General features: G+C 44.3%; 1 protein-coding gene and 2 long non-coding RNA genes across 7 annotated transcripts; 2 read left to right on the plus strand and 1 right to left on the minus strand.

Moving 5' to 3' along the window:
• Window positions 1–4,842: 4,842 nt before the first annotated feature.
• LOC128346578 (uncharacterized) lies at window positions 4,843–117,336 on the minus strand. 5 transcript variants are annotated; one of them, XR_008317060.1, is made up of 9 exons: window positions 113,504–113,866; window positions 94,991–95,089; window positions 83,206–83,308; window positions 22,250–22,345; window positions 19,293–20,597; window positions 13,480–13,511; window positions 11,446–11,502; window positions 8,168–9,543; window positions 4,843–5,081 (listed from the first exon to the last, which is right to left on the minus strand). It is a non-coding gene; the product is annotated as an uncharacterized LOC128346578 (long non-coding RNA). The 5 variants fall into 5 exon arrangements; XR_008317062.1 differs by lacking the exon at window positions 4,843–5,081 and adding an exon at window positions 83,041–83,094 and having other exon boundaries at window positions 7,436–9,543; XR_008317061.1 differs by lacking the exons at window positions 4,843–5,081; window positions 113,504–113,866 and adding an exon at window positions 115,865–117,336 and having other exon boundaries at window positions 7,436–9,543.
• On the plus strand, window positions 68,515–69,630 carry LOC128346577 (tetraspanin-3-like). The gene has a single exon (XM_053300006.1). It carries the CDS (start codon window positions 68,597–68,599, stop codon window positions 69,410–69,412), a length of 816 nt encoding a protein of 271 aa, XP_053155981.1. The 5' UTR covers window positions 68,515–68,596; the 3' UTR covers window positions 69,413–69,630.
• Window positions 113,796–115,446, plus strand: LOC128346580 (uncharacterized). Its single transcript, XR_008317064.1, has 2 exons — window positions 113,796–113,944; window positions 115,313–115,446. It is a non-coding gene; the product is annotated as an uncharacterized LOC128346580 (long non-coding RNA).
• Window positions 117,337–144,179: the final 26,843 nt, after the last annotated feature.

Consider the following 144,179-nt stretch of genomic DNA (forward strand, 5'->3'; position numbering starts at 1 on the left):
TTCAGAGGATTTTCCCACGCTCTGGAAGCACTCTATAATTGTGGAAACATGTCCCTGCCATGAAGGCCATATTTCCATTATTATAGAGTGCTTCCAGAGTGCAGAGCACACTCTCGCACAGTTGTGATTAGGATTCAGAATGTTACAAAGCAGTGGAAGGACACTCATTGTACCCCTGAAGCTGCTTGAACAATGCAAGCTTCTTTCGTCAGGATCCATCTCACTATACTACATGGCCTTTCTTGCCCATTTGCACCTAGGGCAAGATCTCCAGTTGCCTCACCCTAATTACATCACTGCCTTCTGTAGAACCAAATGGTTCTACAGAAAGAGACACTTGCCCATTATTGAAAATATACAAAGTACAGAACTCTCTTTTTATGGTCCTGGCCAAGCTTATGAGTGCCAACACATTTCAGAGTAGCTCAGAAAAACTGAGAGGAGGAGAGAAATGCTTACTCAAAATTCATGGGTTTAAGCAGTGAGCAGTCACTTGTGTGAATTGCATTTTTATGACTCATAGCTCTTTGCTTTAAGGGTCATAATATTTGACTAATAAAAGACAGCCCATAATGTTAAAAGTACATACAGGAACTCCGATGATAGCAAGTTTTATTGGAACAGATGTTGCTGCAAATGAGCCAGGGAATAAGGAAAGGATTCATTGTTTTGATGTATTCGAAAGGGCAGCAATGAAGCCACTTGTAATTACCATCTGCTGCACTGCAGAAGCAACCTGAATGGTTCTTGCTTAACCCCCCAAATCAAGCTAAAACAGCATTCTGGGATTTCTAGTCCTAGGTAAAGGCACTTTCCCCATTAGCTTCTCAGTGACCAGAAATCTTTGTCTCAATGGCACCAAGTATTACACAACTCCCTGCCCAGTTTGGCATTTTGAAACAGAAGCTCAGGATAAACCATATTTCTCCATCCATGGTCCTTTCTCAAATGAGCTTTTATAACATTCTCATTTTAGAATACATAGTTTCCCAAACTTCTGATAGCTGAAGTCATGTTTTTTCTGAGTTAAATTTCCAGGCACACTTCACACTTTCACCTGGAGGTTTTTCACACATGGCTCTATGCCTCAGGGTATCTGAAGAGTGAATCTGCTTCGCAGCAGATTTGGGGCATTTTAATTTGAGGGATTAGATGGACGATTCGCATAGCCAGCAGCACCTCCATCAACACCTTCAGAGAAAGCAGAAGCCCCAGAGTTTTTTTCAAAAGCTGCTGAAAATAGAGGATTTTTTTAACCCCAGACATAACTTGGGCTAAGCCAGAATTCGCAGCCTCCCTTCAGAGAAAAACAAAGCCATGTCTATCCTAGTCCCTGATACCCCACAGAGAGGGCAGGTTAAATCCAGTGAATCTGTGGACTGGCACACTCCAATCAAGAGTGGATTTGGCGGGTGGGGGTGGGTGGGTGGGTAGCCCTGTCTGTAAAACCTCTTGGGAAGGTTTACTTCTGGAGTCAGTAAAAATGACCCATTTCTGCAGTAAAATTCATCCCCCAGTTCAGCCCCTGTTCAGAATATGCCTTCTGCTCCAGCACAGTGACTGCTGAAGAGGTGCAACATACAGCCACCTCAACAGGCATCTGATCTGCTGCTGTGTCTCCGCATGGAGAATAATAAAATGATTGAATCACACTCAATGCAAAGGGATAGCATCCCTCCCCTCCCCCAGTGGAGTTTGATTGCATAAACGTATGGCCAGAGCAGTCCACTGATCATACACAGGCACTTCGGCCAGCCTTCTTTGCAAATAGGAGGTTCTCATTACTATTTTTTGAATATTTAATCACAGGCAAATCACAGACTACTTCATCCCTGAAGTTCTATTGTCAAGGGGAATTCTAGGAGGAAGCCGCTGTATGCAGAGAGGGTATCTGAACATTAACTTTTGCATGTGTTAGAAATATTCTGCATCTCCTGAGTATCATTCCTAAGAGTCATTGCCCTGTAGCCACTACAGTGTATAAGCTTGCTTCTGGATACGCATCTTCCTTGTAAGATCAGGGCAACTGCTTTTATGTTTTCTCAGGACGGCTGACTATGCATATCTTATCATAAAGTAGTACAAGTTAAACAGACAGAACTGCTTCTGTTCTACCATTTGATTCCTGCATCTTTTTATTCTTCCTTGAGCCAGTTAAAAAATAACTTCCATATTTAAGCGAGCGAGAATGGTTTTGCCAAAGCCTCCTCTATTTTATGTCAGCATCTCAATCCATTACTACCAAATTGCTTGTTGTTATGCTTTATATGCAATAAGCCTCCCCAAAAGCTTAATTAACCTCCTTTGCTGCACCGAAATATTACATATTATCCTTAATTTAGAATGCATCACCTTCTATCTGGAGCAAAATTAAGAAGGGGGGGAAAGTTAGCAATAAAGGTAGCCTGAATATATCAATTATTTATATTAACATTCATTATCATACTAAAAGGCAGCACAAAGACCACAGGGAATTGTTGGGTTCATATAATTTCGCTCTAATTATTCCAATTTACTGTAATTAAGTCAGTAGAAAAATCCAGTGAGAGAAACAGCAGTGTCCCTTTTAATGGCAACTGACAGAAATGTTTTTTTATTACAATGTTATTTACGAGAACTATATTTGAGACTGACAAAACACACTGAAGCTACTCTGACTTTCCACATAAACCAAGGATTTCTACATAAACCAAGATTACAAATGGATAATACCTATCTGAATAAAAGGTTTTCATCTGAGAGCTACTAGAGAAAGTCTCAAATAGGAAACCCAAACTGAGGGATGATCCACACAGGAAGATCATAATGTGGAAATATGTGGCCACAGATTAAATGCTTAATGTGGTGTTTTTGGTTAATCCATTCATTGATACAGGCCAGCTTTTGAATGGGGCTTTAGTTACTTGTATTCCAGTCCTGGAGTAGGGGTGTGTCCGAACCAGTCCAGAGGCCATTCTAAAGAATGGCCGAACTGCCGGACCGGTTCGGCCCTGGCTGGTCCGGGTCCGGGTGGGGGGTATTTCTTTAAGGGCAGGAGGGCTTGCTTACCCCTCCCGCCTCTTTGCCCCTGCCAGAGGCCGTATTTTACAGAATAACGGGGCGCTGGAAACCAGCCGCCCCCACCGCCGCCCCCCCCCCGCCACGAGCAGATTAAGCCCCAAACTAATGGTACCACTGCGGCTGCCGCCGCTGTCACCCGCCAGCCCTCCCTCCCTCCCTCCCTCCCAGCCGCCCGCCCGAGTCCTCACCTGATTCTGCCATTGAAAACAAAGAGAGGAGCTACCGAAAAGAGCTCCTCTCTCTATGAAGTTCTGCCGGCTACTGAGCCTTTGCACGCACGCATGCGCGCACCGCAAAGGACGCCGATCACCGGAGGCCCGGTCTACCCGCCGGGAAAAGGCCAGGTAGACCGGGCCTCCGGCCAGTGGGTAGACCGGGCCTCCGGCGATCGGAGGCCTGGTCTACCCGGCCTTTTCCCGGCGGGTAGACCGGGCCTCCGGCGATCGGCGTCCTTTGCGGTGCACGCATGCGCGCGCGCAAAGGCTCAATAGCCGGCAGAACTTCATAGAGAGAGGAGCTCTTTTCGGTAGCTCCTCTCTTTGTTTTCAATGGCAGAATCGGGTGAGGACTCGGGCGGGCGGGCAGCTGGGAGGGAGGGAGGGAGGGCTGGCGGGTGACAGCGGCGGCAGCCGCAGTGGTACCATTAGTTTGGGGCTTAATCTGCTCGCGGCGGGGGGGGGGCGGCGGGGGGGGGCGGCTGGTTTCCAGTGCCCCGTTATTCTGTAAATACGGCCTCTGGCGGGGGCAAAGAGGTGGGAGGGGTAAGCAAGCCCTCCCCGCCCTAAAAGGAAGGCCCCCCTTCGGTGCCGGTCCGGACTGCTCCTGACCGTGCACATCCCTATCCTGGAGTAGAGGCAGGACTAACGAACAGCCAACAGCAAGAGCTAGGAAAAGCAGTCTGCACTTGCCTCTCTGTATATAATATCTATTTCATTAAACTATTAATATTCCTGATCCCACTCCACTGCCTTGTCTTTGCACACCACAGCTCTTCCCCTTAGATTCTGCACTCACCATGCAAGCAAAGTGTTGCTTCATAATATCCTTCAGGGCTTAGACTCTAGACATGGTGAACCACAGGATTGAGTCTTGGGCATGCCAGTCACTACTCGTGATCCAGGTCATACATCTGTATGCTCCATACCTATGACTGGTCCATCACAACAAAGGGTGGGCAGATTGGGTAGATGAGGAGACGGTGTGAACACTTAAGGCTCAGGTCACATGTCATGTTCTACATGAAGTGGGGGCATGTGTGAGCACGGTTCATCCCCACCCTTCATTTAATATGGAGTCTGTGTGGGACACTGTGTGAACTAGACTTACCTGGGCTGTCCCAGCCTCCTCCCTGAAGCCAGTGTGGCTTTTCCACAAAGTGGCATGCCAAAATATTTGAAGACCCTGTGGTGGTCAGAATGCATTAGAAGCACAGGAAAGTATAGAAAGCACAAAAGATTCCTTCTTGGAATGGAAAGATGGGAAAGGCAAGTGAAATTTTGCTGCAGCAAATAAAAGAAAAAAAGAAAGAGGGAATAGAAAAGGTGGAAAAATGAGGAAGCTGGCAGAAGATGCTAAAGGGCTCCACCAGGACCAGGAAGAGTAAAGCAAAATCTGTTTTGTGCATATCCCTACTTCAAAGGAATATGGATTGCACTCTTAAGTCCCCAATCCTACTAAAGTAAGTCATCAAACCCTTTTCAATAAATGGGAATAATTAGCTATTTGTTTTATCTTTTATTTTATTTTCCAAATATTCTATGAACATTTTCAATGCATTGATTATACAGGTTAAGTCACAAGATAATTTTAAGTAAATCCAATAACTTATTAATTTACTGACTAATTTACAGTTGATAAATGAGTTCTATTAGTCTGTTACTGCCATTGCTGCTTGAATAAAATGTCTCATCCAGTATCAGACGATAGTGTCTAGGAAGCCTTCATCGATTTAATTTCAAATCAATGAGATTTAAAAGGCACATGTTCAATTTTACCATAATTTGGTTCTAATAGAATTGTTCCTGTAAGAAGGAATGAGAAAAAAATTAAATGTGTACTGTTTTGTCAACAATGGCTAACGTCCAGAGCAATGAACTGCTGGTGGAGCAAGCAAATTTGCATTAGCACAAGAAATTAGCTTAGCTGCACTAAAAACACGGATTTGCAGAATTACACTGTTCTGTACTATTTGCATAATTACACTATAGTGCTCTTGTGCAAATGTCCCCATTAAAATGAATGAGGCATGCTGCAGTTATGCAACTGCTGAACTAGTGTGTTTGTAGTAGAAAAACACTAGTTGTGCAATGGTTTTGTGCTAGTGAAACATTCATCTGCAAGTGGTTGGCTGCTCTGGCTGTTAACTGAGTGGTAAAGGTAAAGTGTGCTGTCAAATTGGTGTCAACTCCTGGTGTCCACAGAGCCCTGTGATTGTCTTTCATATAATACAGGAGGGGTTTACCATTGCCTCCTCCCATGCAGTATGAAGTGATGCCTTTCAGCATCTTCCTGTATCACTGCTGCCCGATATGGGTACAAGCAGGGATTCAAACTGGCAACCTCATGCTTGCTAGGCAAGTCATTTCCTGCTGCGCCATTCAGTGGCTTTGTTTATTAATTCATATGAAGTTTTGCACGTTCTACTAATACTGATTGAAAAGGTTTCCTGACAAAATTTGAAGGTTCAAGAGGAAATAAATTTAAAATGAGCAACTTCAGGGCTGAGTGAGAAATTTTACAAAAATGTCGAGAGAGGCAGCTTAGTGCTCTTTTGTTGTAACAACACCAACTGTTATTGATCATTTTATTTGTAGGTTATACTGTGCCTTTGCAATGGTGGAAACAGTGGTGGAAGTGCTAGGCCTCTTATGGGTGGCTGGTCTGACTGCCATTTTTGTTCTAGGAATGCCTCTGGAATAATGCAGTGTCATGATAATGCAAATTTATTTATTTATTATTTCTCTGTGTAAACCGCCCTGAGCCATTTTTGAAGGGTGGTATAGAAATAAAATAAAATCATCATCATCATCATCATCATCACCATCATCATACATCACCAAGACCTGGCAATGGCTTAAGAATGGCAACTTGAAGAAAGAAACAGAGGGTTTAATACTGGCTGCACAAGAACAGGCACTAAGAACAAATGCAATAAGAGCAAAAGTAGAAAAGTCCACAACAAACAGCAAGTGCCGCCTTTGTAAAGAAGCAGATGAAACCGTGGACCACCTAATCAGCTGTTGTAAAAAGATCGCACAGACTGACTACAAACAAAGGCATGACAAAGTAGCAGGGATGATACACTGGAACATCTGCAAAAAGTACAAGCTACCTGTAGCCAAAAATTGGTGGGACCTTAACATTGAAAGAGTTGTAGAAAATGAAGATGTAAAAATATTATGGGACTTCCGACTACAAACAGACAAACATCTGCCACACAATACACCAGATATCACTGTAGTCGAGAAGAAAGAAAAACAAGTCAAAATAATCATCATAGCAATACCAGGGGATAGCAGAATAGAAGGAAAAGAAAAAGAAAAAATAATAAAATACAAAGATCTACAAATTGAAATTGAAAGGCTGTGGCAGAAGAAGACCAAAATAATCCCAGCGGTAATTGGCGCCCTGGGTGCAATTCCAAAAGACCTTGAAGAGCACCTCAACACCATAGGGGCCACAGAAATCACCATCAGCCAATTACAAAAAGCAGCTTTACTGGGAGCAGCCTATATGCTGCAATGATATCTATAACAACAAGAAGAACAATACTGATAACAAAATTCTGACATCCCAGGTCCTTGGGAAGGACTCGATGTCTGGATAAAACAAACCAGTTAATAACACCTGCCTGACTGTGTAAACAAGACATAATAATTAATAATGCATCATGATAAGGCTACATCTAACTACTTTCCCCCCCTGCTTGTTTGCAAAAGAGAACCTGCATGCAGAGGATGCGGAAGAAGCTGTAAGGGAAAAAGTTTTCAGGGAACACTAGAGGTGTGCATGTATTGTTTTTTTGCAGTTCAATTTGACCTCTAATCTAATTGCAAACACTTGAATCAATTCATCAAACCAGCCAGCCATTGCAAATAAATAAATAAATCACAATTCGCCCATGGGGAACAATGGGGAACTCAAATCACATTGTTCCCCATGGGTAGGTTCTAGGGATACCAAAGTGGGTTGGGAGGTAGGGTATGATAAGTGCTACCTACCACCCAACCCACAAAAAAACAGGCAAGCAGGTGACTTAACAAAACATTAAACTTTTTTTAAAAAAACCCATAGGATCCTATGGGAGTTTAAATTAAAAATCACCCCCTTGCTCATTTTTTTTGTGGGCTAGGTGGTAGTTAGCACTCATCACGCCGTACCACCCAACCTGCTTGGGTGTGCCGAGGACCTATCTATGGGGAATAATGGGGTGGTTTGACTTCCCCATTGTTCCCTATGGGTGAAACAAGCAGAGCACAAATTTTGCAACCCTGCCTTGAAAAATAACACTGCAGAGAATTAGTACACACAGTCCCTCCCAACCCAGAACAAAACGTTTTGCCAAACACACAGTCGAAAGATGGCCAAAAATGAATCACTAACCCAGAATCCACTGCCAGTCACAGTGTCTGCATGCAGTAACATAATTGGCTCAAGTTGTTCTCTCACACACAATTATGACTCTGTCCTTACTTGAAACCGCTGCCACAGCACAGCAGCACCTTAAGCAGCCCAGCAAACATAGCCGTAAGTTCAGCTACAGCAATGTCTTCAGCCACATTTTGACTGAGTACACTTTGCAATGCAGATTGCAGAGCAGAGCAGAACAGTGAATGCAGCACAAGTTAGTCAAGGCCAGACATGGCGCTCATCACAGCAATCACCAAGAAATATTACACAGACCCATCGTGCTGAGCTGCCACTGTCCATGTCTTGACACAACACCATCTCACAAACAGACCAAACCCCAGCTCAAAGAAGGAAGGAAGGCACTCGAGTTCTGCCTTTGTCAATCTGAGATCCAGAAAAACCAGATAGTTATAGCAGCAAGCAATAGCACAGCATTATATTCAGTGCTAAGAAAAGAAAAGAAGGCACAAAATCAAACCTTCCTTGACTCCTTCCTCCTCTCCTGATGTAAGGGTTCTCTCTGCTTCCCAGTCCCTTTGAATTCATTTGAAATTCCCTCCTTTTTTGTTCCCCCTTTGTCAATGAGATCCAGAAAAACAGTTATTGCAGTAAGCAATAGGTAGCACAGCATATTATACTCAGTGCTCTTGTGAATATTTCTCACCACCCTACACTGCATCCGAGTCTAAGAGTGAGAGGAAAGAAAACATGTTGAATGAGTTCGTTGGTCACACAAGCTTTGTAACTGGTATTAACCTGGATGGAAATGAACATCTTCCAACTATTCTGGCCTTGTGGTAGCAAGCATGACTTGTCCCCTTAGCTAAGCAGAGTCCACCCTGGTTGCATATGAATGGGAGACTAGAAGTGTGAGCACTGTCAGATATTCCCCTCAGGGGATTGAGCCGCTCTGGGAAGAGCAGCAGGTTCCAAGTTCCCTCCCTGGCATCTCCAAGAAAGGACTGAGAATGATTCCTGTCTGCCACCTTGGAGAAGTCGCTGCCAGTGTATGTAGACAATACTGAGCTAGAAGGACCTGTGGTCTGACTCAATATATGGCAGCTTCCTATGTTCCTGTGACCTCTTGTTTGGATCCAATGTTTTCAAACTGTTTGGCTAGTTTAGCAAATTTTAAAGCCATTGACTATGTTTCTTAGTTCCAGAGGGAAACAGTCATTTATTTGGGTGCAAGTACAAATATTAAAATAACCAACAGACCCAATATTTCTAATGTTATTTCTAAAGGGTTAAAATAAATAACATCTGAGCATGTGTCGACAAAGCAGAACCACTGGAGTCTGTCTCTGCTTGATCATGCCACAGCTGCAGTTAGCCCGTATTAAATATCATTTCAATAACAAACATGAGCCTTTGCCACACATTATATTGAATGCATTTACAATCTGTATGCACATCTCTATGCACATAGAGATCCGTATGCATGTACAGTTATTCACAAGTTATGTTCTTGTCCACCCTTATTTTTCTCGGTATGGAGCCCTCATTAGCTTCCAAGGAAGCTCAGGCTCCCTGGAACACAGTTTGAAATGCACTCTTCTACCCAACCTTTGTAGGATAGGGTGAATAATATACAGGATATAATAATGCTTTCATCTTTCAAACACAGTTTCATGCAAACTCAGCTTAATAAACTTCCTTGCCCACTTACAATTGAGCAAACTCAGCTAAAGTAGGGATAGGAAATATAGTACATTTCTCCTATGGGGAGGGAGAAGGACCCCAAAGAGATGAGCTTTACAGTACATTGGGGGGGAAATCTATATCTTCCTTCTCTTAGGATGTAAAGCTAGTAATCAAGGGGGAAAGCTCTTTATCGGCAAGCTCATATTTCACCTGTCAAAAGAAATGAAAAAGGATTTAATTAAATGGCATGATATCTTAAGAGAAAATATATTTCCACATGTTGGTGCCTTATCTTTAGTCTAACCAAATGGAAAGACACATTTTGGAAAAGGATTGTTTATAAGTTGTAATCCATCAAGTGATGCTATAGGCTTCATAACCATAGACCGCGCATATAACAGTTTGTCAAAAGTAGCAAACGCCTCCAATATGTTTCCTGAAAACCAGATGCGCTATAGAGCAGCAGGCTGCCACTCTGTAAATTCATCCTCTGCACAAAAGAAGAGAGATACTAAAGAAAGTGAACCTGTTCCTAAGTAAAAATGGTTGTACCATCCCATCCTGTAAAGTTGCAGCAATGTTTCCGGTGACCACAAGGCCACAGCATTTTCAAGGTGTCTTTTGAAGTTATTGGGTGATCAACAGGTACAGAGCAAGCTCACTGTTTTCCAGGTTGCAGATGTTACCTGGCTACTTTTTCTTTTAATGAGCATTTCCAGGGAAATGCCTCATGTTCGAGCACATGACTTGTGTTATATCATGGAAGCAGAACCTCCAAATTAAAAGAATAGCAGAGCTTCGTCATTCTGAAATGTTAATAAACCAGACTTCAGTTGGCGAAGCATGGGTCTTAGCAAGGCTTAAAGTGCTGTTCTTGGATAAATTCAAGATTAAATTGCAAAGAAAGAAAGAAAATAAAGGGAAAGTGAGTATTTTAAAAGCATTTTTTTGTGGTCGGTTTGTAATGCCTCATAGTAACTAAAACCATGTTACTAGTCTTTTGATAAAACCATCAATACTCATCTGTGACCTTTTTATTGGAAGCAAAGGGTGATATGCCATTGTCATGTACACCTAGACCCTCTCAGTAGTCACTAAGCATGTAGTCATGATAGTCAACATGTAGAATTAGTGAGTTAGCAGTAGACATATATCTGAGGAATAAAATCAGGTGGTCTGGAACCATGGCAAGGACTGGGGGAAGGGAAAATAAAACAAATAAAAGTGGCAGCTTTGTGCGTGTTACATCTAGTTTCTTCATAACTGTTTGAAGAACAGTTACATCATAGTTGCATCATAACCCTAGTCTTAAAAATGAAGATGACATTTGGAACAAGATTGCTAACGTGCAGCCCAATCCTACACAGACTCCTTCAGAAATAAGTCCCACTGGGTTCAATGTGGCTAACTCCCAGGTAACTTTGCATTGGACTGCAGCCTTTCTGTGTGTTCTTTGCTTAAATGTGTATCTCTTTATGACATTTAGTCATTATGAAATGTGTATATGATATTTAGGTTTTATTGCAATTTTAATCTGTTTTTAATTGGTTTTTGATTTTAATTTTAATCTGCTTTTAACTGGTTTTTCATTTTAATTGTTATGTATTTTTTTAGTGTAGTGTAAACTGCCCTGAACCACTTTAGGAAGGGCGGTATATAAATTGAATGAATGAATATGAATGAATGAATGAATGAAATGTGTGGATTTGTTCCATATACTCGAAGAGCATAGGGCTCAGCTACAGATTATTTCTGGAGTAATATAATCAAGCCTGCCCTGTGATAAGCTCTATGAGGATGCTACTGAAATTCCCAGCTACTTACTCAAAAAAAGCTATTGGTGGTTGACATCTCCAAAAATGACCTTATCTGCATCATCCTTCTTTCTACACACAGGCTTGTAGGAATATGACTGCTAGAATATGGTAGGGGATGTGATCATCTCTCAAATGGACAGGTTTATTTATAGCCATTCACCCAGTTAAACGAACTGGGCATAAATATTATAGGTATAAAACTCCATCTCATCAGTACACAGATGAATCCTTAGCACAGCTTTAGACAGGCACAATTACAGAGAAATTTCTCACAGCGATAATCAATTATATCTACCTTCTGTTTGCCCATCCACTAGGGTTGCCTCAGACCTTTGATGATAATCTCTTTTAACTAAAAACATAACAACACAATAATGCAAGCTGTGTGAAAGGAGTTTTCCCCCATTTTGGCATTCTGAACCAAAATAGTCATGATATTAAATAATGATTACTGAAGAACAGGAATGGCCAATCTGAGACCCTCCAACAGTGGTTAGACTGTTAGACTACAACTCCCATCATCCCCAACAGCAATAAATTTATGGAGAGCCCCAGGTTGGCCATCCCTGCTACAGAAAAAAGACTTTGGAAAGGAAGATGACACCTAGCGTGTGTTCACCTTGATCTCTCGTCCTGTGCCTTTAAAAGAAACATAACTTGAAGCTATTGAGCACAGGGGTGGAGCTATAATTGAATGAGTGGGTTCAAAGAACCTGGGGGCCCCAGCTCCTGAGGCACCCACCCACCCACTCCACCCTTCCCTATTTTCTTCATTATCTCCCTCTCTTTGAGGGGCCGCCAGGAAGAAGGGTGAACACAGTCTCTCTCTCCCCTAGCTATGCCCCTGATTGAGCAGATGAAGCTTTTTCTGGGATGGACTGGAAAAAAAATGGGAGAAACATCATGGAAATGTTTGAAACAACTTTAAGGATACATGGAGTTTAGGGCACCCATATCACAACACAGAGAAACTAACATTATTTTTTACAAGTAATGCAACTGTTGCCACTTCTTTCCAGGTTCTATTACCATCCTTAAGCTTCTCTGACAGCACTAGGGAGAGGGGTTTAATGCCTACAAGATCTGTCCACTTCTTGGGCAAGGGTCCCTTGACACTTGTGTTCAACCCCTCCTTGGAAATATATGAACCCTGTAGTAACTCTGAGATATCCCTTGGCTTTGGTGGGCTGTTGTGGCAGCAACAGCAACTGTTCAGTCCTGTAGGAGTCAACTGCATAGAGCAGGCTCCCATGAGGACACTCCAAGGCTCTCAGAGGAATCTAACAGAAGTATCCCCAGCTTATGCAGGAGCTGCAGGTGGCAATGAAAGGGCATGATCTTATAGGCACCACAGATCTCATGTATGTATGTATGTATTTAAAGGTAAAGTAAAGTGTGCTGTCAAGTCGATTTCGACTCCTGGCACCCAAGAGCCCTGTGGTTGTCTTTGGTAGAATACAGGAGGGGTTTACCATTGCCTCCCCCCGCGTGGTATGAGATGATGTCTTTCAGCATCTTCCTATATTGCTGCTGCCCGATATAGTACCAGCAGGGATTTGAACTGACAACCTTCTATTTGTTAGTCAAGTATTTCCCCGCTACGCCACTTCAGGTGACTTATTTACTACTTTCTTATTAGGTGTCTATCCTACCTTTCACCAAATGCCCCCAAAGCAGCTAAAAGGATGAACAAAATCTATATATTTAATTCTCTTAAATGTAACCGTTGCTAATCCCATGTGTGGCAGCTCTCACAAGACTTTGCGAGCAGCTACGGGAACAGGAAAGAAAATAGCGGGGAGCAGGAGGCGGCGGCAGGCAGGCCCGGCCAACGGGAAGAGGAGGTGGTGTTGGGCTGGCCCGGCCTCGAGAAGGAAGAGGCGGAGGCAACGGCAGTGGGCCAGCCCGGCCTCCAGGAGGAGGAGGCCACTGCCTGGAGTGGGCGGGCAAGAGGAGGTGGTGGGCCGGCCACCAGCCAGAAAGCACCAGGGGGGAAGGGGGGAGAGAAGAAGGCCCGCCACCCAGAAAGCACAGGGGTGTGGACCGGCTGGCCAGAAAGCTAGGCACGCCAATGGGGGCGTTGGGGAGAAACAGGCAGTGGTGGTGGGTGGGCTTTCCAGAGGTGCAGATGCTCTGCACCCAGCCCAGCTAGTACAATATAAAATATGCTAAAACATTTTAAAAACTAAATACATCAATCAAAACATCACAGACAGAGAAAACAACCAACAGAAAATCAGCAGCAATCTCGGTAAAGATACTTCCATTCTTGTATTCTGAAGGCCTGGTAGAACAAATGGGTTTTAAATACATTCTATTAAAACCTTACCTGTGTAATCTTCTTCCAGATCTGGCAATTTTCTACATTGTGGGAGAGTTCATTAAAGAAAAAAAAAAATGGAACAGCATTAAAATATAGGACACTCTATCTCTATCCAATCCCAGCACAGCATCCCTCCAGTTATTGTTGTTGTTCTTGCTGCTGCTGGTAGTGGTGTTTACCTCTTTGGATTGTGAGGGCCCCCAATTGGGACAGGAAACCCAATTTTTTCTTCTTTTTCTATGTAAGTTGGTTTGAGAATCCCCCCCCCGCCGCTTTTTTAAATGTGGTAAATACATATTTTTTGTAGTAGTATTCTCCATTCAAAAGTGGTACAGTCCTAGGACAACTCCTTGATTCTGCTAAATGTGTTCTAATTCTCCATCCATGTAGAAGGCTACTAAACATCCCATCCCTAATCTAGTACAATGTCCTCAGGTGAGTGTACCATCTCAATTTCAAAGAGCAGTATTTTCTGAGAAATGTTTTCATATCAAAACTGTGCCCTACATGAAATGTTTGGACATCAGAGGGAAGGCTGCAGTGTTGTTGTTTTTACACAGGATTGCTCCCAAACTGAAACACGACACGCATGAGATCTGATACAGTAATCAGAGGCGTAACTAGGGAAAAAGGTGCCCGGGGCAAGCACTGAAATGGCGCCCCCCCTGCCCCCCAACATACTACATTATACTTAGGATTTTCCTCACAAGTGTCCGCCGCCGCCGCCAGGCCAGGCCACTGACTGGCCGCCAGGCGCCAGCAAAGCAATGGGGGGGGGCGTGGGCGGCACGGAAGGGACCGCTCGTGGGGGAGGGGGCGCCGACGCACTCCCTTAACTGCTGCAGCGCTGCTGCACTGAGCAGGAAACATTTGTATTAACAAAAAATTTAAAAAAAATTTAAAAAAATTTTTTTGTCATGGCGGCGCCCCCCACGTGACCAAAAAATATGGCGCCCGGGGCACGTGCCCCCCTGCCCCCCCTATAGTTACGCCTCTGACAGTAATGTCAGAAGACCGTACCATGTCAATGACTAAATATTCAAATCAGCACTAAGTGCTCCTACAGAGTCCTATCTTTCCAGGAAAAGCAGACCGGAACAAAAAGAAAGCTCATATGGTAGTATGATTTTTTTCCACATTCAAAGCTCATGGAAAGAAGCAGAGAAAAGAGGGTTGTGACATTGACAGCGCTTCGAACAGCACTATGTCTTTTATCGCTAATCTTTAGTCTCAGTTTATGGGTGGCCTATCCCAAGTACCTGGCTGCTTTCTCAAACTTTTATTTCCTTCTGATCGCTACACATAAAAGATGCTGTGTTTCAGCTGGCACCATGCAGACCAATGAACTGCCTGGAATTGATCCATCATGTTCTTCACCAGAGTCACCTCAACTTAGTACTCCGTTTCATAATACATACTTGCAGAGGTGGTCCTACCATGACTGAAGGTGAGGAAACAGTTTCAGGCAACAGATTTTGGGTGTTTTTAGGGTGGCAAACTGATAGATCCGATCCATGGGACAAAATCCCATTCGAAGTTCTCCTGTTCAGGCATTACTGGGACAAATGGGAGTTGTGTAGGGTTGCCAGGTCTAGATGGTGAAAAAGGTCAGCAGGGACAATGGAGGTGGTGGTGGGGGCTCCTTCCACCCTACCCCCCATCCCCACCCCCCACTGGCCTTCCAAAAGTCAGGCCGTTCATGCTGAGACCTGTTTTGGGCCTCTGCGCATGCACGGCCACCATTACAATGACCTCTACATGTTCAAATCACTTGGTGACACAAATGGCCTCTGCACACACGCAGAAGTCATTGTTATGGTGGCTGTGCATGTGCAGAGGCCCCAAACAGGCCACAACATGGCCAGCCTGTCATTTGCGGGGGAGCTGAGGGGGTGGAAGGAGTCCCATGCCAGTGGCTTGTTTTCAAAGGTAAAAGAAAGACTAAGACTAGCTTTTGCCTTACACACCCACCCCTGCATTTACCCAGTTACTTGAAGGATTCTCCTTTTCAAGTATAACCATCAAGCCCTCAAGCAGGTTCCTGAGGTGGGTTTTCAAGCCAGGTTTGGCTTGACTTGACCTCGGACCTGCTCCAGTTTGGTTTGAGGGTGAGCCACCGAGCCAAGCTGGCTCGCACACCCCCAATACCTGCTTCATCCTTGCCCCATACATAAGAACAGCCCTGATGGATCAGGCCCATCTCATCCAGCATCCTGTTTCCCACAGTGGCCCATGAGATGCCTCTGAGAAGCCAACAGGCAAGAGGTGAGGGCAGGCCCAAAGTCCTGGAGGGCTACCTCAGAGAAGATCAGGAGTTATCAGTAGCTCCTCAGCTACTTAATGCCCACCCCTGCTTTCAAAAACACTGGTGTTAAGGAAGCCACTTTCTCTCTTGAGAAGATAATCCCAACCTACTTTACAGGATTCTTGTAAAGATTCCTGAGATAATCTCTATGAAGTACTGTGAACATTAAAGAAAGCCACTGTGTATAGAGATTAGAGCATCAGAGTAAACCTTGTGCCAGTTACCATCTCTTAGCCTAACCTAGTCAAAGACAGAAGAAACTCCTGCTCTGGGTTCATTGAGGAAGAGGAGGTTAAACGTGTTCTTTAATGTAAAGTGTTATAGAAGATTGCAGAGGCCTTATAATAAGTATGAGTGAGCCTATACAGTGATGCATATACTCCTCACTGTTGTTTCCTTAGTAACTTGGCTAGGCAATTTTTCTGTTTTCCCTTCATGTTATTGTGTAGGCAATCTTAAATAGCTCTAGTCCATTCAATGGGGCTGTCCCAGGCCTTAGAGCAGAAATGAAGACCAAATCTATAGCAATTTGTGGTAAATGGCTGTTAGTGCCATTTTAATACACATATTATATTTTGTGATCAACTAGCAGTATCTCAGCCCCTTACTTCGAAATCTACTGAATGTTACTGTAAGGCATGATGTGCGTTTCAGCTGATTGCATGCCTTCAGAAGAAGGAGGAATGTTTAATAAATTAGCAAGTTAATGCATGAGTATAAAGACCCCTGTGGCATATCTTTGCACAATTGAGATGTTTGATTTGAAGACTTCATCGCATTCTATTTTCATGAAACGTTTTCGTTCTTCAAAACCTATGGCACCTCCAAGTAAAGGTATCAAGTAATGACCACCCCCGCAAAGAGAACTAAAGCTATCAATAAAAAATAAGGTTTGTCAAAGTAAGGCCATGATTCTGAGCATGATTAACTTGGAAGTAACTATGGGATTTACTTCTAAGCTACAGCTCAGTAGAACCTGGATATAAATTTAGATGTCTACCAACCTTGTGATTCATGAGTAATATATACATATGAATGGGCTGGGGGGCACATAGTATAAAGGAGAAAGATGCCTTGTACCACATCTTTCACAGAGGAGGAAAGCTGTTGATGGGAACTAAAAACCTTCTCTCTGACATACTAGTTTTATTTTTATGGAAGACAATCATGGTAACCCCATCTATGGTGTGAGTCCAGACCCAGATAGCGTTACCATGTCAGTAAGAAGAGAAGTAGACCAGATTCAAGTTTATGACAATATTTAATTACAGAAAAACACCTTTGGTTTACAGGAGATTGTGCATGGGGCAGCTCCAATTGAGTTCTAAAAAGTGAGGAATTTCAATGGCCCATATTCACGCCATGGGGGCATATTGTACTGGCTTACAAAATCATAACCATGGAAACACAATTTGGCTAGGTCCTCCATGCTCCAATCCACTAGCTGTGTAGGCTGATAGCAACATAAAAATCTGTGGAATAGTGTGACAGTAACTAGGGACGTGAATGAAATGGATTTTGCATTTTGTTTCTAGCTTGAAACAAAATACAGATGGCCAAAGCATTTTGTCAAAACAGGAATCATCAACCCAGTTGTTTAGATGGAACAGTTCAAGTGTTTTGGCTATAGGGAACGATGGGAAAACTCAAAACACCCCATTGCTCCCATGGGTAGCTCTTAGGGACACCAACGTGGGTTGGGTGGTAGGGCAGTGGCCCTCATGGTGCATATAGAGAACCCATGCCTGATTCACCATGACTGATTCAATACCCATATCCTGATATACACATAAATCCTTTCTGAATTCCATTCAGTGGCCATTAATTCAGAGCTGGACAGATCTGAGGGACATTCTAATTTATGCCTGTATTGAGTCACACATGATAAATATTTGCATGTTAAACTCTATTGCATATGATTATTCCAATCAGCTTCAGTAAGACTGGCACATGTCCAAACATTTCATTTATTTCTTATTAATCACATTGAGTTCTGCTATAACACATGCCGTGTGCCCCAATTATCAACAGTTCGATACGCTCAGGCAAAACGAGCCAATATTTCATGCCACAGTATTTTAATTCAGAAAAAACTAACAGGTTTGCAACTGCTGCACCAAAGCCGCTGACAGGTAAATCACATCTAGGGGATGAGTTCAGAGGTTTGGCATCTTCTGATATCAGATAAGAGGGGCTTTTAAGCACCTTCCATAAAATTGTTTTACATCATTGATGGTAGATATTAAATAATAAAAATGTCATCTAAACTATGCCAGGTTAAACACGGGTGATGCATTGTATACTTCAGGGTATGATTAGTCTATCTTTCTTCAGCTTATCAGCTGGCACTGATATCCTTCAATAAAACACTGAAAGCTTGAAAAGGTCAGACCAGTGATGGAAATCAGCAAAATACATTGTGTCAAATGCAACAGCTACTTGGCAGGAACATATAAGTATGGGTTTCTCCTCCGACTCTCTTGTTCCTCTACCACCTCTAAAAGCACAAAACCTACAATACTGATTTTCTCCCACTGTGACATATACTCACAATTCACCCATTTTCTTGGGCTGTGCAGTCTTGTCGGCCTGATAGGAATATTGGACTGATATGCCCACCACAAGGCACTATCAGAAGGACTTCAGACATGACAGTAGGGAGTCCCAACAGTCAGAACTCTGACTAAAATCCCTGCTGTCATTTCAGAACTCTTCCTTCTTCCAAAATTCCTACTGAACTGGCTGCCCTTGACATACTGCATGGTGGAAAGCCACGGAAGTAAGGCGAGGCTTTCAGCTTAACATAAATAGGACCATTCCTCTCCCATGACACTTCCACTGGATTTGTGGACAACCTGGAATCCAAGTTGGAGCGGATACAAGTGATTCTATCTGTAAGTGCTGTGTAAACTAGTCATCGTGGGATACTATTACTAAGGGCTCCTCCCTAATTTCACGGGGACAGTACATAACTATCCTTTACCACTCAGATACCATAGCTCTGTTGAAACTTCACTGGGCAGATGCAGTGGTGGTAGAGAAGTACAATCTCTTCACTGCCATCACCACCGCCATCATCCTTACTGTTTTATTGCCTCTTAACTCCAAAGAAAACCAAGGGGCAGAACAAGATCCACCAAGCAAGAGAGGTTGTTTAGGAATAACTGTGTCTACCAACCAAGTTGACTACTTATACCAAAGGTTAGCCAAAGCAACAAGATCTGGCAACAAAAAACTCCCTGAGGGCCACCTGGAAACTAGGTGGATCCATTGGGAATGAGCCGTCTTAAAAGATCCTCTACTCCTGCAGATATAGCAGTCATGACAATGCCAAACCCTACCAAGTTACCATCCGTCCGTTACAAAGGGATAATTTTAAATGCGCCACTCAGGCCATTGACATGTTGTCCAGCAAAAATCAAGTCCAGAGTGTGCCCTGCTATATAGGTTGCATCAGATATTAACACGCTATTCACATGTTATGTTCAACACTTGTACAAGTGTGCAGGCAAACCTTGTTACTCGTGCAGGTTCCATTCCTTGCCTACTACTGCAGGTAACAAAACTGTGAGTAATGAGGCATTGTGCCTATGGAAAACAGGGGGTTAGGTTCCTGGATGGAAAAAAAGGCAAAAAAGTTAAAAACAAAAACACCCCCCCCCAAAAAAACCCCTACTGCGCCATGCTCTGCAGAGTCTCCTTGTGCCCTCCTTGTGGCCCCCAAACTGTGAAGTGCCCCAACACTGCAAAAAACACAGAAAAATGCCTTTTTAAAAAATAAATGAGCTACAAAATGGCTCCTGCTTACAAATGTTTACAAAATGGCAGCCAGTAGTGATCTCCACGGTCACTTCTGGGCCTCTAGGAACAGTGGATACATGAGTTTTAACCTTTTTGTAACCGCAGATATGAAATCAGATACACGAAAAAATGGATGGTGAGTCCACGGATAGCGAGGTAAATTCCCTGTATATTCACATGTGATGTTGAACACACGTAAAGCAGAACCCTTCCTCTCTGTACCATGCATTTGATGATCCTGTACCCAGGTTCACTTTTAAAATGAACACAGGTACAGTCATTCACACAAAAACATGTACATCTGCACACCTGTACAGCATAATGTCTGAATAGAGGTTCATTTCTTTACATGTCTATCCCCTTTTGCTCCAAGGAGTTCATGGCAGTGTAACGTGGCTATTTTTATCTTCACAACAACGTTTGTGAGGTAGGGTAGGTTGAGAGGTAAGTGACTGATCCAAAGTCACCCCCGGGTTTCTTGGCTGAATGGGCATTTGAACCCAGGTCTCCCCAGTCTTTGCCCATAATTCTAACTCAGGGCTGCACAACTTCGTTCCTCCAGCTGTCGTTGGACTACAACTCCCATCATCCCCAGGCACAGTAGCCAATTGTCAGAGATGATGGGAGTTGAACATCTGCAGAAGGGCCAAAGTTATTCAGCTCTGTTCTAACCACTGTACTTAACATGTTTATTTTGAAAGAACAACATAGCCCTGTGATCTTTCGGCTTATCCACTGGGATCAATACAATCCCAATCTTTTCTGCAATACATTTCCTGACCAGTATCATGGCATTTCATAACCTAAGAGTTATGGGGAAGTTACTTGTATCCACTCTCTACTTCCTTTTTCTCAACATAAATTCTGACTGGATGGGCGAAAGGAAATTGCACTCCCCTCAGCTCTGCTGGCAAAGTCTCATCTACTGCAAGAGAAAGATGTATCACCAGCTCTTCTGATTATAAGCAGCAGGAAGCCTTCGCTCCACCAGTGAGTTGTGTCTGCCCTTCAGCGTGATCTGTAGATTAGAAAGGACATAGCCAAATGGAATGTTGTTATTAACAATGCCGTATAGTTTGTTTATTAATTTCATTACTATACACCAATAACTCAAGTATGTCTGTGTCTGATGAGTTACGCCTATGTGTAATTACACTCCACAATGGATTTCCCAAAGTATTTCCTCCAGAATAAAGAAGCAGCCTTTCTCCATTAATAGAGTGTGCTTAGCTTCATCTGCAGTATTTTTCATCATCTCTGACAGCTGACAAATATTTAATGTCCTTGGAGATCTCATTAAATACACAAATTAAACTTTACATTGAATTTATGGCCCAAAGTAGCACTTTTTTGAAATCCATTTTGTAACATGCTGGGGGAGAAAATTCTAAGAGTCTTTAACCCTAAATCAAATAATAATCATGCCTCACATTAGATCTTGGTGGCCATTTTCTATGGGTTTCACCAGTGATTTATCAGGAATGTATGGCTTTTTTTTCCTGCAGACCAATTCTCACCTTTCAGTTCTCATTAGCATTCTGGCTACCTCATAAAACATAATGAACATGATGTTTTACCAAACAGAATAGCAGGGAGTTGTAAATTTTCAGCTGTCTTACAATGTCTTTGGGGGCCTCAAATCAAAAGATGGTTGAAAATAATTTAATCTTTTATTTATTCTAGCATAGGATAATTCAGAAGCTTATTATGGGCAGCTTCACGTGACATGGCAGACTGCTGGTTTGGCCTTGGGAGCATGCATGCACCCGACTTTTGGTGTTAGGACAGACATATTGAGATTGAGCATGTCAATGTGAACCCACTGATCTCAGCATATTCTACCCTACTTGCAGTTTGCAACCAGACATCTGTCACTTACTTCAGATCTGGGTTACAGATGTTGGGTTCTGAACCACAGGTAGGGTAGAATATGCCAAGATTGGTGGATTCGTATGGCATGCCTGATCTCAGCATATCCTTCCCGACTCTGGAAGTTGGGCATGTGTGTATAACCGAGGTTCTGGCCAGCGAAAGTGGTGATGATGTCCGTCATGATGTGTGAAGCGGCTGTATATGTTTGTGACAAATTTAACATCAGTCTAACAAGGCACAAAAGGTTTGGTAATGCAAACTCTAAAAGTAAAAAAATCAAGATGGAAAATCAAATTTTAGGCCTCTTATCAAAATGTTCAAAAGGCTTGGAGGCCCTCAAAAGTAGACTATATCCAAAAAGGATCCTGAAAAACATTCCAGAGCATGGGTTCTCGACCTCTGCCATTATGAAGTCTGAAAGTTCTGAAGGACATCGTTTGACTTCTCCTAAGCATGGAGTCAGATGGGTCAATGGAGACCAAAGCAACAATTGTGTATGACATTATCTGAGGTCCAATTACCTGCTTGATTGTCTCCCAGAATTATAAAGCAATGCAACATGAGGTGAAGTGTATTGTTCCCCATGCAACACTGAGGAGAGGAGAGGGCCAGGGCAGCATTTAAGAACCTGCCATGGTATGTTGCAACTTGTGACCCAGTGTGTGGACACTTCAGGAAGTGGCACTGAGGTAGAGAGGGCCTGTATAAATTAGGCAGGTATCTAAACTCCCAATCTTTTGGGGAGCCCAGTGGAAGAACACTTGACACTCAACTCTGGCCCTGAGGCAAGAAACTCACTCTTCAAGGAAAGAGCCTGATTCTGCTGCCCAAGGTCTTTACTCTTCTGTAAGCTTGTGATGGGGAAGACAAGGAAACAACACCTTGATAGTGACACTGAAATGAAAAATTTATAAAAAGTCTTAGTACTACTGCTCATCACCACCATCACCACAATGACCACCCACCATGGGAAGCCCCACTCAGGCCCCTGCTTACATATTTTCTGCTTTCCCCCCTATATAATAGCCTAAACATATGATGGGCCATGAGGATGAGCTGTTGTATTTCCAGAGACAACTGGATAGGGATTACTGAAGGCCATGTTCTGCGCTCTGTAATTCCACTGCGTTGGCATAATTCCGGTGATGCCATTTATAAAAATGATATCCAGGAAGACTCCAAGCATCTGCAGATCATCAACTGATCAGCATCTCTTTAGTGTCAATCAAGTATGTTGATTTACACCAGTACAAGATTTGATCCTGATGAATGTCAAGGCTCTCTGAAGCTTGAGCTTCAAACAGGAGTGACTTTAAACAATAAATGCAGCCATTTCTCATTTAGTGGAGTCACATTTTGATCAGTCTCTGAAATCTGGTATTCCCATAAATAGTTATTAGATCTCTCACAACATGCTTCCCAATATATATTCCTTTCTCCTAGTAAAATGCACATAGAGACTTGTTAAAATGACACTGTACTCTATGGATGTGACAAACATTTGATTCACACTCTAGCTCATCACAACTACCCCCCCTCCCACAAGTATTGGGTTGAACAGCAGCAAATCACTACATTGTCAGGAGAAAGATTGCTTTCTAAAACATTTGCATTCTGATGTTATTTCCTATTTGGTTCTTTTGTTGGATGAATTCTCCACATAGAAGTTACTGGGTAACATCCGCAGTAAGAATAAGGGGTATATGGGCAAGATTCATATGAATAGAATCAACAGAGAGTAGGGTTGTCGTTGTTTTATTCTTCTCGCATAACTGCAGTTCTGGGTCACCCAATGAAACTGAATGGCATTTGGCAAGAACATATTTCACACAGGCACTTTATTTTATTTATTTATTTATTTATTGTTAAATTTATATATCGCCTTTCATTAAAAATCCCAAGGCGGTTTACAGCAAAAAATTAAACACAAGATGGTAAAAAAGACACAATTAAAATGTTAAGAGAAAAATATTAAACAAATCTGATTAAAAATTTAAAACAAAAGCATAAAAGCAGCAGCTTAAAGAGCAGCAGCAGAGAATCAAATAAATGCCTGGGCAAAAAGCCAAGATTTTACACTCTTTCTAAAAGCTGTGATGGATACTGAGGAGCGAATGGCCACGGGGAGAGCATTCCAGAGTCTGGGGCAGCAACAGAGAAGGCCCTGTCTCGCGTGCATGATAACCAAGCCTCCCTCATTGTCGGCACCTGGAGCAGAGCCCCCTCAGATGACCTCATCAAGTGGGCAGTAACCCTTGGGAGCAGGCAGTCCCTCAGGTATCCCGGGCCCAAACTGTTAAGGGCATTGTAGACCAAGGAAAGTATTTAACACAATACTAGGTTAGCTTATGGAACACCTTGCCACAAGATGTGGTGATGGTTGTATAGAGTGAGCACACAAAATCACACTACTGCAGGGTTAACCAAGGCCATTTATTAATGCAGTTATGATTTCACAAAAATGTTAGTGGATAATAGTCAACTTATCTGAGGCTAAGGTTGCCATCTCCCCTGGATTTCTGGGTAGTGCCCAGATTTTAAGCATGTTCCCCAGCACCCATTAGCTTGCCCAGATTCCCAGCTTTCATTTCAAAAATAAAAAAAGAAACTAAGCTGTAGCCCTTGTAGAATTGGAGTTGTGGAGCAAAATGAGCAGTTACTATTCTGCTCAATCGCTGGACTTAGAGTAAGTCAGATAAAGAATAGGAGGCTGGCTGTTTTTAGCCCACTTTCCAGTAGGCTTATGACATCACCCAGGTGTGTGTGTGTGTGTGTGTGTGTGTGTGTGTGTGTGTGTGTGTGTGTGTTTGCAATGCCTGGATCAATATGAAACAAATTTGGTACAGTTTTAGAAACATAGGGTCACCTCAACAGCACAGTTGCGGTGTCATCCACCCAAATTCAAGATGGCAGATGCATAAATGTTTGAGGTGCAAAAGGGCTAACTTGTGGACCACCTAACTAATTTGAACCAAAATTGGCACAGTTGTAGTGAGTGACACACAAGGGCACCTCAGTGGTATGGTTTGTGATGATGTCATCTACTCCAGTTCAAGATGGTGGACACGTAAACATTTGAGGCACAATTGAGCTAACTTGTGAACTGCCTAACTGAATTGAACCAAATTTGCTACAGGTGTAGGGACACATTGGGATCGCTCAAGGGCATAGTTTGTAATGATGTTACCCACCCTGATTCAAGATGACAAACACATGAATATTTGAGGTGGAAGTGGGAACCGATTTGAACCAAATTTGGTACAGTTGTAGGGATGCATAGGGACACCTGAAACACATAGTTTGTGATGATGTCATCCACTCCAATTCAAGTTGGCAGGCACATGAACATTTGAGATGCAGGTAGACTAACTTGTAAACTGTCTAACTGATTTGGACCACTTGTAGGGATCGTGAAAGGAAAGTAGGCAGATTAGTTCTTAATTAGTTTTTCATCCACTTGTAGGGATGGTGAAAGGAAGGTAGGCAGATTAGTTCCTACTAGAACAACTTGTTTAATTTGCATTAAGCCACTATGAATTCTCCTTGCCCCCTGCTCTTTTCCAGCCTATAGTCATTTTGGTGTTACATTTTATGTGTTTATCTCAGGATGTAAATAGTGACTGTGACAAATAGAACATCTCCAACTCCCAACTATTGTTGGTAGATATTCAGAGCAAAATACAAGTCAACTGGACAGTGCATCAGTTAATTTGCATAATTTGCACAACACGTAAATTATTTGCAGGCTAATTTGCATACCATGCAAATAATATGCAAATTAGCTTGCCTGGATTTGGAGAGCTTGAATATGGCAACACTATCTGAGGCAGGTTTCCAGCCTAGATCTGTACCATGTCATCAGCCCTGAGTCTAGCACCAGACTAGCTCACTGTCTAGCAACAAACCTTAGCATCTTGAAATGTCTCAACTAACTTAACAGGCTGAGGCCCTGTCTTAAAGAAACACTAACTTAATGTTAGTAACGTAACCCCCCCACACACACACACACAATGCCCAACAGGGTGCTAACTGAAATAACTCTTTAAAAGTATTCATCATTGATAGAACTGTCTTCTATGAGCAGTATTCCCTCTTCCTTTTTCTTCCCATGCTCTTTCTTTTCCATCTATTCCTCCATGGTCATGGCTCTTCTTGCTATCCATCATATCTTTTTTTCTTCCTTCTCCTCCCACCCGGCCCCTCTCATCACAGTCTCTGCCCCTGTGATTATGGCCTGCCCTATAACTTTCCTTAACCTTCTTTGGGTGTTTTCTGCTCTCCAACATTCCTGTCCAGAATGTTTCTGGGAGACGTCCTCTGCAAGACTTCCTCTGTACTTGGCAAGACTTTCTCTGAATCTGAAAAGCCAATTCCATGCTTGGAATAATTAGGGATTGAAAATAAAAATGCTAATATCATAATGCCCATATACAAATATATGATGCTGCCTGTATGTGAATACCACATACAGTTCTGGTCACCAAACCTCAAAAAGGACATTATAGAATGGGAGAAGGTGCAGAAGAGGGCAAGCAAGATAATCAGGGGCCTAGAGCACCTTCCTTTATGAAGCAAGACTACATCACTTGGAGTTTTTTAGTTTAGACAAAAGATGACTGAGGGGAGACAGGATAGAGGTCTGTAAAATTATGCACGGAATGGCAAGAGTGGAGACAGAGAAATCTCTCTCTCTCTCTTACACACACACACACACACACACACACAGACACACACACCTAGAACCAGGGGCCATCCCATGAAAATGATTGCAAAGAATTGTAGGACAAAAGGAAGTACTTTTTCACACAATGCATAATTAATCTATGGAATTCTCTGCCACAAGATGTGGTGGCAGTCAACACAACAGGCTGGACAGCCTTATGAATGGCTTAGATAAATTAATGGTGGACAAATCTATCAATGGCTACTAGTCTGAGAGCTATAGGCCACCACCAGCCTAAGAGGCAAGATGCATCTAAATACCAGTTGCAGAGGAGCACCAGCAGGAGAGAGGGCATGTCCTCAGCTCTTGCCTGTGGGCTTCCCAGAGGCATCTGGTGGGCCACTGTGTGAAACAGGATGCTGGACTAGATAAGCCTTGGGCCTGATCCAGCAGGGTTGTTCATATGTGCACCTAGGTTAGTATGGGAACCATTGTCTTCAACCCAGCATTACATAACAATAAGGACTACGACACACAGGGAGAAGAACCACTCCAGTCACCTGAGGTGGTGGTAGACTCAGCCCCCAACATTAGCCCTAACAGTCCAAAATCCTTGGAATCCAAGAACCAGAGCCCGGATTCACAGAATCAGTGCTCCCCAAGCCAGGTTCTCCTGAGATCTCAGGCCTGGTCCAAACCAAGGCCTTGCACTCTCCAGTGCCTGCTCACTGACTTCATGAGGGAAAGATGGATAAGGGGCTCAGCTCTAGACCTGAGGGCTGCTCCTTTAAGGTTTCCCACTCCCCAGCAAGGGGGTGGAGTCTGGAAGGAGTAGTCAGGGTGAGGAGGGATGCCAGTGCTCAGATGGAACTGAGAATTTTGAAATGAGTAGTCTGCTCCCTGACCAGTTAAAGCTCTTCTGGCTGCAACTGGCTTAGCTCTTCATATGTTACAAAGAGTCCACCCAGGAAACTTGGTACTTTGGGTGTCCCTGGAGATGTTGGGATTGTAATGCCAAGTCCCCAAGCATCCTATGTGAAATCAAACCAGCTTCATCCATAACAATAATACATTATGGACTTTCAAATGACAAATTGCAGTTGCAGCTCAGTTGAGAAGCCCTGGAGCCTTTCATTATAAAGTGTAGGTCACAGGTGCTGCTGCTTAGAAGGTGGAATGGGTATCAGTATCAGTAATGGAAATGTCTAGGAGTTCTCCATGAGGGAATCCAGCTCATTTAAATAGACGTCTGGAGGACTGATCTGGAAAGTCCATAAAATGAATTGGCACCTCTCTTTCCACAATAATGGGCTTTAGATCAACTCCAAGGACAGTAAGAAATAGGCTCTTTTCACAGCTGTCACTTATCCACTATATAAGCATAGCCAACAGCTTTGCATTCCTCTTCTTCATATGCAAAGCATCTCAGGTTTTTATAGCAGGCTGTGGGTTGTTGTTTTTTACTCCTTGGCAAAAATTTGCATAATTTATAACATATTAGCCACAAAGCCAAGGATTATTTCTGTGTGCATATTCACAGCTTTCCAGGTGTTTTCTATGGAGAGAAAAGTTTGTTTTACCCTCTGAAGAGTCAACTTCAGGGCTGAAAGTTAAACCTAGTTCTGCCACTTGCAATACAAGCTACTGCCCAGGAGGGATGGTCACACCATCCCCGTAATATAAGACTTTGGGGGGGACCCCAGTTACACACAGTCTTCCATGTGTGAAACTTGGGTTTGCAAGTCATGGCCACAGAATTATGCGTTTTGGAATCCAATGTTTACCAGCCTTATAAGCACAACACAGAATGTTTTCTGAATTTCAGTGATGGTGATGATGGAGAAAAACCTCATTTATACATCTGTTTATTGACTCTGTAGCCATTCAGGGCTGTCTGATCTCCTATTGGACTTTTTAATATGAAAATAAATCCTATTTGACATTCTCTAAAAGTTTTAATTTACAATGGATTACTGCACCCAGTTCAAGATTTTGTGAGATCATATTGAGTGACATATAGTGATAAAATGTGGATTAAAAACAAATGGTTTAATTGATGTAAGGTATGCTACATGCAGAACATAATAATGTTTAATTAAACCAGTTTAACACTTTATGCTAACAGCTTCAAATTGTCATTAGTATGAATGCAGAACATCTTGATCTAGGGAGAGGCCATAGCTTTATTGTTGTTGTTGTTGTTTACACAGTCAGACAGGTGTTATTGACTGGTTTGTTTTATCCAGACATTGAGTCCTTCCCAAGGACCTGGGATGGCTGGATTTTATCAATGTTGTTGCTGTTATTATTATAGATATCGTCGCAGAATATAGGCTGTTCCCAGTAATGTTGCTTTTTGTAATTGGCTGATGGTGATTTCTGTGGCCCCTATGGTGTTGAGGTTCTCTTCAAGGTCTTCTGGAATTGCACCCAGGGCGCCAATTACCGCTGGGATTATTTTGGTCTTCTTCTGCCACAGCCTTTCAATTTCAATTTGTAGATCTTTGTATTTGGTGATTTTTTCTTTTTCTTTTCCTTCTATTCTGCTATCCCCTGGTATTGCTATGATAATTATTTTGACTTGTTTTTCTTTCTTCTCGACTACAGTGATATCTGGTGTATTGTGTGGCAGATGTTTGTCTGTTTGTAGTCGGAAGTCCCATAATATTTTTACATCTTCATTTTCTACAACTCTTTCAATGTTAAGGTCCCACCAATTTTTGGCTACAAGTAGCTTGTACTTTTTGCAGATGTTCCAGTGTATCATCCCTGCTACTTTGTCATGCCTTTGTTTGTAGTCAGTCTGTGTGATCTTTTTACAACAGCTGATTAGGTGGTCCACGGTTTCATCTGCTTCTTTACAAAGGCAGCACTTGCTGTTTGTTGTGGATTTTTCGACTTTTGCTCTTATTGAATTTGTCCTTAGTGCCTGTTCTTGTGCAGCCAGTATGAAACCCTCTGTTTCTTTCTTCAAGTTGCCATTCTTAAGCCATTGCCAGGTCTTGGTGATGTTTGATTTTCCAGTTATATTGTGCAAATATTGACCACACAGTGGCTTATATTTCCATTTATTTATTTATTTATTTATTTATTTTTTATTATTATTATTATATCCTGCTCTTCATCCAGGGAGCCCAGAGCGGTGTACTACATACTTAAGTTTCTCTTTCACAACAACCCTGTTAAGTAGGCTAGGCTGAGAGAGAAGTGACTGGCCCAGAGTTTATGGCAGACTGTGTGCTTTAAATCCAGAAAGGTGCATCTCCCATTTTAAAAAGGGATATCAGGTAACAGGGCTGTGGAAGACCTGGGGAGCTTGCATGACCTCAGTCTGATATCTTGGGATATCTTGCTCCTACCAGCTGGAGCAAACAGTACTGAGTTAGATGAACCAATAGGAGCAGTGAAGTGGCTACGACAGAGGTTCTCAAACTTTGGTCCCCAGAAGACATTGGACTACAACTCCCATCATCCCCAGACACAGTATTCTTTGGCCACTCCACTGTTGAGCACTCTTTCCAAGCCCTGTAAAAACGGTTTTAAAATTTGGACACACACACAGTTTTGATGGTGGTGTCCAGGAATTGAATTCCTTTTGGAAAACGTGGCAACCCTCGATGCACTACATCTGAATATGAAAACAGACACAAAGCCAGACAGCAGATAGCAGGCAATGTGCAGTCCAGGGTCCAGTGACATTACTATATAACTATTATGGATTATTTCAGCCATGTCCTCCAGTGGGGAAGCTGAAAGGGTCATCCAATCAGTTTGATTGCCTGAGCACTGACATTTAGCACAGCGAACAGCTTCTTGACTTTAGGACAGTTATTCAGGGGATAATTTGATTCTCTCCTAACAGTTCCTGACAGCTGCTCTTGAAAAATGATCACAGCTTGGAATGTATTGCTCAGTTTGCCGATGCTCTTTCCAATATCGTATTCTGACTCTGATCAGTTCCTGTTATTTCACACGAACTGATATATACAATTCACTGATACAATTAACTGATTCCACACTATAGGAAAGGCACAAAAAAGAGAGTGTTCTCTTAAGCTTAATACTTAATTAGCTGAATAGGCTATTGCCTCAGATTTGATAAAGCATGTTTCCCCGCTTTTGATTCCAGCTAGTATAACTGCAGGCACTCCTCTTATTCATAAAAAGTCTAAATTTGTTTTGAAAACTCACCAAGACATTTGATGGGGATACCTGTCACATCTGAAGGAATACTTAAAGAAGGGAAATAAATAAATAAATAAATAAGTGGAAGAGGAGGAAAAAATCTCTATGTCATATTCCAAACCTAAGGAAATTAACAAGCATGAATGAGTTGTGTACCAGCACTAAATATGACAGCTAATTGTAAAAGCTTCTCTGCAACAAGTTTGTGAAACAACATCACATTTGCCTTGTCTTTTTTCCATGCTAATGTTGTGTGCTGCAGAACTCCCTTAGACAGAGAAAAAGAGAAACTATCTATCTCTCTAAGGCTTAGGCAGTACGTGGCAGGTGGTATGTGGCAAGCCTCCCCTCCTTGCAGTGTAAAACCAATCGGCGCTGCTGTATCCACAATCAATAAAAGCATGTCCTGCCATGCTGGCTCTGAGAGGAAGGGATGGCTACCCTGACCGCCCCCCATGTGGCAACTTCAGATGCATAATGGTCTGTGTGGGATCCAGGAAATACGTCGTTGGTGGGGGGCATGGCTCTTTCTCTGTTTTGTGAGCTCAAGTGTCAGGTGGGTTGTGGGAATGGGTGGCAATGAGGCCAGCCCTGGGGGATACCCAGACGCTGCACACAGGGGCTTGCGAGGTGGCTATGCAGCCACTTTGCTTCTGGAATCAGAAGTGGGAGACACAAGGGTCCATGACTAATGAGGGCAAAGGAGGTGAGAGTTGTCCCTTTGGAAACACCGAGCCCTCACATGAGAAAGAAAGATGAAAGGGGGAAGAGAGAGGGAGAAAGAAAGAGAGAGAAGGGGGAGAAAGAAAGAGGGGAAGAGAGAGGGGAGGGGAGAGAGCGATGGAAGGGAGGGGAAGAGAGAAAGAACAAAGGGAGAGGAAGAAAAGAAGAGAGAGAGAGAGAAAAGGAAGGGAGGGGAAGAAAGAGGGGAAGAGAGAGGGGAGGAGAGAGAAAGAGAAAGGAGGGGAGAAGGGAAAGAGAGAGAAATAAAGCAAGCCTGCAGACTTCATGAAAGTTTGAGGACAGGGAGCGATGTTGATGTCAGGTGTCAACTAAAAGGACAGCCTTCATTGACCCATGGGTTGTTTGAGGACATCTCCTTCCTCCAGGTTTTAGACATGGTCAACTTTATGTAGATCCCTCACAAATAAGATCATTTAGGAAATAGGGACATAGGAAGCTGCCATATACTGAGTCAGACCATCCATAGGTCCATCTAGCTCAGTATTGTCTACACAGACTGGCAGCGGCTTCTCCAAGGCTGCAGGCAGGCATCCCTCTCAGCCCTATCTTGGAAATGCCAGGGAGGGAACTTGGAACTTTTGCTCTTCCCAGAGTGGCTCCATCCCCTAAGGGGAATATCTTACAGTGCTCACACTTCTAGTCTCCCATTCATATGTAACCAGGGCAGGGCATATGTAACCTGCTTAGCTAAGGGGACAAGTCATGCTTGCTACCACAAGACCAACTCACTAACTATTGTGTCAGCAAATCAAGAGATCGAAAACTGCTTGTATAAAGAAATTTATGATAGGGACAATAAAGCAGGGACTGCGGCAGGGGGCAAGGAGAGCAATAAATTACTAGCATGCAGATCATCTGCGCGGGTAAAGCTAGTAACTTTTATTCTTCCAAGCAATTATTCTATCTAGAAGACAATGTGGAAGGCCCTAAGACCACTGCAGAGCATGGCAAAGCCAAAACAAATCCTTAAATCAAGTGTAAAACCAGCAAGTAGATGAATTAAAGAAGTGTTCTGATAATTTAAAAAAAACCCACCAGGCATAGTATGGCAAGTTAAGGTGAGGGAGATTCATAAGCTGTGAAACTTTGGTCATCAAAATTAGACACACACAACCAGCCCATATGTGAACAGGATAAACACATAATTGTTTTGCCCCTGTCATGTCATGTTTTCTTCCAAGTCAGTTCAAATCCTTGTGCAGATGCGGCGAAGCTTTCCAGCAAGTCTGTATGTCATCATTGGAGCACTTTCCCCTCTACTTGAAGAGCAAATATTTATTTCACAAATGAAATAACCTCCTTGACATCAGCAATGATTGCATCTGGCAGTGTCCGCACACTCCATGGCTCCAAATGTCATTCTGAAGCAGCCATTATGAAGTGTTGGTAATTAATGAGATAAAGGCCTTCTTTCTCCTGCACCAGTCTCAAGAGGTCACCCTGGAGAGGCTTAAATTTCCCACACATTTTGCCTGCCTGCTTGAGCTCCACCGGAACAGCATCACCAAAATGAACCCTGAAGGATCAAGCCACACAGAACGTAAAAAGAGAAGTCAGAGCAGCTCCCTCAGCTTCAGTGTGTGAGCCTGGCTTCTTAGTGGCTTCATATGGTGAATGGCAGATTACAGGTGAACCTCATTATCGATTTCCACAGATAACCACATATACCGCAGATAATGAGGCCTTGAGTCAATGGCAATGGTGGGGGTAGGTTCCTGAAGGCCAAAAGATGGCTTTAAAAAGGCTGGAAACAGTGACTACAAGAGAGATAAAGTGCTCCGCAGGTCTCCAGCTGTCCAGCAATTCCCCACTCCACCAACCCCTCAATTTCAGGGATGTTTCATGAAAAATTGTGGTAAATCTCCCCCGCTCCAAAGGAGCCAAAAATGGTTCTGTGCTGTAAAATAGTGGCTGGAAATAACCATGGAGGTCATTTCTGGCCACCTAGGATATGTGGGTTTTAACTCTTTACATTACCACATACCCTTTTAATTTTAACCCACTTTTTATTTTTAAACTCTTTTTATTACTGCATATTCCAAGGTCAGGTGTCAATTGCCCAACTGCGAATACGTGGAATCTACTAGGGAGGCTACTAGGGAGAGGGCCTTTTGGGTTGCTACACCCCATATATGGAACAGCCTCCCCAGTGAGATTCGCCTGACATCATCACTTCGTTCTTTTAGATGTCAGTTAAAGACCTTTCCATTCACTCAGACCTTTTAAATTTGGTTTTTAAAACGGACTTTTAAAAAGTTTTAAAATTGTTATGTACGGTATTTTGTATTTATTTGATATGTTGTGATTTCATGTATTTTATGTATTTTATTTGATGTTTTAATGCTGTGTTGTGAGCCACCCAGAGAACAATTTGTTATGGGGTGGCTAACAAATATAGTTAATTACTTAATTAATTATCATCATCGACCACGGATGCCGGGACCATGAGAATGAGGTCCACCTGTATATACCAGAGGCTCAGACTCTGGTTCAGCCATCAGTCTTGCCCTGCCCTTCCATGCTTCTTCGGGCAGGCTACCTGTACACATATACACTTATCAATCTGCTGCCTTGCTAATGGAAATAGATTTTTTTTTAAGGTCCAGGACCTAGGAAGAAATTTGATGACATAGCCAGCAGCCAATCAGCATTGTCCAGAGCAGTTTCTGCTACAAACGTGCAAGGCCTCCCCCAACCCGAGCATGATTTAAAAAGGAAAAGAACATTTTGAGTGAATGTAGTGAGGGCACTTCCAAATCTGCTGGTGTCCTGCTTCACAAATGTGTCTGTCTTCATCCCAAGATTCAATTTCTGTACTCAGTTCCCTCAGTGCAATCTCACAATATCCAATGGCTTCTAATTGTGCTCGTGAGGTTAGAATATAGCTGGAAGCTTTTGCCAAGTCATTGTTATTTCCATTAAGACTGGGAATTGCAGAAATTCAGAAAATGAAAGCTTTCAGAGAAAATAGCACAATTGGGGCTTACCTTTATTGATCTAGGTCATCCCTTCTCCCACCTTTCTCTCTTTAAAGAAACTGAAAGTCTGTAAGGAATCCAATTCTTTGCTTATCCCATTGATCCTGCCTTCTGTCTCTCTATTATAAAATTTCAGGTGGTGTGTAGGGCAGAGTGTTAAAAAGAATTACTTCCTCCTGTGGTGTTTAATTTTAAATACTTTCCCAATAGATCCTGCCTACATTTAAAGGAGCATGTAAAATGTAAGACTATAGCGAAAATCACGTACATGTTCATGCTTACTGGATATTTTGGAGCATAAGAACAGCTTTGCTGGATCAGGCCCAAGGCCCATCTAATTCAGCATTCTGCTTCCCACAGTGGTCCACCAGATGCCTCTGGGAAGCCCACAGGCAAAAGGTGAAGGCATTTCCCCTCTCCGGCTATCGCTGCCCAGCAAGTAGTATTCAGAGGCATCCTGGCTCTGAGCTTGGAGGTAGCCTATCATCATCAAGACTAGCAGCCACTGAAGACCTATCTTCTATGAATTTGTCTAAGTCCCTTTTAAAGCTATCCAAGCTGGCAACATCCTGTGGCAGAGAATTCCATCGATTAATTATGCACTGTGTGAAAAAGTACTTCCTTTTGTTGGTCCTAAATTTCCTAGCTGGTCCTGCGGTTGTGAGAGAGGGAGAAAAAAATTTCTCCACCCTCTCCCCACAACCATGCATAATTTTATATACTTCTATCATGTCACCCTTCCATCACCTTTTTTCCAAACTAAAAAGCCCCAGTTGTTGTAGCTTTGCCTCATAAGGAAGAAGCTCTGGGGCCCTGATCTAGGGGTATGTGCGGACCACTGTTTGGTCCGAATTCAGACTGACCCACCGGTCAGATAAAGCTTAAGTTAGGGCAGCCAGTGAGGGCAGGCAACGCCGGAGGGCGGGGGGAGAGAGAGCGAGGTACCTTTAAGGGTAAATGAGACAGTGCTGTGATATTACCATTCCAATACAGCTCCTGTCCCTAGAAGCTGCAGCCGCAGTGGTGTTCCCCCAGCAGTCCAGTGGCCCAGCTGCCAGCCTGGCTGCTGGCCTGGCACTCATTCATCTGGCCACCACACATCCGGAAAGGGCATTATCTGCATGACCATGGGCTCTACACATGTGCAGAGGCCATCTGAGGCCATTTGCATGACCACACATATTTGCGTGACCACACAGATGGCCTCTGTGGGTGTGTCCTGTGCGCATGCACAGTGGCTTCCCAAATGGCCACCATGAGCTCAGAGTGAAACGGGCCATGGGAGACCAGCGGACGAACCGCTGGAGACAAACATACACACACAGCTGCAGCAGCACTCCCTGAAGCTCCAGAGGCTGTAAGTCTGCTATTAACACACACCGCCCTGGAGGAATATCCCTGGCACCCCCGTACTAGGCCCGAATGGGCTCGAATTTGAGCCAAGCTGGAGTACCCAGTTGAGTTCAAGTCCAGTTCAGATTCGAACCAAACAAGGCAAACTGGTTTTGTGCACATCCCTGGTTGCACCATAGATTTATATATGGGCATTATAATATTAGCAGTTTTATTTTCAATCCCCTTCCTAATGATACTAAGCATGGAATTTGCCATTTTCACAGCCGCTGCATACTGAGTTGATACTTTCAATGAGCTGTCTACCATGACCCCCAAGATCCTTTTCAGCCTCCATCCCTGAGAAGCTTAGTCATCAACAGCTCAGTCCACATCAGTCTATGTGTACAGTTGGATTCTTTTGCCCAAATGTGCATCACTTCACACTTACTTACACTGAACTGCATTTACCTCTATTTGACTTAGTTTTTCAGCCTCCATCCCTGAGAAGCTTAGTTCAGGAGTGAATGTATGCTCAGTATTTTGATCAAAAGAGATAGAATGCTGTTATCAAATGATCCAAATTTGTATAGCTAAAATATTGTGAATAGATATATGTTTGCAAGTCCCACTGTTTAAAATAGAATCCTTAGGCATAAGACCTTGTTTTCAAAGAGCTACGTTACTTAAAAACTTGGCTTTAGGAATTAATAAACCTTTCACCAAAATATATTGCATGGAGTTAGACAAATCAATAATCCTGGAACTGATGCTCAGCACAGAAAATACTCTCAATTTCAGGTCTTATTTCATGGTGAAATAAATTGTGGAGCCTAAACTACCTCAGGCGGAAACATCTTAAAATTCCCAAATCATTTCTTATTCTCTTTTAACTGACTGTAGTTATTGAGTTTGAACATCTCTGTTGCCTTGTGAATCAACAAGTGTCATTCACAATGGTCGCCTTTGGACATAACACCAAATAGTAGGCAAGCGAGGCAGAGGTTCAGTTTCATGGTGATCAGAATGCGTGAAACCACGGTTTTGCGACCCGAGGTTACACTCCCCAAACCATGAATTGAACCTTCAGTTTGTAGTGAGTTGCACTACTCATACCTCAGGTTTGGCGATGCCATCATGTCATCCAAATTCTGCCACCACTGAAACCTGGGTTTTGTGCTGTGGCTGGTGCCAAAACCATAGAGAAGATGATTCAGACCAGCCCAGAAACATGTCTGCTCTATGCCAGCTGCACTTCTCATTGTCTGCCTTTATAAGCACTTGCCATGCCCCCCACTGTCTCCACACTCCTCCAGCCATTGCCTGGAAACAGAGACACTGCACTGCTGTTGTGTACCAAGCTTCAAAGCATGGAAAAGGGGAAAGCCACATTGGGGGATGCCCACTTTCCACTGTGTCTCATCTCCCCCCTTTGGCAATCTGCAGAGAAAGGGGATGGGATGTCAGATGGGCACTTCATGGAGTTGTCTTCACAAATCAAGTGATGAATAAGTATTTGCACAAGCACATATAGTCCTGGTGGCACCATGAACTGGGCAACTTGGTCATTACCCGACAAAGATAACACATTCCAGGGGAGCGATGACCAGCGTCTGGACTGAAAGGCAACCCCTGGAATTCATGAGTGGCTCTGTTCTATTTTTCATACAAATTAGTAAGGAGAAGAGCGCCCAGCCCCTTCCCCTTGGGTGCAAGCATGCAGCATCTGGCATTGCTCATGAGAAGAACCATCTTGGGGTACATCGGGATGGAGATTCAAGGGCTGAATTTTTAATAATGTGTGATGACGCCCCTTCTCCCAAGGTCCACTCTCTCATAAGAGTAGCAGGCCATAGAGATACACATGTGGGCCAGCATGTGGGACAGAGGGCTTTTCCTGCCCAGCCCCACTGCTAGACCCTCGCAAGCCCCAGGGAGAGGTACCACACCAACACCTTTCTAGGTCATGGCAACTGGTGGACAGCAGGAGTGCCAGCACTCATGTTGCCAGTCATCCCTTGGCACATGTGCATGTTGATTTTTGCCCAGTATGACCACCTGGCTTGCCAGGGAGAACTGAAAATAGGGGCTCCCCTCACCTGTGACTCCTCACAGCAGCCAATCTGCATATGCCACAACACCAGTCCCAGCCTGGGAATTTTGGACGTGTCTAGGAACTATCACCAATCTTGTCAGACAGAGTCCACAGGGAAATGGCTGGAAACATGGAGTGGCCTGGACCCCTTGAGAGTCTGTAGGGGTTGAGTGTGGAGGGGAAGGCAAGGAGTAAGTTCTAGTCTTTAAAGCAGATCTACCAGGGGCCCTACATCAACAGGGGCCCTATTGTTGGATGCCCTAGCTCATGAGGGTGCAGTCCTTTGGAGACTCAAAGCTTATGAAGCCTCTGGTCCTCCCCAGGGAGAGGGAGGGGCTCCTCTGCCCTGAAACCAGAGGTTGCCCATCCTGTGTTGGAAGATCGTCTGCGGGACGATTCCTGCTTTCAGGATTTAACCTCAGGTTCGTCATCCTGTGATTTGGCTTTATGTGCGAAGGTAGCCCTTGTCTTCTGCAAGCCTGGGTATGATCCCATGCATGTTTACAGTGATCCCCTGACTAATGTTGTGTGTCAGTGATGTCCTGACTAATGCTTCAAACAGTGCACGCACGGCACTAGCCTCTGCACTAATCCCTGGGCTTCTAAAACGCAGGCATTCTTGCACAAGATCACAGTTATTGCTGAGCTCTCCTGGTCCTCCAGAAGCACTCTGAGCAGAAACACATGCCCGAGGATCGGGGATGTGTTGCTGCTTTAAGAAAGTATTTTCAGAGTGCCAGAAAAGCTCTGAAATAATTGTGCTCTTGCAGACCACTGTTTGTGAGGATGAGGAAACTCAGAGAAGCACTGCCTGCCCCCCCCCAAGCCATTCAGCCCTTTAGGGTGACAATGGGCCTGTTTTCACCCTGTCCAGCCTCAGGGAGATGATCTGGATTCCCCCCTCCAGGCTAAATGAAAGTTCTCTCCCTGACCAGACAGAAGGTGACCACAAATCTTAAGGATTTCCTCGGCAACCTGAGGACTTGAAACATGCTCATCACAAAAGATTATTACCATATACACTCTGCATAAATAAAAAGTACAAAACAAATTTCATGTTGACTACTAGATTCTGCAGTTGGGAGATAGGGAGATAGTTGCTGCAGGGAAGGAAGCGGCTAGCGGGATCTTTTAAAAAGAGGCGAGCAGGCTCTGCTCTCCGTTGCCTGCAGCAGCACCAGCATGAACATGGCATCCACACATGCACTGTTTGGATGGTAAGCAACACTGTGCTGACCAGGCATATGGCGACCACGCATACACGGATACCATGTGCGTGCCAGTGCTGTGTGTGGGTTATTGAGATAAGCACCACCCCAGCAGGAAGCTGCAGGTGGAGAGCAGCAGGTAAGGACCTGCTCTCCTCTTTTTAAAAGATCCTGCTCACCACTCCCCTCCCTGCAGTGCTGAACCAGTGCACAATCTGCCACATCCCTATTTGGAGAATGATTTCAGCCATGCACCCATCTAAACCCATTCCTTTAAAAGTGTTTCTGGCAGGGACTCTGAAGACAATTCATTTTTACAAAACTGAATACAAACAACAAAGTGACTATAAAACAAGTGTTGTAACTTTCTTCCGTTTGCTACTTCAGATATAGTGCATATCCATCAGCATATTCAGGAATTACCAGCATCCCCACTTTTTATAGCAGCCTTTCTGTATCAACAACATGCAAACCCATCCCCTATCTGTGCCTCTCAGGTCTGTTCTTTGAAAAGATGTCTATTCCCTTAGTGATTACAGTTCTCCACTGGGTTTGATCAGCTGCCAATGATTTCCACCCTGGCATCAGCTCAGCTAGGCCATTTAAGGGAATGCCAGAAGCCATTTTTAATATAGTGTACACTGGACATGCAAATAACTGAAATACTGAGTGCTATTTCTCAGGCACCCTGCTAGTATGATCTGAATCTTGATTTATGCAGTGAAATTCTGATATTGTACTTTAACTGCACAGAGAGAGAAAATGTTTCTTGGTTTTCCATATATCATTACTAATGTATAGCATCATGCATTTCATCGACTGAGAGAAATGTAGCTTTAAAAAGATAAAGGACACCCAAATTAAACATATTTCCCCCCGTTTTTTTTCCAGGCAGCTCCATTGAAAGGCAAGCTGTAACATTTTAACAGAGTTTAAATTATGAATTTGACCAAACCTTTGTAGCATATTGCAGGTTTCTGGAAGATATGACTGCATATCAGCTTAATAAGGGACCTCAATTACATCTACTATGCTTCTGCATAACACTTATGTATTACAGAGATTCTGATAGGAACAAGCTCAGGAATTGGAGTTGTCCCATTCTTTATTGTGGGATTTAGCTGCAATCAGACCAGGTCCAGGGGAAGTAAGAATACATGTGAAGATCTAACTTCCTGTTCCTTAAGATGATATCAGCAAAGCCAGATGAATCTAATGCACTTGTCAGTTTCAACAAGAAGAAGAATCCTGTTTTTCCAATAGCTGTATGTGGTAGGGAGAAGTTTGTTAGGTAGCAGGGGCGTAACTATAATAGGGCAAGGGGAACAGAGGTGTAACTATAGGGGGCAGGGGGGGCATGTGCCCCAGGCGCCATCTTTTCGGGTCACGTGGGGGGCGCCGCCATAACCCCCATTTTTTTAAAAAAAAATTAATACAAATTTCTCCTGCTCAGTGCAGCAGCGCTGCAGCAGTCAACAGAGCGCGTTGGCGCCCCCTCCCCCACGAGCGGTCTCTTCTGCGCCACCCGCGCCCCCCCCCATTGCTTTGCTGGCAGCCAGTCAGTGGCCTGGCTTGGCAGCAGGCGCCTTTCATGCTGCTCACTGCGCCTGCCCTTGGCTGAGGCTCGCTCACTCCATCGCTCGCTTAGTCTGGAACAGCCAGAAAGAGGCCCTCTAGTGGCTTGCCAGCCAGAGGGTCTCTAGTCAGTGACGCACGCACGCGCGACTCGGCCAGTGTGTCGAGTCGTGCTGCGCATGCGTGCGGTGTGTCCGTCCTCCTCTGTTCGGCTGCACGTGGTGGTGCGGTCGCCGTCATGGAGGAAAGCGTCATTGCTGGGGCTGGGGCTGCACTGCAGCAGGCGCAGGCAGGACGACGAGGACACACACGGACACCCAGCACGGAAGAAAGGATTCGGGGCGAGCGGGTGGAAGCAGCAGACCAAGTGTCAGGGTGAGAATGACTTGCAAAAACTACAGAAGCCACATGTGAAAAAAAATATTAAAGAATCAGGCTTTTATTTAGCTGCCCAACTATGGTCTCAGGTGCCTAACAGGTGTTAATGTTTGCATTATACGCTTCTCTCTCTGCCCCAAAAGAAAGAAAAACAATAATAAAGATTCTTTGGCACTCAATCTTAAATGCATGCATGTATATAGAACTGAGAGTCAATTCCCACAGCCTGGGTAGTACAGCAGTGTGAGTTGACTCAAGCAGTGTAACATAGCTGCCTGTGCATTGTTACAAGGTGTTTCAAGAGAATTTTACCATGAGTTCTGCTTGCTGGCATGCTCGTTTTTGCACTGTGAAAGCTTGCCTTGTGATCTCAGTTTACGCTGAAGTGCTCCTATAACAGCTCCATCTCAGAAAAACCTGCAGTGTTAGCTTTAACAAGTGCCTGTGGTATCCTGCTAAAGACACAAAGTTTGGCAAGAAAAATGGGGGAGGGGGTTATATGCCAGGACTTTTGGAGATTGTCTCTTGCTTGTGAGGAAAAACCTAAGTATAATGTGGTGTGTATCATCAATCATTGCATCATAATTCTGTTGTTTGAGATACAAGCCAACTCCACAGGGTTGTTGCTTGTGAGGAAAAACCTAAGTATGTAGTGCACCACTCTGGGCTACTTGGAGGGAGAGTTCGCATTTTTGGTTATTTATTGCATTTTTGGTTATTTATTGCATTTTGAAATTTTTGGTAATTTTTATAATTTTTTAAAATTTTAAAATAAAAGTTTTCTGAAACATGTGTGTCAGTCAGATTATGCTGGGGGGTGGCGGGGGGCGCGGTGGGGGGGCGCAATTTCAGTGCTTGCCCCAGGCGCCGTTTTCCCTAGTTATGCCTCTGAAAGGGAGACAGTTGTCTGGGGGGTCACTGCCTTGGGGGGCCCCCTCAGAGGCAAGTCACATGACTGACTCCCCCAGCCGTGCACCTGCCTGGGCTTCCTTCAGTTGTATTCATCCTCCGAAATTGATGTGAGTGTTAAGACCTGGATCTACCAGAACAGCATGTCTTTCTCTAGTACCATTAAATGAGTTGCATCATCCACAATTTACAAAACCTTAAAAATAATAATTTAGGATGATGTTCTATTGTGGCACATAGGAGAGAGAGAGAGAGAGAGAGAGAGAGAGAGAGAGAGAGAGTTAGTTTACTCTGCTTTTTGTTACCACTATTCAGCCTCATTTAAGATTTCTTTACTTCATGAGCTAAGCTTCGGGGGCAGGGGGAATTTTAAACTCTTGTCTCTGGGCCCACTCCAACCTTGCTACGCCCCTGTTAGGTAGGACTAGGTATATGCAAAAACCAAGGGAGAAATTCCATTTGTCATTTCCTTGGCTTCCAGAAATTGATTTACAAGAAATTCTATGGTAATATATACTACTCTACAATCCAGAAATAATACTGTATTTGATCTTCAGAGGCCATAAACCTCCATTTTCTATTGTCACACATCCCATTCCCAAAATACTAAGAATACAAGACATTTGAGGTGTTCTATTAATAAGGAGGAGGAGGAGGAGGAGGCATATATAAGAATGAACAGGCAAGTAGTCCAAGTTGATGCTGGACTGCTTACCTGGGATTCCAGTGATAAGAAGTTGTGGCATTACCCTGACAAAGGCAGCCTAGCCCTCCCTTGGGCTCCGTACAACTTATTATCCTCACTGTTGTTTGCCCAGGGACTAATCCACTTGGATTATAGAATCCACTTGGTTTATAGAAGCTCATTTAGGATACATGTCAGGCATCTAGAGGGCAACTCTCTCTGGATGTATTCTGGGGGAATGGTCGATGGCAGAAAAGGCCCACCCAACGTCCTGTAAAGGAAAGCCAACCACTCCCGCCCCTGTATTCTCCACCCCTCTTCTCCTCCTGTCAAGTGAACGTGGTCTTTATTGCTGTCCTGGAGCTTCCTCTGAGTCTTAGCAGGTTGTCCTTATGGGCAGATCTTCTTCCTTTAGATCCTTTGCAAAAGTCAGGCTCACAGCCTCAATCCAGTTAGGGACCTATTTGCATGCAAATCTATTTCCAAGTTGGTTTCCCTTAGCTGGATGAGGAAACTTTGGGCAAATTTTCTTTTTTTTTCTTTTTTCTTTTTTTGCACTTTATTTTTATTAGTTTTCTACATTACAATGTGACTTCCCGTTCATCTTTCAACACAGTTATACTGCAACATCCATATTTGCTCTCATGTAAATATTTTCTTCGTATTTCTATATCTGGTTATTATGTCCTAATCCTTGTTTTCATCACCATAGTAATCTATTAGTTCCATTACTATAACAAATTCCCCAACTGTTATTTTTACATTTCAACCCCCGTTAATAAGTCCAAAATCACATTGTTTGGGGGCAAATTTTCATGATCGCTGTATGTCAGTGAACCAGGAAACAAAAGATTGCTCCTGAGTGTATGCTCCTCATATGAGCCCAGAAATTTTAGACAAAGTTGGATTGGCACTTTGCCAATCTGACATTTAACAGAGATTGGCAGCCCTAGAACAAAGCCTATATTACTGGTCTTCATGATGTGTTGGGTTTGCACGGTGTCAGCCCAACATCACTGGAAAGTTCCAGGTTATTATTACCAGAAATCAGGAGTACACATGGCTTGCAAAACTCCCCTTTCCTGTTCCTCTAGCATTGTGCAGGTCATGAGAGCCCACCTTTTAGCAGCAGCAAGAACTGTATACAGGTCCCTCACCTATTTCAGCAGCTGGGCCATCACACCAGTCATTGGTTCAGGAGGGAAGAACGGAGGTTTGGCTTCAGCTTCCTTCTCTGCATTCTCTCTAAACAGATGATCTACATGAATGTTGATGATGCACTAGCTCCTTTATGCAGCTATGGCTCCTGAGCATATCTAAAGTTAGATGGGACTTGAGTCTTTTCTAGATAAAATATGTGTTGCACCCAAAATGTACCAGTTATTTTAGTAAGATTTCTATCTAAAAAAGCAGAACTCCTCTTTTCTTAAAAAGGAATGGACTTTTTAAAGAAAGAAACAAGCAAAAAGCAGTGCCATCAATAACAAATAACAGATTAAATCTAATGAGGTCATTTGAAAAGACTGAATCTGAAGTCATTCCCAGCATGGAGTGATGAATGTAAATGGCACTGTCACCAGCGCGGGATGCTTTATTCATCACCAGGCATTGATATGACCAGTTAGGGTGATAAACAGACCTCCACTGGGTTTGCTTCACACTAAATGTGATTGCTTCTGTTTTTATTTAAATATATGAAGTTCATCAATCCTTCCAAGTGAACATTTGCATGGCCACTTAAAGGGAGGCAAGTGTAAGGCTGAGAACAGGACACTGCAACCAGCACACTGAAAAAATAAATCAGCTTCATCTCCCACTAGTCAACTTGCATCTCAAGTAGAATGGCCCAAGCAGACAGTAAGGATTTGCAGGGCAAGACCCCCGGCTTCCAAGCTTGTTCTTAGCTACTATTGATTTCTCAGGTTGACACGTACCAGTAGTCTTTAGCCCAAGAATTGGCTGATTAGTTCAAACTGATATGTGAAATTCAAACACACCACTTCTTGGTCACCAGTGTCTCTTAAGGGTTGCAGGTCACAGTGCTGCAGTGACATATGAAGCTACAGGAGGATCTCATTATCCACGGGGTTTCCATTCCCACAGATTACCGCAGGTAATGAAGCTGTGGATAATGAGGCATTGAGTCTATGGGATTGTGTGGGTTAGGTTCCCAGACCAGAAATATTGCTTTAAAACATATTAATCACACACACACAGATGCACACACAAACACACAGACAGAGAAAACGGGCCGAATAAAGTGCCATACCATGCTCTGCAGCCCTTCATGCTTCCCACCAAGTCCCAAAGTCACTGAAATTCCATGAAAAATCACTGGGGTGTGTGTTTTATTAAAACAAACAAGCCACAAAGTGGCTCTTCTCCACAAAATGGCACCCCCTGACCCACATATAGACAAATTTAACCCCTTAGTTTCTGGGTTTCCCCTGCATATGCTGAAGTTGTGTGTCAATTACCTCAACCACGGATATGTGAAACCGTGCATGAACCCACAGATAGGAAGGTTCTCCTGTATAAATGGCAGAATACCCCTTCTATACAGCTCTTAAAGATACAGGTTCTAGATCCATAATCTAGCAACCCTACATTCCTTTGGCTCACTGGTCCACAATCTCCAGCTATCCAAGTTGATTTCACTTCTACACTCCCTTTCTGCTAATAGTTCAGAACCTTTCCTGCATTTGGGCCTTATTTGAGGTTTGGCCCCATATTTTATGGCTCCTCTTTTCTTCTACTCCATGTCTCTACCACCCATTGTTTTCTCAGAGTAGAAAGTAAACAATGGAGCTATTCTGACGATCAGTGGAAAGCAGGCTAAGGGTGCTTAGCCCACTTTACACCAATCATGAGACTCACCGGGCTCACAGCCGAGCCCGGTTTAGTCAGAGTGGGTCACCTGCTTATGTAGCCCTCCCCTAAGCCCGGGTTAGCGGAGCGAGCGCTCCACTAACCCAGGCTTCCTAATCATGAGTTGCCGTGGCACAGCTCCGTGCCATGGCTACTCACAAGTAGACTCCTGGAGGGGAGGCAAAAAGCCGCCTCCCAGCTCCAGGGGTCTCTTCAATATGCTCTGCGCACTCACGCAGGGCATACTGGAGCTTCTGGGGGCCGCGTGGCCCCCAATTCTCCCAGCCCCTGCCGGCTCCATCACGGAGCCAGCAGTTGTGTGGGTGGCCGATCCGGCCACCCAGGGCTCCCGCACTGCTCGTGTGCGGAGAGAGAGGGCTTAGCCCGCTCTCCCTGCTTACCTTCCCAAACAGGGTCTCACTGATTGTAAGACTCAGCTCAATATCTAAAAAGGAACATATGGGGTTGCATCAAGTTCCATGCTACTGCCTTTGCAGTCCCAACAGTTAGTCTGCCCATTCTTTGAGGTCGTCTTCCAAGGTTCTGCTCTGGGTGCCTCACCTTTGGAAATGAGACAGGTGGCAATCAAGGATAGAGCTTTTTCTGTGGTGATGCTCCACTTACGGAACACCCTCCCCCCCCCCCAAATACCCTAGATAAAACAGTTTCATTTCATGAACACTTTACGGGGAAAGACTATCTGATTGTTCCATTCTGACGCCATTTCTTTTACATTGGCACTTACAGCTGACATGAGAAAAATTACTCAAAGCAGTCTAGTTGAAATTAAATGGACAAGTCAGGCATTTCCTAACTTGTCCTTTTAATGTCAATGGGATTACTTTGAGTAATTTTCCTCATCCTGTCAGCCCATATTTTTAGATAGTAATTTGGATTTTTATAATTAAAGGCTTTGTTGGTTCTAAACCACCTTGAAGCCTTGCAATATGAAAGTTTTAAAAGCAACAGTTCTTCAAGTCTGCCTTCGGAGTTACTTGGGTGTAGCAGCTAGCCATATTTGATTACCATGTTGCTCTTCTCTTGAGACCTAGTTTCAGCAACTTTCCTTAGGCCAAATTAGGAAAGTGAGCATAAAGGTTACACTGATCTATCAGTCCACATCTATCACCACAGGGAGAATGTTAACACCCCTGCAGCTATTATTAAAAAATTGTTGCTGGCTCTTCCTGACAATGGGACTTTCCAAAGGTCAAACACACGCTGTTTGAGCCTCTACAAGGAGTCAGTATGTGGTACAAAAGGAACTGATTTTCAGTCCCTACATTTCACAGCATAGGGTGATGTCCTCCCATCCTGTTCTATGTTTCTACTTGGGAAACACCTAAACTGTGTCAGACATAACCTTAGTAAATCTCTCACAGCAATCTCTCATATCTGAGACTTATGGCCATAAGCCACTGATATCATAAATACAGGTGAAACTCGGAAAATTAGAATATTGTGCAAAAGTCCATTAATTTCAGTAATGCAAATTAAAAGGTGAAACTGATATATGAGACAGACACATTACATGCAAAGCGAGATAAGTCAAGCCTTAATTTGTTATAATTGTGATGATCATGGTTTACAGCTCATGAAAACCCCAAATCCACAATCTCAGAAAATTAGAATATTACATGGAACCAAGAAGACAAGGATTGAAGAATAGAACAATATCGGACCTCTGAAAAGTATAAGCATGCATATGTATTCAGAACTTGGTTTGGGCCCCTTTTGCAGCAATTACTGCCTCAATGCGGCGTGGCATGGATGCTATCAGCCTGTGGCACTGATGAGGTATTATGGAAGACCAGGATGCTTCATTAGCGGCCTTCAGCAATTCTGCATTGTTTGGTCTCATGTCTCTCATCCTTCTCTTGGCAATGCCCCATAGATTCTCTATGGGGTCAGGTCAGGTGAGTTTGCTGGCCAATCAAGCACAGTACACTGTATACTTTTTAGAGGTCCGATATTGTTCTGTTCTTCAATCCTTGTCTTATTGGTTCCATGTAATATTCTAATTTTCTGAGATTGTGGATTTGGGGTTTTCATGAGCTGTACGGCATGATCATCACAATTATAACAAATTAAGGCTTGACTTATCTCGCTTTGCATGTAATGCGTCTGTCTCATATATCAGTTTCACCTTTTAATTTGCATTACTGAAATTAATGGACTTTTGCACGATATTCTAATTTTCCGAGTTTCACCTGTACATTAAGATGTTAAGATTTTGTGTGTGTGTGTGTGTGTGTGTGTGTTTTTTTTTACATAAATCTGAAAAGGTTATCTTGGAAGTCTTTGAAATAGTAATGTTTATTCTTGTCCTGTTTCATTACATTCATATCTATGTTTTTGGACCACTCTACATTTTGCTTTGATCATCCCTAGGAAATTGTATGTATAAATGAAATGTCCAGATGTTTCATTTCTTTGGGGGAAACTACATTGGGTAGAACCTTAAAAGGAAGCAGAATGTCTTTTAGTGAGAAAAAATTCCTCACCAGAAAAATAGCATTGATACATATTGTAGTTAGAATAAAAAGAAAAGAAAAGTAACCACCATACAAAACAATTGCTTAAATTCAAGTCTTGGAATAATGCTCACATTCTGATAATGTCTTTAAGTTTCATTTTTAAAATATTTTAAGAGACTCTTTAAACAAATACAAAGTGTAATTTTTTATATATATGTAAGGAAATAATATTTCATGCCCAGATGTCAAATTTATTATTTCTATACCTTATTATTTTTCCCTTAACCCTCACCCCAACATTAAATATTCTTCTGTAACTGAGGAACTTTGAAAAATTAGGAAGTATAAATTCCCATTTTCAGCTGCAACTCTGAAGTAGGAGTATTTGCTTGAGAAATTACATTACATTAACATTAGTAATTTATTACGGTCAGTGACCCTTCAACAAACACACCAAAATACAAATCAGCACAGAACAAAACAAAATCAAAGCAGTAAAACTTTGTATAACAAAACATCAGGATATACAAAAATTCTAACAGGTGATACCACCACAACACACATTTCAGCCATTTTTGTGTTGTGTTCATGTCTGAATAAATGACTGAAATGGTGATTTGAATGCTTACAAACCCAATCTTTAAAGCAGTTGCCATGTTGGAAGGTGGCTTTACACTATTAACTTCATGCATTTTGTGTGCCAGCTGTGAATAGATGTGCTCCACCTGAAGTACATCATTGGCTACCTTACCAAAGGGCTGTGTTTACCTTCTAAATTAGGCTTGTGGTCAAGTGTCAAGCTGGAGGGGAGCATGGTGCCCTTTTCAGACTCTCTTGTGAGCAAAGGTAATATGAATCAGGTAGTGTGGTGGTGACATAAGCAAAGGTTTGCAGATGGTAATTAAAGTAGCATGAAAACATCCCAAGTCTATTGGTAAAGAGGTCTTTTAGGAGGAGGAGAAGCCAAGATTTTGACAGTATTTTCATAATCTGTATTCAGCAGAGCCATTTTGGAAGAGGGAATAGTTGTGCCCTCAATATGCATGCCCAAAGCACTCGTTTCTTTGCTTAAAAGTGGGTGATTGTCCTGTGTTGATTGCTGTAATTATTGTGATGTATACAAAAAAGTTACCACACATGCCGATGTGTTCTTAATATTTGTTGCTCTCCTGCAAATTAGTCCTGATGGCTATGTAGGAAGAAAGCTACAGGCCTTCCTGCCCTTTGGCCACTGTGAGAAACAGGATGCTGGACTTGATGGATGTTTGGGATCTGACTCTGATCCAGCAAGGGATCTTCTCATGTTTTTAAATTAACCATGAATCTATCCAAGCATTTGCAGAACTGGAACCTACATACTGTCACTACCATCTCCCTAATGATTTTTCTTCTTCTCACCCACTAAATCCAAGGTAGTTTCCCTGCTTGTGTTGTTCTAACATTTGTTGTACAAAGCCCTCCATAAATGAAACACAGATAGGAAACAGTTAAATGTATTCTTGTGTGTGTGTGCATGTGTGCCTTGGTCCAGTGACTTCTGTTAGCATCGTTTAAAGGCCCCTGCTGCTTTCTCTGAGACATGTAATTTTTCATCATACATTATCCTTGTCCTTTCTCAGTTTGCTCCTCATTAAAGACTGTGAATCGAAAGGTAAAAAATAATGTCAGGTTGGTAAGTAATTGAGCCTGGTCTTTAAAATCTTTCATTATTCAAAGCAACCTGAATTTATAGCTTGCTGAAGCCTTATTGCCTTTTCCCAAAGATGTTCTGGTATTAACCCTTCACTCTAGATTGAATTTGAATTAGCAGTCTCTTGAAAGACTGAAATACATGTTCTGTCCAGATGAAAACTCTGCTTTGGAAAGGAGCATACATTTCATTACCTGTTGGGTATCCAAAAAGGAAATGCTGTACACAAACCACAGCAAAACCCCAATCCTAAACATAATTACTCAGAAGAAAGATATATTAATATTGGATAGGACCAGCCTCCAGGTGAATGTATGTAGTAGATTGCTAACAAATCACTGTGCAATCCATCATTTTGAGAAAGACAGAGGCAGAAGAATTGCCATATTGGACCAAACCAATGGTTCATCCACCTGAGCATCCTGTCTATCAATAGAGTAGCCAAACTGATGCCTTGGGGAGCTTCATGAGCAACATATAATGGTGATAGCTGTCCTCATTTTTAGCCTACTTTCCAGTAGGCTTATGAGATCACCTGGCATTCTGTTTGTCCGTGTGTGTGTGTCCCCCTCATCAACTTCACGCCTGGGCCAATATGAACTAAATTTGGTACAGTTGTAGGGACACATAGGGACACCTCAATGGCATGGTTTATGATGATGTCATGCACCCCGATTGAAGATAGCAAATGCATAAACTTTTGATATGCAAATAGGCTAACTTGTGAACTGCCAAATTGATTTGAACCAAATTTGCTAAAGCTGTAGGGACACATAGGGATGCCCCAATGGCATAGTTTGTGATGATGTCATCTATCCCAGTCCAAGATGGCAGACATATGAACAATTGAGGTGCAGCGTGGGCTAACTTGTGGACTGTCTAACCAATTTGAACCAAATTAGGTACATATGTAGTGAGTGACACATAGAGACAGCTCAATGGTGTAATTTGTAATAATGTCATCCACCCCAATCCAAGATGGCAGATGCATGAACATTTGAGGCACAAGAGATCTAACTTGTGGACCACCTAACTGATTTGAACAAAAAAAATTTCTAGTTGTGGGGATAGTGAAAAGAAAGTAGGCAGATTAGTTCTTACTAGAACAACTTGTTAATAGTTAATCCCTAGCATCTGTCTGATAATATGTGGCATACCATTTTCTTATATCTTTTGCCAATTTGAGAACATTTTGTTGAAAAGTCACACACACACAAGCAAACATATACTACCCCTAGAAAATGAAACTTGCAAGGCTGGAAGCCAAGGATACACATTTCTGAATGTATTGTTATAAATGCCCACATCCTGACTAATGCTGCACATGTGCTTCTAACAAAAGTCTGCATGCCTCCTCGCTTCCAAAGCTTGGGCTTTGGCACAGCAATTTTTGCCAGTCTCCCCTTGCTTGGAAAACACTCTCTGACTCTCAGAAACACAGCCCTGTGGGCTGCACAACTCTCCAGAGTGTTTCCTCTGTCACAGAGTGCTAGAACAAGGGGAGAGCAGTGAACATTGCTGTGCTGTTGTGCAAGAGTGGTCATGTTTGGACACAAGGAGGTTAGAGCTGAGCACCTGCCTTTGTTAGAAGCACACACCATTAGCCAGAATGTTGGTCAATTTTTATCAGTGTCATTTTGCCTAGTTGCATTCTGTGTCCATGTGTTCTGTAGATCAATTGTAGTCTTCTTTTCAAGTAATTCCCCCCACGTTCACTCAGGGGCATAGCAAGGTTGTAGTGGGCCCAGAGACAAGATTTTAAAATGGGCCCCCTCATCACTGAAGCTCAGCTCATGAAGTAAAGAAATCTTAAATGAGGCTGAATAGTGGTAACAAAAAACATTTTTTATATATATATATATATATATATATATATATATATATATATATATAACCTAACAATAGAATATCATCCTAAATTATTTTTAAAAGGTTTTGTAAATTGTGGATGATGCAAGTCATTTAATGGTGCTAGAGAAAGACATGCTGTTCTGGCAGCTCCAGGTCTTAACACTCACATCAATTTCGGAGGAAGCCCGGGCAGGTGTGCGGCTGAGGAATCAGTCATGTGACTTGCCTCTGGGGGGCCCACCAAGGCAGTGGGCCCCTAGACAACTGTCTCCCCTTGCCCTATTATAGTTACGCCCCTGCGCTCACTGAAGAAAAGATGATTGCAACTGTTAGCTGTAGTAAAAGAGCTGACAGGCTTGTGCAAGACCATTGGCCACCACTGATTAACAAAATGTTTTCATAACAAAGAAGATTGCGCTAGAGTACAGTAGTTGCACTAAGAACAGATTTGTGCAATTGTACAAAAGTTCCCTCTAAAACAAATATTTGCTGCAGTTGTGCAAATGCAAGCATTCTGCATTCTTTCTATAAGGGACATGCACATGGTCTATGGTTTTCACCTCCCCAGAGTCACAAGAACAGAGCCTTTCCGTGAATGAGATTGTCTTGTATTTGCCTTCCAGAAGGGTGGAGGAAAGGGCATGACACCGGGCAAGGGCGAATGCCCTTCTATGGCTTGATATTTCCAATTGTGCCAGATATGCAGAAGGTGAGACGGTAAACCTACAACTGTCCGGGGCCAGAAAGCCTGTCGCCTTACTTAAATCTGCCTGGCATTCCGTGTCCAGAATCCTCTGTTTAATGGCCGTTTTCGCCTTGTCCCAGCCACCTGTAAGCAAAATGGATGGAGAAAAGCCCAGCTGTAACCATTTGTTGGAGACTGCCTGTTTCCATGAGGACTGAAAGTTGTCTTGCAGGGTTACTGGGGCCAGGCCCTGTGGGCAGAGGGCTAGTTTGAGCCAGTGGTTGAGAACTGTCATCCAAACCTTCGCCTCCACTTTTATCATGCCAGTTTCCAGCCATAGGGTGGCACTGGAGACACAGCAAGGCACTTGTAAGGTCCCTCTCAGGAATTTAGATTGGACATGTTCCAGTATGGCAAGACTGGATGGAGGTCCTGGGTGGGCGCCGTACAGTAATTGTGCCAACTTGGCTTCATATCGTTTGAGTGCTGCAGGTACATAATGGCCGCCTAGAGTATGTAAGAACTTCATAATAGCAGAGTTGCTCCTCTGTGCTGCTAGGGCAACGTGTTCACAGTGGGCCCTTCTTGAGCCAGAGGCATGAAGGACCACCCCCAGGTACGCAAAGAAGGCGACCTGCTCAATTCTGTGCCCATCAATATTCCAACGGTGGATCTTCGGTTTTCTAGCAAAGGCCATGACCTTGGTTTTTTTATAATTTATTTCCAATTGTTCACTCTTGCAATGCTGAGATAGTGTTGCCAGAGCCCTTCTGAGACCTACAGGGGTCCTCAAAAGGATCATTCATTCATTCATTCAATTTCTATGCCGCCCTGGATACCAGCAGCATCTGCACAGAGTAGGATGGAGATGGGTCTTCCATCCAACTTGGGAGGGTGGAAGTCCGGGTTACTGAGGCAGCTCACCATGGCATTGATATAGAAGTTGAAAAATAGCGGGGCCAGGATACATCCTTGTTTAACTCCCTTCTGGGTTGAAATTCCTAAATCCTGCTTGTTCATCTGCCAGCATCTCTTCTTGCTCTAGCCAGTCCTTGAATTTCCCATTTATATGCCTGGCATACAGCTTGCTGATGGTGTTGAGCAGGCTAATGGGCCTATAATTGGCAGGGTCATCCCTTAGGCCCTTTCTGAATTTGGGGACAATGATCGCCCGCCCCCAATCCTTGGGGATGCAGCCCTGGCAGTCAATATGGGTGGGGATTGTAGGTTATAAAAGAAGTGCCCATGAACCTCTTGGGCAAGGCATTTAAACTACACTGGCTGATTACACCCTTTAAATAGTGGTCACACCCATAATTAGTTTCCACCTTAGTGCCAAGAAGCAAGTGAATCAATGTGTTTCTTTTGATCACCTGAAATGTCTGTATTGACTACATGCGAAAATACAAACCTCCTATGTGAAGAATCAATCAATCAGTCCCAAAGTCAGCACAACACTAAGCATCAGAATCAGATGCAACAAAAGGGATGCAGTAATTGTGCTACAATTGCTCCTCTGTGAATTCAAGCCAGGAGGCAGGGGGAGAGGAATGGATGTGAGGGAAAGGGATTCAAAGCTCTTTTCCATGACAGAACCTCTGAAAAAACATCACTAAAGTGGGATTAGTGAAGAAAAGCTGCTAATGCTTTTCTTTAAGTATTTCCTTCCAGGCTTTCTCTGGATTCAGCAACTGCATCAACATCTCCAGTTGTTTTCTGAGCTTCCTTCTTAGTGCAACTGGGTCATCAGATTGTTAGGAAAAACTGGGTCTCCCATTACTTTTGCCTTCATGCTGTTTTTCCTGCTCTCGGTCACCTCCATTTTCCTCTTCCTCCTGCCCCCATTTAGAAGACATTGAATTCCAAACCTATGTCACTGTGGAAATTTTCTCCTTGCAGTTATGTAGCTCCACATCAAAGGGCCCAGGTGTGTGGGTGGAATTCATACAGCAACAAAGGAACCTAATAACAGCGAGGGCTGCCAAGATTTGACTTTATTAAATGCCCTATAGCAGTGGTGGTGAACTTCCCCCTCCAGTGGCAGAGCCAGACCGCGAGTGGCCCATTCCTGGCCGCTGCGGCAGCCCCGCTCACCCCAACCCTCGCATCTGACATCAGATGCGGGGGCGAGCCACACCCGTGTCAGACGTCAGACATGGGGGGGGGCGCGTAGTCTGGCTCCTCAACTGGGCCGCGCAGCCCCATTCGAGAGAGAGAGCCAGGCCAGCGCTGTGTTCACAGTGTGGCCAGGAGCGGCTCTTCCCTGCCTTAAAGGCAGGGGACATCTGCTTCTGGCCACGCTGTGAACACAGCGTTGGATGTACAACTTATGAGCGGGGCCCTGCGGCCCTGCTCGGGAGCTAGATTGGGGCTGGGGCAGCGCAGCCCCACTTGGGAGCTAAACCAGCATCCTCCGCATCTGACATCATACGCGGGGGGCATGTTGGGGTCATGAGGTGCAGCCCCTGAAAGGTGGCGGCCTGGGTTCTTTGAACCTTTTCACCCAATGGTGGCTCCACTCCAGTCCCCCTCATCACAAGTCCTTGCCCGAGTCACATTCCCTAGCTATCTTCAGGGCTGTCAGCCATGGTTTTACAAAGAACGCCTCTGCAGGCTTGGTGGTCCTTCCAGTGCCCCACAGCTTGCGGGCAATGTCTCTTTGGAGGTTGTAGCTGAGTTCGTCCTCCTCCTCCTGGATGACCTGGACCTGCACAGGCTGACATCTTATCAGATGCAATGGGTGGAGCTTGGGCTGGTCACTGACCATTAGCTGCTGGTAAGGTGATGCTTGGTTCATGATGACCCAACTAGGATCATTGTCCTCTTGTGTAGCTCATTCATTTTACATTTAACCTGGTGGGGAGAAGGTGGCAACTGATCATGTCTTCTCAGGGTTCCTCACCCTCACTGCCAAGCCTCTGAGCTGGCCAATCCCAACTCATACACACTCTAGCACAAGGCTGCTCAACTTGAGCCCTCCTGCAGATGTTGGCCTACAACTCCAACCATCCCTGGCTACTGGCCACTGTGGCTGGGGATTATGAGAGTTGTAAACCAAAAACAGTGGGGGGGGGGGCGCTAAGGTGAGCAGGCCTGCTCTACTAGATGATATAATTCTGTTGACCAGTTTAGAAAATGAACATTCATTGCCTCATTTAGTTTAGTTTAGATTTAGTCCTGTACATTCACACTGAAGAACTAATATTTGTCACAGTCTGTTGATTGGATCATGGGTTTACCCAGCTTCCCAAAATAGAAACACCTACAATTTGGGATGTAGTCTCTTACAAAAGGCAGAAAAAGTTCATATGAACTAACCCAGCAGTTCCCAGTCTTGGGTCCCCAGATGTTGGACTACAACTCTCATCACAACAGCCAAAGGCTACTGTGGCAGGGAAGGATGGGGGGTTGTAGTCCAACAACATCTGGGGATCCAAGGCTGGGATCTCCAAAATAACAAATAGAGCCAACAAGCATCACACTTTCTGACTGTAGCTACAGATGAGAGCAGGGCACTTTCCAAATTAGCTGCTCAACTGCAGCAAAATGCTTCCATCCAGGCAAATCACATTCAAAATGTAAATCGCAAAGCGCCCAGCAGGGGGATCAGTCTTGTGAAAAGCATACTGACTGAAAAGCATACAACCTGAAAAACCACCAACATTTTTATGCCGGATACACACCGTTATAGCACTATATTCAAAACAAGACTTTGGAAATATGAACGCCACCCTGCTGTCAGCATAGAGACAGGGGTGTCACAACACATGAAGTGTGGAAGCACACTTCAGAGATACATTGTGACCCCATTGCAGGGTCTAATCTGGAAAGCTGACAGAAAAGTTTTCCAATGAAGTGTATAAACAGTGCAGTTAATGTGATATGGAAACAAATTACCAATTCTCTTTCTTTCTTTCTTTCTTTCTTTCTTTCTTTCTTTCTTTCTTTCTTTCTTTCTTTCTTTCCATTTGGAAGGGTGGGGGGAACAGAAGAATAATGGAATTTCCTATAATCCCATTAAAGCAAGTTTGGCTTACTAAGAATGAATTCTGATCATGCTAGCATTTTAGTGACAGCAATTGTAAGCCAGGAAAGGTAGTAAAAATAGATTTTGTAATGCAGTACATATAAAACATAATATTGATACTAGACGGATCTTGTATTTGATACAAGGATATTTACTACTGACACAGTAAACAAAAGGGCATTGTCAAGTACATAATTCTTTTTGCTTCTGCATGGTATTATTTGCACCTTCCTTACAACTCAAGGGCCCCAGTTGAGAAAAGCGTGAAATCAGGCTGGAAGAAGGTGAAATTCTATTATTGGCTTATGCTGCAGGCAGAACTTTGTTCTACTATACAAGGGCCAAGGAGGATAAAGGGCTCTCTTTTCCAGCCTCCCCACCCTGCCCAGATTGTCTAGCAATACTCTCTGATCTGTCTAGCAACCTGCAGACTGATGCCAAGAGACTGGCCGGCATTCATATTGGAACTCTATTCTTTTTTGTTTGAGGCCCATTTGGTTCTGCTTCTGCCCACTTGATCCTACTCAATCAGTATGCTGTGGTGGTTAAAGTGCTGGATTAGGACCGGACAGATCTGAGTTCAAGTCTCCATTCAGCCATGAAACTCACTGGGTGATTCTGGGCCAGTCACTTCTCTCTCAACCTAAGATACCTCACAGGGCTATTGTGAGGATAAACATAAATGTGTACACTGCTTTGGGCTCCTTGGAAGAAGAGCAGGATATACATGCAAAAATAAAATAAATAAAATAAATTTGGGGGTCTATTCAGGAGGTTCTGTTTCATTTTTAACCCCATTCAATTAGGGAGGGGGTGTTAATAGTGGGGAAATAATAGGTGTCAATAGGGGGGGAAACTATCCGAAGGCACTGTGGGTATTCAAGATGGTACCTTGTGGAAAGCAGTTGTGCATTGGAGCTCCTACCACTGCCAGCACAGGTGGTGGTGGTGGTGGTGGTGGCAAAAACCACAGGCAAAGAAAAATGTTTTCTTGGTTTTTTAAATTATAAAAAAGGGCAATGAATGGGATTTTTAAAAAAAAATTCCATTTGTCCCATTTGTTTCCCATCCCCTTCATTTCTGAATGAATGGGACATGATCAGAACAGGCCTCATTCATTTCTCATTTCATGTGTTCTAAAAATGAATCCATATCCTTCCCATGCCTGTATACATGCACAGAAGAGCTCTGCCCTATGCTGATCCCCCTGAGCAAAGGAGATTGTGCCCACCTGGGAAATAATAGTTTCCTAAATTCAGATGGCTTTCTTCAGGTACCAGCAACCTGATCTTACATAGATTTATTCAAAAGGAACTGAATTTAATGGTGCTAACTGTCAAGTATATTACATTGGACTGCAACCTAATTCTTATATTCTTCCAGATTTTGTTTGGGCCTGAAATAGCAAACCACCTGCTATTGCTTCCTACCCAAAGCTTCCCATTTCTAACAAAAGCAGGTGAGATTTGCCTATTTTGTTGTGCTGAAGGCTGAGAGCTCTGAAGGTACTTAGAGGATTTTGATCTTCATTTCTCATTCACTTTCAAGGGAATTAGGGCCCAAATATCTTAGGCGGCTTTACAAATTGAGGAATAAGCTATTGTGTGAACAAGGGAAACAGATCCTCTGTTAGGCTCCCTTTCAGCTACAAGGTTTGCTCAACATGCCCTGCTAGAAGCTCAAGCTTATTGTCTCCTCTTGAAGCAATGAGGCTGACCCAACTGCTGCTTAAATCCTTCACTAATGTATTCAGAACTCCAGGCATTAGTGTCTGTTCCCCCCGCCCCAAAGGCAAAGTTGTCTATCATCTTCAGAAATGAGCAATTAAAGTCTCTCTCTCTTTTTTTCATGATAAGAGGATCAATTCGGCTTTGTTCAAGTTTCCAGATCATCCTAATTTCTTGCACACACGCAACCATGAATAATGTTTCTGCAGACACATCTTTTAAAACGTTGCTCTCGTGCAAAACATATTCAGAGATTCCCATAGCAGAAGAAGCTGTCATCCTGTTCAGACATTTCACTGCTGCATTTTGGCATCCCTGATTTCCATCCTCTTCCACATCCATCCCAAACTCCATGCCTCTACCCTTAACATTCTTCACAGTCTTGCCCTAACCTACATATTCCATTTCCATTACATGCAGAGGCGTAGGGAGCTTGGCGGGGGCCAGGGGGGGTCCGACCGGCAGCATCCCCACCCACAGGTGTTCCTTCACGTGTGGGAAGCGCGTGCATGCCATAAGCCACGCCCCTGTGTCTGACATCAGATGCAAGAGGGGTGGGACCAGTGCCAAGAATGGGGCTGTCACAGCCCTGGCAGAGTTTAATATCCCCTGTCAGAGGTTGGTGGAGTCGCTGAAAGGGAGATCCTTCCCAGGAGCTCCCTTTCAGCCATTCTACCAGTGGCTGACACAGGAAATAAGAACCTAAGAACAGCCCTGCTGGATCAGGCCCAAGGCCCATCTAGTCCAGCATCCTGTTTCGCACAGTGGCCCACCAGGTGCCTCTGAGAAGCCCACAGGTAGGAGTTGAGGGCATGCCTTCTCTCCTGCTGTTACTCCCCTGCAACTGGTACTCAGATGCCATTCAATATATGTACTCCTCTGCAAATGAAACTCTCAGGGCTGTGACAACCCCATTCTTGTCACTGGCCCCACCCCCCTTGCATGTGATGCCAGATGCAGGGGAGTGGCCAATGCCTGGAGGGAGAATCCCTCCCTCCCCTCCCAGCATTGCATTGAAATGCTGGCTGGAGAGAGGGGCATGCCTCATGCTCTCAGCCAGCAAATGCTTTGCTCACTGCCTAAGTGCAGGAGGGGGCAAGGGGGTGCCCTGGGCGAGGGTAAGCCTTGGAGGGCCCCAGACCCTTGGGGTATGGGGACAATTATCACCCTTGCTCAATAGGCACTACACCCCTGATTACATACACCCCTACCCATTTGTTTTGCTGTACAACCTCAGGTCTCACACTGCCTTGAACAACATTATCCATTTTTGCCTTGCTGCCCCCTATGCCTGGAACTGTCCCCCCAAATGCTTACATAGCGCCACTGCTCGTTCATCACATTTTCCCCTTCAGAATTCAACTTTTATGAAGGCCAATAGCTCTAGTGACACATTATGTTCAATACATGAATGGTCTGTTTCATGTACGCACATACAGATCTGAAAGCATGTGCAGTTACTCATACATTACAGTAAGTTCAATGCACATATAGCAGAACACTTCCTATCTGCCTCCTGGATTTGAGGGCCCTGTATATAGGTTCACTTTTAAAACAAACGTATGCCGTCAATCACACAAAAACATGTACATGTGTACAGACACCTATATGCATGTGCAGTGTAGAGACCGAACAGGGCTGATGACTTAACTCCTTAATCCTTAACCCTAGCTGAACCAAACATATGTTTCCACTGAATTTCCTCATATTCATCTGATGATAGCCTTGCTTCTCTCCTTATCTCAAAATGTACATTGAAGTTCCTTGGAACAGGAACCTGTCTTTCTTGTTTTTATTACTATGGAAAGCATCAAATACAGGGACTGTATAATAAAAGGACTGTGCCATAATGTCCCACCAACTGCACTGCCTTGTTAGCAGCTACAAAGCGGGGGGGGGGCTTTCAAAAGGGGTTAAGTGTTGGGCAAAGTTTTTGCCCAACTGAGCTTTGGAAGCAACCACACTACCAACCAACTCCTGCTGGAGTCTGCTCCTCCCCCTCCCTTTTTTAATCCATAAAATGTCAGAGTGAGGGCAGGAAACATTTCCTTACTCTAATTCAGCTTCAAATCCTGCAGCTATGTGGTGTCATCATGAAGCCAAATAAGAGTGAGGGCAGGAAGCATTATCTACAGTCTGTTTTGGCTACAAAAGTAATGAGCCTGGCATCTTATGGTTAAAAAACAACAACTAAAAGTGGTATCCAGCAGGAGGAGGAAGTTCAGTGGCCCCATTGTCCGCCCCCAGAAAAGCCTTCTTTTGAGCTAAGCGATTAAGTTGATAACTTTCAGTTCAACTAATAAGACTAAAATTTTATTTTATTTTATTTTATTTTAAAGGAAGGTTGCACTCCATCCCCAGTTTCAAATGAGAACTTCGTATTGGCATGAATGCCTATTCAGGATATTCCAGAAGGTGTTACAACAACACTGAGTTATAGTGACCTTCTGTTACTCTCCAAGCTAAAACTGCTTAAACCATCTAACTGACATAAATAATTAAATACCATTTTAATAGTTTTAATGTTGTTTTAAAATATTGTTTTAAGGTTTTAAATTGTTGTAATGTTTTAACTTTTTGCTGTCATTTATTTTAACCAATGTTTTAATTTCTCTGTTGGCTTTTTAAAAAAAATAATGTTTTAACTTTTCTGTTGTAAACCACCCAGAAACATAAGTTTTGGGTGGTAGAAAAATATGTTAAATAAATAAATATCCTGAGAACAAAAAACTTACTCTTACTAGCTCTAAACCACATCTCTCTCTCTTCCACTATCACCACTTCTCCCAGGGAACTATGCACTAATGGATTTGAAGCCACCAGTTGTGCTCAATAAATGATGTGTAATGGACATGAAACTGCCTGAAAGAAATGTTATGCTGACAAAAGGAGCTGGTCAGGGGCGGAGCCACCATTGGGTCAATGGATTCAAAGAACTCGGGCCACCACCAATCAGGGGCTGCAAGCACAGCCCCAGACACGCCCCCCCCCCAGCAACTGAAGTTAGACAAAGTGGTGTTATTTCGGTCCCAAACAGGGCTGTGTGGCCCTGTTTGGAGCTGAAATCAGCCTGCTCTGCCTTAGCATTGTGGCTGGAGTGACTGCCAATGCAGCTGAGCCAATCGATCTCCCTCCCAAACGGGGCCGCGTGGCCCCATTTAGGCGAGAGATCGGCCTGTGCTGCATTGGCAGAGCGGCCGGAACGGCTCTCCCTGCCTTTAAGGCTCTCCCTGCACAAAAACTCCCTTTAAGGCAGAGAGAGTCGCTCCGGCCCACGCTGCCCAATGCAGCATGGGCCAATCTCCTTTCCAAACGGGGCCATGCGACCTCGTTTGGAAGGGAGACCACGTCCCCCACACCTGACATCACATGTGGGGGCGTGGCTAGCCGGGCCCCCCTGCTTCTAACGTCTGACGTGGGGGGCGGGCCAGGAGGCCACAGCAGCGGCCGCACACAGGCCGCTGCCGGCCTTGCTTCACTCCTGGAGCTGGTAACAGGTGCCAGTACTGAGGCCGTCAGCTGCCTAGCTGGTTGGACCCATGAAAGATGCCTTCAGCATCATCTTTTGAGTCTGACATCTCAGTCTTTATAAATACTGAGTTGCTGAGAAGGATGAGGGGTTAGAACTTTATAAAGCTGATAAGCGCACCTTTTGAAGATGAAAAATAAATTCCATGGCAATTGCTGTGGACCCTTCCATTCTGTGAGCTGTTCCCTTGTTCCTCCATTAGGATTAGATGGTTCTTTTTAGTACACAGTGAGCTCATCAAAGTTAGGTACTGACACACCTTGGGTGTGACATCCATGTCTTATGTGATAAGCTTGAAATCAGCCTTGTGTCAGCCCAGATGTCAATCTGAATCTCTCATATGTGTAAACTGCTGCAAATCCAAGTTAGTTTGTGACGATGGACCTATTTGACCCTCTCTCCCCCATCAACACACTTCATTATTAATCTGCAATTGGTACAACAATAATGCAAAAAATATATATGCTAGCTATTTTATTAACTTGAAGGATTATGCTTTCAGCAATATATCAGAAAGTATTTTATCTAAGCTGTATTAGCGATTACATTTGCATTTGAATTTCGGCCCCTATCATTTTATATGCAGGAACAACCCCAGAGAAAACAGGACAACATTCATCATGTTAGACGGATCTGTCACAGGGAAAGAAATTGTGAGACTATTCTAATTTAATTTCCCCCCAGATTTTTATGCCCCCTTATCTATTAGCTCAAGGTGGTGCACAAAAACAATCTAATATATTAAGATGGGACCATAATATCACGACACAACCAATATCCAACAATAAAATATATCAGCAAGAAAATCATCCTTTCCCTTTGACTGGCCACTAAAAGCAAGGCTAGGGAGTGGGGGTGGGGAGACTTCCATGCACCTGCATGGAGCCAGCTTAGCATAGTGGTTAGAGTGTTGGACTAGGACTGGGAAGACCCAAATTCAAATCCCCATTCAAACATGAAACTCACTGGGTGACTCTGGGTCAGTCATGTATCTCTTAGCCTAACCTACCTCACAGGGTTATTGTGAGGATAAAAATAAGCATGTACCCTGCTCTGAGCTCCTCGGAGAAAGAGTGGGATATAAATGTAAACAACAACAATAATAATAATCTGAACTGTGGTGAGGAACCAATTTTGTGTTCTGTTCTGAACTCAGAACGGAACACAAAATCCCCAGAATTCTCTGTTGGGACAAACCAGTCAAGCTGGTTGTTCTGATGGAATGACTCCTTCCGACGTTTGAGCGCCATTTTGGACTCCAAAATGGCACTCTTCTGGCCTCTGTGCACACACTGCAGCTCTGCACATGGGCTACTTCCACTTACTTCTGGTCCAAGGAGAGAACAGGGCAGCAGGGAGGTATGCTTCCACCCCGCCGGACCAGTTATTTAGCGAGTGCCAGCAGGGGAAGCGTGGCGGGGTGTGTGTGTGGTAGTGGTAAGTGCACCCTCCCCTGCCCTTAATGGTACACCCCCCCCACGCCTTTGAACCAGCCCCCACCAGTACCATGCACATCCCTAATCTCTATTTGGGAGCTACCATTGAGAATGCTCCATTATATAGCCTTGATGTTTAACGTAGCACCATTATATAGCCTTGATGTTTAACGTAGCACAAAGTTAGCACTTCCAGGAGATAACCTCAAGAAAATTGTAGAAGCTAAAGTGGGATCTGCAGGAAAAGCCACAATTGACATGAAATTTCACCAAAAGCCACATCTGGAGGCAAATCTTAGGTGCCAAAATAGTAAGAACTTCCCAAAATAGTGAAATGCAAAGAGATTGTCAGGGTTCCTCTCAAGGAGAAAGGCTTTGACATTTTCTCCACATCCTTGAAGAGAACATCCAAGGAATGATGGTGGCAAGTTAAAAGAGCTTGGATAATACATGTAGGTGTTCTCAAAGTGGGGAGGTTGTGTACAATCCTAAGTTGCTTCAGACATCACCTACAAACCGAAGCCGCTCTGGGAAGAGCAGAAGGTTTCAAGTTCCCTCCCTGGCATCTCGAAGATAGGCTGAGAGAGATTCCTGCATGCAACCTTGGAGAAGCCGCTGCCAGTCTGTGAAGACAATACTGAGCTAGATAGACCAATGGTCTGACTCAGTATATGGCAGCTTCCTATGTTCCTATGAAGTGAATGTGGTGATTTTTGCACTGCTTGAATGACTGCAAAGAGCTGAAGCAAGCAAGCAAACAAACGAACAAAGAAATACATGTTGATAAAACAATTAAAATTTCTCAGGCAGGTTCTAACATGTCCCCTGACACCAAGCTTTACCCAAAGTAGAATTCTGAAGCAAAATGAGGGTGTCTACTAACTTCTGAGGAACTTTGCTTCTAAGGAAGCCCACCTCCCCAAAAAGAGAGAAGAAGTTTGAATGCTTTTTTACTATTAATGTTTGAGGGGGGTGGTCCCCACATTCCTAAAGGCATTCTTTCACATATGTATGCATATAATATCCATGGATATAAATATGGTTCCATAGAATCTTATTCTGAATGTGGTGGAGACTGCATTAAATTATCTACCCTCCTTGTTGGCTGAGGATTGTCCTTAAAATCTCTCTTCTATAAGAAATGACCTGATTCAAACTGGCAGTTTGTGGTAGCAGATGTAAGGCCATAATAAGCACCAGGGCTTCCTCCTCCACTGTGTATTTTAGAGTGCATTGGGGCAGGAGCTGTCTCCCGGTACGGGGATATATGTATATCCCAGCTTCTAAAAATGAGAGGTGATGTCAGCTGAGGTCCAGAAGATTTAGTGTCATACAAATGTTAATTATATGACTGCATAAAACCGCTTAAGTAGAAAGGTCTTGTGGTGACCGAAGCTTCTGCTCTTGTCCTTAATCAATAGTCCTCTCTTTTCTTTCTCATTGTCACTACCAGATAATTGTCAAGGTTTTTCACTGCCTTACTCCTCCACAGTCACATCAGAATCTGCGATCCTTGCACTAACTACTCTTAGGGCATCGTCTGAAGGTATTCTGTGCAGCCACTCTTGCTAAAGCTAAACAGATCTAGGTCTGGTCAGTACCCAGATGGGAGATGATTTGGGAGCCCTCTGCACAGTGCTCTCATTGGCCCACATACCGCATAGTGCCCCCTGGGGGTTTTCCACACCGCCCATGCTGCTGCCGCCATTTAGAACCAACAACATAGTTGTGCAAGAGCACTGTTTTGCAAATGCCTAAAATTGCACAAATGCAGCTGTGCAACACGGCAGCCATTAAAAATGCTGGCCCATATTGTGGGGTAACTGTGTTTGCACAATGTTAGCCCTTTGAGGAACAGAGCTCCTGTGCAACTATGTCAGTTTCCTTTCTTTTTGAAGCCTGCAGCAGTGCGAGCTTTGTGGAAACTGGCCACAGGACACTGTGGGGTATGTGAGCCAATGACAACAGGGCTGGTGTACACGAATCGGCCGAGTTTTGCCTTAGCCAGGGGCCCAAGGCTCAGATGCCAGAAGGGGGCGGTGGAACTGTGACTCTCGCACTGCTGACGCCTTCTCCCATCCATCTCTCCTTATGCAAATGGGAAATGAAGCAACTTTTTCTCAACTACAATAATGCAGGTATGTGTGTGTGTGTGTGTGTGTGGTGGGGGAGAGACCCATTCACCAAAGGGAGGAGGAGTCATTGTCAAGACATTCAGTGGCTGCTTCTCTCCCTTCCTGAATCGGAGGATGGGGGACATCATGGCAGCTCACCTTCCAAGGGTGAGGAGGAGGAGCTGCTGCTGCCGCCACTGCCCTGTACCATGCCATACACACAAACCCCACTGGAGAAGATGAGTGGAAGGAGCTGCTGCTGGCCTGGTCCACCATTGCCACCTCCCCCCCCCACCCGCCCGCAACTCCCTCCTTTCCCATTCAAATGAGGTAGAGTGGGGGATATCAGGAGGGGAGAAGCAGCTTGAGAACCCACTTCAGGGCTTTGCCACAGGGCTACTAGAAGCCTGGCACTGTTCCTGGTGGCAGAATATACTAAAATAAGTAAGCACTATGTTTTCACATGCACAATAATTGCCCCTATTTGATGGTACCTGCCTAGCCCTTGGAAGGGCCCTCTTTGCCTTTTGCTGAGATACTGCAGAAGAAGATCTCCTTTTAATAATTGTTATTGTGCACAGTTGTGTAGTTGATTCTCTTCTCCCAAGACTCTAGAAGCTAAATCCCTGAATGGGATGGAAGTGCACTCACAGATAAATACCCACACATCCACATGGAACCCACACTGCTTTCTTTCCATCCCCTTATAACTACCTACAGATAGTAAACAGTGCTAGATTTGGGAGGAATGTGCCCCAAAATATTCTTCAAAGGTTCCCAGGAGGATTTACACACAGGACTTCTACCCCAAACCTCCTTCAGAAGAGAGTGTGTGCATTCACACACCAGCCAAACTTACCCCAAAGTCCCTTTGAGGTTCTTGGGCCCACTCCACACACAAACCGGGCTTTGTGATGTGAATTCTAGCTTATCTCAATGTATTTCCAGATTTTTAAAATGCTGGTTTCAAGCTACTTTTTCTGAAAACGCCAAAGCAGATAGGGAGAGGCACTGATGTAGAATCATTAGCATGATAAGATAAAATTTCATGATAAAATTTGCATGCTCTCTTTAGAAATGCAGATATTGCTCTTTTGGAAGCTCTCTCTCCCCTCCCGGCATTAGCTAGAAGGAAAACACAGATGCCTGCCATGTGCATTGTTTCAAAACAAAACCCGAAAGCAGAGGGGAGGGGCTGCTTTCCTCAGTGCCGCAAATGTAGTTCAAAGTGGCTTCACTCAACATTTACCCCGAATCATGAAGCCATGTGTGAATAATCCCCAGGAAGAGAATATGAGTTGGGAAATTCTGTGCGTTTTCTGTTGAGTTTTATACAACCTTGAAAATTGCTCCAGGAAGGGGGAGAAAGGTAGTTTGGCCAGCCAATCAGCATGGTCTACAGTTCTCTGAGAAGAGGTTGCAGGCTTTTGTAACTGACACAAGGACAAGCTAATCAGTGCTGTGCAACATATCTAGGCTCTGCTACAAACTAGAAAAAGTTCCCCTGATGTTGATCCATGGAAGAAGATAGTAGTATGCGTGCCCATAAAGTGGTGCATCCAGTTCCCCAATTAGAGGTTTGAAAAGTAAAATCTCTAAGTGTACCCACTACTTTATGGTGAAGAAGGGATCCTGAGGAGAGAGCTGAATCCTGACATAAGACAACTCTAGCAATTCACTGTAATAACATTTTAACTGAACATTCTGAAAAGGCAAATATAGATATAGGACACTGATTTATCAGGGACCAGGACCAGGACCAGAAAATGGGCTGCCTCTTTTGAATAGGGACAGTTGGAGCATGTGGTTCTGCACCAGTTTCCCTCCAACAGATATTCCCAGATGTTGTTGACTACAACTCCCAGAATCCCCAGCTGCAGTGGCTTTTGCTTGGGATTATGGGAGTTGTAGTCAATAACATCTGGGAATCCCTGTTAGAGGGAACACTGTTTGGCACCACTCTGTACCTAAGCAGGGAGGGCATCTGTGTGGTGATCGCTGCAGGAATTCCTCTCTAATGCTCCCAGAAGTGCTCATTCTTCTCACTCCTGCTGTGGAAAGCACATAGGAAAAGTACCCCAAATTAGAAAATGTTGATGATAGACAGGTGGCCAATGGCTGGTTGTTGTTGTTTTCCAGTTTGTATGAAGTCCAAAGAGTAAGACTGAATAAATGGGAAAGTATGTATCAGGAGATATTTAGAAAGACAGGAGCCTTCAGGCTTCCAGATCTGCTGAAATTGCTTCACGTATATTCAGAGGGAGACAGTAGCAGATGCCAACACTGGAACAGCCTCAGGGAACTATAATATCCCCCTGGAGGCCCTGTGAGCCGCCGAATGCTTTTCAAAGCTTGCAGAATAGGCTAACTATAAAAGAGCATTGTAACTCAAATCTTAATATCTCGTTAAGTTTTATGAGCATAGGAAAAGGAGTGGGCGGGGTGGGGGGAGAGGAAAAAAAGAGGCAGCACCTCAGCCTTTTCCCATGGAGTCCACAACAAAAACAAACAGACTTTGCCAATAGACTTGGAAGTATCTTCCGTGCAATACTGCTGCATTGCTTCTCCTCTGTAGAGTGGAAACATGAAATCAATGGAAGAAAGCAGGGGGCAAAAAAGAGAAGGAAGAGTGTGTTCCATTCCCTCCCCAAACAGCATGGAAAGTGATGGACTGCCTTTTCAGCAGTCCCAGGTCTTCTGTCTTTAACAGCAGGTTGATCTGCAGGCATTAGAAGGAGACCATGCGTCTTGTGGCTGGGGGGTAATGGGAATAAGCTTTTGTGGCTGGGGATGATGGGAATTGTAGTCCAGCAACATCTGGGGATGCAAAGTTGGCTAACCCCTGCCTCAGTCTGACATTTAATGGAGCTTGATTTCTGTGCAAGTACCACACAGGCTTGTGCAGCTTGTGTGATCCACCCAGCAGATCATAGCCCCCTGGCCGTGCATTGGGCCCTATTCGATGCCTGACAGCTCCCTTGTTCTTGCAATGCCAGGCAGCAGAGTTGCCAGTTCAGCTGACCACTGCAGCAGTGCCATTGAAGAGACAGCGGGAAATCATAAGACCATAGGAAGCTGCCTTATATGAGTCAGATATAAGGTCCACCTTATGGTCCACAGCTCAGTATAGTCTACATGGATAAGCAGTGGCTCTCCAGGGCTGCAAGCAGAAGTCTCTCCCAGCCCGACCTGGAGATGCAAAGGACTGAACCTGGCCTGGGCTCTTCTAAATGCAAAACACATGCTCTATGGCCCGATCCCCTAAGGGGACTATCTTACAGAGCTTACGTGTAGTCTCCCATCCAAGTGCAAACCAAGGTAGACCCTGCTTAGCAAATGGGACAATTCATGTTCGCTGCCACAAGACCAGCTCTCCTCCCCAACTCATGTATCCATGCTAATATTTATTTATTATTTCTCTGTGTAAACCGCCCTGAGCCATTTTTTGGAAGGGCAGTATAGAATCAAATAATAGGAGGAGAAGAAGCTACTTCAACTCCTGATCCCTGTACATCAAGCTGCCATTAAAAACATAAGTGCAAGTCAGGCTAATTATCTTCTGGTAAGTTGGCAACTCTGCCTGAAAGGCAGGAGAAACTGGAGGAGCGACATCATTGGACCTGGTGGGTCAGAAGTTGTGTGGACCAGGCATCATGTCGCTTGTTCAGCTTACAGCTGTGATCAATGAACCAAAGAGCTTGCTGAGTCCTGTAGACCTGATCCTGCCAGTACTTATACACTGGCTCCAAATCAGCACAGAGGTTATATGAATAGCTAGTGCCCACTGGACTGTTAGCTTTTGCAGGATAAGGGCCTTGTTTAATAACACAAAATAACGAGTGATTGAGGTGCTCTCATTGCAAATGTGCACTCTAATTAGTTAAGGATCTAGGGTAGTCCTTATATCACCTACACCAAGCCATGGAAAGACTTCTGCACTGAGAGGGAGAATTTGAGAAAAACCGAGTCAGAAAAAAGAATCTGGTAAAATGGAAAGAAGACCTTTTCATTCCAACAACTTGCATGATTTCTTGTCATGTACAGCTGAGACCCAGAGAAAGCTATTTGCTACAGTTATATTGTGTCTCCTTGGGTTTTTATTCTGGTTAGCTGCTGTGGCTTTATTGTTTGGTGGAACTTTTGTGATCCTTACTTTCAAGAACTACAGACTCTTCCTTCAGAATAATTTCTTCCTTGTGCCAGGCTGGTTAGTTATTATAGCTGCACTTTTGCTATTCATGACTGGTGTGTTTGCCATGTGTACACCAGTTAATGCCCGCCATCGTCGAGGGACTTTGATGTATTTGTTGGTGATCCTTTTCTGTCTGGAAACCTCTTCAGTAGTTATGACTCAGCTCTACACCGCTAAGGTGAGCAGTCAACTGAAAGGCACCATGGACTATTTCTTTCACCGGTACAATATGACTGTTCCGAGTTACTATGCCTATGAGGCTGTTGATACAATCCATAAGCAGCTGAGGTGCTGCGGGATCTATAGTTACACTGACTGGACCACAGGGCCACTTCCACACCATCTCCAATCTGGGCATGTCTTTGTCCCTGAAAGTTGCTGCAGAGAGACTTATTTGGACTGCACTGGGGATGTGAGTCACTTGGAGAAACTCTTTAAAGAAGGCTGTCTCAGGAAGCTGGAAGAGAGACTGGATTTTGACATGCAGTTTATGACTTGGACTTGTGTCGTTACGGGATGCCTGGAGTTATTAGCTGTGTTCTGCAATGGTGTGCTTATGAAGGAGCACTCTTGCCATGACTTCAGAATCCTTGATTCTGCTACTTTCTCATAGCCTTGAGAAGCAAACAGTATTTAATATATTATTTGTATTTCTTGAGTCAGTTGGGCAGTAATACTTACAACTGGTCCAGCTGTTCTACATCTATGGAAAAATCTGCCTTGTACTGCTTCTGCCTTCTCAAATTCCTTCTAGGCATACAATTGTCAAACTTGCTGCATTGGCTTTTTTAAAACAAAAAAGACCAAGAGTAAATATTGCATATAAAACTCCCCAGCTTTTGTGGCTATTTATATCGGATTTCACTTGCAATAGTGAAGCTTCCAACACTGCTGGGGTGGGGTGGAATGTTGACAAACACTTCAACTGCTGGGGGAACAAAACTGTCAATGTCCAGAGACTCCCTTCAGGGAAAGAAGGAAAGCTATCCTTTTGGGATTAAAATTTCACATACATCCTAGGAGCAAGCATAACGTCTGAGGCCTTAAAAGAGGAAAACGAAAGGACAGGATGGCTGAAGGAAGAGTCTAGGCCGTGGTAACAGGGGTGTTCCTAGATCACAATTTGTGGCGGGGGGAAGTGTGTCTCAGTGGGGCAAGCAGGAGAAAATGAACTGCATGCCCCAGTGGGGGCAAGGCAGGACAGTGGGCAGCAGGGAGGCCTGTAGTGTTGTGCTCTTTCAGTCATGGAGGACTAGCATTTGCTGCCCCGCTGTACCTGGGGAATCTGCATAGGCAGAATGAGGGAAAAGAGCTAGTATATACTCATGTACATGTGCACATACTGGAAATCTCTTTAAAAGGCAAAACCCAGGTGGAAAATGGACACAGTGGTTTAAATAGGACAGGTACCATTGAACAGGGACCGTTGCAGTATGTGGATGCTTTCTAAATTAGACTCTGAAAAATTTAAGGATCTTTGTGTTGGTAGTTGATCGCATGAGTGCCTGGAGAGAATTACTTGGAGACTTCTCATCTATTGCTTGATCTCTTAAAGTGTGCCAACAAGTGTCTCTCCTGATAACAGCTGTAGCAGCAACTATGCCTTATTCTTATTAGGTTTGAAAGTCGGTTAATTTCTTATCAGGGCTTGTGTGTTGCGTCCTAGGAAGATTAGCCAGGATTCTGCTTGCTTTACTGCTAAATTTATGAAGTTTGTGTATCTACATTAATTAAAGCGACTTTGATGCCTCATTGGCTGTTGGGGGAGGAGGGAATGTGCTCTAATTCTGGATCTTAAAATGAAGCGGGGGACTCTCTTTTGAAATGGAGAAGTTGGGCAGCTTTCTGTACAATGTACTAATCTGGCCCTCCAGGGTCATGATTGAATTTCTATTGTTTCCCCTCTTCCTTAAATGTGTTAAGTAGATGTAAATATGCAACAAAAACTGGAGCTTTTCAGTAAAGTGCTCTTTCTGTTCTGCTCTTCCTAGAGCAAAAGCAAGGCTTGATTTACCCCAAATTATAATGGTTCATGTCCTCTGTTCTCATGCTCAGAAATGGCTGCATGTTGTAAATACCTTCTATAGAAGACCTCTGTTCACATGGTTTTATGATCAAGTGTGCGTAGGAAGTATTTGCAGAAGCAAATGCACCAAATCCAGTGCTGGTATGGGCATCCCTTGGTGTTTAAAAGCAATGCAATTGCAGTATTGCTACTTGAGCGACAGCACTTCCATAAGGCAAATGGTAGTGAGCATGCATTGTACACTCTGCTAAGCAGGGTCTGCCCTGGTTTGCATTTGAATGGGAGACTACATGTGAGCGCTGTAAGACATTCCCCTTAGGTGATGGGGCCATTGCATGCAGAAGGTTTCCAGTTCCCTTGCTGGCATCTCCAAGAGAGAGATTCCTGCCAGCAACCTTAGAGGAATTGCTGCCAATCAGTGTAGAAAATACTGAGCTAGATAGATCTATGGTCTGACTTGGTGTAATGCAGTTACCTATGTTTCTAACTTCTATGCAGTGATCATCTCAGTGGTTAAGCCTGCAACTTTCTGCCATTAAAGTGTCTGCTCTGCCACTGAGCTATGGTCTTTCCCTGCGGTGTAGAATATCTGCATCTACCCATTCATTTTGCAATGAGAATAAATGATGCAAGCAAAATATGTACATTGGTATGAACTCATGGCTGGCTTGTTGTTGTTTTTTTACTGGAAAAACTAACTCCTGATTAGTGATACCATCCAATTTTATCGGAGCACAGCTTAAAGATTAGATCTTATGTGTTCATAATGCCCACCTATGCAAGATGAGCATTAAAGCTCAAATTATTCTGCAGCTCAGATTTTATTCTGAATAAAATTATTCAGAAGCTGTAGATGAAGTCTTGCCTCAGTGCACTCTCCCTCCTACCCATTTACCTTGTTGCTCTTTGCACCAGTGATCAATCTTTCTCTCACCCTCCCTGATACCTGGCATGCTGTAACAGATGCATACCAGATACAAGGAGAAATGGAAATAGGATATGCCCCCCACTCCCGTGCTACTGGCATGGGTTATAGTGATTACCTGAAAAACTCACTAAAGTTCTCTTCAGCCTGTTTCAGGTTACCACTTACCAGGAGGTTCTACAGACAGGGCTGCCATCCTCACCGAATCCACTCCTTATTGGAGTGTGCCAGTCCACGTATTCGCTGGATTTAACCCGGTCTCCCTGTGGGCTATCAGGGACCAGGTCAGACAGGGCTTTTTTTTCTCCAAAGGGAGGCTGCGAATTCTGGCTTAGCCCAAGTTATGTCCAGGGTGTAAAAATCCTGTTTCCAGCAGCTTTTGAAAAAATGTCTGGGGCGTCTGCTTTCTCCGGAAGTGTTGATGGGGGTGCTGATGGCTCTGCAAATGGTCCATCTAATCCCTTGAATTAAAATGCCTTCAATCTGCTGCAAAGCAAATTCCCTCTTCAGATACCCCAAGGCATAGAGCCATGGGGGGAAAATCTCCAGATCAATAAAATACATGGGGAAGGTGCTTTGGAGGTGAGGCAGGTGAGTGAGACATGTTGGGTATTTACAGGGGATTGTGAGAGGGATCTGATCAGACATTGTCTTGTAATGGCATCGTCAGAAGTGCAATTGGGTAAAAAACAGACTCAGATTTTTTTTAAAAAATCTAGTTGGCAGTGAGGAACATAGTTCACTTTTTACTAGCATCCTAAGCTTCAGTGGGAAAAGCTTACTTGAACATAAGAAAAGCCCTGCTGGATCAGGCCCAAGGCCTATCTAGTCCAGCATCCTGTTTCACCAGATGCCTCTGAGAAGCCCACAGACAAGAGGTGAGGACATGCCCTCTCTCCTATTGTTACCCCACTGTGATTGGTATTTAGAGGCATCTTGCCTCTGAGGCTGGAGGTGGCCTATAGCCCTTGGAACTCCTCCTGAGATTTTATTGGGTTGGAGGGACTGGGAGCTTGGGACTGTTCATTTGAGATACATGAGACTATGGGACATTAAAACAAGAATATATTTTTTGTGTTCCGTCTCAGCTATGCTGACAGTTCATTGGCAGGTAAGCAAGGGAGATGGTAGCCAGGAATCTGTGGTCTTCCAGCCACTGTTAATTGTCTTGCACCAATGAGTAGGAATGCATTCATTTCATTTGTACTCGATTCAGAAAATAATGGCAATTGATGCTGAAGCCCTGTCTATGAAGAGTGACTATGAAAAATGACTGCTGTTACAGAAATATATCTTAATGACTTCAATAGCCTCCTGCCCTCCTTGTGCAATTCTTAAAGGCATAAACTGCAGTCCTAATCACAGCATTAAAATGTGCTCTCAGCAATTGATTAGCCTAACTTTGGACGCAGAAATGAATTCATTCAGTGCAGTGTATTTCTATTATGTGTTTATAATCTGCACACAATAATAAAGATAGCTGCCCCTCTGAGAGGCCTGGGCTGCAACCCTGCAGGGAGAGCACGGTGCAAAGCAACTCTTCCAGGGCTGTAACGTATGTCTTCCTCCCCTGCTGTGACCTCACTTTTCCTGGTACAGGGCTTCTGTCTTGTGCATGCTGTAGTGGGACAGCCGGCTTTTGTTAAGAGGAGCTTTGCAGGGTGCTGGAAGAAGTGAGTTGCTGAACACTGAGAGAGGCGTTCCATGGTATAGCAGAGCTGCACAACTGTGGCCCTCCTGCAGATGCTGGCTCACAATTCCTTACTATTGGCTTTTGTGGTTGGAGATGATGAGAGTTGTAGTCCAGAAACAGCGGGAGGGCTGAGGTTGTGCAGCCCTGCATAGGATGAAAGGGGAACAAGTGTGTTCCCCTTTCCATCCTACTGGGAACTCCATTGTGTGCTCCCTTGTGCTTTACTCTGGGGACTCCACTGCAACAAGAACTCCAGCAGATCGCCTTAGTGTTCCCCTCTCCATTGGGGCCACCTGAGCTGAAATCATTACCTGGATCGGTCCATGTGCCCTTCTTGCCAGTGTCCTTAGCAGGCATAGGGAGCTGAGTCCACCAAGACACCTGTCTCATGGGCATCCATCCTTTCACTCACCTCTGCAACCCTCCTGCCTTCCACCTCGCTATCCCTGAAGATTGAGAGTCTCCCGCTGCTCAAAGCCCCATTGCTTAGAGACAAGTACAGTATAGCGGTTGTCTGGCTCTCAGGACCCTTATCTATCACTTTGATTCAAACTTTCCTCTTTCCCCATCGATCTTGCATGCCTGGGAATTTACACATAATCTGGCCCTTGAAGCTAAATGTGCCTTACAATAGTCTATTTTTAAACATATTTCTATTGTGCTTATGTTAGGACCACCTAGTGACTTCATCTTACTACTTTTATTCTTTTCCTTCCAATAAACTCTTTTTAAATTAAGACCTCTCTCCCAAGCTGTTTTTTTTTAGTTCGGACGCTTGCACAAATTAAAACTGCTTGGAACTGCCTCCCCTTTTGAGCTAAATTCCCCACATTTGCCCGAATTGAGGGTGCTGACCAAACACTCCCGAGGCAGTTCCATCAACCTATTTTATGTGTCCCTTTTTCTGGTGTAGAGATTCATCTCCCTATTGTTTGTGGGTGGGGGGAGGTTGTAATTCATAGAGTATACATGGTGGCACAAACAGAAACTATACTGGGAAGCTGAGGCGTATATTGGAATACTTATATTATTGGAATGAATGTTAGCACATTCCACTTAGATGTATATATGAAGAGTTATTTGCATATGAAACTCTATAGCAGTAGTGAACAAAAGAAATCTACTGGCAGAATGGCTGGACTTGTCTGTAGAAAAATCCAATTCAAATTTCTGCTTAGTCCTGGCACCAACTTTTAACCTCAGTTCCTCATCTGTGAAAGGAAGAATAATTGTGACTTCTACTAAAGAGCAGTTTGGGGGATAAATGAGACAATCATGAGGTGCATTGTCCAGTAAAAAGTGTTATATGAATCATAAACAATTCTGCACATATTGGGCATACAGCTGTCTTCTGTGCAGCACAATCTTATTAATGTTGATTCCAAAGGAAGTCTCACTGAGTTCAGTGGGGCTTACTACAAAGTGAGTGTGTGAGATATTAGGTCTTTGCTTTGGCTATGAAATTCTCCATTCACAGGAAATGCTAAACCATAGCTTAGTGCAAAGGGAATGAACCCCAGTGAGCCCTGACCTCACATGCTCCCCTTCCATTCTCTTCCTCCTTTGCATGTGAGGGAAAATCAAAAGTTTCTTTTTTTCTTTTTTAAACTAACCACACGTTCCCTTTATGTCCAGCTATGGCAAAGTGTTGTGTGTTGGTTTTAATATGGTTAGTTAAAATAAACCAGGCTCCAGCTGTAGCTTGATTCTTATCTAATCACTGCAGCCAAACGACCCTCTGGATAAGGTGTTGCTAAATGCTCATGTGAATATCCATGCAGAGATAGGGAGAAGTCTTGTCAATGATGTATTAGCTTTCTACATGCAAGGGACTTTCTCCAAGGAGGTAAACTCAAAAAAGCAATTCTACCGCTAGAATTTAAATGGGGAGGAACCTTTGTTGGCTTGCCATGACCAGTTTTCACAATACTTTGTGAATATCGAAAGTCATTCACATCCATGCCAGTTTAGACTCCTGGTTACAAATATAGTTGTTGGATTTGCTTCAGTCACCAGCTTGTCAAGTTCTATAGGATACTTCTCAGCTTGTTCAACCTGAGGATGTGGAGATTAGATCTCGTAGGAGTGTGAGATCAATCACCTTTGTGATTGACACCTGCTCTTCTTAGCAAGGAAGTTGCTGGAAGGGGAACAGCTGGGTGAATGCTATCTCCCTGCTAACTGGGCAAAGAGGCACCTTTTACTGTGGTGATTCTCTTTATTTAGCAGGGGGAGAGTAACTGGCCCTCTCTACCCCCAGCACAGTACCTCCAGTAACTGTTGCTAGTGTCTATCTTGTGTGGGGTTTTTTTAGAATGTGAGCCCTTTGGGGACAGGAATCCATGGAATCCATCTTATTTATTTATTATTTATCTGTGTAAACCGCCCTGAGCCATTCTTGGAAGGGTGGTATAGAAATCAAATTATTATTAATAATAATAATAATAATAATGGAGGAGGTGGTCTCCGAGGAAAAAATGCCATCAGTTTGAAGGAGGCAGTGGTGAGTCTACTTTTCATATGAAGATGACACTAGGTCATCTAGTCCCAGGGAGTCATTTAATGCTCTAAATCTGTGTTTGGAGGTTGTGATGGGATGGATATGGGCTAACAAGTTATAACTTAATTCCTCCAAGAAGGAGGAGCTGGTGGTCAGTAAAAACGCTCCACTGAGATGTGGAGTTCAACCTATTCTGGATGGGGTTGCACTTGATGCACAGCCTGGAGTGCTCCTGAGCACCATTGCACAACTCTGACTTGTGTATCAGCTGTGTTCCCTTCTTTGAGAAAGCAGATCTGGCCACTGTTGCTCATACCTTGTGGGTTGTGGGGTGAGATTCCCCACCACAGTGGGGTCAAAACGAACAGAAGAAATAAAGGTGTGTAATGAAGACACCAAAGAATCTAAACACTTACAAAAATTGCTTAAAAATTGAGTACCCCAGTGGGGGGGTGGTGTTAGCGGACACATGGCAGTTGACAGTTGACATTATCCAATGGCAGTCAAAATGAACAGAAGAAATGAAGGTGTGCAATGAATCATCATAGGGATTAATTAGGAGGAAAGTTGTTACGCACCAAAGAATCCAAACACTTGAAAAATAGTCACAGCACATTTTGTTCCATAACTCCACTTCTACACGGGCTAGAGCTTAACTTTTTAAAAATGAAAGCTGGGGATCCATGTTAGGATTAGGATAGAGCAAATTCAAATCCCCCTTATTTCCTATGGCAAAAATATATAAAATCAGTAAAAACTAAAAAAAACTAAAAACCATTAAAAATCAACCAAGTGCCCCACTGCCTTGAAATTTGGATGGTAGGCGGCACCCATGGGGACCTACACACCACACAAATTTTGTGCCCCTATGAACTTTCATAAGTGGTCTGAATCGATCCAAATCCAAACTGAATTGAATAAAATCCAAACCAAATATGGGGTGATTCGAGGGGGCAGATTTGGACACAAAACAAATAATGGGTGATTTTATTTGGGCACAAATTGAATTGAAAAAATCAATTTGTGGAAATCCCTGCTGCTAGTCTGTCAGGCTTCTGGGGGTGTATGTTGAGCTTCTGGGGGTGTATATTGCTGCTGTCTTCCTGCTGTTTCACTGTCTGCTGTTTTTTTTGGTTAGGGTAATTATATATTGTGTATTAATATGTGTGTGTAGTCCACTTTTATCTATTCAGTTAATCCCTCAGGACCATAAAGTGAAAGAGGGGATATAAATGTAAACATACATACAAACAAAATGGGATACAATCTTCATAAGAAGACTTGTACCAGCATGATCACTTTTGGCTCTAGCATCTGTGGAACTACATTGGTGTTAACAAGAAATAGTTTGGGAGGGGAAGAAAAATCTGAAACAACCAACACTTTGAAGAGTTACATTCTGACCAGGAGACTCAAATAACTTTAGGTCACCCTTTTTGTCAGACCCATTAAAAGGCATGAGGTGTTTAGTTGTTGTTTTGGGGGGGAAAGGAAGATGAAAAGAGTTTGCCATTATGCCAGTTGGTTTGGGTGTCAGCTTGTCCTTTAATGGCACTATTAGCACACAATTGGTCTGATCAAAAAGCAACCAGACCCTGGGATACGGTGACTGGTTGTGATTTGTTTATAATACCAAGTTCCTTGCCTATCTTGTAGTACTCAGTATCTCATTAGAGAAGATGCTAGCAGTAGTAAAAGAATCTCCTGCTGTCACACAGAGCTTTCAGAAACCATGACCCGTGAAACCAGCACAGGACTTGATAGATAGATATATTAGAAAGGCATTAGGAGGAAAGCGTCTTTAATTTGCCTTTGCCTTGGCATGTGTGTGATGGGGAAAGGAATTTTTTGCATGCATCTTCATTAAAACTGACTCTTCCATCCTGCATTAGGTGACACTCCAAGGAAACAACCTTTCCCCACCCACAATTAATCCAAAGAGTGAACACGGGATGAGACAGATGGGATATACTCCGAGTAGGGAGAGAAATTGTCATCGTCCTACTTTAATTAGCATTATAATGTGGCTCTCTCTTCAGATATAAGCAGATATGACAAAGATGTGTTTCGTGTATTCAAGAGGGTAATTAAACTGCCACATGCTCAAACCAATATGCACACAGGCCTGATTAAAAAGTTGGAGTCAAAATAATGATGGATGAGTGTTTAATGCGCATGGCTATGGAGGTGGGGAGGGGAGGAATGGGATGAATCACTGTTGATTTTGCAGAAAAGAAGCAAAATGATTAATATGAGGAAAGAGAGTGGAGATGGGGAAGACTAAGTGATGCGGTATGGTTTAATACAATTAAGCAAATAAAAGAGAGCAGGAGGAGATTAGTCATAATCCACGACTAAGAATGTAAAAAGAGCCCTGCTGGACCAGATTAAGGGTCCATCTTGTCTTGCTGCTTCCTGCCTCCAACAGTGGACAATCGATGTTCTGGATGCTCACAAACGGAGCATGAAAGCAACAGCCCTCCCCTGTTTCTCAGTTCCCAGCATCTGGTATTCAGATGTATTCTGCTTGTGAACATGTAGATTTAACTAAGGGTTTATTCAGAAACTCCATTTTCTCCTTATCCTTTCCCTCCCTTCTTCTTTTTGACTCCACCCCTCACGCTCTCTTCAGGGTCCCCACTGGGACAAACTTCTGATTAAGAAAACACAAAGGATTACTAGATAGAATACAACATGTCTGCCCCACACTCACACTACAGCAGTATCACAAAATTGTTCTGTGGACACTTTGAAACAGTGATCTTTCCCTAGGCCTTGGTTTTTAAATAACATTATTTTGCCTGCAAGCCTAAATTTAAATAATCAAGAAGCAATATGCAATGATTTTCTATACTCCTGGGAAGAAAGCCTAGAAGCCATCCAGTCAGCAGGTGGGGAAGGCCCCAGCCTAAAGGGAAGGCCACCTAGAGAAGACCTCATGTGAAATAGTATACTAACGTAAAAAATTATTTTAGAAAATTTTTTAAAAAGTTTTTTATATCCATATCATCTCTTCAAAACTCATTAGGGCTCTGTCTAAATATTCATCTCCTATCTTTCAACTAGTACTGTATTCTAACTTAACAAAAAGGAAAACTTTAATTTACCCCTCCCTGCTTAGGATAAATAAGGAAACAATAAAAGAAGTTTGACAGTTGCAGCCTCAGAGTCGAATGAGGCCTTGTTGCTGCTGAACAACAACAGTCTGGGAGTGAGAAATTTTTACATGAATACCAGGCCTAGGTTCTGCCTATCAGTCTCGACTGCTTCTCCTCTTTGTTTCAAATGGCTCACTTCAAAATACAGTTTCCGTCATATACAGCTGGAGCAGTCTGAGTACCCGATTATTAAACAACTTGCTCTGAACCAGTTACTAGTTTTGTTTTGTTTTGTTTTTTGTTTTTGCCCCAAACACACTAACAAAGCACTGGTGCAATGAGAGATACATCAGCTCTTCTGAAAAATTTGGATAACTCAGTGCCACTGCTGGCTCAGCAGAGGGGGCAAACTTCAGCAACTTTCCCGGCGGGTAGACCGGGCCTCCGATCGCTGGGTAGACCGGGCCTCCGATCGCCGGAGGCCCGGTCTACCCAGCGATCGGAGGCCCGGTCTACCCGGCCCTTTCCCGGCGGGTAGACCGGGCCTCCGGAGAATGGCGTGGTTTGCGGCGTGTGCATGCGCGCGCGCGCAAGCCACCATTCTGCTGGAGGCCTTCCAAGCGAGAGGAGCTCTGTGCCGGAGCTCCTCTCGCTTTTTATCCAGCGACCGGGTGAGCGACTGGGTGAGTGGGTGGGCGGGCGGGCGGACAGCTAGCTGGGAGGGAGGGAGGGCTGGCTGGTTTTAGGGGTTATTTCGCCGCGGCGGCGGGGGGGGGCGGCTGGTTTCCAGCGCCCCTATACTGTACAATACGGGCACTGGTGGGGGCAAGGAGGCAGGAGGGCTAAGCAAGCCCTCCCCGCCCTAAAAACAAGGCCCCCCTTCGGTGCCGGTCCGGACTTCTCCGGACCGTGCACATCCCTACTGATGAAGATGCAGCATAGCAATTTTCAGGAGTTGCTGGAGTGGGGGTGGGGGTGGGGGCAGGGAATGATGAACCATTTGAGAAGTTCTGAGCATGACTACAATCTCCAGAAGCCTGTGCATCCTCCTAGCAGCCATGCAGGTTTCCCAGGGAGAGGTTCGTCCCTCCCTGCCCCCGCCCAGCTCCTGAACACTGCTGCATCACGCCTGCACCCGTACTGGCTGGCCAGTTAAAGGGTCCTCAGCAACCTATATGGGACATTTTCCCTGCCCTCTAATGCCTCCTGGTGATGGAGAATTCCCATTTCCCCCCCAACATGCACAGTCTGAAAATGCAAATCCCTGAGAGTCGCACAAAGTGAAGATCTATACACATGTGATAATTATTTATGCATTATGTTGAACAAAGGTTTAACAATATACTTCCTATCTGTACCATGCATTTGAGGGTCCTGTACCCACAAACTTTAAAAATAAATGCAGGTGCAGTCATTCACACAATGTGTACAAGTGTACAGAAATCTGTACTCTTGTACAACGTATCTGAATAGTGGTTATGTCTTAGCTTAGAAAAGAGAATCATAATGTGAGGAAGATACTGGAGTCAGGGGGGCAGATGGGGAGCCTTTGGTAATGGGCCTTGTATCCATCCAATCCTTTCAATCTTTACTTTGCAGAATAAGTTAAAAAGAGAGAGGAAATGTTTGAAACTATTGTAAGATGAACAATGCTAACAAAATCTAGGGTGATAACTTAAGGGTGAAACGGCATTTAGACAATGCATGTCTTGAATTATGTTGGTTTCCTGGAGATAGCACAACCACAAAATCATTGTGCTTTTTTGTATTACTGATAGCTGAAAGTTTTATTATTAGCTGTTATTGTTCTTAAAGCAGCCATTAAAATCCTCTAAATGTCAAAGCTTTGCAAAGAGAGCAGTCTTTTTTCTTTAAGCGATATAATTTCAGGCTAAAGAATTATGTGCTGGTTAGACATTTATTGCACTCATCGAACACAGTGCCTTGATTTATCAGAAAAACAATAATTGTGGGATTTGTTAGAGAGCCTGGCTGTATAATGTGTGTGGTAGATATGAAGGGAGAAAAGCGAGTTTAGTTAGATAGTCACAGAGTATTCATTAAAAAGTATATGTATATTAATGGAAAAGGACTGACTGTCCTTTCTGGATTCCACCCTCTAATTTTCTGACGAGAAAAGATTTTTAGCATAATCAGAACAAGCATCATTTCATTCAACAACTAGCAGTCTTGGATGGGGATCAACAAAAGACAACTCCAGTGAGTTCAGTGGGGTCAAGAGAATTATGGTGTGAATGGGGATTTACATCAAGATGTACAATTACATCAGCTATGTGCATGATAGACTGCTTTCATATGCAGATCTTTCTGGCTGGGTCAAGGTAGCTGTCAACACTGAGCACCATTATTGGTCATGCGGTAGGCCTCCCTGTGTGGAACTGAGCATCTCCTGTACGTGCTGAAGGTTTTACAGACAGGGATTTTCCCCCTGAATCCATTCCTGATTGGAGTGTGCCAGTCCACATATTCGCTGGATTTAACCAGACCTCCCTGCAGGCTATCAGGGACCAGGACAGATAGGGTTTTGTTTTTCTCTGAAGGGAGGCTGCAAATTCTGGCTTAGCCTGAGTTATGCCTGGGTAAAAAAGATCCTCTATTTCCAGCAGCTTTTGAAAAAAACTTCTGGGGCTTCTGCTTTCTCGAAAGGTGTCAATGGAGGTGCTGATGGCTATTCCAGTGGTCCATCTAATCCCTCTGCCTCAAATCTGCTGCGAAGCAGATTCACTCTTCAGATACTCCAAGGCATAGAGCCATGTGTGAAAAACCTCCTGGGGAGCTGTCTGTAGGGAACAAAAAAGAGCCACAGAGAAAGCATGCAATGCTCAGTGGCTGCAGCTGTGGTCTCTGTGATGTGAATTCCCCGGCTTGTCTTGGGCCCGCTTTTAGCCAATCAAACAGACTCAAGGGAATCAATCAGAGGCGTTTATTGCTTCGCGATAGCAACAGGTAATCAGCAGGCTTTACGCTCTCAAGCTGAATACAAATTGGTTATAGGTGCATCTTACATTTATACAAAACAATCTGAATGATGCTGATACCCTAGACATAGTATACGTGGCAACAAAATGGTGGACTAAGTATCTAGTACGCATGCGAATGATTCATTGTTCATCTGGTGATCACTCCTTATTTGGTTACATCCTGTTTTCTTAACTTGTCAGCAAAAGAACAGTGAGAACCCTGTGAGAACCAAGTTTCATAGATACATTTTAGTGGAGAGAGATAATGATGTTGATCATGTGAGGCCTTGAAGGCTCTGAGCTGAGCTGGGCTGGGGTTACTTTAAGTTAGAATTTTTCTAAGCAAAATGGAGTTGCTTTGGTTTTCTAAAACACATCATCTGGACCAAGCTGTATGGTTGGTGTTTGTGTGAGCAAGAGGTTGAGAGTGCCCATTCAGTGGTGCTCTTGCTTGTTCCCTCTGTTGGGTGAGAAGATGTAGTGCTAGGAACAATATGTATGTATGCATGTATTTATAATATTTATACCCCGTCCCTCCAGTACACTACTGCTCGGGGCGGCTTACAACAACAAAACAAATACAGTGTAAAATAAAATTTAACCAAATCAAGTAAACAAATTAAAAGTCCAGGCTAAAACCACAATCAGAATTAAGTTTCAATTTCAGTTATTTAAACATTAAAAATGGAAAATTATAAAAACTATCAACCAAAGAACCTACCAGATATAAGCAAAGATGGACCATTTAAAAGCCTCTTTAAAAAGATGTGTTTTTAGTTGGTTTAAAAAAACAACAACAACCACTGTGGGAGGAATAGTGAGGAAAGCATTTCCTCACAGTGGTGAGGAAGGTATACTCTGCACATGCTCAGGTGTACTCTTGTGATGCATATACAGTATGTATTCCAGAGTTGTTAAGTTGTGCTTTAATGTCCCAATGGAATATTTACCCCCATTCCCCAGTCAGTTTCTGTCAGTGATAGTTTTGGATTATCCACCCCACCCCCGGTAGCATTACCTTTAGTTGCTCTCTGGGTGCAGTGATTCTGTTCCGTATAATCAAGCTGAAATCCTGAAAAGCAAGAGCTGACAATACTGAAGTGGAGGGAGGGAGAAGAGATGACAGACGTTTGCAACATTTCTATTCTGAGGCACAATATCACCCACCACGCCTCTTGCTTACCTGTGTGGGGCACATTGTACTTGTGTCCGCAGTTGAATTAGTGGAGTGGCAGTTCCAGGTAGGTGTGTTTGCCTGGAGTTCTCCTGAGGCATTTGTAAGGGTTCTGGGAAGACACATGTTAGCAAGAATGAGCAAGGTGCTCTTGCCATCTATGCTCTGAATCTGAGGGCAGCGGCCTCTTTGTGCAATGCTCCCTGTTGTGTGAAAAGCAAGGGCTTAGCTACAATTGAAGGGCAAGGGCTTAGATACAATTGGCTTAGCTACGGAGGGGGGCTGAGGTGCACCTAGGTCATTTTGGAGCCTGGACCTAAAGACCTTTGGAGCCCCCCCCCCCACACAAGTTAAGCATCACCCCCCTACACCAGGCCTGCTCAGCTTAGGCTCCCCCAGCTGCTTTTGGACCACAACTCCCATAATTATTAATTCCTATAAGGAGGCTGCGCAGCCCTGCCCTATGCACACCATGGCACACGCAGTATTTTTAACACGTGGGTTTTTGAGGGCACAAACAGCAACTGAACTCACAAGAATGTAAGAATATAAAACAAGTATATTTATGCAGATGTGCATTAGCAGAAACATTTCAACATGGAACTTGACACTTCACGCTCCCTGCTCTGTCTCTAAAGCACCCAGCGCAGGTCACAATGGGTCTGCGGCATGGCACTGCCACCACCCCACCTCTAGGGGCACGCAGGGGTTGTGGAGGCCATGGACTTCAGTCCTGAAGTCCAGGGGTAAGAGTGCCTTTAAGGGGGGTGATGCTCATTGGCCCTTAAGGGAGGAGAGTCCTGCCTGCTGGGTGACAAATTGCTCTTTGCCTCGTGACCCTCATGTCTCTCTAAAGAAGCAGGCGGGGGGGGGGGCATGGGCCCATCTTGACTCTTTGTCCCAGGGCCTACTCTTCCCTTGCTATGCCCCTTGCGAAAACTTTTTTTTTGGGGGGGGGGGTTCTCAGCACCAAAGTTCACCTTTGCATGCTCTAAGGCTGCATGACATGGGAGCAGATAAAGCCCATTTCCTATCATGTGTGTTATGGTCTCTCCATAAGGGGTTTATGTATTGGTGCAGGTGTGATGCGATGGGGTGCAGAGTTGGTCTGAATACTCTACTCCATTGTGGAAGAGAAGGAGGGACAGATGAAACAGGAGACAGTGAGGAGACTGATGGGTTTTTGGTTTTTTGTTTTGTTCTCCAATTATTTGTGAGTCCTTTTTGATTTGAGCCACCTCTGGAGCAGGCATAATGTTAGGTCATCATCGGGGCGTGTCTGGAGTCTGGGCGGGATTTAGGATTAAGTTAGCTCCTTCCTATCTTGCCAATTACACGTCCATGCCTCTACCCCATTTTGCGGCCTCCACCAGCTGGTAGCGCAGATATGCCAGTGTAGCATTCTACTAGTATTGCACAGACAGTGGAGGAGTATATTGATTCTTAAGTGAAAGGGGGCATATGCCAGATCCTATGTCTCTCAATCTGGGTTTTTTATTTGCTGTCATGTGTGGGACCCACCAATGTTGTCATGTTCTTCAACATTCCATTGAAATCTTACTAAGCCTGCATGGATCAGAATGTACAGTTCTGATCACCTAACAGTGAGACTGGCCATGTTAGTCTCTCCCAGCTTCCGTATCATGTGTGTCTGGCTGAAGCCTCATGGGAAAAAAACTATAAATCTAGGAGCCACTTGCATCACTCGGGGACCTAAAAAGGAATTTAGAGAACACCCCTCCCCCCAAAACTGCTTTTAAAGGCAGCTCATTGAATACTCCCTACAGGAGGAAGGGGATGTCACACAGTCTCTTTCCTGCCCCAGCCTGAGTGTTGGGGGCACCCGTACCCCAACATTCAATCCAGAGCTACCAAACCAGAATTATATGGAATTCAGGCCTGTGTCTGATTCCATTTTATTAAGGAATGAATTAATGCTTGAACTCAAGGTGAACTGACACCCACGTCTCATGACTGCCTCTGCTAACTGCTCTGTGAAGAAAGAGGCAATCCAGCATTGTATTGTGAAATGGGTACTCAAAGAAACACAAAGGCCAGGCCAGAGCGATCAAAATGCTAAAATCTAACCCACTATCAGACAATGCCTGGAAGAAGTGAGAAGCTGAGCTCTCACTTCCTCCTGCAAGGTCTATGGTAATCCTTGTCAATGATTGCCCTGCTATGCCCAAAGGGGATACTCAATTGCTGTCTATAGAAATTCCACTCTAGGTAAATGCACACAAAGAAAACACCTATAGATTTTAATTCGCCCCTGGTGGCGCAGTGGTAAAACTGCCACCCTGTAACCAGAAGGTTACAAGTTCGATCCTGACCAGGGGCTCAAGGTTGACTCAGCCTTCCATCCTTCCGAGGTCGGTAAAATGAGTACCCAGAATGTTGGGGGCAATATGCTAAATCATTGTAAACCGCTTAGAGAGCTCCGGCTATAAAGCGGTATATAAATGTAAGTGCTATTGCTATTGCTATTGCTATTTACTAACACCTTTTTAACACCTTCCGGGACCAAGTACCAGAAATCTGGGGAAAAGAGAAGATGCCCATTTGCAGCTCAGAGATGCAGATTTGCTTTGGGCAAATTAGAATGTCTCTCCCCTAAGTAGCAGCTTACAGCAGATGGGATTCAGATCTCCCTGGACCTAGCGAATATCCTGAATAATTAAAAGACAAGATACAGAAGGTAACAGCAAATTGTCACCTTTTGGGGGACCCAGGAAGGGTGAGGATATTTTGAATAGACTCTATGGAGATCAAAGGAAGATACAACTATACAGAATGAAGCTTGCTGGACAGAGTCAGCAATCTTGCCTAACAAGCATACTTGCTCAAGAGCCATCCCAGAGTTTGCTGCTAAGCTGCGGGGCAACAAGCAGGAACTCTGTCCATGGACAGGAACTGTCTGTGACTTCTGCTGCGCAGTGAGAAGTCAAGACTTCCCCAGTCATGGAGCTCTGACTCTCAACCTCGCTCTGAGCAAACTGCCTGCTTGACCATCGCTCTCAAGCTCCTGTTTCCAGCTACAGCCTCTCTCCTTCAGCTGAAAGCCCCACCTCTCTCAAGCCTCTGACCCTGGTAATATGCTGCTCCACAAGCCTTGGATCCCTCCATCCTTTCCCCTTCTTCTCCTTCCCCCTCTTCCCTCTACTAATTCCTGATCTCCCCAAACCATGCCAGTCCTCAACCTTCCTTACCCCCTCCCCCTTTCCATCTATATTTGAATTATATTAGGCTCTAGGAAGATTTAACACACACACATATGTTAGTTAGGAACACTGGGTGAATGTTGTTGCTGGCTATGGTTGAAATATTGTTAGTAATACTGATAGATTGTTCTGTTTTCTGCTCAATTAGATTGATGTTGTTGTTCTTTTGTACTTAATAAAGCCCATTGAATCATTTAGGATTGCTTTGATCTCCTTTCTATCTTGTGCGCCCAGATCCTACATGGTCACCGTATAAAAGAACTGGTCACTTTGTGACACTGGTGAAGCCAGCCTAATTTCATCTGCTAGCTCCTAAGCACAAAATCAGGCTTGGTTCACCACACGAGTCCAAGGTAAAGGAGGGAGAGAGGGCAAGGCAGGGTAGTTCCAGTCCGAAAAACTTGTCAGATATCTATGGAGTTCTGGTATGGAAATAGGCAGTGGTGGAGCCAGGGAACGGATGCCTGGGTTCTTCCTCATCCCCAGCAGCCCTGCCAGATGCACGCTTCTCAGCCAGTGTTTACTGGTTGGGTACATTTATTTCCCTCTGTCTTCCTCCAACAAGAAAGAAAGTGGGGGGGGGAATGCACCCAGCCAACAAATCCTGGCTAGGAGTGAACTCCCGAGGGTTCGCATGGCCCTTCTGTGGCTCGCACCTGGGTTCTTTGAACCCGTCCACTCAATGGTGGCTCCACTCCTGACAGCAGGGGAGCTTCTGACAGTTCCAACTTGTCAGAAGCTCCCTGCTGTCATGTCGGGACTCCCTCCAGCCGTGCCTGACAGAGGGCACGTTGATCCGTCATGTCTGCCAGACCAACATAATCGTACAACCCTAATTCTTACATCTCTTCTCTTGCTTGGTAAAGGTATGCTTAGCTTGGTCATTTCATCTTTCCTCCCTCTGAAATCAATTCTTTCCTACACTTAATAAGCACTGACCTTTTCCAGTCTCCTTTTTGTTTGACAATCTTTCTATCAACAATGTGGCAGCAATCAAACACAATTCCCGCTGCAATGTCTTTATGAGTGCAAGGGGAGGAAAGGTTATCTCTCTGCTCAGTAATTGGAAACAAAGTCTGTTTATACAGTACAAACTTGGTACTTCGTTGCCTTGAAATATCATAGGAGCTGCTGGCTAATTCTACATCTCTTCATTCCTGAGTGGGGACCCCTTGCCCTAATAAACATTCCTGATACGCATAATTCATAGGCATGACATGAGGGTCTCTTTCAAGAAGGGCTGTTTGCCCTCTGAATGAAAGAAAATCAAAATTCTGCACCTGGGCAATTAAATTATATGACAAGAATATTAAATTTGAGGTTGTGAAAGAAAATCTGCTTTCTTGTATTTCGTTATTTTATTTGCTTTAGTGCTCATTTTTGTTTTGTTGCTATTTTCATTTGCTTTCATTTAATATTCATTTTCAGGGAAAATATTTTTAAAGGGGGGAAAAGTGCTTACGTTTTCCGGGAGCTTCACTGAGCAGCCACCGAGGAGAGCCTCAAGGTATTGCATCACCCGAGATGAAGTGCAAAATGCTGTCTTCTCTCCTTGTGTTTTTGGCAAGGTTTGCCAAGAGTGTGAGGAGAGGGTCTTCTTGGAAAGTTTGCAAGGGTCAGATTGGTTCCAAAGAGCTGCTTTGATGGTGACAGCTGGAGGAGTATTTCCACCCTGCTGATGCCCCAATAATCTATTGCCTGAGGTGACTGCTTCACCTTACCTCATGGAAGGGCCGCCTCTGCAGCCACTTCTCTGTAGAGGCCATTTTGAGTTGCCCATATTAAGGGGAGCCCAAAGAGTTTTGCTGACACTCACATTTCTCATGGGGGTCTTGCACAGCCCTATAGGGCACTGTTCTTCACTGTGTGTCCTGCGGGCCATTGGTGGCCCACACAGACTTTAGTTGTGGCCCCTAGCTTGCCACTCCCCCCTCCTGCCATTGCTGCCACCAGTTCCCTCTCCCTCTCTTGCTCACCCTCACCTTCTTGCTGTTGCCACCACTTCCTGGCCAGTTCACATGGTGATAAGCTTGAATGACCCCTTACTGTGTGGTGCAACTGCTGAGATTTTATGTCCTGCTCACATGGCTGAGGTAAAGGCAATGCATCAACCCCCTTACCATGGCTGCATGACCGGGCTGGAAAAGCTCAGCAATTGTGCCATGCAGTAAGGGCTTGTTCAACCTTATCACCACATTAGCAGGCAATCCCCTGCTAACTGGGCAAAAAGGCACCTGTTTAAAGTGGCGATTCTCTTTATTTAGCAGGGGCAAAGCAAATGGCCCTATCCACCCCCAGCACAGTCTTCTTCCAGTGGCTGTGGATAGTGTCTATCTTATGTTTCTTTTTAGATTGTGAGCCCTTTGGGGACAGGGAACCATAATCTCTCTCTGTCTCTGTCTCTGTCTCTGTCTCTCTCTCTCTCTCTCTCTCTCTCTCTCAACTGCTTTGGAAACCTTGGTTGAAAAACAGTATATCAATATTTGTATTATTAGTAGTAAACTGGCCAATGTATTGTGCATTTAACTGCAATGCAATTTCATTTCACTCTTCCTTTTGTCAGTTCTGAGGACAGCCTAGCAGAAAGGAATGACTGTGTTTTATTCTTTTGCTGCAACTGCTGGAGTTTCCATATAGAAGACTAATCACACTGTTATACTGGAACACTGCAGTGCTGAACTGTGAGAAGTGGTGACAAGCAAATCCAAGTGATACGATCTCCATTTCATCTGGCAGAATATTCCTTTTATTTCCACTCTTCTTGTCTGATTATAATAAATTGTGTCAACTTGTTGGGCTTGCATATATTTACTTAATTTGTACATATCTAGCTCCCATTCCCAGTGTTTGCATGAGAGAAAGGCCATCTGCACTGACTTAAGTTAGTATTTAATCACATATAAGGGGTGATTTTGTGGTTTTGAATGTGATTTTGAATCAGCAGGATGGCATGTTAGGAAGGAAGGCTGGGTGTGTGCACACTCACATCCCTTACTGTGTGTGAGCAGGGCCATTTGGACATATCTAAACTGGCCCATAAGTTATTAAATATACAAAAGGCTAAAGATGGTTCTCTCTTAATTTGACACAATGGGGATGGGGCAGTAGCTCAGTGGTAGAACATCTGCTTTGCATGCAGAAGGTCCCAAGTTCAATCCCTGGCTGGCATCTCCAGGTAGGGCTGGGAAAGACTCCTTCCTGAACCCTTTGTGAAGCCACTGCAAGCTCAACTTAGGCCCACCAGATGTTTTTGGACTACAACTGCCATAATTTCCAGCCACAGTGGTCAATAGCCAGAGATTATGGGAATTGTAGGCCAACATCTGCAGGAGGGCCGAAGCTGAGCAGCCCTGGACAATACGGAGCTAGATTGACCAACGGTCTGACTCAGCAGGGCCGGCTCTGGGGGATCTGGCACCCCGATGCAACATTCTGTTGAGCACCTCCCGCTTATAGTAAAAAATAAAAATTCAAAATAATTACAATTAGTGTGTATTCAAAATTTAATACACAAAGATTTTACTTAATTATGTGCATAACATTGTATATAATATAATTATGTACATAATATGTATATAATATAATTATAATTATATTACTCCTATACTTAAAGAGCTATTTGGCTACCAATATGCTTCTGGGCAAAATACAAGGTGCTGGTTATAACCTATAAATGATTAGACACACAGCTTAGATACACTTCTGGGCAAAATACAAGGTGCAAAATACAAAATACAATACGCTTCTGGGCAAAATACAAGGTGCTGGTTATAACCTATAAATGATTAGACCCTACACAGCTTAGGCCCTGGGTATTTAAGATAATGGAGCAGTCTTGGCTTGAGTGAGAGGGAGAATGGAGCAGTCTTGGCTTGAATGAGAGAGAGAGAAAGAGAGAGAGAGAGAATGGAGCAGTCTTGGCTAGAAAAAGAGAGAGAGTCAGTTCCCCATTGTTCTGGAGGTCCCCATCCACATCCTGCCAGAGGCAACTTCCCCCGCCCCCAACAGCGCTTTCTCTCCCCACCGGGCTCCCTCCCTCCCTGCCATTTTTGCCCGCCCATCGCCAGGCTCCATTATGAGGCTGCCGGCCACTTCATCACTGCGTCTTTTGTTCTCGCCGCATCCTGCCAATTCGAGCCGCCGCATGGCTGAGGGGATGGCTGCGGGGGTGTGTGTGTGTCCTTCTACCCCCCCCCCCCCCGTGGCAGAAGATATCAGAGCAATGTCATGGCCTGCTGCTTGGCCCGGCATTGCTTCCCAACTGCGAGGCGTGCCTGCGCAGTTAAGAGACTTAACTGCACAGGTGCGCCTCGCAGTTGGGAAGCAACGCCCTGACTCATTGGCTCAATGCCCTCCTGCAGACTGCACCCTGATGTGGTGCATCATCTGCTTACTGGTAAGAGCCGGCCCTGTGACTCAGTATAAGGCAGCTTCCTGGGTTCCTAATGCAGAAGCATTCCCATTGTAACCTAAAAAGATACCTACATACATATAGCTTTAACAAGCCATAAGTATTTTGGGTGAGGAGGAAAGGGGGTGGCTTTCTCAAACTATGACTGGAAAAAATAACATTTGGGCAGAAGCTGTGTTAATCTAGACTACAGTGATTTGTTTTGAAGTATTTCATGGTTGGAGTTGAAACAAACTGTTTGCAAATAATGTGCAGTTTGTGAACTGACTTTTTTTTTTTACACAGAGAGGAGAGATTGGCAGCTTATTAATTTTGAAATGCTGTAATATTTCAGAACCAATTGTTTTCTGTAGAACACAGAGGAGCTTTGTTAGTTAATTGGGTTCCCAATAATAACATTCTGTGTTAGCAGAGGCAGGAGCTGGGGTTAGAGAAAGAAATTAGTCAGGTGGTAATAAAGCTGCTTCATAATTAAATGAATTGGTTTTTATTGCAGGAAAAATAAAAAGGAAATAGACAGACAGACAGAGAGGCACACAAAGGCTTAGTCTAGACAAACCGTTCACTGTTTAATAAGCTCATTCTTGTGTGGGCAGGGTTGGCCTTCGACCCAATGAAACCCTAAGTGAGAACATCTTCAGTGCTCTCCTCCATTTCTTCAACTTGTGAATAGGGATGTGCACAAAATATTTCAGGCACATCCCAGAGGGTGGGGAGGGGTTCCTTGCTTGCCCCTCCTGTGAGCCTCCACTGCGCCATCGTGGTGCTGTACTCCATAAAGGTTCACTGTGAAAGCAGCAGCCTGTGCTGCTGTCTCCTTTAAGGCACCCACCGTGCTGACGGAATGCTGCTCCCAGCATCCCTTGTGCAGCGTCAGCACACAAATGGCATCAACACCATTTGTGTGCTGATGCCATGCAAAGGATGCTGGGAGCAGCATCCCATCACCATGGGGGGGGTGCCTTAAAGGAGACAGCAGTTTTCACAGTAAACCATTACAGAGTACAGCGCCACCATGAATAGCAATAGCAAGAGCACTTACATTTATATACCACTCTATAGCCGGAGCTCTCTAAGTGGTTTACAATGATTTAGCATATTGCCCCCAACATTCTGGGTACTGGAAGTGGCAGAGGCTCACAGGAGGGGCAAGCAGGACCTGCCTGCCTCCTCCCAAGGGAACCACTCGCCCCACACCAAAATGTTTCAGCTGCAGGGAGCAGAATCATTTTGGCGCCTCTTCAAAGAGGCGCCAAAATGATTCGAGCACATCCCTACTTGTGAATGCTTTTTAAATTAGCTGACATAATGAGGAAAATTACTCAAAGTAGTCCCATTGAAACCAATGCCTAACTTGTCCTCTTAGTTTCGATGGGACTGCCTTGAGTAATTTCCCTCCTCATGTCAGCCACTGCTTTTACAGCCTCTTTCACAACTGACACACAATCTGCATGTGTGATTTATTCTTGTCATATAAGATGATATATTCGAACAAAAGGATCTGTGCATTTCATCTTTATGTATTATAATGTAGAGGAAATTTTAATGGTCTCTTCCTGTAACTATAGGAAAGGCCATCCACCCCTACCCCCAGTAATGTACTGAGGAAATGTTACACGTTCAATGTTGTAACATTGCTTCCGTCGTTGGAAGGAAATTGCCTTCCTGACAGGAAAATGTGGCATTTTAAGATGTTGCCACTATGGCTGTCATGAGCCAGCCAATTTCAGGTAGCCTCCCACCCCCACCCCCCATCCTCCACTGATGCATCAAACTGATCCGATATATTGGCTCGATACAATGCATACACACACACATGCACGCACACACGGATTGTCAATACAATGCAAATTAACTGTCTCTGAACTAAACCGATCCTGCTGCCTAGAATTGGTGCCTTGTGTTAAATATTAACTAAGCCATTTAAAGGTATAACATGTAAAACAATAAGCATCTAGAACTTGACGATCCTTCCAGTTCCTTTGCAGTCATTGCCAAAGTACATTGGATGGCAGAACAGTTCTTACTGCAGAGAAGGATAAAATACTGCCTGCATGCTTATTTCTCCACAAATAAATGGAGTAAAGACTGTCTGAAAAAACCAAAGCTGAAAATTCAGGAGAAGGGTTTGGAATATCCTTGAGAGGGCTACACCTTCCCGTGTCAATGGCCAAGACTGATTACATGAAGCTGCCTTATACTAAATTAGATCACTGGTCCATGTAGCCCTGTATTATCTACTCTGAGTGGTTGTAACTCTCCAAGGTTTCAGGCAGACACCCATAATCGGAACTATCAGGATTTAAACCTGGGACCTTGTGCAGGCAAAGCATGTGCCATACCGGTGAATTAAGGCCAGCAGAGCAAACCCAGAGAAAGGGCTTCTCCAGAGTTGTCTGTGGTTTCGTTCTTTTTGAAACGAGCTATGGCAGGTTGCTAATCTGCTCAGTGCTGTTGTGAAATCAGATTGTAAAAGTCAAGTGCCCCCTCTCAAGTTTTATCATCTTCTCATCAATAAATTAATCTTCTTTTCCTAACACTGATTGGTAGATTTGTTGGTTGTTGGGGTTTTTTTTTGCTCCCTGCTGGAATGGATATAAGTTCTAGTCATGCAATATTAGCTTAAGGTTGATTCCTGATAAACCTGCTGCCCTTGTCAATTTTTGTCTTTCATCCACCAGTTCAATATTTTTAATCATGATGCTAGGAAAGCCTGCATGCCTCACTAGCTCAGCTAAGAGGTGCCATCTCCTATCAAATTTAAATGAGGCCCAGATCTATAAAAATGCGTTTAGGGTTGCAATGTTTTTCTAGGGGCTATTCTTGAGATCAAGTGAGAAGAATCTGAAAGAAAGAAAATGAAACTAAGGATATTTTGAGGAAACAGAGTTGTAAACCATTCCTGCTAGACTAGATAGGGTAGAATGGCAGGGGCTCATTTTCAAAGGTAGTCCTGCATAGTATAATCTGATATCGGAGTGGGGTTCGGGGTGGGACCCTTTAGATTTTGTCCATCAAAATGCTTTCATATTTCGCTGACATCCTTATGGATTTCTTGCCTGAGAAAGGCCTTCATATCTGGGTTCTGAGACCAGCTTTAAGTCTGCTCCCAAGCCTGGCTTGGGAGAACTTACATACCAACATATGAAGCTGCTTTATGCTGAGTCAGATCATTGGTCCATTTAGCTCAGTATTGTCTACACTGGCTCTTAGCAGCTCTCCAAGGTTGCAGGCAGGTGTCTTTCCCAGCTGTACCTGGAGATACTGCCAGGGATTGGACATGAGGCCTCCTGCATATAAGCAGATGCTCTACCACTGAGCTACAGTCTCATCTCCTAACTTCACCTGACTGGGCAGGGATGCACCCTTTTAAAAAAAATATTTTTATTTTATCTGTAATACAAACAGAGAAACATAAGAAAAATAGAACAGAATAAATAAACAAATAACTAATCAAACACAGCAATTAAAGTGATTCTCATTACAGTCTGTATACATCCACCTGAATTCTTTCTACCGCCATCTCCCTTCCCCACTTCTCCTACTCTGAAAGATAAATGGTTGCAAACCTTAAAAAAAAGATAGTAATAATAATAACAAAATTAGTACACTTGCTATCTACACAGAACAATCTGCATTAAATTTCTCTACAAAGAAAAAATGAAGCGTAGAGAATTCTTGCCACTGTTATCATATATAAAGAAAGTTCAGTGTGTCTTGTGGGAATATATGGTTTAATAAAATTTAACATGAAAATTTCTGGGAGAAAAGGAAAATCTATATGCAAAATTTGTTGCATCTTTGAATGTATTGTTTCCCAAAATTTTGGGGATTTTTAATATGTCCACCACATATGATAAAAAGTACCTTTCTGTTCTATACATTTCCCCAGGGTAGTTATTGTCTATCTTTGAAATCATTACTGGGGTAATATACCAACACAGGTCCATTTTATACCAATTTTCCCTTAACGTACTATTCACTGTAAATTTTATATTAACCTTCTATTGAAATTCCCATTGTTGCATCGCTATTGTTCTATTAAAATTCTGCATCCATTTTATCATGCAGTATTTCACCTGTTCTGATTCCGAATCGTACTGCAATAATAGTTTGTATATTATTAAGTATTATTATTTATTATTATTATTAGAAGACCTACCAAATGCTCTGAGTTCTTTGTTATTAGAGTTTCAAATTCTGTCAAGTCTCTCAGTTTCCCACCTTGCTTCCGTACTTCTTCCTGGATTATGATGTTAATCTGTGAATACAATAGCCAAGAAGGAGTTTCTTTCCACTCTTGACTTAAACATTGAATAGATTTCATTTTTGATCTTCCTACCATAAGGTTTTGCAAATTGTAGGATCTCCATTGATTAAATTGTTTTGTATGTTCTTCTCCATGGAAATACACATTCAATATCGAAGCTGTATAGGCGACAATGCTGGATTTATCCTTTGTTTGTACTTCTCCCACACCCTTAATAAACTGTACCTAATGGAGTGGTTTTTAATTTCTACATCCTCTTTCTTTACATCTGTCCACAAATACCTGTGTAGGCCATAGGTCATATCTGACCCTTCCATATTTGTAAGCCATCCGTATGGAGCTTTAATCCACTCTGCAATCCATGTTAAACAACTGGCATGATAGTATAGTTTCAAATTTGGGGTGGCTAATCTTCCATGTTCTTTTGCATCTTGCATGATCTTAAATTTCACTCTAGGCTTTTTATTTGCAAAATAAAAGAGTTCACCTATCTTTGCCATTCATTTAATGTCTTCTCTTTGATTCTTATTGGTAACATCTGAAATAAAGTTAATCCTATGCAAGACATTCATTTTAATCACTGAAATTCTCCCCAGCCATGAAAGATTTAATTTTTTCCATCTGTTAAGATCCGCCAATATATTCTTCCATACCAGTAAGTAATTATTTTTGAATAAGTCTTTATTTACTGCTGTTACATTAATCCCCAAATATGTTACTGGTTTAACACTGGATTGAAATCCCATTCTTTCTTCTAATTCTTTCTGTTCCTCATCTTTAATATTACATGTTACCATCTGCATCATGCTATTATTCAATTTGTATCCAGAAACCTTCCCATATTGCTGAATTTTCTTCATTACATAGTCCAGTGAGGTCCTTGGTTGGGTAATTGTTAGTACTACATCATCTACATATAACTTTATCTTATGTTCTTGCCTAGCCATCTTAATTCCTGGTATTATTTCTTCTTGCCGTATCTCCCACAAGGAGGCACCCTTTAAAGTGGTAGTTCTCTTATATTTAGCAGGGGGAGAGCAACTGTCCCTATTCAGCTCAGTACATTGTCCTTCCAGTGGCTGTTGCTGGTGTCTCCTTTGTGCCTTGTTTCATTTTTTTTTATAGTGAGCCCTTTGGGGATAGGGAGCTATCCTCTGCTTTCTTTTTTGTTTTGTAAACTGCTTTGAGAACTGTTTGTTGAAACCTGCACAGGTGGGCCTCATTATCCACGGGGGGGGGGGTTCTGTTCTTGCCTATAGGGGCAAATACAGAAACCACGAATAACAAAATCTTATCCCTATATGGGATACACCAAAAGGGGGGGTGAGAAAAGCAGGGAGAAGGCAGAATTAAGAGAATTAAAGTACTCTACTTTGGTCTCCAGCTCTCCAGCAATGCCCCCCCCCACCCCATTCCTCTGATTTTCTGTGAAAATTCATGGGAATCTTTTTTTTAAGAGCAACAAAATGGCTTTGACTGTAAAATAGTGCCCAGAATTGACACTGGGAGTCATTTCCAGGTCATATCTAGCCACAAGACTCCGGATAGGCAAATTTTAGCCTATTTTTATAACGGGGATAAAGAAATCAGGTATCAAAGACCTGTCCACAGATACATGAAACTGCGGTTATTGAAACCGGTCCATGGGTAATGAGGGCCACCTGTATATAAATATGTTTATTAATAAATAAATAAATAATTCATCGGCATATCTACTTGCAACCTCCTATAAGATTATTACAAGGGTTAATTAGAGCTGAATCTCTGAGTTAGGATTAGAAGGCTGATTTTGCCTTCACTGCAACAGTATCTCCCACATCCAGTAGTTTATTGTGCCATTCTTTCCTAACTATCTGGAAACCATTAACATTTTGGGGGAAAGAAAATGGATGTCCTCAGGCCTAATCCTGCTCCCTGCCTCTGGTGACTGTAAGTTTTGAAAATGAAGCCTGCCCCTATGCACTATAATTCTACCTCTTCATTTGCATAGCTCTGCCATGTGCTTTGATTCTTCTTGGACATGCTAAAGTATGAGGGAATGATGCAAAATGAATGATGGCCATTCTTCCGTTTGAGAGGCTAGATCTAGCTAAGTTACTTGTGAGCTGGACCTAAAGGTATAGTTGTGCCATCGAGTCGGTGTTGACTCCTGGCGACCACAGAGCCCTGTGGTTTTCTTTGGTAGAATACAGGAGGGGTTTACCACTGCCATCTCCCGTGCAGTATTAGTTGATGCCTTTCAGCATCTTCCTATATCACTGCTGCCCGATATAGGTGTTTCCCATAGTCTGGGGAGCATACCAGCGGGGATTCGAACCCGCAACCTCTTGCTCCCTAGGCAACTTACTTCCCCACTGGTGGCTTCAAGCTGGACCTACTAGAGTGCAAATGTCTTAGACAGAAGTTTTGTTGAGCTTATCTTGCTTTTGGTGAGGTCTGTCCCTCCAGGGGTGTCTTGATAGTCTTCATCTCATCCCCATCTCTTGTACTCGTGAAGTCTATCAGGCACCCATCAGTCCCCATGTGAGTTCTTTACATGGGCTTTGGCTTTCTTGATCTCTTAAGGGACTAGGAATTGTGTTTCTTCCATACTGAAACTCCCCAAAATAAACAAGGTTTGTGGCCCACCTCGCATCTATGAAAGTGTTCCATAAGTAAGAATTTATTCTACAGTGATGTGAAGAAAAATAACTTTTAATGACCTCAGCAAGAATTACTGAAAATTAAAAAAAAAAACTCTTTGGGAAATGGCTTTTACACATTAGCGTATTATGAATAAACTTACTTTTATGATATAATACAGTTTTTAGTGGGTACATTAAATGGAGTTTGAGGCAATAATTGAAGTGATTCATTTATAAACATTGTCGTGGTAATGGCAATTGCTACTGAGTTAAAAAAATTTTAAGGTTCTCTAACCAAGCCAACAGAAATGTGACATATTATTAGGTGTAATATGCTTCCCGCCCCCAGTTAGGTTCACAGATACAATTTAGGTCATGCTCCAATACACTTGATGCAGATGCTTCCCAAAGATAAATCACAGCATTAGAAACTTAGTGAAAAGCGGCAGGAAATCTCATTTTGTTATTTAGAAACCATTGTGCATAGTGTAACAACAATATTAGCAATAACACCAAATAGAAAAATGAAGGGAAGCCGTAAATAACTGTATGTATTTAAAAAGTGTATTCAATAGGCAGTTCTTAATTAAATAGTGGATGGGATTTTTTTTTTCCATTTAAAGTGAGCAGAGAGAATTATGGGACAGTTCATGCTTTTGCTGAGAAATCGGGATTTTGAATTGGCCCCATACTGTATATATGACAAAATGTGAAGGAATCCCTCATCCTATACCCTGGTTGCCAACTTTTGATTTCAAGCATTTTGGTTCCTGGCTGGGGTGTGAGGCAGGTCAAAGGAAGGACCACAAGAGGGTGTGAGTGAGAGAGCATCACGATAGCTGCCACTGCCATGTCAGCTATGTTGCTCTGTCCTCACCCAGCCTGTCCTCACCTCGGTTCCACAAAGTTTGTGGGGGTAGCTGTGGAGGAAGCTACAGTGGGGCTGTAGCTCAGAGATAGAGCACATTCTTTGCATGAAAGCCCTAGTTTTGGTCCCTGGTGTCCAGGCCCATAGGCACTATAACCGTTCCCATTGGGCCCCACAAACTGGGGGTTGGGCCTGGGCTGCCAGGGCCCGGGAGTGGGGTACAACAGTGTCAAGCTGAAGCCTTGCCAGCCCTGTAAAGTCATTTTGCATCCTGGGGCAAAAGGAGGCTTCTCTGCACTCTGCATGTCCTCTGGAAGCTGAAATGTAACACAAAGGCCTGACTGCTAGGGTTGTGCGTTGTTGGTTTTTTTCTGTTTTGTTTTTGGCCCAAATCCGAAACACCCCCACTTTGTGCTTTGTTCGAAATCAACCAATCCAAAACACCCCAATTTTGTTCTTTGTTCAAAATTGCAAAATCCGAATCCAAAACGTTTTGGATTTTAAAAAATGGCCCCGGGGCAAAACTAGTGGGTGGTGGTGGTAGTGCCCAATGCGTGGAAACTGCCACCCAAATTTCAGAGGAATTGGGCAAAGGGCTGGTTTTTGGTGAATTTTTCAAGTTTAAGGCTTTTCCCATAGGGAAGAATGGAGGTTTCAGCAAAATTATAGCTTCACGTCGGCGGGGGGAAGGGGTGGCCCAGAGCAGAGTAGGGTGGGTGGTAGTGCCCAGGGGGGGCAAGGAAGCTGCCAGAATCATTTCAAAGGAATTGGGTAGAGGGCTGATTTTTAAAGATTTAGTGGAGTTTACACATCTTCAAAGTTCTTCCCCATAGGAAATGATGGAGATTTCAGCAGCTCCATAACTGCACTTGTGGGGCAACAGGGTGGCCCAGAGCGAGTGGTGGTGTAGAGCACATAGGGTGCCAACCACCCCCATGGGTTGCTAACCCATGGGGTACTGGGTTCTGTTGTTTCTGAGATGTATTGAGTGTAGATTCTCTGATAGCATATGAGAGTGGATTCATGGTTTGTTGTAGAAAATCTCATATGCTACCAGAGAATCTACACTCAGAACACCTCAGAAACAACAGAACCCAGCACTCCATGGGTTAGCAACCCATGGGGGTGGTTGGCACCCTATGTGCACTACACCACCACTCACTCCCATCCACCTCAGTACCCCCAGGTGGAGTTATGGGTCTGCTGAAACCTCCATCATGGCTTTTAGAAAGCTTGTAAAGACTTGGCTTTTTACCCAGGCTTTTACATAATCGTCTTTACTGCTGCTTCTGGGTGTTTTTATCTGTTGTATTGTTTTATGCCTGTTTTTATATGTTTTTTTTACTTTTAGCATGATGTTTTTATTGTGTTTTTATTGTATGTTTTTAACTTTTGTAAACCGTCTTGGGGCTATTTTTTAACGAAAGGCGGTATAAAAATGCAAAAATAAATAAATAAATAAATAAATTATTCCCGGGGCGGGGGGACCTTAAAGACGTGTAAACTTCAACAATTCCTAAGAAATCATCCCTTTGCTCCATTCCTTTGGAATCTGGGTTGTGGCAGGCACTCCTTGGGGCACTGCCACCCAACCCACTGTTTTGCCCCTCAGGCCCCCTTTCTGCCCCGAATCTGCCCCAAAGTCATGTAAACTTCAGAAATTCTTTAAAAATCAGACCTTTCCCCAATTCCTTTGGAATCTGGGCAGAAGCAGGCACCCATTGGGGCACTACCACGACTCACTCTTCTGCCTCCAAAGCCCCCTTTCTGCCCCGAATCAACCCCAAATAACATCAACATCACACATCAATAACAGCAGAGCTTTGCAAAGAACCAGGTAGATTTCCAAAGGTCATGCACATCCACTCCCCGCCCCCCAGAAATGCAATTGATCTGCACACAACTCTGTGAAACAACAACAGTGAAATGCACACTTCCCCACTGGCCAATGAGGGTAAATGTTACACTCAAATTTCCTTAAAAAGGAATAAGGAGGCAATTGCCAGCAGGTCAGCCCATGCTTTCGCTGGCCAATCTGCAGGCTGGAAGGGCCGGAAATTCAAACAGATGTCAAAACTCAAAATGGAGAATGAAGGAGAAAGACTTTCCGCGATTGCAAAATGGAGTTCCAGAACAGCCGAAACAACAAAACGTTTTGTATCTGAAACAGGGACGTTTTGTTTCGGCTACAAAATTTTCTGTTTTGAGTACTGGGTGTTTTGTTTTGGCTACAAAACAGCTGAAAAGGCCTGTTTTGTGCACAAAACGTTTTGTATCCAAAACGAAATGCACATCTCTAATGACTGCACCTCTCCCATCAAGGTTTTCTGGAATACCCTTTCTTTTCACAGTCTCACCTCAATTGCTCTACAATAAGAATGGAGACCAATCATTTCCATCACCAGGGAAGACAAACATCAATGACATCTTGCCTTAGGCAGTAGATTGGCAGAGGAATGCAAGTTGCAACTTGCTGTAGCAAGTCAGGTCTTCCATCAAATATTAGAGTGAGAAGTATATTTTTGGGCCTTGGAACAAATGTTGGGGGAAGGAGGGGGAAGAAAAAACTTTGGGTTGGCTGGGGCCAGATGAAAATTTGGGAAAGGCCGGGTCCATCCTGGGCTGCTGACATCTCCAGATAGGACTGGGAAATATCCCTGTCTGAAACCCTGCAGAACTGCGGCCACCATGGTCTTACTTGTTATAAGTCAGCTTTGTATATCCATCTAAGACTTCCCCTTCAGTTTACAAATTATTAGAACCTGAGACCTACAGACAAAACATGTGCTCTGCCACTGAGCAAGCCTGAACTCCATGAGAGTTTGAGGTTCTTTCCTTCCCAGTTGGTCATTCATGTGTGGACATGTGTGCAGGCAACACACCAGGGCATCCATAAGGAATGAGTGGTAGGGGTGTGCACAGAACCGGCTGGTCTGGTTCAGTTCAAGTCCAGACCAGACCCAAACCAGACCGGGCCAGTTTGGTCTGGCAGCCCCTCAAACCTCCAATGTTCAGTGCAGTCTGGGGGGGTTTGTGAACATTTTTTAAAATATATATTTTTAATTACTTACCCACTCCGGGGGAGTTGTTGAAGGCAGGGGGGGTATGCGGAGGTCCCGTCTCCCCCGATGGCCTCCCTTCATGCCTATACCGCCCCAGGTCATGTAGAAGCCAATTGTGCAGGTGTGGCGGCCTCCAAAATGGCCACCGTGCCGGAAGGGGAAGGCCCGAACAGGCCGAAGAGTCAGCCAAACGGCTGGTATAGGCATGAAGGGAGGCCAGTGGGGGGAGGGGGAACCTCCACGGGACCCCCACACATACACACTGCCACCAACAACTCCCCCAAAGGGGGTAAGTAAAAAAAAAACTTATTTTTATTTTTATTTTTAAAAAGAAAAAATCCAGGAACTCTCCAGTCAGGGGGTGTACGGTCCAGGGTCGGACTGAACATGGGATTGTTCGATTTGACCCCGAATGGTTGAACCAAACCAGTTTGATGTTGAATACGTTTGACGTCAAACCTCCTTTGCACATCCTTAATGGATGGTCTTTATGTGCCTCTCAGTTTCCATCCAGTCCAATCCCATGCATGATGCAAGTTACTCATTTTCCAGAGCATAAGTATCTTCCACAGCACAGGGAAGAAGGTCTGGATGGGGATATGTAAGGCACAATCAAACCTCCCATTTTCCATAATGCTCTGATGTGTACAAAAAAGGGTGGGAGGGGGAATGCATCCCTATTGAGCCCTATAAGGATTGCACTATTTGCTGGTGCTACACTCAGGCTAGGCAGCTTCATTCCTTAAGTACTGTGCATTTTTGCATTTTGAAGCTGCCACGGCAGTCTTATGTGTTAGAAACAAGCACCAAGTAAAAGAATATGTCACACTTGAAACTAGATCTTCTCCATTCAGTAAAACCTAAATATGAAAGGAAAGGAATTTTCTAAAAGCAAACTCTGTACTACATGCAATGTGTCTGCAAACATATCTTGTTTAAATGCTAAACACAATTTTTATGACAAGGAATATAAAAAGCTTTATCTACCGGCAAGGCAGAGGCCAGGAGGTTTATCTGATTACTTTGGAATGTTATATCCCTCACCCCCACCCCTCCACCAACAAAACCCGACTTTAGTAAATCTTGTTAACTTAAAATATCTCCTTGCTTTTACATCATTTAAATACTGTGATAACTGTGTTGATTTCGTGTGTGTGTGTATGGTGCTTTGGCCCTAAAGGCAGGATATAAATATTTTAATATATACATATACATATAATTCACAAGGACCACAAACATGCCTCTCTCTTTTTTAAGGAAGCACAAAATGTTATCTTTTAAAATTAAGATACTTTTATACTTCAGGGCTTTAAAGACTATTATTTATTTATATTTATTACCCACCTTATCATATAAAATCCCAAGGCAACTAACAGAACTTAAAACACACTATGTGAAATAAATATAACTAAAACTAAACTAAAATAACATACCACACCAAGAAAGCGAGGAATATATTAAACCTCCCTTAAAGTTTAGAAGCCAACTCAGTGGCTTGGCATTCTCTCTGTTTGATGCATTTCAGCCATACCTAGGGATCCACTCGTGCAAATAATTTAAGGTGAGACCCAGTACCCTAGGTATCATAGCAACACATTATTATTATTTATTTTCAAAGTTTTATAGCCTACACATCCCAAAAGTTCAGAACGGAACAAAAAGCAGCAAAACAGGGGATGGGGGGGGATTAATCTCAATCAGTTACATTTCCCCACCCTTCCCAGCTTCACCCTGAGCCCCAAAAATTAACTCAAGCAGATACATCTGACTTCTAAATAAATACCAAAAGGTGCTCAGGGTTGGGCCCTGGTGAGCTGATAATAGGGGGCCAGCTATTATGAACACCTCTTCTTATGCTCCTGAGGGAATCATTGGTATATGCTAGAAATCATAATAGTACAACAAGGAGAAAGTGATCTCACTATAAAGTCATGTGACTCATATGGAATCTCATGTTAAGAAAATAAGAACAGCCCTGCTGGATCAGGCCCAAGGCCCATCTAGTCCAGTATCCTGTTTCACACAGTGGCCCACCAGATGCCTCTGAGAAGCCCACAGCCAAGAGGTATGCGCATGACCTCTCTCCTGCTGTTGCTCCCCTGCAACTGGTATTGAGAGGCATCGTGCCTCTGAGGCTGGAGATGGCCCACAGCCATCAGACTAGTAGCCATTGATAAACCTGTCCTCCATGAAACTGTTTAAACCCCTTTTAAAGCCATCCAAGCTTTTAAAGCCATCACCACATCCCATGGCAAGGAATTCCATAGATTAATTATGTGCTGTGTGGAAAAAGTACTTCCGCTTGTCGGTCCAAAATTTCCCAACCTTCAGTTTCATGGTGTGACCCCTGGTTCTAGTGTTGTGAGAGAGGGAGAAAAACTTCTCTCTGTCTACCCTCTCCACGCTGTGCATTATTTTATAGACTTCGATCATGTCTCTCCTCAGTTGCCTCTTTGCCAAGGTAAAGAGCCCCAGATGCTGTAGCGTAGCCTCATAAGGAAGGTACTCCAGGCCCCTGATCATTTTGGTTGCCCTATTCTGCACCTTTTCCAGTTCTACAATATCTTTCGTAAAATACGGCAACTGAAGCTGTACTCAGTACTCCAGATGTAGCCACACCATAGATTTGTATAAGGGCATCATAATATTAGCATTTTTATTTTCAATTCCCCTCCTAATGATTCTGAGCATGGAATTAGCTTTTTTTCACAGCTGCCATGCACTGAGACAACATTTTCAATGAGCTGTCCACTGCAACCCTAAGATCTCTCTCATGGTCAGTCATCGACAGCTCAGATCCCATCAGCATATATGTGAAGTTGATGTTTTTTGCTCCAATGTGCATCACTTTACACTTGCTTACTTTGAACCGCATTTGCCATTTTGTTGCCCTGTCCCCCAGTTTGGAGAGATCTTTTTGGAGTTCCTCACAATCCATTGTGTATTTCACTACCCTAAATAGTTCACTGTCATCTGCAAATTTGGCCACTTTGCTGGTCACCCCAATTTCTTGATTGTTTATGAACAAGAGCACTGGTCCCAGTGCCAATACCTGCGGGACCCCACTTCCTACCTACCTCCATTGTGAAAACTGTCCATTTATTCCTACTCTCTGTTTCCTGTCCTTCAACCAGTTACCGATCCACTAATGAACCTGTCCCCTTATTCCAAGACTACTAAGTTTACTCAAGAGCCTTTGGTGGGGAACTTTACCAAAAGCTTTTTGGAAGTCCAAATATACTATGTCAACTGGATTACCTTTATCTACATGCCTGTTGACACTCTCAAAGAACTCCAAAAGGTTAGTGAGGCAAGACTTTCCTTTGCAGAAGCCATGCTGGTTCTCCTTCAGCAAGGCCTGTTCTTCTATATGCTTAACAATTTTGTCCTTAAGTATGCTTTCCATCAATTTGCTCAGCACCAAAGTTAAGCTGACTGGCCTGTAATTTCCAGGATCCCCCCTGGATCCCTTCTTGAAAATTGGAGTCACATTGGCTACTTTCCAGTCCTCTAGTACAGAGCCTGATTGTAGGGACGAGTTATATATATTTGCTCAGAGAGCGGCAATTTCACATTTGAGTTCCTTCATAACTCTTGGGTGGATGCCATCTGGCCCTGGCTATTTGTTAATTTTTAGCTTTTCAAGACACTAGAACATCTTCCCTTGTCACCTCAAATTTACCCAGTTCCTCAGTCGCTAAACCTGAAAATGCTGGAGAGGGTATATGGTCAGTATCCTCCGCCATGAAGACAGATGCAAAGAGCTGATTCAGCTTCTCTGCAATCTCCTTATCCTCCTTAACAAACTCTTTCATACCCTCACCATGTCCAACCACCTCCCTGGCAGGTTTTCTACTTCTGATATATTTAAAGAAGTTTTTCTTATTCCCCTTGACACTTCTAGCTATATGCTCCTCAAACTCTCTCTTTGCATCCCTTATTGTGTCCTTGCATTTCTGTTGCCAGAATTTATGTTCCTTCCTGTTCTCTTCATTTGGTCCAGACTTCAATTTTCTGAAGGAAGTCTTCTTCCCTTTTATAGCTTCCCTGACTCTACTTGTTAGCCATGCTGGCATCCTCCTGAACATGGTGGTACCTTTCCTCCTTCTTGGTATACATTCCAACTGTGCTTCTAGTACTGTGGTTTTAAATAGGTTCCATGCTTTCTGGAGTGATTTGACTCTCCTGACTTTCCCTTTCAACTTCCTTCTTACCAGTCCCCTCATTTTTGAGACGTTTCCTCTTCTGAAGTCCAACGCCTCTGTGTTGGACTTCTTTGACAATTCTCCACTCGCATATATGCTGAATTGGATCACACTATAGTCACTGCTTCCCAATGGTTCTGCTACTCTGACATCTCGCACCAGGTCCTGGGCACCACACAGGATTAAATCCAAAGTCGCCATCTCTCGGGTTGGTTCAGTGACTAACTGTTCTAAGGCACAGTCATTTAGCACATCTAGAAATGTGGATTCTCTGTCATTACCTGAATGTGAATTTACCCAGTCTATGTGTGGGTAGCTGGTCACCCATTATAACTGCCCTGTCTCTCTTTGATGCCTCTCTGATTTGTTTCTCCAACTCCAGGTCACTCTCAGCACTTTGATCCAGAGGGCGATAGCATGTCCCTAGTAACATATTTCTTTTCAGTCCTCGTAATGTTACACATAACAATTCTAGTTTATTGGAATCTATCCCTTCTTTTATATACAGTGCTACTCCTCTCCCAACCCTCCCCTCCTCTCATTGTCCCTTATATAGAGTTTATATCCAGGAATAATCATGGCCCACTGGTTCCCACCATTCCACCAGGTTTCTGTTACACCCACTATATCTATGTTTTCATTAGTAACCAAGTACTCCAGCTCACCCCTCTTGGCTCGGAGGCTTATGGCACTGGTATACAGACACCTATATGCCAAATCCCTCACCTGGTGTTGGTGTGTGCTATCCCCCTTACCATCATTTGACCTATTTGGCAAGCTGCCCTGTGTTTCCTTCTGCTCAACTTCTGGCTCTAATCTGTCCCCTTCTGGTTTATCCAAAACATGTTCAACCTCATACCTTAGGGAATTTTGCTGGCCGAAGCAGATACTACCCTGTTCCTGCAGCAATCCTCCAGATATCATTTTAAAAGCTGCTCTGCAACCTTCTTGATTTTTAGTGCCAGCAGTCTGGTTCCATTTTGGTTCAAGTGGAGTCTGTCCCTTTGGTACAGGCTTCACTTCCCCCCAAATGTATCACAGTGCCTAATGAATCTAAACCCCTCCTCCCGGTACCACCGTCTCATCCACGCATTGAGACCCCTCAGCAGCACTTGTCTGGCTGTCCCTGCGTGTGGAACAGGTAGCACTTCAGAAAACACTACCCTGGGAATCCTGGACTTCAGTATGCTACCTAGCAGCCTAAATTTGGCTTCCAGGACCTCCCAATTACATTTCCCCACATCATTGGTGCCGCCATGCACCACGACAGCTGTCTCTGCCCTGGCACTGCCTAACACTCTATCTAGACACTGTGTGATGTCTGAAACCTTCACACCAGGCAGGCAAGTAACCGTGCAGTCTACACATGGGCCACAGACCCATCTCTCTATGCCCCTAAGGATTGAATCACCCACTACTAGGAGGCCCCCAGCCCCTGCAGGAGTATCTACTGAGCGAGAGGATATGGGCGCATTGCCCAAGGAAGGGGTGTGTTTCCCTCTTCCTCAGACCGATGTCCTCCTTCTCTGAGATGCTTATTCTCCATGACAGCAGAAGCACCATCAGCATGGGAGTGGGATGCCTCTACCACATCCCTGAGAGTTTCATCCACACACCTCTCTGCCTCCCTGAACTTCTCCAGGTCAGCCACCTTGGCTTTAAGGGAACGAACTTGTTCCCTGAGAGCCAAGAGCTCTTTGCACTGAGCGCACATCCACGACTTCTGCCCCTCAGGCAGATAGTCATGCATGCAGCATTCTGTGCAAGTCACTGGGAAGCAGCCCCTCCCCTGCTGCCATTCCAACTTCATAACTAGTTTTATTGGCTATTTAGAGTATATGGGGTTTGAAGCTAGGTACTGGGTACAGTTGTCAGCTAATTAATGGTTTTTAGTTTTGTCCTCCAAGAAAATTAGAAAGATTGGGTAGTACTCACCTTATTCTTGCCTTGTGTGCCTCCCCACAGCTTTTCCTGCCAATCTCCCACTAAATTCCTGCAAAACTCCTTTGTTACCTGTTAGCAAAGCTCCTGGGAGCAAAGTTCCTGTGGTTCAAGCTTTGTATTCAACACCAGCAGTCAGCTCAGGAATGTGGGGCCTCCCACAAGCTGGGGCCCGCACCTGGTATGAATGAATCTCCCACTCAGGCTTCTCCTCTGGCAGACACAAACACTGCCAACCAGCCAGAAGTCCAACCCTAGGAGATTTCCAGCCCTAGCAGACTTAGCTTCTCCTGTTAAGTTGCATGTGTGAATGCATCACTGGGAATGGTCAGAAAATGCTGCATTGAGATCATTTTAAACACCTGCAATAACCCATACAACTCTGTGCATCATCTTAGTGCCAGAGATACATGGAGTGGCCAGGTAATCCTTAGAAAGGATTACCAAGCTAAACAGCTGAAAGCTAATTAATTTCACCTACACCTTTTCAGAGATATCAGAGTCCTGGATGACAGTGCAACTTCAGGGCCAGTATTGCATTATTTCATAACTGCATTATTTTCATCTGCATTTCAGTTATACTTAGGGACCCACTTGCCATGTGTACTTTGTAATCTAGGAAGAAATGGTGTACAGTCAGATGATGGGCAACAAGCTGCATTCGTTTTCTGTTCTCCATGTCCTTCGGATAAGCTACATAAGAAAGAGCTTGAGAGAACGAAAGCAAGGTGACCTGTTTTTCTGTTCAAAGCAGCTTACATAGAGCTTTTTCAGATTCAGATACTGACCAGAGTGAGACCTCCTTAGCTTTAATAATATAACATCATGTATCCCCAGGCCATGATATTCCTCCCTGTTGAAAGGAGCTGAGCTAAAACATAGTGATTACAAGTACAGCAGACAAGGTGATGTTTTGAATTGCACTGTCATACTGAATCCTGATATTATGTCTGGAAAAGTTTAGGATGAATAAATTAGCCTTCAGTTGTTTTGTTTAATAATGCTGAACACCTCCATGTAAACACGGCATTCATTGGCATCTGTGGTATCAAACTGACACAGAGTAACATGGGATGGCTGGTGGGGTGGAAAAATAAAGAGCAAAATAGGTGAGACACAGAAATGCAGAGACACCTTTTGGATGGCAAGAGAGAGGAAATGGGATAACAATGAGCGGGGGGCAGAACTCAGGCTGTGGTGATACAAAGAGAGGTGAGTGCTATGCGGAGCATAGAGAAAAGAGGGTAGCTGGAAAATGGCGTTGTTGAGATGTCTGAGAGTGTGGAAGGAAACAAAAAAAAGAGGGCATGGATGAGAGATGGAGTGCAAGCCTCTGAGGGTGCAGAAAGAGAAGAGACAGTACACTATGCAGAGAAACCTACAGTAGCACAGAGAGGAAAGGAATGTGCTATATGATAAAAAGGCAAAGGGGAGTTAACAGAGAATAGGCTAAAAAAAAAAAAAACTGTAACCAAAAACTACCCAAAAGAGTTTTGTATCATCTGCAAATTCGGCCCCCTTGCTGCTTACTCCCACTTCTAGATCATTTAAGAATAAATTAAAAAGCACCGGTCCCAGTACAGATCCCTGGGGGACCCCACTTCTTACTTCCCTTCACTGTGAAAACTCTCCATTTATCCCTACCCTCTGTTTCCTATCTTTCAACCAGTAATCCACACATGTACTTGTCCCCTTCTCCCACGACTGCTAAGTTTCCCCAGGAGTCTTTGATGAGGAACTTTGTCAAAAGCTTGTCAAAAGAGGGAGTGTAAGGGAGGCGAAGAAGATAACTGGGGCTTGGATTGTGTCAGCTTGTCTCCTGACCTTGGTCTGGTGATATTTCATAGCCTCCTGGCCACCCACCTCCCCCCAGCTCAGCATGAACAGCTTGGAGGCCTGTCTGTGTAGCTGTGTTTTGCCCTTTCGTCTTCCTGAGTGCTGGCAACTATTTCCATCTGTGAGCACTAATTTTCATCTGTCCCAGCTTGGAGTCACCTGTGAGAGAGGTGACTCTGAGTTTTCTTTGGGGGAGCCTATAAAGATGGAGGGAGTGCCAGTGGCACAGCTGGTGGTGCAGCTGTTTTGCCCACTTGTTACTGAGACTTGGCTGAAGTTAATTTGTAATGTGTCTGGGTTTGTCTGGAGATGGGGAGACAGGGGGTGCCTTCATTGACTGTGGGGCAGCTATACCAGTATAGAAATCATAAATGCTTCTCTGAAGGAGGGCAGGATGCCTCATTGTCTTAAGGAGGCAATTATTAGACCTCTTCTAAAGAAGCCTGCACTAGATCCCTCAGAGCTGAGCAATTATAGGCCTCTCTCCAATCTCCCGTGGCTGGGCAAGGTAACTGAGGAAATGTTGGCCTCTCAGCTCCAGGCGCTCTTGAAGGAAACTGATTATCTAGACCCATTTCAAACTGGCTTTCGGGTGGGCTATGAGATGGAGACTACCTTGGTCGGCCTGATGGATGATCTCCAATTGGGAATTGACAGAGGAAGTGTGACTCTGTTGGTCCTTTTGGACCTGTTGGCGGCTTTCGATACTATTGACCATAGTATCCTTCTGGAGCATCTGAGGGGGTTGGGGGTGAGAGGCATTGTTTTACAGTGGTTCTGCTCCTACCTCTTGGACAGGTTCCAGATGGTGTCAATTGGAGATTGTTGCTCTTCGAAATCTGAGCTTAAGTATGGTGTCCCTCAAGGCTCCATACACTCTCCAATGCTTTTAACATCTACATGAAACCGCTGGGAGAGATCATCAGGAGATTTGGAGCTGGGTGTTACCAGTATGCTGATGACACCCAGATCAACTTCTCCATGTCAACTTCTTCAGTTGATGGCATATCCTCCCTAAATGCCTGCCTGGAAGCAGTAATGGGTTGGATGAGGGAGAATAAACTGAAGCTGAATCCAGATAAGACAGAGGTACTTATTGTGTGGGGTCAGAACTCCAGAGATGATTTTGATCTACCTGTTCTAGATGGGATCACACTTCCCAAAAAGGAACAGGTCCACTGTCTGGGAGTACTCACAGAGTCTGGGAGTTCCACACCTCTCCTTGGTTTCTCTGGTTGAGGCAGTGGCCGGGGTGCTTTCTATCAGCTCCGGCTGATACGCCAGCTGTGTCCATTTCTCGATATCAATGACCTCAGAACAGTGGTGCATTTGTTGGTAACCTACAGACTTGACTTCTGTAATGTGCTCTACATAGGGCTGTCTTTGTACGTAGTCCGGAAACTTCAGTTGGTTCAGAATGCAGCAGCCAGGTTGGTCTCTGGGTCATCTCGGAGAGACCACATTACTCCTTTGCTGATAGAGTTACATTAGCTGCCGATAGGTTTCTGGGCAAAATACAAAGTTCTAGTTATAACGTATAAAGCCCTAATCGGCTTAGGTCCTGGGTATTTAAGAGAGCATCTTCTTCGCTACGAACCCCACCGCTCATTGTGGTCATCTGAGGAGGTCCGCCTCCAGTTACCGCCAACTCGTTTGGTGGTCACACAGAGACGGGCCTTCTCGGCTGCTGCCCCGAGATTGTGGAATGCGCTCCCTGCTGAGTTACGATCCTCCCCATCTCTGGCTATTTTTAAAAAACATTTGAAACCCCATTTTTTTACCCAAGCCTTCTCAGGTTTTTAATTTAAAAGTACTGTTAATCTTATGGTTTTTAAATTACTATATTGTTTTAACTTTTATATGTGTATTAATTGTTGTTAGCCGCCCAGAGACATAAGTTTGAGCGGGGTATAAATTTAATAAATAAATAAATAATAAAATAAAAGCAAAGCTTTATGGAAGTCCAGGTATACTATGTCAACTGGATCACCTTGATCCACACACTTGTTGACACTCTCAAAGAACTCCAAAAGTTTTGTGAGGCTGCCTTTGCATGTAGTCCGGAAACTGTAGCTGATACAGGGTTCAGCAGCCAGGTTGGTCTCTGAGTTTACCTGAAAAGATCATATTACACCCATTTTAAAAGAACTACACTGGCTGCAAATAGGTTTCTAGGCAAAATACAGAATATTGCTTATTACCCATGAAGCCTTGAATGGCGTGGGTCCAAGGTATTTAAAAGAACATCTCTTCTTCATGAACCAGCCACCTATTCAGATCATCAGGAGAGGTCTGGTTGCAGTTGCCACCAGCTCAGTTGCTGGTGACTGGAAACTGGGCTTCTTCTAGGATTGCCCTGGGACTTTGGAACGTGCTTCCTAACAAAATTAGAACCTCCCCTTCTCTTGAAGTTTTTAAGAAGGACCTGAAAACATACCTGTTTAGTCAGGATTTTAGTTTATATTTTTAAAGTTTTAAGTTTTAGAGGTTTTTATCTGCATTTTAAATTGTTGTAATTGTGTTAATGTTTTAATTAATGTGTGTGTTATTGTGAACCACCCAGGGACATGTATGGGGTGGTATAAAAATGTTTCAAACAAACAAATAAGTAAGTAAGTAAATAAAGATGCAGTACATCTTTGAAATTAAGAAAAGGAGGTGGGACAAATATCAAGGAATCACCATCACTCACTTGCCTTGCTTGTGAGCTTCCAAAGGCATATATGCAACAGGAACCAGAATAGAAGCTGATCCATCAAGGTAATTCTCATATACTTAAGTAAAGTAAAAGTAAAGTGTGCCGTCGAGTCGGTGTTGACTCCTGGTGCCCACAGAGCCCTGTGGTTGTCTTTAGTAGAATACAGGAGGGGCTTACCATTGCCATCTCCTGCACTGTATGAGATGATGCCTTTCAGCATCTTCCTATATCGCTGCTGCCCGATATAGGAAACATACCAGTGGGGATTTGAACCAGCAACCTCTGGCTTGCTAGTCAAGTCATTTCCCCACTGCACCATGTACTTCAGGGTTATTATGAGGGATAAAATCAAATATTTGTTTAGCTCAACTAAATAGTGCTATGGAAAGTGTAAATCATAATACCTAGCTCCCATACAACAGCTTGCCAGAAATTCTAGGCTGACAAACACTTTACTTTTTAAAAAAATTGTGCAACTATATTTGGCTAGGAGTCATGGCAAACCACAGCAAGGAAAGTGTTGCCGTTCAATCGAGCATATAGACTACGAAAGGGCTTTGTCATCAGCTTTAGAATTGCAACAACACTGAGGCAAAAATCAATCTGCATTTATAACAGCTGAAAAAGTTTTGCCCGATGACAGGCCTATAGGCTCAAGAGGAAACATTTCACTGTATTAGGAAATGAGCAGCCAGCTGTGGCAAAAAGCGTTATTTCGTACCTGAGTTGCCTGCCAGCTAACATTAGCTCAGAACCTACATTTAGTGATGCTGATAGATAGGGGTGAAGTTTTTTATTTAGCATTTGAGGGCCTCACACTTTAGTAACAATTTACACCTGAGAAAACTTTCTAGGAAGCACAGGGCAGGCTGTTGAGATTTCTAAATGACAAATCACACATGAAGGCTTACTAGCAGAAATCCTGAGAACAGTAACCTAGACCTCTCTCTAAGTCAAGGTGCGGGGAGGAAAATTCCCGAATCTTTGCAAATTTTAAATGAAAGAAGAAAAGTCTCCTTAAGTAGCAATTTTTTAAATTTCAAAAATACTGTGGTGTCAGATGGAGTCAAAGCACAAGAAGCCAAAACAGAATCTGGCAGTCCAGAAATGAAGCCCACGACAAAATCGGGTGGGATGGGGTGGGGTAGGGTGGCGACAGCATTGTACTTACTATTATCTGTGATATGAATGTTGGAATCTGGGAGGTCATGGGCAGAACCAGTCAACATCTGAAGATTACTAGCTTTTCAGAGTACTGGTATCCTGGACAAACAGAGGTTTGCTGGTTGGATTAGTAAAATATTGAGATCATTCACATGACCAGCCCTTTCTGGGTAGAAGGAGGTTAACCTGGGTACAGAGGCTCATCTGGAGCCTCAGAATCCTCTCCTCCCCAGTGCCTGTCAAGCTGGGCTCCTGGGGTAAGCAACCATAGAGTGCTGGGACTTGTGAGGCCAGTGGGAAGAGCCCTCAAGCATTGGCAAGGGTTGCCTTTCTGTGCCCTGTGCAATGCATTCTGGGATAATGGAGGACTTCCTCCTTCCTAGATCTGCTGGTTGGGGGTGAGACTGGCAGAGGCAAAAAGAGCCTCTAATTGTCCGGGGGAAGGTAGGTAAGTTCCTGCCTTGCCTCTCACTCCTCTCTCTTTGGTCGTGTGAATGCTCCCACTAACTAGCTGGGGATGCTGTATTTATATGGTTGCATTCCTTTTAGTCCTGGGCCCAGCAGTAGGCCAATCAAAGGAAAAAGGAGAGCAGAATAGTGAGGACTGACAACATACACATATAGGCTGATTAAACTGCAGCACAAAAATGGAATCCTGAAGCAATCAAAAGGTCATATCAAGATATCTAATCAATATACTGTACTTTGGGGCAAAAATGCCACGGTGTATACATTTTTTAAAGTCACATTAATGCGCCTGCGGCCTTTACGCCGATGCGGCCTTTATGCCAGAATTGAAGTATGAGGAAAGGAGGTGTGGCAGCAGCACAGCAGGGCCCTCTGACCAACAAAAGGCCCCATGTGGTTGAGAGGGCCCGGGAGGAATGGAGGCAGAGGAGGAAGAGCAGTGACAGTACAGTTGGGCCTTCCTGGCCCTGGGTTTGCATGGTCATCCCCCCTTTCCATTTCCCATGGAGCACCGTTTGTGCTCCGCGTGGGGGCATTTTGGCTTCTTGCTCTCTCACACCCCCTCCCCGTTGTTTGCTTGGGTTGGGCCTGCTGCGAGGCCATGGCCATATTTAGTGGCCGGTACGGGGGCAGCGGGAGGCACCTTTAAGTGGAAATTAGAAGGTGCTTTCCTCCCTCTATTGCTGGCCCTGAAAGCTCTTCCCAGCAGTGGCGGAGGATCAACTCTGCCACTCAGCTACAGCCACTCTTCCACGCAGCGCGCACCCCAGCTTCGTGGTGGAGCTGATCCTAAGAAAAGGTCATGCTAAGGAAGAACTAAGAAAAGGTCATGCTCCCCACCGCAGGAAAAAAAAAAATACAATTAAATGACAGTGGATTCAGTAATAGTGCCAGTATGATCCCACCTCATGATTATTCAGCAGTGAATAAGGACACAACAAGAAGCAAGTAATTTGTGTTCATTTTAAAGATCTACTTCATTTTTTTCTTTTTCTTAAAAACACACAGAATGATTGCTAAAAATAACAAATGCTTTAACAACCGTGTCCAAAACTAGATTCTCTTCCCAGAAATTTCCCATGAACTTCACAGTTCTCCTGCTTGATTTAATTCCCTTCAGGATGGTGTCATCAGCAATGCTGTCTCCTGAAACAGTGGTAGGCTGTTTGAAATAGCAGGCCTTAGCCCTCTGAATTGCACCTTTTAACCATATATGGTGACTCATACTCTGCTTTATGAGCCCTCTAGAGAGCAAAAGCCCCCCAATTCTTGAAGATCAAACTCTTTTAAGGGATGGAAACCTATAGAAGCCCGTATAGTTTCTTCCTTTTCTCCTTCCTTCACTCAGGACACACAGGCCTTGACCAGCAGCCCTCCACGAACCTTTCCAGGGCCTGTTCTCTGGCTACAGTTGAGCTCTGAGGAGGTGATATGAACTCTTCTGGCACTGGCTCTTTTTCTCTTAATAAAGTGTAAAGATATTTCTTAGTGTCTGTCTTTTTTCCTTCTGTCTAGAAAGTAGTACATTTTAAAAGTTGTACACAAGTAGTACAGCCTCTGAACATAGACAGAGTAGATGTCTTCCCTAAACCTCAGGCCTCCACTTAATTGGTTAATGGCTGATATGATAATGGCTTACTCATAGTAGTCTCACTGAAATGAAAAGGATATTAGGCATTCATAGCCATGCTTTTTAAAAAAATTCCAGTAGGATTACTTTGAGTAATGTTCCTCATTGCCAGTCTCTCTTTCTTGTATTCACTACCAAGTAGGAGAGGATGTATTGTTGGCATGTTTGTTTTAAATATACTAAAAGATTGTATGCCCTGTGGGATCCTTTGACATTTAATGCCAGATTATTTGAGAAGAATCTGTGCTGAGTGGGGGGCGGGGGGCTTACCTCACAAGATTCTCAAAATGTAATGTGAAACTGGAGTTTGGCAACCCTGCCCTGCTGTTTAAATCTGTAACTCCAAATCGCACCACAGACATTCTTCAAACTGTGGCCTGCCAACTCCAGTTCCAGGAGAGGGGAGCCTCCAAGGCAGATCCAAGCAAGCTACGTGGCCAGATTGTGGGCAAAGCATCACTATGTCAGCAGGGCAGCCGCGATTAGCCACAGTCTGGAAGGCGGTGTGCCAAGCATGATCATGGATTTTCGGAGTGCTCCACCCGCCTTCAGCACGGAAAGATCATTTAAGCATATTTAAATGACCTGCAATGCCATTCCATGGCAGCACATTTTGAAGCGATGGCACCCCGGCACCCCTGCCCCCCCCCCAGTAGCTCCACAGCTTAAGCATGAATTCTGGGCAGAGTTGGGGTCCAGGGGGGTTGGTATTCCACTTTAATAAGGGAGGGGAAGGGAACACTGAGACTTCCTAGGAGGAGATATGTAGATGAGGGAAGGCAAAGGATGATGGGGGGTCTGTCCCACCATAACCTGGGAAAATGTCACAAGGAATAACCCCAGCAAAGAGTCATGCTGCCCCAACAAAAGTTTTTCTGCCTGGTAGCTTGCTGCTGAGTGGACTCACTTTTTCATGAGAGGGTCAATACTTGATTGTTTCTCTTACTTCAGAGAGCTCCCCACTCTCACCTGAGCTGCACTCCTGTTCCTCTTCCATCCCATTGGTTCCATTTTCCTCACCCTTCTTGGTTATGGCTGCAGCATTGCTGCTGCCTATTGGCCAAGCTGCAGCTCCCTATACCCATAGACCCCTCACCCAAGCCCTGCTCTTCCCTTCAGGAGCAGCAGCAGTGGTTGGCTGGGCCATTCCTCGCTACTGTCACCACCATGGCCACTTGTTCCCCTCAGACTGCTGACAGAACCAGGCCCATCCCTTGCCTGCTTGTCTCCCTCTGACAATGGCCTCAGTAGCCCCAAACAGCAGCAGTGGTTGACTGGGCCCTTCCTTGCTGCCAGTGCCGCCATGGCCACCCATTCCCCTGTCAGGCTGCTGACAGGCTCAGGCCCGTCCCTTGCCCCTCTTTCTGTCTCTCTTCCCCATCCCTTCTTTCTCTCTCTCTCTCTCCTCCACTCGCTCTTCTCCACTCTTTCTTCCCCCTCCCTTCATGTTTTTTCTTCCTCCCTCCCTGAGTTAACAGATTTTGTTCATTTACACAACGGCTTCCTCCTTCTCTTGAAGGGGCTCTTTCCTCCCTCAGGACCTGTCTTTTTGCAGACCCCTGCCTGCTATCCTTTTATACCCAGAACATCTTCCGACCAGTAACAGCTGCATTCCAACTGACCTTAACCATCACAGGCCCCTCCTCCTTATCTGCATAGGGAATCCCCACTGCCCAATCACCATGGTGCTTCTGCTCTCACAGGCTCCTTCTCCCTATCTGCATATGGAATCCCCACTGCCCAATCAGGTGCTTCTGCTTGCAAACTCAGCCAATCGCCTCCTTCCCACCACGTCGCCACTCATGGCCCGTTTTGGAGAACAGCCAATTGCCTCCTTCCTACCATGTCGCCACACAGGTCCGTCTTGGAGAAATAATAATATAGATTCTCCACATCCTCTCCCCCCTAATTCCCTGTGAAGATGAGAATTATGCATGCACCCACAGGATATTTTAATGCTCCATGTGCCATAGCTTGGATGCTTGTGTGGCCGGCGTGTGGATGGGGAAACACAAGGACAGACCTTTAAAGCCATCCAGAATTCCCAAGTCTGGTCCGGCATCATGCTGTATGCAGATCTGTGGATGTGGGGAATCATGGGAGAGGGGGGGCCCTCATTCTCCCCTAACCCCGGGATAGTGAGGTTGCTGTTCCAGGGCACAGGCAAGGGTGCACAATTCCACACGGATGGACGGGGGCACATTTCCATGGCAGCTTGGCCACAGTTCCCAACTTGGGGAAAGCAGTCTCGGGGGTACCCCTTCCCACAGCAACCTGGCTATTTTGAGCCCCCATGGGCTGATGGTGTTAGTGGAAGGAGGGTATTTTTGCCATCTAGCATCAGTTATGATTTGTCTCAGCAATCCTCCCACCTCCCCTCTGATGGTCCTTCTCATGAGTTGTGTGGGGGTGTCACCATGGCTTTTCACTCTCGTGGTGCAGAGATTAGCAGGAGAGGGCAACCTCAGTTTCCAGCTGCCTAATCATGGTGGCATTGCCCTTTGGGGGGTGTGGGCAAGGAGGCACATCTCCACATGGGCTGGCAGGCTGACAGGGGGCACATGTTTGCAACAGTTTGGCTGCAGTCCCCAAGACAAGGAAAGCACTCTCTGGTGTATCCCTCCCCACGGCTTCTCTGCACACAGCAACCTGGCTCTATTTATAGCTCCTATGGCCTGCCACTGTTGTGAGGGAACTGCCCGTGGGAGAAGGGGATGTTTTTCTGTCGGGCATTATGACTGAACTTACTCGGCCATTTCTTTCCAATTCCCTTGGATGGTTCTTTTCATGGGGGTATTCCCATGGCCTGGCACTCCCTTGAGCATGAACAGTCTGCCCTGCTCGGGCAGCTCTCTCTTCACAGTAGTAGTATACTCCCCTAAGACTGGAACACTACTGACCCAGGTGACCAGCCCTGCTCATGAGTAAGCTTAGGGAGCATACACCTACCGGGGAAGAGGCTGGGGCCCCCTTTGCCAAAATTTCTGAGAAAAGAATAGAACTTTGGAACTCCAGAATCCCTGCTGGTGGCTGCCTTTTAAAACCTTCCAAGATCCTTCCCCCACAAAACCATTTATGTGGATTTTGGAGACATTGGGGCTATTCTGATGATCATAAAAATTGGGCTAGGAAAATCCTAGCCCAATTTTTGTGATTGTCAGAACCACCGGGCTCGCAGCCAAGCCCGGTGGTTCTGGAGTGACTAACCCGCTCCTGTAGCCCACCCCTTAGCCTGGGCTGGGCTATCTGCTTGTGAGTAGCTGCGGCACTATCTCCTTGTGAGTAGCCGCGGCACGTACTTACTACTTAAAAGCAGCCTCCCGGCTCGGGGGTCTCCGCAGTATGCCCTGCATGCTCGCACAGGGCATACTGGGGTTTCCGGGGGCCATGCGGCCCCCGAGCTCCCCAGCTCTCATCGTCTCCGTCTAGGAGCTGGTCAACATGTGGGCGGCCGATCCAGCCGCCCAGGGCTCCCTGCCCGCTCGTGAGCGGGGAGAGCGGGCTTAGCCCGCTCTTCCCGCTCACCGCTAGGAACCGGGTCTCACTGATTGTGAGACCCGGTCCATTGGATTCAGGCATGGATCTTTAAACCCATTCAGAGTTCCCAGGTCCAGTCCAGCTGGGTGTTGTATGCAGATCTCCCAGCACAGGGATTAGTGGGAGAGGGGAGCCCCAGTTTGCAGCTGCCCCAGGACAGTGGGGTCGCCCTTCAGGGCAGCGGGCAAGGGAGCACATGTCCACATGGGTGGATGGGATGGCAGGGAGCAAGGTCTCACGGCAACTTGGCCACAGTCCCCAAGATGAGGAAAGCAGTCTCTGGGGCACCCCTCCCCATGGTTTTCCTGCACATAGCAACCCTCCATGGCCTGACACTCTCGTGAGAGAGATGTCCATGGGAGAAGGGAATGTCTTACTTTCAGGCATCATGACTGAACTTATTTGGCTATTCTTTTGCCTTCCCTTGGATGGTTCTTTTCATGAGTTGTATGGGGGTGTCCCCGTGGAATGGCACTCTCTTGAGCCTGAGTTGGCATGCTACTTTGGTCCCTCTGCCACTTCTGCCCCACCTCCGATCCAAGCACTAGTGACTCTGGTGGCTGGCCCTGCTCATGAGTAAGCCTAGGGAGGGAACATTCCCCCTTCCCCAAGCTATCTATCGAATAAATGAGTATTTGTCTGCTCCACAATCCCTGCTTGTGGCAGCCTCTTAAACCCAGAGAGGAGTGCCCCCCTCCAATTATTTGCTCCTCGCCTGGAGAGAGGATGCCTGACTCTTGTTTGCTATCCCTCTCATGAGATCCCCCTCATGCCATCTATCTCATGAGAGAGCAGTCTGTGGGAGTAAGTGCCAATGAAGAGTACCCTCTCGTTTTTCCTCACAGACGGTTCTTCTCATGAGCAAGACGGGACCGATAACCCCAAAGGGGAATGGGCTGGGTCCAACCTTTCTGTGAAAAAAGTAGAACTTAACTGCTTGAGAATTCCTGTTTGGGCCTGTCTTTTGGAGCTGACCCTGGGCATCCCCTCTGCCCTGTGCTCACCTCCCAGCGCTGTGATGGGGTGCCCTGCTTATGTAGCTGGCGTGCTTGTCCATCTATCTGGTGTGTACATAGAAATGCAGGTTCAGTTATCAAAATGCTGCTGCAAAAGGCATGTGTACTCCAGCCCAGCATCCTCTTTCTCACAGTGCTCAGCTACCTGCTTCCAGAAAGCTCCAAAGAAAGGCAGCAAGAAATCCAGACACCATTCCCAATCAGTGCCGACAAACTATTATTGAGGTATCGACTGCCCTTGAACATGGAGGTTCTACATGACAGCCATTCTACCTGTGAATATGAAGGCTTCATTTCTTAAGTATGGTCAAGTGAAGCTGCCATATTCACAGGCAGTTTGGCTCTGATGTAGAACCTTCATGTTCAAGAACAGTCAACACCAGAATGATGGTTTCATGGTGCTTGGTGGGAATATTTTTTAGGATCTCCTTGAGGCTCCTTCTTTGGAACTTCCTAGCACGGTCCCAAAACTATACATGTTTACTCAGAAGTAAGCCCCAGAAAATTAAATGGGGTTCCCCTCTCAGAAGGGTTCCCTCCTGTGCTTTGCTAAGGGGCTTAGCAAAGGAAGGAATAAAAGAGAGTCTTGCCTAGGATCTCTGCTGGTCCTGATTCCTATGTGTGTTTACTCAGAAGTAAGCACCAATGGAATCAATTGATGTACATTCTAGTAATTTATTCTAGTAATATATACGGAGGGGCTTTGCTTCCTCCCTTTTATGGGGATGAGAACAAGGGGGCAGAGGGAGATACTAACTATACTGGCATGACTGTGCCAGTATAAAAACTAATTGTCCGGTGGTTTTCCATATTTTGTACTTGGGTACATACCCTCCCAAGCACACAATACATGTATCTGAAGCAGTTGTATAGGGCACAAGTATATATTATATATGATCACTCCCTTTAATATTCATAGACAACCATGAGGAAAGTCAGATCCCCGTTTTCATATATTTAAAGAGGCAAGTTTCCTTGACAGGCTTCCCCAGATGATGAGTTCAGTATCTTTTGGGACTTATCAGCATATCTTTCTCTGCACTGCCTCTTGTAAGAGACTGGCCATTGGGCTAACTCTGCAAGCTTAGCAATAAGGTTTGTTATTTCTCTCAACAAAAGCACCTTGAGAGCAGAGGCTTTATTTATTTTTTAATATAAAAGCATGGCACATTTAAAGATTTAAAGATGGTTGCAGGGGATGCACATTCTTAGTAGCACAAATTGAAATTGTTTGCCACAAGGTACATCTCTAAATTAAGAAAGAGGTTGCTGGGTATGCTGAGGCCCATGAATCTGCTAAGCCTGTGACAGCAAGGGAGATGCTAAAATAAAGCTCTGAAATGAGAGAGAGAGAGAGAGAGAGAGAGAGAGAGAGAGAGAGAGAGAGAGAGAGACTGTCTAATGGCCTATTCCTCCCAAGGAGTCTTGGCCTACAAATTCCTCCAAGAGCCTACACGTACTCTTCAAATATTTTGGAATGGATATTTGAAGCTGTGGGAAAGTGGCCTGAAATTAGCAGCAGGTTTCCAGAAAGTAAAGGCAAAATTACAAAACCAAACCATAAAACCATGAAAAAGAGTATTACGTATGTGGCATTTTGTGCAATTAAGTCAAGGTTGGCCAGCACTGGAGCTGAAATGTGAACAAGGGTGAGCAATAGCCCTGCAACAATGAGGACCAAGTTTGAGAGATAGTGTGGCACTCAGTGAAATGGCGGCTTGGAATCCTGAATGAACAAGCTGGAGCAATAACTATCAAGAGTAAACTTGGAATGGAGAGTCAGGCACAATTAAGCCACTCCTTCCTGCATCCCCAAACTAATATTTTTTTTAACGAGAGAGTGATTGTGTATGCATGTGGATATGCACTTTAATATTTTTTTAGCTATAGCTGACATCCTGACTAAATTACTTAATGACTAACTCGTCTTGGTTGGCTAGGACTTATATTGAGCAATTTAGTCAGAATATCAGCCTATGTCTCTAAACAAATGGGGAAGAATGTATACTCATGCAATATCTGAATTCACATGCAAACTCAGAACACAATACCCTCAGAGATATCTATATATTTAATTCTCTTAGCTGACATGCGTGCCCAGGATTTGGCGGCAGAACTCTCACGACACGCTAAAAGAGTTCCTCCATTAATAATGGAGGCAGCCCAGCCCGTCTGAGTGAGGCGGGAGGAGAGGGGGAAGAAAGCAGCGGTGGTGGGCGGTTGGATGGGGGGGCGGGGGGATAAAATAGTGGTGGCGGGCAGATGGTGGGGAGAAAAGTGTGGTGGCAGTGGGCGGATGGGGAGGAGAAAAAAGCCACAATTTGGGGGGGGGGAGTGGTGGTCGGCAGCGAGAGGGGGAAGAAAGTGGCAGGCAGGTGGGTGGGAGAAAGAGGCAACTGGAGGGTGGGCTGGGGGGGGGAGAAAGCCAGGGGGGACTAGAGGCACATATGGTCTGTGCCTGGTTCAGCTAGTTGCGTATAATTTTGCCTTTCTGAACATGCATGGCAAAAATAAAACATGTGCATCTTGAATTCACTTCTTTCTTTTCACTAATACAAAGCATAGTGTCATATGTTATTGCATCTTATTCTGAAGCAAAGTGGCCACAGAATTTTGCCCAAAGGGAAATTTGCCAAATGACTAAAATGAAATTTGAAGTGAATCTAGAGGTTCCTCCTCAGGACCACATAAGAAAATATGGACAAGCTATGACATAAACTCCCACTTTCTCTTTTTTGTCAGAGATATTACCTGGCATCTGTTCCTGGTAAATCACTGTCCCCATGTTGTCCTTTTTGCCTCTTAGAGTGCCTTGTTCATTTTTTTTTCATGTGAGTTGCTAGAATAAATTACCCAGAGATTTGTATATGAATATGAAAAGTAAATAAATGAATAAATACATAAATAAAATAAATAAATATCCGTTCTTCAGGATTCAGCTCCCTTCTCAGAGTCTCTAGAAAGTAAATCTCCAAGTTGGTGGGCAGATTAGTCATGTCTCTAGGATACCTGCTTGCATGAAAATGGGTGTAAAACACTAAGACATTTGCCGAATTTGGATGTAATGTAAAACTGGAGTTAAACGGGGCAGAGGTTGGAACTCCATTACATCCACATTTGTGCAATTGCGGTTTTGCAGCAATTTGCCAAATTGGGATGAAACACGAAATGTAATTAAATAATGTAAGGCAGATTTGCTGGCAAAACATAAGATGCATCCAACAACAAAGAATTGAACAAGAGAACATTGTAGTCCATCAAAAGAAAGAATTAAATGTGCAAACAGCAGCACCCTAGTAATAACCTTTAAGATATTACCAGCACCCTGGTAACATCTTTTTCAAGTATTCATAAAAGCTCATATATTCTTCCAAAAATGTCATTAAGATCTTCCTCAGAACTTCAATGTTGTAGAATAAATCTTTTTCAGGGGAGACCCAAGGATAATTCTCTTCAAAGGTTTCTGAGAGACTGGCATGAGAGTCTCATGAGAGAAGTGTCCGTGCACCCGATACTTCCAGCCACTTCCGGCTGAAGAGGGGGAAGGAGCGGCAGGGAGGTACACTGCCGCCCCGAAGGCTTTTACCAAAACTGAGCGCCAGCGGGGGGAGGGGTAAGTGCACCCTCCCCCGCCCTTAAAGCAAGACCCCCTCTGCCTTCAAACCTCGAACCCACCCAGTGTTCGAACTTGTTTGGAGGCCCATAAATTAGTGTGGAGAATTACTCCACACTATGGTGCACTCATTCTTAGAAGAAGACTTCTATCATCCTTTTTGCAGGAAATTGACTCCCACTCTCTGCATTTCTTTCTTTGTTTCCCTCCAGCCTTTTGCATCTTATTCTTCACTCTGTCAAATAATTTAGACTGTATAGACTATATAGACAAGGCATTGGAATTTTCCTTTACCATCCCCCCCCCTTAGGCTACTGCCCACTATCAAATTGCACCCACTTGGCCTTTCATTTGTTTTTACTGCAATCCTTCATTAAGAATGCATACACTCATTCAGACACTCATTCTCATTGTTTAATTGGGTTTCTGTTCTTTTGCCGTTGTATTCTTCATGTGCTGTGTTTTGAGAGCTATTTCCATTCTCTCATAGCTTCTGTGTCAACTTCTATACCCACAATCTATAATTACACCTTCCACTAAATAATCTCCCTCACTGGCATGTCTATTAACTCCCTTATTGACCTTTGCTGCCATTCATTTCATACGCTGAGCTCCCCCCACCCTTCCTGCTCTTCCAGCACTCAATCTTTTCCCCCCTTCCCCTTTAATGTCTGAGCCTTTCCAATCCCTCTTTATCAGTCCTTCTCTCTCTTCTCGCTGTAATCTTACAACTCTGGATAACTGCTGAGGGCATGATGGGGCGCTTTCCTTCATCCATATACTGAGTGATTGCTGTAGTGATGAGAACATATGAAAAATATGCTAAAGGCCCAGATTCTTAATGAGCACACCACACACCAAACCTTCCAAACGAGAAATGGTTTTTGCCATGTCTATTTTTCCAGTATTTATTTTATTTATAGAGCTTCAGAACATTCCACAATAGGCATGCATGGTGATACACATAAAATCATAAAGAAGAAAGTTGAGAGTTGTTCTAATTTCTTATTTTAATTTCCTATTCTAATTTCCTAGTGTGTAAAACTAGGCAGAGAATCTATCTATATTCAAGAAGCTTGGATTTTGTCACTTTTGTCTTCTTGTGGTCTCTCCTTACAATAGTGGGCAAAATAACCTCATTGGTTTCTGGGCAAGGTAGAACACATGCTGATAGATATTTAGGATGGGTGGCCAAGACTAACGTTTAACGTTAACGTTTAACGTTAACCTTCTCCATTGCTGCCCTGAGGCTTTGGAACACACTTCCTGCTGAAAGAAGAACCTCCCCATCTCTTACAACTTTTAAAAGGGCAGACAAGATGCTTTTTTTTTTTCACCCAGGCTTTTAATTAGATATTGTTTTAATTGTGTTTTAATAGTTTTAACTTTTTAAATTTTAATTGTTGAAATGTGTCAATCTTTTTATTGGTTGTTTTTATTGTTTTATAAACCTCCCAGAGAACTTGTGTTTGGGGCGGTATAAAAATATGTTAAATAAATAAATAAATAAATAAATAAAATAACATGCCAAATTATCTATAAGGAAAAAATTTGCAGTAAAATTAAATACAAAGAGGGAACACAACTACTAGAGTATCTGATGTGCATTCCTTAACAAACTGTATGTATGTGTGTGTATACACTCACACACACACACACACACACACACACACACACACACACTGTTAATAATATATTTCAATTTATTGTAATGTTTTTGCCAGACTTTGAAAGCTACCTTGCGGATCTGTTTTTAAAGACCAAAGGACAAGACATAGGCCCAGTTCAGACCATACTCTGAACCAACCCTTTAAATGTGTTGGAGGGCTGTGGGTATGTATGTCTTCCCCTGCACCCTTCATGTCAGTGCACCATCATCTTATCATTCAGGGGCTAGTTCACTTGCCCACACCTCAACATGCAGTTTAAATACTACAATTATGTTGAAAAGGGCAGTTCAGACAAACCTCACTCAGCACAATTAGGCAATGGTGTGCTGCTGGTATGTCAGACGAGGGCAGGACATGCACACACATGCTCTTCCCCCACGTATTTGTTGTTAATTGCTGTACACCGCCCAGAGCCTCTGGATGGGGTGGTTTATAAATGTAATAAATAAATAAATAAAATATAGTCCAAACCCACTCATCATCATCATCATGGCTGATATTCTGCACAGCGCCCCACTGATCCAAGAATGGGGTGCACACACTGGTTCCATGCAAATCAACCCCTGTCCCTGCTGCTATCAAGTGTGGACAGGATCTGTCACTACTAAGGCTCTGTCATTACTGCAGCAACAATTCTCCCTTGGGAAATCATCAGGCGGAAATCATCCCATGTGGAAATCATCACTACAGCACTGATGCAATTCTTACTAGCCTCAGAGCATTTCTATGCTAACCAGCAGTGTGGATGGGGTTTGGAGTTGCCTGGAAGCTGTACATCCCATTCTTGGATCAGTGGGCTGCTGCACAGAATGTCAGCCACTAATAATAATCTAACTATTATGAAACAGATATGACAAATAATAATAATTCAAAAGAAATTACATGGCTAATTTGTGCACTTCCATCTTCTGCAGATTTTACCTGTGTATAGCTTGTACATGATGGTAGTAACTTGAACAGTGTGTGTGTGTGTGTGTGTGTGTGAGAGAGAGAGAGAGAGAGAGAGAGAGAGAGAGAGAGAGAGAGAGAGAGACTTTTGAAAGTTATACAATTATGTCTTGCCCATTTGTTAATGGAACTGCTCTGGGGTGATTGGTGAACACCCCTAAATGCGTTTGGGCTTTGTATGGGGAATTAAGAAGCTGGGGTGCAGCAGTCCCACATTAGAATAATTTGTATGCAAAGTTCTGGTCCTGGGAAAAGGAACTGACAGAGAGGTTGAAATTCAAAATAAAGTAAGGTTTTATTTGGAGTTCAGGGGTACAGCAGAATAAGCAATATTACTACTAAAATATGTTACAGAGATTAACCAGATACTTGCAAAGAGGCAATTTAGCTTAGTGTCTGAATCAGATGACTTCCAGGCTGACTAGAGAAAAGAAGGCTGTAGAGAAACAGGTGTTTGGATTTAAGAAAAGAGCAGGGATAGGGTGAGCCCAGAGGGGCGCAGTGGTAATCATAAACCTCGTCCTTCTGTTTAGGGATGATTGGACTCTCGTGGCTCAGGTGCAACTGAAGGACCTCTTCCCTCAGGGACAGACCGGGAACCAGGAGGTAGTAGTGAAGAACCAAAAGCAGCTCAGGGGTTAGGCAGCAAGGGTAAATCCAAAAGGTGTCTGTTCTCATGCAGCCAACTTCTTGTAGCAGCAAGCTGAGCTGGGTAGATCGGGCCAGTGAGGAAGGCTGGAAGCGTGAATGGCATGACAAGCAAGACACAGCCTGGTGTTATGGCGGATGTCAAGTCTATTGCCCATACACTGGATGACTCCACAGTGTAGACACCAAATGAAGCACACTGGTTCAAGAAACCATGGCCAGTTATAGCCCCAAATGGGCCCTGAGACAAAATACTGGCCACTACTTCTTCCTAAGGAGGGAAATTCCAGTGGATCTTAAAAGGATCCATTGACATCCAATGGCATGAATGGTCAAGAACAACCTTTGTGTAAATGGTCTAAATGGACGTGCAAGGACAGTATCTGTTAGGTCAGAAGGACCCAGTAAACCAATCAGGATTTTTAATGAGTGCACCTCCTGAGTTCCTATTGCCCACTTAGCTCTTTTGTAATGGGGAAGGGAGTTGCGTTCACAGTACCTTATCTGACTTTTCCTCCTGAGGTGATTAGCGGTAGCTTGTTTGAGGCAACTGCAGAGGAGGGGAAGTAAAGGGTCAGTCTTTGGACAGAGAGACTTTGAAAGTGAAATTAACTCTCAAGCTAACTCAGGTCTACCTAGACATTCCCTAATATAGGGAAAGGCATGAAGCTAATTCTCTTTTAATTCACTTGGCAGCTGTTGAATCTGGGGGTGATTGTCCCACTGCCTGCCAAGTGACCTGTCCCCAATATGCCAACAAATGGGGAGCGCACTATCCTGTGAGATTCCTGAGCATATTAAGAGTGGTAATTACAAGCCTGTAGTCCCAAACATAAGCAGAGCCTTCAGAATGGTAGTGCTGGTAACACATTCCATTCATAAGAGCAACCTGATATATTTACTGTACTAGCCGACCCCACACAGAGCATCTGTGCACTCTTTGGGGCTGGTGGTTACCTCTTCGCCCACCCTTCTGCCCCAGTCTCCGCTTCTGCCCCCCGCCCCCACCAACTTTCTTTCCCCCATCCTGGGCCTTGCCTCCACGGCCCGGCCTGCCACCGCCGTGACAACCAATCCTCCTGGGTGCGCCTCAGCCAATCAGGTGCGTCCACCGCCCAGCCAATCAGCTGGGCGCTGGGACTCACATTCCAAGGCTCACCCAGGAGAATTATATATATAGATTTTGAGGAGCATCCGGTATTTGTATTCATTTAAAAAATATCCTTAATTCCTTCACTGAGTATATAGCCTTCCTCTGTCCCTTCAACCTTTTCACATTTGAAGAGCAGTAAAATTTTGAAAAATAGGAACACCTATTTTTCGAGAGATACAGCAAACAGTCCACCCAGGGATATTTCCTATGTCAGTTAGCTCCCTCCAAACATGAAGAGGCAATGGAAACTCTTTTCTGTCAACATGATACATGGTGACTGAGTTGCCAATGATATGCTCTCTATTGTCTTTAGAATTAAATATTTCAGTGGGATACAAACTTCTCTACAGTGAGAGAAGTTAAGTCCCAGTGAATAGGAGTGTTGAGAATAATCATAGTCTGAAGTCACAAATTGTCTGTATGAAAAGCCCTTGGTAATTTGATTCCTGTCAAATAACAGGTTATGCCTTTAGTTCTGTTATTGGATCAGATCCTGTCCTTGGATCTCGGAGTCCGCTGAAGATCAAAACTGGCTGGCTTCACCATTGGCTTTTGAGACAGATGGTTGCTCGCCAATCGTTATCTTTAAATATTACGTATACTTGACACATATTTCTTTTTATAGATATCTCTCCGGTGTTGATTTATTGCTATGCTTAGTTGCCTGCAAGCTCAGGATGGAGTCTGTAGCTTGCAGGCAACTTCTTGACAACTCTTAATGACCAAATGACAATGAGGGCCAACACAACACACTGGACCACCAGATCCCTGTCGCTCCTCTTGCTTCTCATCTCATCTGTTTACAACGTGTTCCTCTCTCTTTTATAAATCTCTTTCAACAATTATAATGCATAGTTATTGCAGAGATTTATTCAGTCTCAATATTATTTCCATTTCATAATATTTCATTAAACTTTATTTGTGTGTCATTAAACTCACACCCTCTCCAAGCCTACACTGTAGTTATCTTGTCATCATAAATCCACCCTTAATGGGATTTTATTTCTCTACTAACAATAAAAAGTAATGAAAAAAAATGAAAATTTTGTAACAAATGATTGCAAAGTGCAAAAACTGAGCCAGTGGGCTGGAAAAATGAGATAAGGACTTTTTTCTTCACTTATGCAGCAATATATTAACAATTTATGTGCCATCAATTCAAGTTGTCTAATTGGATTGGAGGAATTTGGACAATAAGTCTGAAAGACCATCTCCAGGGAGGCATTTTCTATGATTTTGGAAACATTTTTAAAGATATTTTGTCATTTAAAAAAAAGGAAAAAAAGAAAGAAAAATAACCTGGCTTCTGAAGACCGCCATAAGATAACGAATAAAGAGGCATTGCCAGAATAAATTATATGTAATCTCCATGCCCTAGCCCTTTACTGAACTCAGTAAGAGCAGATTACTCTCCTGCAAAGATTTCATCTCCTTCAAGGAGTATCTATCTATCTATCTATCTGAGCCTACTTTCCTGTAAAATGTATATGCATATGTGTGCATGTGTGTGTGTATTTCTTCCAAGGGAATGTGTATTCCTTCCAAGGAAACAAGGTTTCAAATTTAGATTTGGTGAGCATCTTTTATAGATTTGCTTTTTCACTGAGAGAAATTAGAGCTGTCATCCAAATGAGGAAACCATAGTTATAAGTACATAACTTAAAGAACATATAAAGAACATAGTTATAAGAGGTGGCCTATAGACACCAGACTAGCAGCCATTGATAGACCTGTCATCCATGAATTTGTTTAAGCCCCTTTTACAGCCATCCAAGCTGCTGGCAATCTCCACATCCCATGGCAGAGAATTCCAGAGATTTGTGCTGCGTGAAAAAGTACTTCCTTTTGTCAGTCCTAAATTTCTCAACTTTCAGTTTCATGGGATGGGCCCTGGTTCTAGGGTTGTGAGAGAGGGGGGGAAATTTCTCTCTGCTCACTTTCTCTACACCATGCATAATTGTATAAACAAGACTCTGTTCCTTGTGGCTATTACGTCAGCCCGGAGAGTTTCAGAATTGGGAGCTCTCTCCGCTAGAAAGGAATTCTGCGTTTTCCTTCAGGATGAGGTCCGCCTCACCCTGGATCCTATCTTTCTACCCAAGGTCAATTCCATATTTCATCGAGCTCAGGAGGTCTTCCTTCCTTCCTTCTGTCCCAAACCTTCTCATCCCTCTGAACAGCGTTGGCATAAATTGGATGTCAGGCGTGCCTTACGCTTCTACGTGAGACGCACCATGGATATTAGGAAATCAGACGCGCTGTTCGTGTCTTTTTCTCCTCACAACCTAGGACAACGGCCTTCTAAGTCGTCTTTAGCAGCTTGGATTAGGGCATGTATCAAACTGGCCTACGATAGCCTAGGTCTCAATCTGCCACTGGGCATTACGGCTCACTCCACCTGCAGTGCGGCAGTATCTGCGGCCTTTTCGTCGAATGCGCCCCTGGTGGAAATCTGTAGGGCGGCAACCTGGAGTTCGGTCTCTCCTTTTATTCATCACTACAAGATTCCGTCGTTCTTAGAGTCTCAAGCGGCCTTCAGCCGCAGAATCTTGCAACAGGTGGTGTGACATCCTTCCCTCCCTTGTTCACGGGGACACCTTTGTTTCAGGCTTGGGTATGTCCCATACTGATGATCTCCAGACAGGGGGAAAAGGAACATTGGGTCCTACCTTGTGAAGGGTCCTTTTTCCCTCGTCTGGAGATCATCAGGCTCACCCGGATGTCTCTCGTTGTTTTGTGATGGGGCTAGCTCGCTTTTGGGTGGAGGCAGCTCTCCAGGGCTTTAGTGGGGCTGTGTTTTCTCCTTACTCCTTCTGGCTTGATTCTGCTAGGTTTCCCTGTCAAGGTTATATCTTCCTGTTCTTTGTATGTATTCAAGTTGATCTGTTTACAGAGCATTTCAGGTCCTCTTCACCTTTCGCACCAATTCCGGAACTGGGGATGCCTCCAGACAGTGGGAGGATCTACAAGTTCAATATCCGGCCTTGTCTTGAGCATGCTCAGTGCTTGATCCCATACTGATGATCTCCAGATGAGGGAAAAAGGACCCTTCACAAGGTAGGACCCAATGTTCCTTTTCCCCCAAAGCACTCAGAACACTTTGCTTTAGGTTCCCAAAGTCATCCCCTATCCAGGCAGTATAAAAAGCTAGACCTACCGCTTAGCTACAGCAGCAGGAGAATGTCATGTACCTTTAGATCATTCTATGGGCCATTTTTTCACTTCACAACCAAACTTGGATTTTAGCTTTTTTTCCCCCCCATTTCTAAAAAGTGTGCCAGAATTGTTAAGCTGATCTAATCTGTGAAAGCAATAAAGGACAACTTTCTACAAACTTAGGTGAACTGAGCTTTCTCTGAACATAGGAACATAGGAAGCTGCCATATAGGCCATAGGAACATAGGAAGCTGCCATATAGATAGACCATTGGTCTATCTAGTTCAGTATTGTCTTCACAGACTGGCAGCGGCTTCTCCAAGGTTGCAGGCAGGAATCTCTCTCAGCCCTATCTTGGAAAACCCAGGGAGGGAACTTGAAACCTTCTGCTCTTCCCAGAGCAGCTCCATTTCCTGAGGGGAATATCTTACAGTGCTCACACTTCTAGTCTTCCTTTCATATGCAACCTGGGCAGACCCTGCTTAGCGTAAGGGGACACTTCATGCTTGCTACCACGAGACCAGATCTCCTCTCCTCCGGTGCCAATGGTGGATGAAGAACTTGGAGTGGAGTGCTGTAAATTGTGTACATTCTGTCTGGCTTAGAAATTTGGCTCCTAACATAATCATACAGGAGTATTTAAACAGCCCATATTTCACATTCATGCTAAAACAGACATTATCCTGATAGAACCCACATCTTTCTTTTCTTCTCAGTGATGAATAGCACCATGCACACTTCACAACTGGCTACCTGTACAAAGGATTCAAAAAAGAAATGAAGCCACAGTGCAACTATACAATAGAATGCTAAAGATTCAACTACTTCTTCAGTACTCATAATATATGAGTAGAAGACAGAGCTGGGTGAGATAATGCTACCCACCATGCAATAAGGAGCTTAAGCATGCACATCCTTTTCCTCATCTTGACATGTCATTCCATTCTGTATACGTGTAGTGTAGTGGTCAGTGTAGTGGTCAGAACCAGGGAGAGCTGAGTTCAAATCCATGACACTCACTGGGTGACACTGAGCCAGTCACTTCGTTCTCAACCTAACCTATCTCTCGCAGTTGTTGTGAGGATACACATAAACCGTTCTGGGCTCCTCAGGGAAGAGCGGGATATAAATGTAAGCATGAATAAATGGGATATAATCCAAACTTCTGCTCACATATGAGTTAAATACTAAGGTTGTGCACACAATCTAACCATGGGCAAGCAGGGGGAAATGTAGGGTTTCACCTAACTCCTCTCCCCTAACAACCAATGAAGCACCACTTCAGTACGCTGGCATATGCTCACACAATCCACGCTGCTTCATGCAGCATGGATTACTGGAGGCCAGCAGAGGCGTAACTATAGGGGGGGCAGGGGGGCACGTGCCCCGGGCGCCATCTTTTCGGGTCACATGGGGGGCGCCGCCATGACCAAACTTTTTTTAAAAAATCTTAATGCAAATTTCTCCTGCTCAGTGCAGCAGCGCTGCAGCAGTCAAGGGAGCACGTCGGTGCCCCCTCCCCCACGAGCGGTCCCTTCCGCACCACCCGTGCGCCCCCTTCATTGCTTTGCTTGCGGCCAATCAGTGGCCTGGCTTGGCGGCGGGCGCCTTTCATGCTGCTCACTGCGCCTGCCCTTGGCTGAGGCTCGCTAGCTAGTGGCTTGCCAGCCAGAGGGTCTCTAGTCAGTGACGCACGCATGCGCAACTCGGCCGGCGTGCCGTGTCACACTGCACATGCGTGCGGTGCGTCCATCCTCCTCTGTTCGCCTGCACGTGGTGGCGCGGTCGCCATCGCGGAGGAAAGCGTGGTTGCTGGGGCTGGGGCTGCACTGCAGCAGGCGCAGGCAGGACGACGAGGACACACACAGACACCCGCACGGAAGAAAGGATTCGGCGGTGGGCAGGTGAAAGCAGCAGACCAAGTGTCAGGGTGAGAAATTGAATGAGTTGCAAAAACTACAGAAGCCACATGTGGGGGGAAAAACATATTAAAGAATCAGGCTTTTATTTAGCTGCCCAACTATTTTATTTATTTATTTTATTTTTGCATTTTTATACCGCCTTTCGTTAAAATATAGCCCCAAGGCGGTTTACAAAAGTTAAAAACATACAATAAAAACACAATAAAAACAACATGCTAAGAGTATAAAAACATATAAAAACAGGCATAAAACAATACAAGAAATAAAAACACCCAGAAGCAGTAGTAAAAACGATTATGTAAAAGCCTGGGTAAAAAGCCAAGTCTTTACAAGCTTTCTAAAAGCCATGATGGAGTCCGAGGAGCGAATGACCACTGGGAGAGCATTCCAGAGTCTGGGGGCAGCAACAGAGAAGGCCCTGTCCCGAGTGCACGACAGCCGGGCCTCTCTCATTGTCGGCACCCGGAGCAGGGCCCCCTCAGATGTCCTCGTCAAGCGGGCAGCAACCCTTGGGAGCAGGCGGTCCCTCAAATACCCTGGGCCCAAACCGTTTAGGGCTTTAAAGGTCAAAACCAGCACCTTGAATTGGACCCGGAAACGAACCGGTAGCCAGTGCAGTTCTTTCAAAATGGGGGTGATATGTTCCCAACGGGCAGCTCTGGCTAACACCCTTGCTGCCGCGTTTTGCACTAGCTGCAGTTTCCGGATATTCTTCAAGGGCAGCCCCACGTAGAGCGCGTTACAGTAATCCAGCCGCGACGTGACTAAGGCGTGGGTAACTGTGGCCAGATCTGCCTTCTCGAGAAAGGGACGCAGCTGGCGCACCAGCCGAAGCCGTGCAAAGGCACCCCTGGCCACCGCCTCCACCTGAGCTTCCAAAAGCAGAGCCGGGTCCAGTAGTACCCCCAAGCTGCGTACTTGTTCCTTCAAGGGGAGTGCAACCCCATCCAGAACTGGTAAAATCTCCACATCCCGATTGGCTCTCCTACTGACCAACAGCACCTCCGTCTTATCCGGATTCAATTTCAGTTTGTTAGCCCACATCCAACCCATCACGGCCTCCAGTCCCCGGTTCAGGACATCCACCGCCTCCCTAGGATCAGATGACAAGGAGAGATAGAGCTGAGTGTCATCCGCATATTGCTGACAACTCAGTCCAAATCCCCGGATGACCTCTCCCAGCGGCTTCATGTAGATGTTAAACAGCATGGGGGACAAGACCGAACCCTGCGGGACCCCACAGGCCAACGGCCACGGGGCCAAGCAGTAGTCCCCCAGCACCACCTTCTGGACCCTCCCCTCAAGAAAGGACCGGAACCACTGCAACGCAGTGCCTCCGATTCCCATACTCGAGAGGCGGCCCAGAAGGATACCATGGTCGATGGTATCGAACGCCGCCGAGAGGTCCAGCAGAACCAACAGGGACGCACTCCCCCTGTCTAGTTCCCGGCGTAGGTCATCCACTAGAGCGACCAAGGCAGTCTCAGTCCCATACCCGGGGCGGAAGCCAGATTGAAAAGGGTCCAGATAATCCGTATCATCCAAGACCCTCTGCAGCTGGGACGCCACCACACGCTCCATCACCTTGCCCAAAAAGGGCAGGTTAGACACAGGTCTATAGTTGTCCAGGCTGGAGGGATCAAGGGAGGGCTTTTTAAATAAAGGTCTTACCACCGCCTCCTTAAGGCACGATGGCATCCTGCCCTCCCTTAATGAAGCATTAACCATCACCTCCAGCCATCTACCTGTCCCCTCCCTGGCAGCTTTTATTAGCCATGAAGGGCAAGGGTCAAGAGCGCACGAAGTCGCCCGCACACTGCCCAGGATCTTGTCCACATCCTCAGGCTGCACCAACCGAAAAGAATCCAACACAACGGGACCAGATGGTACCAAAGGCACGTCTGCCGGAACTGCCAAAACTCTGGAGTCCAGGTCAGCACGGATGCAAGCGACTTTATCTGCAAAGCGACAGGCAAACCGATCACAAAGAGCTGTAGATGGCTCCTCCCCCATTGTCCGGGGGGATGTGTGGAGCAATGTTTTCACCACACGAAACAGCTCTGTTTGCCTGCACTGAGCAGACGCAATGGAGGCGGAGAAAAAACGTTTCTTCGCCGCCCCCACCGCCACGGCGTAGTCCCTAAAATGGGTTCTAGCCCGTGTTCGATCGGATTCGTGACGACTCTTCCTCCAGCGTCGCTCCAGCCGTCGTCCGAGTTGCTTCATCGCCCTAAGCTCCGAGGAAAACCAAGGAGCGGAACGGGCTCCACTAAGCCGGAGAGGGCGCTTGGGGGCAACCGTGTCAACAGCCCGGGCCACCTCTCCATTCCAGAGATCAACCAAGGCGTCGACAGGGTCACCAGCTCTGGACACTGGAAACTCCCCGAGGGCCGTCTGGAATCCAAGCGGATCCATAAGCCTCCGGGGGCGGACCATCTTAATCGGCCCACCACCCCTGCAGAGGGCAGACGGAGCAGTCAAACTAAACCCTACCAGGTGATGATCTGTCCATGACAAGGGAGTGGTCTCAAATCCCCCCACCTCCAGATCATTTATTTCCCGGTCGGCAAAAACCAGATCCAGAGTGTGTCCCGCCACGTGGGTAGGGCCCGATACCAATTGAGACAGGCCCATGGTTGCCATGGAGGCCATGAAATCCTGAGCCGCACCCACTAGGGGGGCCTCAGCGTGGACATTGAAATCCCCCAAAACAATAAGCCTGGAGGAACCCAAGGCCACCTCCGAGACCACCCCCGCCAGCTCAGGTAGGGAGACTGAAGTGCAGCGGGGTGGTCGGTACACCAGCAGAATCCCCAGCCTATCTCGGAGGCCCACCCTCAAGGACAAACACTAGGCATCTGAGAACTATGGTTCTCAGATGCCTAACAGGTGTTAATGTTTGCATTATACGCTCCTCTCTCCACCCCAAAAGAAAGAAAAACAATCATAAAGATTCTTTGGCACTCAATCTTAAATGCATGCATGTATATGGAACTGAGAGTCAATTCCCACAGCCTGGGTAGTACAACAGTGTGAGTTGACTCAAGCAGTGTAACATAGCTGCCTGTGCATTGTTACAAGGTGTTTCAAGCGAGTTTTACCATGAGTTCTGCTTGCTGGCATGCTCGTTTTTGCACTGTGAAAGCTTGCCTTGTGATCTCAGTTTACGCTGAAGTGCTCCTATAACAGCTCCATCTCAGAAAAACCTGCAGTGTTAGCTTTAACAAGTGCCTGTGGTATCCTGCTAAGGACACAAAGTTTGGCAAGAAAAATGGGGGAGAGGGTTATATGCCAGGACCTTTGGAGATTGTCTCTTGCTTGTGAGGAAAAACCTAAGTATAATGTGGTGTGTATCATCAATCATTGCATCATAATTCTGTTGTTTGAGATACAAGCCAACTCCACAGGGTTGCTGCTTGTGAGGAAAAACCTAAGTATAATGTAGTGTGTTTCATCATTGCATCATAAAAATTCTGTTGTTTGAGATACAAGCCAACTCCACAGGGTTGTTGCTTGTGAGGAGAAACCTAAGTATAATGTGGTGTGTATCATCATTGCATCATAATTCTGTTGTTTGAGATACAAGCCAACTCCACAGGGTTGTTGCTTGTGAGGAAAAACCTAAGTATAATGTAGTGTGTATCATCATTGCATCATAATTCTGTTGTTTGAGATTCAAGCCAACTTCACAGGGTTGTTATGAGGAAAAAACACATGTGTGTCAGTCAGATGTATGCTGGGGGGGCGGCGGCGAGGGGGGGCGCAATTTCAGTGCTTGCCCTGGGTGCCGTTTTCCCTAGTTACGCCTCTGGAGGCCAGAACTCATTTTCCTGGCCTCCCAGGAATTTCCTGGGATCCCCACACTGGGGGATTGCCCCAGGAGTCAGGTGCTCTAGGCACCTGATTCTGTTTATGCTCGGGTTGCATGCAGCCCTACCATACACATGACCTCAGTGCTGGGCTTAAGGGTGCACTCACGCCCTTAGACCCTGGCTAAAAGGTCTATTCACGAGGGCAGCAACGGGTAGTGGTGTGCAAACAGGTTTCACATTGAATGTGTTCATTGTTGAACCACTATGGTTCGACCATTTGGGGTCAAACTGAACCACCCCCTGTTTGTTACTGTAAAGAGCCCTGCTTTCCCTGCCTGATTGGCTACAAATCCAGGTGTTTTCTGTCATCAGGTGCAGGATTGTGCACAGTGTAATGTTCCCACTCTGAATCTTTATGTGTTCATATGAAGGCAGGAATAGAACCTACTGCGTGTGTACCACTGTATATGCATAGAATAATCTGTGTGACTGAGATTCCAGGATTCCCTCCCTTTCCTGGCTTCCCAGATCTACTATACAGAGAGGCCCTTAGTTGCATACAGTTAATACCTGTCTGTTCTAGTCCAACCTGCAAATTGACAGTTGGAGCCTGGGACGCAGGAGTTAGGGATAGCATGCACAATCCCACTCTCTTGCCCCTTCAAATGAAATAAGGTCTGAAAAGTCTTTTCTTGTCCAGTTTACACTCTGTGGGAAACAGAGTTTGCCTCCGTTTCATAAGTTACATGGCCCTCATATGCAAAAGTCAATTTAAGAAAATTGACTGGCGGTGGAGGCGGCTCTCGGCGGGCCTGCTGGCGGCGGCAGCACTCGGCCCCGCTGGCGGCGGCGGCAGCACTCGGCCCCGCTTGTGGCAGCGGCGGCACTTGGCCCCACTGGAGACTGGTGGGGGGAGAGGTAGCCTGCCCCAAAGAGCGCACAGATGTTCTGTGCGGGGGTCGGCTTGTGACAAATATTTGGATTAAGAACTCTAATGTCAGTGTTTTCATCTTTGGAGTCATATTCAGTCTCTCCTCCCCCTGCTGGATCAGGCCAAGGTCTGACTAGTCCAACATCCTGTTTCCTGATCCACTGTGACCAAGCAGATGCCTCTGGAAAGCAGTGGCGTAGCAAGGGCAGAGAGGGCTCGTGTTCAGTCCCTGAATGTGGGTGCCCCCACCACCACTTACCTGCAGTCCACACTGCCACTCCCAGCCCCGCTGGCAGTTGACACCTGGGCCTTGCTGCCACTCTCGCCACCACTGTCACTCCCACCCTCCTGACCGTCATGCCAGCCGGCTCCCAGGGCAGCTGGGGTCTTCCTTCTTCTGGGGCCAGCTGGAAGCAGGAAGGTCCTGGCAGTGGCCACCCAAGGTGCTGGCTGTGGCATAGCACAGGAGCAACAGCAGCTGTGAGAAGCACAACTGGAAGCACAGGTGGCAGGAGCAGCCGCAAGGTTAGGCAGCCAGCTAACATGGTGGTAGTGGGTGGCGGCAGCACCACAGCCACAAGAGCAACCGTGGGAGCAGCAGAAGTGGTCAGCTGGCCAATAGGGCAGCAAGAACAACCAGCCAACAGGGAGAGGGGGCAGGCAAGTGAGACTCCAGGAGGCCCATGTTCTACAGACACGTTGGAACACTAGTAGTTCTGCCCCCTGCTGGAAAGCCTACAAACCATAGATGACTTTCGCGCCATGGCCCCCCTGCAACTGGTATTCAGAGACATGCTGCCTCTGAACTTGGAGGTAATATACAGCTATCACAGCTAGTTGCAGAGAGAGCAAAGCTATCTTTAAAACATACAGTTTTAATTGCAACCCCGGGGGGTCAAACTATTTCTTTATTTATTTTATTTCTTCGATTTCTATACCGCCCTGCCAAAAATGGCTCAGGGCGGTTCACACAGAGAAATAACAAATAAATAAGATGGATCCCTGTTCCCAAAGGGCTCACAATCTAAAAAGCAATATCAGATAGACACCAGCAACAGTCACTGGAGGTACTGTGCTGGGGGGTGGAGAGGGCCAGTTACTCTCCCCCTGCTAAATAAAGAGAATCACCACTTTAAAAGGTGCTTCTTTACCAAGTTAGCAGGGATTGACAACTAGATCATGTCAGTAAATAAAACATGTCAGTTTCTCCCATGCTTATTTTTTCTTTAGAAATAGCCACTGCGGGGGGGGGGACCCCAATGCAGATCAAAACCATGGTATACGGTGTGGGGGCCCTGACCCCCTGACTCTTTCCCCTCATGGGTACAATGAAGGTAATGAAGAGCAGAGTACACATGAAAAAATAAGAGTATAATTGTGGGCTTCTCCTGTTCAAACAGTTAGTTGTGGAGGGCCTTTGGCTGAGGACGTAGAAAGCTGCAGCCAATCAGAGCAGATGAGCTAGCTGGGCCATTGACTGAAGTCAGTATTAACTCATCAGATCTAACATGAACTCAATATTGAGTTCTTTTAGCCACCTCTTCTTTTGGAAATTGCATGCTAAATGGCAGGTAAAAAGGAGGACTATGATACATGTAACAATTTTGTCTGGAAGTCTATGCTGAGCTTAGGAAGTTGGAGCCTTTGAATGTAGCGTTCCCCAAGGCCTACCTGTCCCTCCCAAGGCTCTTGCTCATAAATTGAATCTCCTAGCATGGCATACCTTTCTTGTGACTTTGATTCATTATGGCTAAATGAGCTCTCAACTCTGCAGCGATTGTCCCACAAGGAGCTCCTTCACTTATCAATCATTAAATTGGAATATGAATTCCATCTTCCCCCTTGCAAAAGTTAATTCTGGGGAAATAATTTAATTATACTGAGGGCGCACATCAGAGCTTTTTGTAATCCGTAATGAATATCTTTTTTTTTTTTTTTAGAAATCCAGGGAGTTGAAAAACTTAACACATTTGGAGAACATGAGATGATAAGGAGCTTCATTCACTTTAGGCTTGAAGTCAGATACATAATTGAGAACAAAAAGAATTATTTCTTCTGCTAAGATTAGCTACAGATTCTGATTCCCACCCCACCCACCCCCTGCATTCCTTTGTAGGGTCACCAGCTTTTGATTTAAAATTACAGATGACAAATATTGTCTAGGGGGTTAGAAAGTGAGGTCTATCTACACAGGTAGGTAAGGGTGAGCTTATGTTCCATCTTCTAGTCTCTTAATTATTGCATGCACAACTTACTGGAGATATCAGTTTGTACATTGTGGGTGTTTCAGCCTTACTCCCATTTGTCCTCCAGGCTATCCAGTTCTACTTATACTCCCCTCAAGTGTGTCAAAATGGAGAGGAGAGGGATCACACCCTTTCCCCTTTCCTCCAGTTTCACTTCAACTCCTGGACTCCTCTCTGGGAGCTCATGGCATCCTTCTCCAGACCCCTCTGTAACTTCTTCAGCATTAACTTGTTCTGAGCTAACGAGCTCTCTGAATAGACAGCACTTTAGGGCTCTTGTGAGAGGTCACTCAAATGTGACAAATCTCACTGGTCTTTTCCTCCCGACTCCACCTCCCTGACACCTGGGCACTGCTGTCTTCCATGGTATGCTGCTGCCCTGTCAAATGGTCCAAGACCATTTTTGTCCAAGAAGGTCTCCTGGACCTCCTTGCTGGCACCACTTAATGGAGGCTCTTACATGTCAGTGTTGCTCTTACAGGACACAAGCCGTGTGTGAGTGTGTTAAATAAATTTAATTTAAAAATAAAAAGTAAAAAAAGCAAACTCACTGCAGTATGCAGTCACATCAAGATTTCCTTTTGCACTGTGATTAATCAATGCACAGATGCACTTATCTGCATGGTAACCTGAATGGAGAAAAATGCATTGAAAAATACAGCACTCCAAAAACAAGATCCTATCATTCAGAACCCCAGAATATTCAGCCCCAGCATAGTATTCCTCCAGTAGCTGTTGCTGGTGTCTGCCTTCTGTTTCTTTTTAGATTGTGAGCCCTTTGGGGACATGGAACTATCATATTATTATTTTTTTTCAATGTAAACAGCTTTGCGAACTTTTTTGTTGAAAAACAGTATATAAGTAGTAGTAGTAATAGTAGTAGTCGAAACTAGGGATGTTTAGACAGGTTTGGGGATTCGAGGTTCGTGGTTTTGGTTCAGGAGTTCGATGGTTCAACCCCTGGACCAAACACCATCTGGCTCAATAGCCCCAAGAACCCAAACCACCCCTATGGTTCAGGGGGATTTGCGAATTTGAAATACTTAAAAATATATATATTACCTTTAAAATGATCATCAAGGCAGTGGCGGGGTGCATGGAGGTTGCTTCTCCCACTGCTGGCCTTCAAAACGCACCCCTTGGGACTTTTATTTCCATTTTTTGGCCTTGCTAAAAATGGCACTGCGGCCAAAATGGTGGCCACCACACAAGCACAAAAGGCCTCTGCAAGGCCTTTAAAAAAAAAAAAAACCTCGAACCGAACCAGGCCAGACAGTTCCATGCACATCCCTAGTATGAACCCCTGATCTGCAGAGAAATTCAGATGGGAAGAATTGTTGTAAACATCCCTAGGGTGTTTTCCAGATTACGCACTGTAACATTTCTTAAGGTGTTCACTAAGTGCCTCTCCATTTTGCCCATGTTATGACATCAATGTCATTGCATTGTCAGCAGGGTACGGTTCGTATTTCCCATGCCCTGTTTTGGATTTTATAGTTTCGTTATTGCCCTGCAATGTGATAACAGTGTTGCAGGAAAGTAGCTGTACTTTTCTGTTGTAGGGAGGCTTGTCACGTTATTTACGTTTTCAGCATGTTCCAGTATGGACAGTTATTTTAATAATAATTTTTTATTATTTCTTGTTTACACAGTCAGACAGGTGCTATTGACTGGTTTGTTTTATCCAGACATCGAGTCCTTCCCAAGGACCTGGGATGGCTGAATTTTATTGTCAATTGTTATAGATATCGTCGCAGAATATAGGCTGTTCCCAGTAAAGCTGCTTTTTGTAATTGGCTGATGGTGATTTCTGTGGCCCCTATGGTGCTGAGGTGCTCTTCAAGGTCTTTTGGAACTGCACCCAGGGCGCCAATTACCACTGGGATTATTTGGGTCTTTTTCTGCCACAGCCTTTCAATTTCCATTTGTAGATCTTTGTATTTGGTGATTTTTTCTATTTCTTTTTCTTCTATTCTGCTATCCCCTGGTATTGCTATGTCGATTATTTTGACTTGTTTTTCTTTCTTCTTGACTACAGTTATATCTGGTGTATTGTGTGGCAGATGTTTGTCTGTTTGTAGTCGGAAGTCCCATAATATTTTTACATCTTCATTTTCTTCAACTTTTTCAATTTTATGGTCCCACCAATGTTTGGCTACAGGTAGCTTGTATTTTTTGCAGATGTTCCAGTGTATCATTCCTGCTACCTTGTCATGCCTTTGTTTGTAGTCAGTCTGTGCGATCTTCTTACAACAGCTGATCAGGTGGTCCACTGTTTCATCTGCTTCTTTACAAAGGTGGCACTTGCTGTTTGTTGTGGATTTTTCTACTTTTGCTCTTATTGCATTTGTTCTTAGTGCCTGTTCTTGTGCAGCCAGTATGAAACCCTCTGTTTCTTTCTTCAAGTTGCCATTCTTAAGCCATTGCCAGGTCTTGGTGATGTCTGATTTTCCACTTATATTGTGCAAATATTGACCATGCAGGGGCTTATTTCTCCATCTTTCTGCTTGGTTCTTGACTTGTTCTTTCTTGTAGGCCTGCTTTGTTTCATTGGTGTTGAATAGTTTCTCGTTATTGACCATTTGAAGTGCATCTTCTTCACTGTCCTTGATATATTCTTCAAGGCCTCTTTTCTCCTCCTCTACTGTTTGATGGACTTGCAGCATTCCTCTTCCACCTGAGCTGCGAGGGAGGTATAGCCTATCGACATCACTGCGGGGGTGCAGAGCATGATTGATGGTCATGATTTTCCTGTTCTTACGATCTAGCGTCTCTCGTTCTGCCTGGGTCCAGTCTATTATTCCTGCAGTGTATCTGATAACAGGTATAGCCCAGGTGTTTATGGCTTGTATGGTGTTCCTGCCATTAAGTTTGGACTTGAGGATTTTTCTAACTCTCCTGATGTATTCACTTCCCATTTTTCTTTTAACTTCAGTGTGTGCGATGTTATCAGCCTGGAGAATGCCCAAGTATTTGTAAGGTTCTTTCTCTTCCAGGTTCTTGATCTTGCTTCCATTGGGCAGTTCAATTCCTTCTGTTTTTGTTATTTTCCATTATTAATGTAGCACACTTGTCTAGTCCAAACTCCATTGCTATATCGCTACTGAATATACGGACAGTGTTTAGCAGTGATTCAATTTCTGACTGGGACTTTCCATACAACTTCAGATCGTCCATGTACATCAGATGGTTGATTTTACTTGATGTTTTAGATGTTTGGTATCCGAGGCCTGTTTTGTTTAGTATTTGTGAAAGTGGGGTCATGGCAATTACAAACAACAGAGGGGATAGTGAGTCCCCTTGGAAAATGCCTCTTCTAATGCTAACCTGTCCAAGTGCCTCGCCATTGATTGTTAACTGTGTACTCCACATGCTCATTGCTTTTTTTTATAAATATCTGAATGTTTTTGCTGACACCACTTGTTTCTAAACATTTCAGTATCCATGTGTGAGGCAATGAATCAAAGGCTTTCTTGTAGTCAATCCATGCAACACTTAGATTTGTTTTTCTTCTCTTGCAGTTTTCTAAAATCATTTTGTCAATCAGCAGCTGGTCTTTTGTGCCTCTGGTGTTTGGGCAATTTCCTTTCTGTTCAACTGGAAGCTGTTTGTTAGTTAATAAGTGTTGCATCACTTCATCTGCTATTATTCCAGTTAATAATTTGAACATGGTTGGCAGGCAGGTTATCGGTCTATAATTACTTGGAACTGCACCTTTTGCTGGGTCTTTCATGATGAGATTAGTTTTCCCAGTTGTTAGCCATTGTTCAATATCACCGCCTTTCATAATGTGATCGAACTATTTTGATAGTTGTTTATGAAGGCTTGTTAGGTGTTTAAGCCAAAAGCCATGCAGTTCATCGTCACCTGGCGCAGTCCAATTTTTAATTTTCTTTGCTCTTTCACTTATTAATTCTGGTGTTATTATTAGAT

The sequence above is a fragment of the Hemicordylus capensis genome, chromosome 2 (assembly GCF_027244095.1).
Source record: "Hemicordylus capensis ecotype Gifberg chromosome 2, rHemCap1.1.pri, whole genome shotgun sequence".
NCBI classification, from domain to species: Eukaryota; Metazoa; Chordata; class Lepidosauria; order Squamata; family Cordylidae; genus Hemicordylus; species Hemicordylus capensis.

What these genes read in the sequence shown, in the direction of transcription:
- LOC128346577 (XM_053300006.1), top strand. Translation starts at nt 68,597, where the DNA reads ATGGAAAGAAGACCTTTTCATTCCAACAACTTGCATGATTTCTTGTCA.